Genomic DNA, 143,361 nt, shown 5'->3' with positions numbered 1-143,361 from the left:
TATCCATCGACCTACCTCCTCTCTGATAACTATCACTTTATTCTCTATAGTTAAGAGTCCGTTTTTTGATTTGCATCTCTTTCTCTTTTTTCCCCCTATGCTCATTTGTTTTGTTTCTTAAATTCCACATGAGTCTTTCTCTGACTGACTTATTTCTCTTACCATAATGCTCTCTAGCTCTATCTATGTCGTTGCAAATGGCAAGATGTCATTCTTTTTGATGGCTGAGTAATATGCCATTGTATATGTATATCACATTTTCTTTATCTATTCATTAGTCAGTGACATTTGGGCTCTTTCCATAACTGGCTATTGTAGATAATGCTGCTATAAACATTGGGTTCATGTATCCTTTTGAATTAGTATTTTGTATTCTTTGGGTAAATACCTAGTAGTGCCATTGCTAGATTGTAGGGTAGTTCTATTTTTAACTTTTTGAGGAAACTCCATATTGTTTTCCAGAATGGCTATACCAGTTTGCATTCCCACCAACAGTGTGAGAGGGTTCCCCTTTCTCTGCAGCCTCACCAACACCTGTTGTTTAATGTGTTGTTGATTTTAGCCATTCTGACAGGTGAGGTAATATCTCATTGTAGTTTTGATTTGTATGTATTTCCCCGATCATGAGTGATGTTGAGCATCTTTTTATGTGTCTGTTGGCCATCTGTATGTCTTCTTTGGAAAAATGTCTATTCATGTCTTCTGTCCATTTTTTAATTGGATTATTTGTTTTGGGGGGGTATTGGGTTTTATAAGTTCTTTATATATTTTGGGTACTAAACCTTTATCAGATATGTCATTTGCAAATATCTTCTCCCATTCCATAGGTTGCCCTATGTATGCTTCTAGTTGTTTTTTTTTTTTTTAAGGAATCTTATTTATTTATAAAGTAAGCTTTACACCCAATGTGGGGCTTGAACTCATGACCTCAGGTCAAGAGTCACAGGCTCTCCCAACTGAGCCAGCCAGGAACACTTGCTTCTAGACTTTCAATGCATATTTGTATCCCTGAACAATATATTGTATTATTTTGCAATTTTAAACTCTTTATTTTTTTAGATTTTATTTTTAAGTAATCTCTACACCCAATATGGGGCTTGAACTCACAACATCAAGGTAAAGAGTCACACACTCCACCTACTGAGCCAGCCAGGAGCCCCATTTTTTAACTCTTTAATTCAAAATAATTTTAAATTTATAGAAGAGTTGCAAAAATAGCAAGCAGTTTTTCTGACTATCTTACTCAGCTATTTGTCATTTTAAATAAAAAAGCAATAGGCAGACAACATTAAGATTTAAAGAATTCAAGGAATCCAGCATCCTTCTTAAAACAACTTCTTAATGCTGAAATCCAGCTAATCAAGACATGAATGTAAATAAAGAAAAGAAACTATCATAAAGGATTGATCGTGAAAATGGTATCCATTGAAATCTAGAACTAAGCCTAAACAGCTAGAGGAATTATATTACAAAAGAAAATGTAAACACTATGGATCTTGGCAAAGTAAAAATAATGAGCAGCAAAAATTAGGCAGTACCAGAGAGGAGATGGGGGAAGTATAATAGTATGAATCACCCCACCATGACAGACAATAATCAGTCAATGTTGTCTAACACTAAAATGAGTAGTTTCGAGGCACCTGGGTGGCTCAGTCAGTTAAGCATCTGATTCTTGATTTCAGCTCAGGTTGGGATCTCAGGGTCTTGAGATCGAATTCCATGTCAGGCTCTGTGGTCAGTATGGAGTCTGCTTGAGATTCTCTCTCCCTCTGCCTCCGCCCTCCCCATGCTTGTGCTCTCTCTCAAAAATAAAATTAAATAAATAAATAAATAAATAAATAAATAAAATCTTTTAAAAAAGGCATAGTTTAAAAAAATGACAACTCCAGGGGAGCCTGCGTGGCTCAGTCAGTTAAGCATCTGCCTTCAGCTCAGGTCATGATTTCAGGGTCCTGGGATGGAGCTGAGCAGGGAGTTTGTCCCCCCCCCAACTTGTGCGCTCTCTTGTGCACTCACGCTCTCTCTGTCTCTCTCTGTCTCTCTCTCTCTCATAAATAAATAAAATAAGAGAGAGAGACAGACAGAGAGAGCACAAGCAGGGGGAGAGGGAGAAGCAGACTCCCTGCTGAGCTGGGAGCCGGATGTGGGGCTCGATCCTAGGACCTGGAGATCATGATCTGAGTCACCCAGGCACCCCAATAAATAAAATCTTTAAAAAAAAATGACAACTCTAATTATTTTCATAATCTTCTTATAACTATCATTTATCAACTTCTTTTGTTTTTTTAATTTCCTAAGTTAATTTCTTTTTTTTAAAGATTTTATTTATTTATTTTGATAGAGAAAGAGAGCGAGAGGGGAACACAAGCAGGAGGAGTGGGAGAGGAAGAAGCAGGCTTTCCGCTGAGCAGGGAGCCTGATGCGGGGCTTGATCCCAGCACCCCGGGATCAAAGGCAGACGCTTAACAAATGAGCCACCCAGGCGCCCCATCCTAAGTTAATTTCAACAAGACCTTTTTATTAAATCTTCTATTTGAAATATTTTGCCCAGTATGAGCCCTTTGGATTTATTTCATGTGTTGATTATGCTTTGTAAATACATATAGAGATGTCCAAAATGATTTTCATCAAATATTAAAGATGTTATTTTGCGTGTCAGAATTAAAGAGTGATCTATTACTTTCTTCCTTGTGTTTTTTCTGTACTACTTGAATTTTTTATGAGCATGTATTGTTATTTTTTATATCATTTTTTTTTAAGGTTTTATTTATTTATTTGACAGAGACACAGGGAGAGAGGGAACACAAGCAGGGGGAGTGAGAGAGGGAGAAGCAGGCTTCCCGCGGAGCAGGGAGCCCGATGTGGGGCTCCATCCCAGGACCCTGGGACCATGACCTGAGCTGAAAGCAGACGCTTAACGACTGAGCCGCCCAGGCGCCCCTATATCATTATTTTTAAAGCATGATAAATTTCTGCTCTAAAAAAGTAAAGAGAGAGGGAGTTTGGTTCTGAGGAAATAATCCCTAGCTTTTGAGAGGCAGAGTCTCTCAATAATACCAATAGTAATGGTTATATTATTGAGTGCCTATGCTATGCCAAAGAGTTTTCATACAGTATCTTTATTACTCATCACAACGATAAAAGCTAGGCATGATAATCCCTAATTTACAGATGAAGCTCAGGGTGATAAAGCCTTTTGCCCAAAGTCACATATCCTGAAGAGGTCAAAATCAAGATGTGTACTCAGACCTCTCAGACTCTTTCCATTGAACAATTGGTGTGTCCATATAGTTAGAGTGAACTCATTATAATTAAATTTTCTCTTTGAATTTCTACAGCCTTGCATTATTATCTGGATGCTTGATGATAAACAGTAGGACACCCTCAAAAAGCCTGGAAATAAGATTGCCCCTGAAATAAAATCCACTCTCCACAAATGAAATTAGCCATTTTAAGAACCCATGTGTAAAACTGAAAAGTTTGGGAACACCCAGAATTTCAGTCAAGATGACCTGGGAGTATCCTCAAAGCTGCAGTCCTAGAAACTGACTGCAATGTAATAACTGGAAACCACATCAATTGTAATATATCCTGTTTGGAGAACATCTGTGTGAATAGAAAGGGAGGATGGTCAACCATGGAACCTTAAAAAAGGAAAGTCACAGAAGTGTCTCTCCAGGCACTGTCCTATGGTGAGAAGTCTTTTTTTTTTTTTTAAGATTTTATTTATTTATTTGAGACAGAAAGAATGAGAGAGAGAGAGAGAGCACATGAGAGGGGGGAGGGGCAGAGGGAGAAGCAGACCCCCTGCCGAGCAGGGAGCCGGATGCGGGACTCGATCCAGGGACTCCAGGATCATGACCTGAGCCGAAGGCAGTCGCTTAACCAACTGAGCCACCCAGGCGCCCCTATGGTGAGAAGTCTTAGTTAAGCAACCTAAACATCATGATTTCCCTGGCAAGACCTAGAAAGCAGCCCTTTGCCTTGTTAGACTTGCCTTAGCAGCTTTTATTTTATTTTTAAAGATTTTATTTATTTATTTGTCAGAGAGAGAGAGCATAAGCAGGGGGAGTGGCAGGCAGAGGGAGAAGCAGGCTCCCTGCTGAGCAAGGAGCCCGATGCAGGACTCAATCCCAGGACCCTGGGATCATGACCTGAGCCAAAGGCAGACGCTTAACCGACTGAGCCACCCAGGTGTCCCTGCCTTAGCAGCTTTTAAAATAAGATTCCAAAATAAAAATAAGTTAATTAATTAATTAAGATTCCTATTTGGGCTTTATCATGGACCAACTGAATCAGAATCTCAGTGGATCCCAGGCACGAATGCCAAAAACCTCTCCAGATGATTCTAATGTGCAATCAGTGTTGAGAAACAGCTGAAGTGAGTAGAGGGGTCTCTTTTGAGATTGACTCATACCCTTTGCTCTAATTCCAGGCCTACTGGGCTCCTGGGCTTTGATACTTGGCTTCCCTTGTAACAGGTTTAGAGGGAGAGAGAGAGCACAAATCTTTTGATGTGAGTGTTCTGGTCTGCTTTGCAAATTAAATTGTCTTTGCAAATAGTTTCTTTTTGTAGATTAATAAATGGACTTCTGGTCTATGCATGTTACACTGAGCTTTGTTAATGTGAATCTAAGGTTCTGTCTCTAATCTGGGAGACATATCCATTCTTCATGTGTCAGAAAACCCGGGTTCTGAGACTGTCAGGATGCTGGACCATGGTAATGCCAGCCTATGGGAATGAGTCTGAGTGGCCAGCTGACCTTCTCCAGGAACACATCATTAGCCCTACTGCAGGCCTGTTTCTCTCCACAGCCAGATTATAAGCACTTAAAAGCACAAATCATGGCTCCCCCACCTTTTTTAAAGATTTTACTTATTTATTTGACAGCGAGAGAGCACAAGCAGGGGGAGCAGGAGAGGGAGAAGCAGGCTCCCCCAGGGAGCCAGAGGCAGGACTCGATCCCAGGATCCTGGGATCATGACCTGAGCCAAAGGCAGACGCTTAACCGACTGAGCGGGATCATGACCTGAGCCAAAGGCAGACACTGAACCAACTGAGTCACCCAGGCTTCCCCACACTTGGAACTCTTAAAGGTAGATGCTGGTCACCCTCGTATTCCCAAGGCATGATCTTAAAAGTTCAATAGGAGGCTCCTGGCTGGCTCAGTTAATAGAGCTGCAACTCTTTTTTTTTTTTTTAAGGACTTTATTTCTTCATTTATTTATTTTTAAAAGATCTTATTTATTTATTTGAGAGAGACAGAGAGAGTGATCATGAGCAGGGGGAGGGGCAGAGGGAGAGGGAGAAGCAGACTCCCCACTGAGCAGGGAGGCCGATGTGGGGCTCAATCCCAGGACCCTAAGATCATGACCTGAGCCAAAGGCAGACACTTAACTGACTGAGCCACCCAGGCGCCCCAGTAGAGCTGCAACTCTTGATCTTGGGGTCGTTAGTTCAAGACACACTTTGGGTGTGGAGCCTACTTAAAAATTAAAAAAATAAAAATGTCAATAAATCCTTATTGAGTGTAGCGGACACTTGTAATTCTGCGTGCCCCATGTCTGAACCTCTTCCTTATGTTAGAAGACTCCTTGTGAGTCTTGGTTGAAGACAGGGTCTAATATAGAAGCAGAAAACACAAGATGCTTGTTTTCCTAGCCTCTCTTGCAGGTAGGCAAGGGCATGTGTTGTCCAATCAGACACACTTGCCCGAAATTTTGAATCAAGAGCTGGTGACCCAGAAGATCAGGGGCCATAGAGTGTTCATTCTAGTGGCAGAGTGGGAACAGCAGTAGGCCTGCCACGTTTCCGGGGGGCAGTGGCAGCATCCAGAGAGGGCATTGTCACTGGTCAGGGCAGCCATGTCATCACCAGGCGGGTTTTGTGGTGTGATTTGTGTTGTGGGCTGGTTACTCACCTCTCTCATTCCTGCCTGATTTCCAAGGCTTCCCTGTGATTCTGTGAAATCCTCAGTGCCTTTTTTAATACATTTTTTTTCTGAAATCGGTGACTCCATTTCTTTTCTTTCTTTCTTTCTTTTTTTAAGATTACTTATTTGAGAGAGAGAGTGCATGAGGGAGAAAGAGAATCTCCAACAGACTCCCTGCTTGAACCCAGAGCCCGACACAGGGTTTAATCCCACAACCCTGAGATCACCACCTGAGCTGAAACCAAGAGTCAGACCCTCAACCGAGTGAGCCACCCAGGTGCCCTTCGGTGAGTCCATTTTTGTTGCTTATTACTTAGAACCCTATGATGGACTGAACTGTGTTTCTCCTTTCCCACCAAAATTCAGATGTTGAAGCCTAGAACCTCAGAATGTGACTATCTGGAAACAGGGACTTTAAAGAGGTGATTAAGTTAAAATGAGGCCATTAGGGTAGGCCTAATCCAATCTGATTGGTGTCCTTATGAGAAGAGGAAATCTGGACACAGAGAGACAGCAGAGGCCCACGTGCACAGAGCACGACCATGTGAAGACACCGTGAGAAGACGGCCACCTGGAGCCAAGGGGAGAGGTTTCAGGAGTAATCAGACCTGCAGATACCTTGATCTTAGACTTCCCACCCCCAGAACTGTGAGAAAAATAAATGTCTGTTGTTTAAGACTCCCAGTCTGTGGTATTTGGATTGGAAGATGGAAAGAAGATTACTATATGCAAATGGAGCAAGACAAGAAGGCAGAGTCAGATATGAAAGCAAGACCCTAAGAAAGAATGGACTAGAGGAATTCCCCAACTCCAATGAAAGTGTTTCCATGGGCCTTGAGCCAAGGGTCTCAGAATGAACACCTAGTCTCTAATGAAAAGAATGTGGACTTTAGCAGCGAAGATCTAGGTCCAAAATCTCACCCCATCCCTTGATTTATATGTGATTCTGAGCAAATTACTTCACCTTTCTGAGCCTTGGTTTTCTCATCATTAGAAGGAAAATGAAAAATAAAACCTACCTCATATAATTGTTAGGATTAAACTAAGCAAGAATGCATATGTAAAGCTGCCTAGTATCTAATAATGTCAACCCATTTCTTTTCCCTTTTCTCTTGGGCTAGAGGAAGAGAGAAGTAGAGACCTAGTCAGGAGAAGGCTGAGTATCTTCTCAGACCTGTGCACAATGTTCAGGGTGTGATAAGCTCAGACACAGTGTGGATAGGTGGTATGCGAAGAAACTCCAATTTAGCAGGTGAAAATGGCAGCCAGTCTAATCAGCAAATGCCATTGAAAAGAGTCTCATGGGAGGAACACTGTGGTTCTGGGTTATCATTCTGTTCACAGCTCTATACCAGCTCGTGGCTAAAATAAGGAGCAGGATCCATCCCCACTCCCTACCCAGGTTAGGATTAGTAGGAATTATGCGGGCTGACAACCATGCAACAGGTGTATTAAGTGGGAGAACTGCAGCTGAAGACCAGTCATACACACTGAATCAGCCTGGCCTATCCAAAACCAGGTCTAATTCTTGGTCCCACCTGCTACTAGATGTAAGGCAGTCTACCCCCACATTGGTCAGGCAGGACTGGCTCAAAAATTGGGCAGAACCAACCCTTTGGTTCCAGGGTATAACACTAATAATAGTTATAATTTATTAGTGATTACTCTTGCGAGATTTTCACTTATCTTTTCTCTCTACCACATAACAACCCATGGGGGTGGGAACTGTTATTTCAAAAAAAAAAAAAAAAAAAATCTTTTTCAGAAAAAGAAATTGAGTTTCAGAGACAGTAGGCAACCTGTCCAAAACTATATAGTTAATAAGTGGTAGGGCTAGGAATTTAACAAATTTCAAAGCTTGCTTGCTGAAGAAAAGAAGAGGCTTTAAGGCCCCCTGGGTAGCTCAATCGGTTAAGTGTCTGCCTTCAGCTCAGGTCATGATCCCAGGGTCCTGGGATTGAGCCCCATTTGGGCTCCCCACTCAGCAGGGAATCTGCTTCTCTCTCTCTGCCCCTCTCCCCACTCATGCTCTCTCTCTCTCAAATAAACAACTAAAACCTTAAAAAAAAAAAGAAGAGTTTTTAATTGTTAGCAATGCAAAGAAATTTCTAAGGAATTTTCTAATATTATAACGGATCCCTTAAAAGCACAATATACCTCCTAATATCTCAATATGAGGCCCAGCTTTGAACCTTTGATACTTCTACCAGAAAGCCATATAATAGAGGGCAGCCCTGTGAAATATTTTCCACAGGAAGCATCTGCCCAAATATTTCCAAGGCTGCAAAGTGTCCCAAGAGGAAGGGGGGAAAACTGAGGCCAATCACAAGCATGGTGGTAAGTCCAGGTACCAGGTGGACTGAAGCAGAGAGAAAATGCAGGCTTCCTGCTTTCAGCTCCCTCTGGAAGCATGTTCTAGTAAAATAAACTCTTTCCAAGACTCAGGTTCCCAGGTTAGTGATCTGGTTTTCTTCTAATAGGAAGTGAGCTGTCTCTCAATCAGGGAGTTGGGGGAGGGGGAAATTATTGCCAATTACACTAAATACGTTAGGAGGGAAGATTCAGACATTTTATGTCTTTACAATTAAAAGACCTTTTTTTCCCCTTCTCTCAGCCCCCTCCCCAGACCTCCACTTTATTCTTAGAGTCAATTACCCCAGCCACAGGACAGACATTCTTTCTTTGAGTGTTTACAAGAGAATCAATTTTAAAAGATTTTTTATAATCCTTTTTTGTTTAAAAGGATTAATAGAAAGGACATAATAGAAAGGATTGAGTCCCTGCCAAGAAAAGGCTTTCTGAACCTTCTTTGGCTCAGATCGACAACACTTTAAGGTCTTTCAATAAACCAAGTCACTGGCCTCAAATAGAAAAGCGCTACCAGGGAAGAATTTTTTTTTTTTTTTAACAAGATGTCTTTGAGTTAAATTAGAGTCCATAATCACCCTGAATGTATTATTCAGACTTTTTTTTTTTCAATATCTGCTCCTTTAATATTATTCTTTTTAATTGAAGTATAGTTGACACACAATGTTATATTAGTTTCAGGTATACCACATAGTGATTTGACAACTCTCTCTGTTATGCTATGCTCACAAGTGTAGCTACAATTTGTCGCCAGACAGCACTATGACAATCCCATTGGCTATATTCCCTATGCTGGATTTTTCACATTTGTGACTTATTCATTCCATAACTGGAAGCCTGTTTCTCCCACTCCTCTTTACCCATTTTGCTTATCCTTTACTCCCCTCCCCTCTGGCAACCACCAGTTTGTCTTTGTATTTAGCAGTCTGTTTCTGCTTTTTTATTTGTTCATTTGTTTTGTTTTTTAGATTCTACATGTAAGTAAAACCATATGGTATTTGACTTATTTCAGTTAGCATAATACTTTCTAGATGCATCCATGTTGTCATAAATGGCAAGATCTCATTCTTTTTTTTTTATTTTAAAGATTTTATTTATGTATTTGAGAGAGAGTGTGTGAGAGAGCACGAGCAGGAAGAGGGTAAGAGGGAAAGGGAGACCCCACTGAGCAGGGAGCCTGATATGGGGCTCAATCCAGGACCCAGGGATCATGACCTGAGCTGAAGGCAGATGATTAACCAACTGAGCCACCCAGGTTCCCCTCATTCTTTTTTTAATGGCTGAATAATATTCCATACATATACCACATCTTTATCCATTCATCTATTGATGGACACTAGGTTTCTTCCATATCTTGGCTATTGTAAGTAATACTACAATAAACATAGGGGTGTATTTATCTTTTCAAATTAATGTTTTCATTTTCTTTGGGTAAATACCCAGTAGTGGAATTACTGGATCATATGGCATTTCTATTTTTAATTTTTTGAGGAACCTCCATACTGTTTTCCACAGTGGTTGGACCAATTTACATTCCTACCAACAGTGCACAAGGATTCCTTTTTCTCCATATCCTCACCAACACATGTTATTTTTTGTCTTTTTTTTTTTTTAAAGATTTTATTTATTTGAGAGAGAGAGAATGAGAGAACACGAGAGGGGGGAGGGTCAGAGGGAGAAGCAGACTCCCTGCTGAGCAGGGAGCCCGATGTGGGACTCGATCCCGGGACTCCAGTATCATGACCTGAGCCGAAGGCAGTCGCTTAACCAACTGAGCCACCCAGGTGCCCTATTTCTTGTCTTTTTGATACTAACCATTCTGACAGGTGTAAGGTGATATTTCCCTGTGGTTTTGATTTACATTTCCCTGATGATTAGTGATGTTGAAAGTCTTTTCATACGTTTGTTTGCCATCTGTATATCTTCTTTGGAAAAATGTCCATTTTTTAATCAGATTATTTAGTTATTTTTGGTGTTGAGTTATGTAAGTTCTTTATATATTTTGACTATTAACCCCTCATCAGATATATAATTTGCAAATATCTTCTCCCATTCAGTAGGTTGCCTTTTTTAAAAAAGATTTATTTGTTTGAGAGAGAGAATGAGCAGGGGTAGGGGCAGAGGGTGAGGGAGAAGCAGACTCCCCACTAAGCGCAGAGTCTGACTAGGGGCTAGATCTCCAAACCCTGAGATCATGACCTGAGCTGAAACCAAGAACCAGCCACTTAACTGACTGAGCCACCCAGGAGCCCCAGTAGGTTGCCTTTTCATCAGACTTATTGTCCTTTATATTTCTACTTCGCATGTGATTAATGAGAACCATTCCTCATGTGCCAGGCATTAATCCACCCTGATCCTTGTTCTCCAAGGACTTCCAGTGTGGGGAGATGAACTGGCAATCACAGATAATACAAGAGAATAAAAAGACAATGGGGAAAGTGGGAAGGTCTAAGGGGGACTGAGTATGCAACAATGAGTTAGAGGGTTATAAACTAGAATTTGGGGTCCCTGAGTGGGAGGCAGAGTGCTTCAATCATGTCTCAGTGATGAGGGGAAAATAATTCTCTTTCATCTGGAGTTGGAAGGGAATAATCTTTTCCTTGTTTTTCTTTTCCTATGTCTTCTCTTCAACCACTGCCATACCACCTATGTGCCCATTCATTGAACCATCATTTACTACATGCTGAGCATTGTGCTAGGCACATCATACATTTTTTCAATCAACCTTCCCAGAAGCCCTGTGAAGATGGAATTACTGCTTCACTTGACCATTGGGAAACTGAAGGCAAGGAAGTTAAGGTCACATAGTTAATACCTGATTCAACTGACATTTGCCCTTTGTCTGTCCCTGAAAGCCTGTGCACTCTCCACTATACTCAAAAGCCAGAAAGTTCTTAGAGATTAATTAGATAGGATCTCTGGCCTTGAGCAACTCATAGTTTAGTGGAGAAGACATATGAAAGACATTCATTCAGTCTTTCAACAACACTTACTAATTGCCACTGTTTACTAGTTGCTGTCATCAAGCAGAATCAGACATAGTTTCCTGCCTTCAAGGAACTCATGGTCTTTAGGAGAATAGATAAAATATTACGATCCAGATAAGTGACAATATCATGCAATGAATCCTTTAAGAAAAGACATTGTAAGGCTTCGGGAAATAGGAAAGGATCCAAGTCCCCCTGGGATAATTGGTAACAGCTCCACAAGGACAGGGGACATGTTTGAGTGGAAAAGAAGAATGTATAGGAATGTGCCATGAGAAGCTTCTTCCGGTTGTCCAAATGCACCTTGCTGTTTTGCCTCTGCACTTTTACACATGTTCCTCTCCCTAGACCAGTGCCCTGCTCCCCCTTCCTGACCTGGCTAATACCAGCCATCTTTCTGGTGTCTGTCTGGATGACACTTCCTCCTTCTTCCTTCACATGCCTCTTCTCTTTCCTACATCTAGACTAAGACTTACTGCTATGGTTTCCCATAGAACTGTGTGTGTATGCAAACGGTGGAGAGGGATAGAGTTTTTGTTTATTGTGTAAGGAACAGTGAGAAGTTCGGTGTGGTTGAAGTATAGGGTACATGGCTCAACCAAGAAATATTTGTGGAATGAACTACAATTTCGCCCAGGAAAGTAGGCATCAACCAGATTATTAAATCTCTTCAATAATTCACACATCCAGACATTTGAACTGTCTCTATCACATTCCCCTTCTCTCTCCCTGGTCTTCTTTCTACTCATTGTTCGAAACGTCTTTTTGTCTTAGAATCCTTTCCTGACAGCTCTCCTCTATTCTTCCAGTCTACCACTCTTTAGTGCCTTTCTGGGATCAGTGAGGTCAGGCAGACAGGCTCTGGGGGCCTGATGTTGCTTCTCTCTGGATCAAAGTCCACTAATTGGAACTCTAGATACCAAGTTGTATGAAGCCTTCAAGATGATCCCTTCTCTCATGGGGAACTGGTCTCCTGGCCTTATATTTTTTGTTTGTTGCTGAAGCACCTCCTCCATGGAAGTCTTTGATGGGAAGGGCAGCAGAGCCACCCATGGACTCCTGGATCTCTCCAGCTGATGATCTGTGGGCACCCCAAATTCAACTTGTCCAAAATCAAAATACTGGAAAGGGCTTGGGTTTGGGAATCAGAAACACCTGAGTTTAGCTCTGCACTTTACTTGTTCTATGAACATTGGGCAAGTTATTTCAAATCTCTGAACCTTAGTTTCCTCAGCTGAGAGCCCAAAAGTTTTGGAATAGGGGAGTGCTATGGTCTATGCCTGTTTTAGAAAGATCCCTCCTGCAGCTGTGTGGGGGATGGGCTGGAGGGGCGAAACCAGAGGCAGTTCAGAGGCTGCTGAATAGAAGTGTTTCCAATTACCTCAGCCCCAGCCTCCATAGCACACTCTCCACTGTGACCCCAGAGCCAACCTCATGCTGTTGCCTAGCAACTCACCTGCATCACCCAGGGATCTGAAGCTGGGGCCCCACTGACGATGGGGAAATGACCAGTTTAATTACAAAGTCTCAGGGGAATCATGCATCCGTTCATTCCTCAAATACTCACGGAGCTCCCACCAAGTGCCAGGCCCTGGGCTAGGTATTGGGGATGTAGAGATTAATAAAACACTGTCTCTTTCCTCAAAAAACTCATAATGTAGCAGAATGGATCACCAAATGACGTATGATGAGTGAAAGAAGCCAGATAGAAAAAGATATATTGTTTGCTCACAGACTAAGTCACTGAAGAGTATTTAAACAAAAGAGAGCAAACCATGATCAGATTTTTGTGTGAGAAAGATTATTCTGGTTTCTCTGTGGGAAACTGCATTGGATTAGATGGGGCAAGAGTAGGGGCAAGGAGACCAAGGAGAGAGCTACCCCAGGAGTCCAAGTGAGAGAAACTGAGGCCTAACTGAGGATAGAGGCTAAGGAGAGGAGGTGAGGATCTTTAAAAATCAGTGACAACCTATCTGTTTTGCATTTTACACATACTGTTGAGATAAAATCCCCAAGAAGGCAGAGATTATAGTATTTTATTTTATTTTTAAACTTTAAGTGCAGAGAGTTGAGTTAAACATATTAGTTGTTTCTTTGGCCTGGAAAGCCTGTCTCTCTCATTCATTCATTCCTTCATTCACTCTCTCTCTTTTTAAGTAATCTCTATTTTCTTTTACTTTCTTTCCTCTCCCCGCCCCTGTAGGTAACTCTTTAATGTGTTGATTGTGTGACTGTTGTTTTTTTTTTAAAGATTTTATTTATTTGACAGAGACAGAGAGAGAGCACAAGCAGGGGTAGTAGCAGCAGAGGGAGAAGCAGGTTCCCCGCTGAGCAAGGAGCCCGACTCAGGACTTGATCCCAGGACTCTGGGATCATGACCTGAGCCAAAGGCAGACGCTTAACCAACTGAGCCACCCAGGCGCCCCATGTGCAACTGCTTTTATTGTTCTTGCAAAATGTGCATTTTCATATCGTGTGCACATATTTCACATTTATGTAAATGGCACCGGATTATGTATCTCATTCTGTATCTTACTTTTGTACAACACACTATATTTTTCAAGATCTATCCCTGCTGCTATGTGTATCTTTAGTTTGTTGTCTTTAACTGCTTGCCAGGATTTCAGAATTGGATTGACGATACAATGCCATTGAACGTGCTCTACCATGGAGCAGAGAGACTTCAACTATAACCTCTGCCTCTCTACTAACTTGTCCTGTGAACTTGGGCAAGTGCCTTCGCCTAACTGAATCTTGGCTTTCCCACTTGTAAAATCAGAGGCTCCTTTTACCTCTAACTTCCATGCGATTCCCCTTATTTTATACACAAGAAACTATGGTCTGGAGTATATGACTTGAGCAAGGTCACACAACAGTTACCAAGAGTTTAGCCCACATTTATTGCATACCAGGCATGGTGCTAAGTGCTTTGGATACTTAAATAAGTAAGCCCTGCTGAGTCCCTCCTCCCAGCACCTCTAAACAGAGAGCTGTGTTAATTTTCCAAGAGCAGGTGCAGAGACAGCCTGCAGGCACCGGTCAGAAGCAGTAAAGATATTAATAGGACATAGCCTCAGATAGAATCTAAGGCAGCACTTCCACCACCCCAGTCAGGCCCCACAACATTCCTGACCTCAAAAAAAGGAAAGAGGTTGGGTACATAGCTTCCTGTTTGTAAAAGGTTATTTACTGCCATAGGATTTACCAATGATAACTGATCTAAGACAAAAACTCTTATTTATCTGTATGCCTAATATTATACAGCAGTAATTGCAGGATAAATAAAATTTTATATTCTGGGGCGCCTGGGTGGCTCAGTTGGTAAAGCGACTGCCTTCGGCTCAGGTCATGATCCTGGAGTCTCTGGATCGAGTCCCGCATCGGGCTCCCTGCTCGGCGGGGGGTCTGCTTCTCCCTCTGGCCCTAACCCCTCTCATGCTCTCTGTCTCTCATTCTCTCTCTCTCAAATAAATAAATAAAATCTTAAAAAAAAAAAAAAAAAAAAAAAAAAAAATTTTATATTCTGCTTTTAAAAAGTGTTTTTGTTGTTGAACAATAAAACAGCTACTATTGATTATTTACTCTGTGCTAGACACCAAGCACTTTACATGTATTATTTCATTTAATCTTCTTTACAATCCCATTAAGTAGGAGGTACTATTATTATCCCCTTTTTAAAAGAGAGGGAAACAGAAACACAGAGACTTAGATTACTTGTCCTAGGTCAGTGGATTTCAAGCATTGTGAATGCAAGCCACAGTAGAAACATAGTCTATGTTGCAATCTGGATCACTCATACCTGTTTCACAATACCACATAACCCTTACTCTATGGGACCTACTCTGATATTTCTATTCAAGTCTATTCTATTTTTTTTTTCCCCTTATACTGGTCTGAGCCACTAAATTGATTCTATGACCCACTAATGGGTTGCAACTTGCAGTTTGAAAACAATGCCCTAGGTGACAGATACACCACAATCCTAACAAAATTACACAAAATGTGAAGTCATCATACTCTGTAACGTGAACTTTCATGTCCTGAGCACCTGCCCTGTATCAAGTTCCATGCTGCGTGTTAAAGACACGATCTTACCCTCAAAACACTGAGACACTCCTCAAGACAACACAGGTAGGTGGGCAGTGACAACACAGCAGTGGTTCTCGGTCCTGGCTGCACCTTAGAATCACCTGGAGGATTTTTAAAAAGCACTAACGTTGAGGACCTATTCCCAGACTTTCTGATTCAACTGGTATGGAATGGGACTGGACGTCAGTATTTTTTTAAAGCTCCCCTGGTGATTCTAAGGTGCAGCCAGGATTGAGGATCATGGCAATACAGCGTAAGTACTACGTTAAAGGGAAGCTTAGAATAGGCACACCTAGCTACCTAACGGTATTGAGAGGGGCGCCTGGCTGGCTTCGATGGTGGAGCGTGCGACTCTTGATCTTCAAGGTTGTGGGTTCGAGCCCCACACTGGGTGTAAAGACTACCCAAAAATAAAATAAAAGTTGTTGAGAAAAACCTCAGAAGTTGTTTTTGGAGTTGGGTTTGTGTGCTGGATACCTTCTGTTTGGCTTTTTTTTTTTTTTTTTTTTTGGTCGTTTGGCTCCTTAGATCCACTGCCCATTCACTGTATGCCCAGTACAATGAACCTGTGCAGACTAAGTCATTTGGCTCCTTTGCTCCCTGGCTTCCACTTAGGTATGCGCCGACACCCTTGCAGGGGATTGGTGAGAGGGAGGAATGTGAGGGCTGGGTAATTAAATCCCTGGGTACTTCCTGCAAGTTTCCCTTGAGCTGGCTGTGAACCTTCTTTGAAGGTAACTGTCCCTTTCACATTGGCTTGAACAGGACTCTTCCAGTTTCTGTAATCTCTCCTCCCTCCCACCACTCCTTCAGGTCAAGGGGCGTTAACAGCTCACATTAGGTTCCTGAACTCTCCCTGGTCTTCCTCTATACCTCACCCACATGTTTGAAATTAGTCCCTTTGTAAATAAACCTTTGTCTAATTGTCCTAATCTGAGTGTCTCATCTGTTTCCTATTGAGACTGACTGATAAAGCCTGGAAGCAGGATGGGAGCTTGCTATAAGAATAAGGAAGGGGGAAAAAAATGGCAGAGGGAGCAGGATGAGTAATGGCAAAAAGGCATGAAAATATTGTATTTTTGTTTGATTCTCTTTATTGGCTAAGGACAAGTTGATAAATCCACTGTTCAGTTCTCAGTCCTAGTCTTATTATCAGCAGCATTTGACTTGTTAATAATTCCTTCTTGGTAAAACAAGCAAACAAAAAAAATTAAGAATTTAAAAAATTTTTTTAAAAATACAAAAAATAAATAAAAAATAACTCCTTCTTGAGACAAATCTGTCACTTGGCCTCCATGGTACTGCAATCTATTGGTTCTTGTTCTTCCTCTAGCTACTCTTTTAAGTCTCTCATTTCCCTGATGTCTTTATCTCCCTGATGCTGAATGTTGTAGTCCCAAGAACTGTTCTTGGTTCTCTTGTCTATCTACACCAACTCTCCATCATCATCCAGTCTCATGGCTTTAAATACTCAATATGCTGTCCACTTCCAAATTTATATATCTGACTTGGAGTTCTCCTCCAAGTCCAGACTCAGATACCCAACCTAAATAGAGAAAGGAGTGGTGTCTGGACCAGGTTCCAAGAGCCAATTGTTACATTTTCAGGAATTTTTCCAGCCTCTTGTTAAACACAGCCATTACTAAAAATTAAATTATATAAATTTAAAATTAAATAAATTCTATTAAAAACAAAGGTAATGTTCAAAACTCATCACTTTTTTTTTTTAAGATTTCATTTATTTATTTGAGAGACAAAGCACAAGCAGGGGGAGGGGCAGAGGGAGCGGGAGAAACAGACTCCCCACCCAGCGGGGAGCACGATGCAGGGCCTGATCCCAGGACCCCGACATCATGACTGGAGCCGAAGTCAGATGCTCAACCAGCTGAGTCACCCAGGCACCCCAAAACTCATTGCTTTCCTATATTTTATTATTTCCTATGCTCTTGGTGTTATTTACATCTATTCTCTCTGTATTATAGAAATACTATTTAATGGTGTGCTATTCTCACATCTCTTCTTAACTCCACATTCAGTGATACCATGTTGGTAGCTCTGAAACAAGCCATGGTGAGAGCATTACGCTGCAGAAATTGGCAAATGCTACCAATCAGAGTTTGACTTGTTACTTTGTTGATTGCCTATACCTAAGAAAGTGATATAAAAAATATTAATAATGCAGATTAAATTTAGATTGCATTGTGTCTGTAGCTATCACACTGTAAGTAACATAAAAAAAATTTGAGGAACTATTCTTCCAGGGTTGGAAAACAACTATCTGAGTCAACAAAGCAGTAATTTGTGTTATTGACTAGTGAAGTTCCAACATAAGTCTTTGTCGTTTCGCTTTCATCTTACTATTTTAAAGATTTTATTTTTTTCTATTTATTTATTTGAAAGAGAGAGAGCAAGTGGTGAGAGGGGCAGAGAGAGAGGGAGAGAATCCCAAGAATACTCAGTGCCAAGTAAGGAGCCTGATACAGGGCTTCATCCCATGGCCCCAAGACCATGACCTGAGCCAAAGCCAAGAGTAGGACGCCCAATCAACTGAGCCACCCAGGCGCACCTACTTTCATCCTACTATTAATGTAAGCAAATATCAACCAATATTCGCCTTAGAACTATACTTTTTAAATTTTAATTTAACTCTACTATAGTTAACATACAATGTTATATCAGTTTCAGGTGTACAATATAGTGATTCACCAATTCTATATGTTCCTCAGTGCTCATCACTGTAAGTATGCTCTTAATCCCCTTCCCTATTTCACCCCTTTGCCCACTCACCTCCCCTCTGGTGACCATCTGTTTGTTCTCTATAATTGAGAGTCTGCTTTTTGGGTTGTCCCTTTTTTTTTTAATCGTACATTTGAGTGAAATCATATGGTATTAGTCTTTCTCTGACTTATTTTGCTTAGCATACTACTCAAGAGGTCATTTTCTTTTTTTCTTTTTTTTTTTTTTAAGATTTTATTTACTTATTTGACAGAGAGAGACACAGCGAGAGAGGAAACACAAGCAGGGGGAGTGGGAGAGGGAGAAGCGGGCTTCCTGCTGAGCAGGGAGCCCGATGTGGGACTCGATCCCAGGACCCTGAGATCATGACCTGAGCCGAAGGCAGACGCTTAACGACTGAGCCACCCAGGCGCCCCAAGAGGTCATTTTCATTACATGCCGTTGCAAATGGCAAGATTTCATTTTTTTTATGGCTGAACCCTGGAACAAGTATTGTTCCGCAATTGCAACCATTAGTTGGCTACAGATACAAATTTGGCAAAAATTGTGGTGCCTGGCTGGCTCAGTCCGTAGAGCACAAGACTCTTGATCTTGGGGTCGTGAATCTGAGCCCCATGTTGGGTGTAGAGATTCCTTAAATAAATAACTTTAAAAATTCATTAAAAAAAAATAAACAAGCGAACAAACAAGTTTGGCAAAAATTGATGAAGGCATTCTGTGAGAATAAATTGGCCATATGGAATTTATGATAAGGAGAATTATATAAAGTCCTCCCTCGCCTGAGGCTTTGCCTTCTGCAGTGTCACTTATCCAGGTCAACTGTAGTCTGGGAAAAGTCCTCTTTCTGATTTAGCATCAGGAGGTCAATAGTCGCCTAACACTACATCACAAATGCCTAGTCATTCCCCCCACTTCCTCTCATCATATAGGCATTTTATTATCTCACATCATCACAAGAAGGGTGAATATAAAAGAGGATGTCAACTACCTGCATTGTGACCTTAGTCTGTGCTTTCACACTGATGAAGTTCCTCTTTCCCACTCATCTCTTAACTCAGGCAAAAGACCCTGCGGGCAAAGCATCCCCTGATGGGAGCCCAAACTACCCCCTCAAGCAATGAGGACTGCCCTGAGCCAGCAAGATCCTGCCGGTGATTGACCTCAAGATAATGATCAACCTGACCTTTACTGTGCACCTGCATGTACCCACCCACACCGTCCCACATTTTCCTTATAGAAACCTATAAATATTTTCCACACTTTGGAGACAGGCTTTGAGACACACTAGTCCTCTGTCTTCCCAGTGTTGGCCTCTCTGAAATAAACTCCTTTCTTGTTTGACCACCATTCATCTCTCTGCCTTTGGATTTTGTCAGCAACAAGTGGCCAAACTCAGTCTGTTTGGGCCCCTGGAGCCAGGGGCTCTTGCACCCCTGCGCCCTGACTACAAACACAGTACAAGATGTTTTGAGAGGACCACATTCACGTAACTTTTATACTATATTGTTATAATTGTTCTATTTTATTATTTGTACTTGTTAATCTCTTACTGTGCCTATTTTATAAATTAAACTCTCTCAGGTATGTATGTACAGGAAAAAAACAGTTTTGTTTTGTTTTCTTTAGGGGGGCGGAGGGAAAGGAAGAGAAGCTGACTCCCCATTGAGCACGGAGTCTAACATGGCTCAATCCCACGACACTGAGATCATGACCTGAGCTGAAATCAAGATTCAGATGCTTAAACAACTGAGCCACGCAGGCATACCAAAACATAATTGTTTTGTTTTGTTTTTTTTAAAAGATTTTCTTTCTTTATTTGACAGAGAGATAGAAAGCACAAGTAGGCAGAATGGCAGGCAGAGGGAGAGGGAGAAGCAGGCTCTCCGCTGAGCAGGGAGCCGGATGTGGGGCTCGATCCCAGGACCCCAGGATCATGACCTGAGCCGAAGGCAGCTGCTTAACCGACTGAGCCACCCAGGCGCCCCCCAAAACACAGTTTTATATAGGGTTCAGTACTACCCTTGGATTCAGACATCTGCTGTGGGTCTTGGAATGTATCTCCCACAGATGGAGAACTACTAATTTTATTATTTGTGAATTGTGTGCTATATGTCCATTTATAATAAATTTATATAGGCATACACACACACACACACACACACACACACCCCTTTTTTCCTTGGAGAACCAGTTGTCAAACATTTACCAGCATACCACTACTAATAAGCAACTCCAGAACTGAGCTCTTGATTTTCCATCCCAAACCAGTTGCCATTGTAGGCATCTTCATTTCAATTAATGGCAAAACTTAATTTTTCCAGTTGCTCTGGGCAAAACCTTAAAAAGTCATCCACAACTCTTCTCTTTCTCTCATACCCTACATCGAATTATCAGGAAATCCTTTTGCCTCTACTTTCAAAATGTATTTAGAATCTGACCACTCTGCACCACCTCCACTGCCATCACTCTAGTCTAAGCCTACGTTTTCCTTCACATGGATTATTGCAAAAGCCTCCTGACTGGTCTCCTTACTTCAGTGCTGCAGTCAGAGTGATTCTGTTAAAATATGAATTAGAAATGCCATTCCCCTGCTTAAAACTCTTTTTTTTCTTTTTTCATTTTTTTTTAAAAGACTTTACTTATTTATTTGAGAGTGAGAAACCGCGTGCGCACATGTGCCCACACACGTGCGAGAGAGAAAGCACGAGAGGGGGAGGAGCAGAGGGAGAGGGACAAGCAGACTCCAAGCCGAGCACAGAGCTCCGTGCTGGGCTCAGTCCCACTGATGAGGGAGCAGAAGGCAAGCTGAGGGCGAAACACAAGCTGACACTCCGCAATCCCCCCACTCCCAGGGGGGCTATACGTGACATTCCTCAGGAACTCCTGGCTGCCCTAAAGCTAAGGGAAGGAAAAACAAATGGTTAACTGATAGAGATCACAGTCCAGTAAACCAGGAGTCTCCCTCAGTTACAAACGTCTTAGGGATTTACAAGAAAAAAAGCATTGTTACCAATAACCTAACTTCCAGAAGGAAATTCCCAACTATCTTAATGTTAATGCTTTACTAGAGGGAAAAACCACCTTAACTTGACAAGGACAAGGCCTCTAGTATTTTGTAGGTCCTCTTTAGCATACAAAAGTTCTTTTTTTTTTTTTTAATTTTATTTATTTATTTGACAGAGAGAGGGAGAGAGCACAAGCAGGGGGAACAGTAGAGGAGGGAGAGGGAAAAGCAGGCTTCCTGCTGAGCAGGGAGCCCGATGTGGCTCAATCCCAGGATCCTGGGATTATGACCCAAGCGAAGGTAGAGGCTTAACCATCTGAGCCACAAAAGTTCTTCTGAAAACCTCCCTTTTCCTTATGTATATAATCAGTCACCCCTCAGAACCCCAGGGCAGCACCTCTTTCTGCCCACTGAGTCCTGTCCCGGGGCTTTAATAAAACCACCTTTTTTGCACCAAAGATGTCTCAAGAATTCTTTCTTGGCCATTGGCTCCAGACCTCACCAACATTCTAAAACTATATCACCACGACTCTGAAATCATGACCTGAGCCGAAATTAAGAGTCAGATGCTCAATGGACTGAGCCACCAAGGAGTCCCACCTGCTTAAAACTCTTTAATGGCTTAACATCTCAGATTCCAAGCCAATGTCTTTACAATGGCTTGTAAGGCCCTGCGGTATCGGCCTGCTCCCATCCCATTACCTCTCTAGCATCATCCCCTGCTACTCTTCCCCTCATCCGCTCCACTCCAGCCACACTAGCCTCTTTGCTGTTCTCCAAACACACCTGCATGCTCCTGCTACAGGGCCTGTGGACTTGCTGTTTCCTGTATTTGGAATGTCGCTCTTCTACTAATTCTCCCCATTGCTCTCTTTCTTCAGGTCTTTGCTCAAATGCCACCTTCTCAGTGAGGCCTCCTGATCATTTGAATTAAAGTTGCAAAATCCCTCCCACTCCCCCACCCTCCCTTCACCACCACATTCTCTATCCCTCTCCCCAGTTACCACCATCTAATGTACTATATGCTTCATATTATACATTTTAGTTATTATTCTTTTTCCCCCTACGAGAATGTAAGTTCAAGAACTATTGTCTTTTTTTTTTTTTTGGTCTGTCCTATTAACTACTATATTCCTAACCCTTAAAATGTGTTTTGTTGGGGTGCCTGGGTGGTTCAGTCAGTTAAGCATCTGCCTTCAGCTCAGGTAATGATCCCAGGGTCCTGGAATCAAGCCCTGCGTCGGGCTCCCTGCTCAGTCGGGAATCTGCTTCTCCCTCTCCCTCTGCTGCCCCCCTGCTTGTGCTCTCTCACTCTCTCTGTCAAATAAATAAATACAATCTTGGAAAAAAAAATGTGTTTTGTAGATAGTAGGTGATCAATAATTTGAGGAATGAACAAAACATTAATGAGTATTCTAAATACCCATAAAAAGCTTCTTTGAGCTTATTATTGGGAAGAGGAGTACAGGATATCCAGGAGTGAGTCCCTTACCCTTTCAGGCACTCAGCTAACTGTGTGTGCATTTGTGTGTGCCCATGGGTCTCCCACTTATATAGATACACCACCTGGAAATAGTGGTGCTCTTTCAAAAACACAAAAAACTCATAGTGGACTGAAAATAAAATGACAAACTATACACTGATAGCGAAAATCAATAGCATCTCATATCAGATTCTAGCATAGACAAGTAATAAAAGTCACCAGAAGGTTTAAGAAAAATAAATATATTTACTGACTCTTGTGAAGACTCTGTGCCTTCACAGACCCTGCTCTCTCAGGCTGACATTTTGCCCTCTCCTTCCCCAAACTGGAGAATTCCCACTCCTCTTTGAAGACAGGATTCTAGTGTTACCACCTCCAGGAAGACTCTCCTGACTACTAAGTTAGCAACTGCCTCTAGGCCTTAAAAACCCAGAGTTTCCTTTACCTCAGTGCCTAGAACACATGTGCTCTTTCCTGTTTCTATCCACTCTCTTTGGAACATCCAGAGGGATCTTTCTACATCCTTAGACTCCCCTGCTTTAAATAACAACAACAGTGGGCACCTGCGTGGCTCAGTCAGCTAAGCGTTGACTCTTGATTTCAGCTCAGGTCCTGATCTCAGGGTCATGATTCAAGACCCATGCTGGGTGTGGAGCCTGCTTAAGATTCTTTCTTTCCCTTTGCCCCTCCTCTCTCCCCTTCTAAAAGGAAAAAAAAAAGATACATAAATAACAACAATAACCCATCACCCTCATTTCTTGGCTTAAAGACCATTTTTGGTCTGTCCTATTAACTACTATATTCCTAACCCTTAAAATGTTAAATGCCTTCAGCTCAGGTAATGATCCCAGGGTCCTGGAATCAAGCCCTGCGTCGGGCTCCCTGCTCAGTCGGGAATCTGCTTCTCCCTCTCCCTGCTGCCCCCCTGCTTGTGCTCTTTACTGTGGCCTACCTGGTACTGTGTGACCTCACCCTTACCTGCCACAGTACCTTCCTCTCTCACCCTTTGCTCTCTCTGCTCCAGCCAGACTAGCCTTCTTTGCTTCTCAATGCACCGTGTTTCTCTCTCCCTCAGGACCTTTGCACTTGCTTCCTTGCTTCAACTGGCTACTTTCTACTTACTCTTCAGAGTGCAGCTCAAACTTTCTTTCCTCTGGGAAGCCCTCCTTGCCTACCTCCCCTTCCCCCACCAGGCTAGTTTAGGTGGTACTTAACACAGTAGTAATTATAGACCTATTTATGAATTAGTTAATACCTGTCTCCCCCTGGGTAGGGACTATGCTGTCTTGTTCATCACTGCCTAAGAGGCACCTAGAGCAGAACCTGGCATAGACAATAAGTGTTTGTTGAGTGGCTGTAGGAGTGCTTAGCCCTTACCACATTACATCAAATCTCCAGTTTACCTGGTTTCTCATGAAAGAGGACTTCGGCTGCCTCCATTTTGACCTCGAATTTTCCACTTGGGTTCTTTTTTCCAGTTTGTCTCTTGGCTCAGATGGAAGACCTTCCAGGCAAAGGGACCCAAGCCACCCCTTCAAGCAATCAGGACTGCCCTGAGCCAGCAAGACCCTGACCATGACTGACTCCAAGACAATGATCAATTTGACTGCCACTGCCTACCTACATGTACCCACCCACTTTTGCCCCACATTTTCCATATATAAACCTGGAAGTATTTTTGGCACTTTGGAGACCGTCTTCGAGACTCTAGTCCTCTGTCTTCCCGGTGTTGGCCTTACTGAAATAAACTCCTTTCTCGTTGCACCACCAGTCATCTCTTTGCCTTTGGATTTTGTCAGTAACAAGTGGCCCAACTTGGTCTGTTTGGGGCCCCTGGAGCCAGGTGCTCTTGCACCCCTGCGCCCCGGCTACACTCTCACAGCAGCCTGTGAGCTCCCGAAGAACTAGTACAGCATCAGCACCCAGCACCATGCTGGGCACTTTGTGGGGCTCAGTCAGGGTTTTCTGAGTATGGGAGACACTGTGATGTGCCGCTCAGATTCCCCATCAGTTAACAGCTGAGACACCAACTGCTGGGAGGGCTGTCAGTGGAAAGCCTTTGAGTATCGGCCCCTCCAGGGACAGAGTCACCTTGGCTCCCGTCACGCCCCTTCCCAGATGGCCCCCATCCAGCGACTGGTGAAGCAGGGATATAAAGCCCTGGCCTGGCCATTTTAGCTTATCTGGGGCCTACTCTGATGGGCCATTCTAGCTCCAGAGTCTGCATGGGGTCAGCCAAGACTGTCCTTGGGCCTGCAAGGAGCTCTGGACTTGGGCCCACTCCTGTTCCCTCCCTCCCTTCCACAGGTGTTGATTCCAAGGGTGCGCCCTCATAAATTCCTTCACGGTAACCTCCATTTCAGAATCTGCTTCCCCAAAATCCAACCTGCAACAGGCCCTCTGTCTTCTCTTCCCTTTCTCCATGCCATCTCTTTCAGGGAACATATATTCATTCACCTAAAGTTTGTAGGCACCATTCAGCTGACAAAGCATTTTGAAGTGATATGGACCAGGAGCAACCAGTCAAGAAAGAATTCTTGAGACGTTTTCGGTGCAAAAAGGTGGTTTTATTAAGGCACGGGGATAGGACCTGTGGACAGAAAGAGCTGCACTGGGGTTGTGAGGAGTGACTGATGATACCCTTTTTAGTTAGTGGGGGTTAGGGATGGCGACAGTCTCTAAGGAATTTGGAAGTAAAGCTTTCAGGACCTTGAGGGGGCTAGCTGCTGCTAAGATAAGTTTATTTACTACTGCCTAGTAAAACATCAGTCATGAGACCCTTCAGATGTCTATCAGTGGGCCATATGCTCAGGAGGTAATTGCAAATATATCTTGGCGAGTGTTTACAGCTATCGGGGAAAGTGACACTAATAAGAGCAAAGCTATAAGGTAAAGCAATAAAGGAAGTCCTTGAGAGAGCTGTAGGAGTGTTACAATCCGTAAGCGTCAGGGATTCTGCCTGCAGACCCCCAGCAGCAGCAAAGTCTGGCCTTTGTTTCTTTTTCTCCCGTCAATTTCACCTCCATTTTTCTATTACTCCCATTCTATATTGTCCGGGTGCGTCAGAAGGGAGGCTAGCTAGCTCCACTGAACGGATGGAGAAGCTGAAGCCCAGAGAAGTGGCGTGACCAGCTTAAGGCCACTGAGCTCATTAAAAGTCGAGCTCTCAGATCCAGTTTTTTACCTTCCTTTCCCTACCAAGTCGCCGCATCCTGCAACGAGACGGAGCCTCACCGCAACTGCTCAGAATGGTCTCAGTGGTCAGAATCCCCAAACCATGACTCTGGGGTCGGAGAACCGGCGCGCAGTCGGACGCTCCCGCGGTGCAGGCGGGGAGACTGAGGTCCAGAGCCGGGTGCTCCAGCGCCAGCGGGGCAGAAGGCGAGGGGGCGCGTCCAGCGTCCCCAGCCGCCTGGCGCCGGAGCCGCCTCCGCCCGCCCCCCACGCTGGGTCCCCCCGCCTCGATTTTGCCCTCGCAGCGCCGCCAGCTCGGGAGCCAGTCATGGTGGCTGCAGTGGTGGCGGCGTGGCTGCTCCTGTCGGCCGCGGTCTGCGCTCAGCGGGAACAGGACTTCTACGACTTCAAGGCGGTCAACATCCGGGGCAAGTTGGTGTCACTGGAGAAGTACCGCGGCTCGGTGAGTGTCCGCCCGCGGGGCCTCGGCGCCGCCCCGACAGGGCCTGGTGCTCGAGCCCCGCGGCCCGCGACCGTGCGTGTGTGGCTCCGAGGGGGCTCCGCAGCCGTGCCCTGGCTCCCACCATCCCAGGCATTCCCCACGGGGTGCGGCGCCCCCAGATCCTGCGCTGGGTCTGTCCCGCGACGACGTGGCAGGGCCCCGGCGCGCAGTGAAACCCGAAACTCTCCCAGCCGACGCCGATTTCCCTCCCAGCGACTTTGGGCTTTGGAGTCCGGACCTCTCGCAGAGGCTGCTCGCCTCGGCCCAGCCTTTGTCATGCACGGGTCGGAAAGAAACCCTAGCATCCTGCCGCCTTTGTCTCTCCCACCCCCAGTTTCCGCGTCCGGGAGCTGGGATTGTTGCTGATATTGAGTCCAATGTGAGCATTGTGAAAATGAATGTGCAGTGCAGGGGGCAGTTATCAGTTCAGATGCACGGGGACCTTACACAGATCTTCCTTTAGACAGGACACTAGAGGAAAGGAAGGTATTTGCATAGGGTCACACAGCTCTAGAAAGCACAGAGCTTGGAGGAGAATCACCCATCCATCTGTGGACTTCTCTAGGCAAACTCCTAAGATGGCAGCTGGGGCTGAGCTACAAGAGTCACCCAGGCTAACTGCTGTCTCCTTATCAAGAGGGAATCTCAGCTGAGAGAGGACTCAGAGGGAAAATGTGCCTGGGTGAGTCTTTGAAACAAGAGTGAGTTTTGGCAAGACCGAGAAGAGCATTCCAGGCAAAGAACTGTTCATACCAAGGCTCAGAAGCAAACAGCAGGAAGGATGGAGGAGGGATGTGTGGGCTTCAAGCATTCTGCTTGCAGGAGTATAAAGCATGAGGCTTAGTGGTAGAAGATGAGGCTGAAATGAGTAGGTACCGCCCGAGGAGCCTAGAACACTATATTCAGAGGCCTAGATACTGCACTGTGTGTAATGAAGAGCGCTCAAAGTCCATTTCTCAAGATGGACCTGAGACAAAAAGAAGAAGAAAAAAAGATGAACCTAGGTAGGGCCTTGGTGTGGGAAAGGTGAGGAGTTGGTAATGGACACATAGGTACAGCATCCAGATTTGGAAGGACCACACAAAAATGGCTATCAGCATTCTTCTCCTGGGAGGAAGTCTTTAGTGAAGAAAGCACTTTCTAAACCTTAAAATGCCCAGTTACGCTGGGAGTCCTGGGGGTAATATTCCTTGTCCTGATTGTCCCCCAAGGTGTTGTGAATTTCAAATGAGATGACAGTGTGGAAGTGATGTGGGAAACAAAGGCAAAAGAAAAAATTAAATTTCCTTACTGCCTACAGCCCATCGACAAGTCTTGAAACAGGTAGAGTGACCTTCTTCTAGGAATTCAGCTGCCTCGCTGACACTTTGCTAAGGACAAAAGGCAATCTTAGCCTGACCCCCCAGGATCCTGTGAATCTACTTTAACATATAAAAATTTCTTTGGAAACTTCCTGTATCTCTACCCTCCAAGATAGATGTTAGCAATCATCCTCCAAGCCAATGACCCACTGATACACATCTGAAGGGTCTCATGACTGAATTTTTACTAAACAGTAATAAATGACCTTTTCCCAACAACAGCTAGCCCCCTCAGGATCCTGGAAACCTTGTTTCCAAATTACCTTGGAGGCTTGTGCTATCCCTAACCCCCTCTCAACTTGAAAGTATATAATCAGCCACTCCTCATGACCCCAGAGCAGCTCTTTCTGCCCATTGGTCCTGTCCTCGTGCTTGAATAAAAGCACCTTTTTGCACCAAAGACATCTCAAGAATTCTTTCTTGGCTGTCAGCTCCGAACCTCAACATTTTCCTACATCAGAAGCACTTGGTACCGTGCTCTGTACCTGTGTTTGGTGGGCCCCAGCAGGAAACTCATTCAGGACTGAGGACAAAGAACCTGTAAGAGTAGGGCCCATTCCCACTCAGGTCTCTCCTTCCTTCTAGTGCAGCTTGACAGAGAGTCCCAGATTAGCACTTGACCAGCTCTGCTATTGATTAATTCATTATTATTGAGCACCTACTGTATGCTAAGTACTAGGCCAGTCCTTGGGATACAGTGGTGAACAAAACAGACAAGTTTCCACTTTAATAGAGCTTATGAAATGGAAAAGAGAGAGACAATAAACAGGAACAGAGAAATGAACAAGGTAATTCCTCGTATAGTGGTACTAAGTGCTAAGACATAAATAAAACAAAGTCTATTTATTTTCAGAAGTAATGAGGCACTCAGAATGTGAGGAAGAGAAATCCTGGAGAAAAATGACCCAGAGAAGTGATCCCAGAATTCTGAGTGTTTTAATACTCTAGGTCATTGGTAAATCCTTAAAAGCATGGGAGTGAGAAGCCAAGAAATCAATCCGAAAGAAATTGAAACAAACAAAAAGGACAAAGTCACATACCTACTAAGAGATAGAGTCAGAATTTGAACCCAGGCAGTCCAGCTCCAAAGCCCAAGCCCTTAACTGCCAGGTTTAAATGGAAACCAGGAACAGTCAGTCCAGGGAAGCTGTAAAGGATTCTGTGAGTTAACCCAAGCTGGATCTACCATTTAGACAGTAGAGTCATTCATTCACTTGTAAATAATTACTGGCTCATTATGTGTATTTTACCACAGTCTTTTTAAAAAATTGAAAAAGGTTCACTGGCTCCCAGTACCTGCGTGGCACTGGGTCCAACCCTGGAGACAAAGCCATGAGCAAGATTGTTTGGTTTGTGCCCTCAGGCTATATGGGAAGGCTGTCATTTAGACCAGTGTTGAGTATGGATGAATAGGTGACCACCTGCGAATGTGCTTGTCTAGGGTGTGAGCTTATGTACATGTGGGCCTGAGTGTATCGTGTGTGCAAATGATTTGTTTACTCTATGTGTACACCTGAGTCTATATCTATGTTTGGATATACATATATGTAAATTAACTATGTGTATTTGGGTGTGTCTGTCTATCCTTGTTTTGGTCACTTTAAGGATAAACTTTTTGGTTTCAGGTATGGAACTTGAAGCAGAAGTTCCCTCCTTCCAAAAGCGTGGGCAGACGCATAAGATGTAGGTTAAAAATAAGCAACCTTTAATGTTCTCATTGCCCAGGGATCCAGCAGAGAAGAGGAAGACCGCTAACTAGGGAAGGGAGTTAAGGGTCCTAGTTTCTTACCACCACAGGCAGAATATGACATGCTGACACAAATGAGGGAGGTTGTCCTAATGGCCCGTGGCCCCATAGGATGGGTCCTTCCTTATCTGGTGAAGGCAGGGTAGGGGAGTTATAACTCAACAGTTCTCATCATCTAGCCAAGTAGTTCTCAACTACTCTAGGAGACATACAGCAATGTTTGGAGACATTTTTGACTGTCAAAACTAGACATCCAGTGGGTAGAGGCCAGGGATGATGCTAAACTTCCTAGAATGAATAGGACAGCCCCTGCATAATAAAGAATTATCTGGCCCAGAATGTCCATAGTGCTGAGGTTGAGAAACCCTGTGTAGCCTGAGCAGTTTGTGCCTGTGCATGTCCAGTGCCAGGCTGCCTCTGGGAGTGGCCCTCTTTACCGAGCCAGCTAGTATAATCCCTGCTCTTCCAAAAAAGTGGCCAAAGGGATGGGGCTGGGCTGCCCAGACACAGGGTAAGATTTAAGAATTCTTTAACAATGTATAACTAGAAGCTAAAAACAGCCTTGGTGCCAAAGTTCTAATTGCAGTATTATAATTGAGTTCCATCAGCCAGCTTTGTATTTACCACCTAAAGGCTATAAATAAATGCATTTATTATAAGGTGATAATAAATTTAAGGATTAGTCTAGTGACTCAAGAAAGTGATATTTGTGTGCTGGAGGGAGAAGGGCAAAATGGGATGGATTGCCATGGGGTCCTTTTATGAAGAAAACCGATGTCTGTCTATATACCCATGCAGGTGACTGTGTATGTGTGCACATTAACTTACTCATTCAGCACACACTTTCTGCTTTCTTTTCCATATGTCAAGCCCAGGCATGAAGCAGACATAGCTCCTGCCTTCAGTGGGTTCACAGTGGGTTTATTACAAGGGAGACCATGTAAAGTGATGAGTGCCAGTTGACTGAGCCAGAAATTGAACCCAGATCTGCCTTTCTCCTCCCCTACATTACCTCGTGATGTGAGCTCACCAGCGTGTGCACCTCTCTCTGTGTATGTGTTGTGTTTGTGGGCATGTGTGATGTGCGCTGATGTGTTTTTGTATCTTGGGGCATATGCATCCCCATTTATGGATATTGTATTCTTATTCTCATTAATGTTCATGTATGTGTATGCACACATATCTGTAAGCCCCTGCATGTTTGATTTCATTTGTGCCTGCATGCATGTGTTCATGTATCTGTGAGAGGGTTGCACGCTTATGTATGTATACATTGTGCCCTTGTATACATGAGAAAGCATTAATTGTTGGGGGGGGTCACCGTGTGGGCATGTCAGGTCTTGTACAAGTGCATGACTCGTCACTGGGTTGTGTATGTGTCTGGGTTTTGTTTTTGCCATCCAGGTGTCCCTGGTGGTGAACGTGGCTAGCGAGTGCGGCTTCACGGACCAGCACTACCGAGCCTTGCAGCAGCTGCAGCGGGACCTGGGGCCGCACCACTTCAATGTGCTTGCCTTCCCCTGCAACCAGTTCGGCCAGCAGGAGCCCGATACCAACAAGGAGATCGAGAGCTTCGCCCGCCGCACCTACAGTGTTTCTTTCCCCATGTTTAGCAAGGTCGCGGTCACAGGCACTGGTGCCCACCCTGCCTTCAAGTACCTGATCCGTGAGTCCTGATCCTTTCCCTCATCTTCCCGTAGCTGGCTGAGGTCATGGCTCCCTGGGGCATGCAGAAGCCACTGGCTGGCTGGGTGACCTGGGGCCCCTTCCAGACCCCTGCATGTAGGTTCATGGTCTGTTCCAGCACTCATCTTTGAGGATGAGCTGAGATGTATTCCTGCCCGAGAATATTCCTAACCCCCACCCTGTCCCGCTGCCTTGAGGTTCTCCCTCAGAGTTACTCTTGCAGACTTCTCTGGGATCCTGTTTTCATACGCAGAGGTTCTTAAAAGGAGACTGGGCCCTCAGATTTAGTCAATGTGAATTAGTTGAGCTTATGGACTTAGGATAGGGAAACCAAGGCACAGACAGGGGATGCCACATGCCTGGAGAAGGCTGACCAAGATGGCTGACAGGTATCTCCTGTCCTAAGTTAGGGGCCAAGTTTGTAGACCATGGAAGGGAAACCTTCGGAGCCAAAAATACCAGATATTAATATTTCAGAAATAGATCCCTTCTGCACCCCCAGGAGCCTCAGAACCACAAGATGGGGTCATGGGCCAAGCTTGTTATTATGGCCCTCTTTCCTCCCTTGGGCCTTTCTCTTCCGTTGGGGGCTCCATTTTTGCCTTCTATTCTATGCTTCTGACTGCCTTCATATCCCTCAGCACCACCCCCGCATTCACCTGGAGGAGTAAATGAAAAACAACAGTGTAGCAAACAAAAGATCCCTTACTGAGGCAGACTTGAATTTTGCTCTATGGGTCAATCCTAATATTTGCTTTTTTTCCCCGTTTGTTTTTATTAGTACCTTTCCAGTTCCCATAGTTATAGATCAAACCTAACACTGTTTTAGAAGCACCTGGGGAGCTCTTAAAAGTGGTTTAGACTGAGACCTACTGAATCAGAGCCCAAGAATCTGTTTATTTTAACCACCCCCACCATACCGCCACCACCACGATTCAGATGCAACCAGTCCACAGACTAACATTTGGAAACCATTAAGATTGCATTTGAGAATAGGGTGTAGACTATTCAGTAGTTTGAGATCATTAAGAAAGGAGGACCTGATACTGCTTTATCAAGCATTTCACAGAATCCTACAGCAGTAGTTCTCAACCTTGGGGCCATAGTGGCATCTCCGGGAGAGCTTTTAAATAATACTGATGCCTGAATCTTAACACCAGAGATTCTGATTTAAGTAGACTGGGGGGTGGACTGGGCATCAGGATTTTATTTTATTTTATTTTGTTTTAAAGATTTTATTTATTTATTTGAAAGAGACAGAGTAAGAGAGAGTGCGTGCACAGGCGGGGGGAGGGGCAGAGAGAGAGAGGGAGAAGCAGACTCCCCACTGTGCAGGGAGCCCAATTTGAGGCTTGATCCCAGGACCCCGAGATCATGACCTGAGCTGAAGGCAGACGCTTAACTGACTGAGCCACCCAGGTGCCCCATGGGCATCAGGATTTTTTTTTAAGTTCTTTAGTTAATTCTAACTAATAGAACACTGCTTCAAGGGAAGGATGGACACTGGTAGTGGAATTCCAGGAGAGGGGACACAGGGAAGCACACTTTGCTGTCCTTCTTCCTTTTTCTCTAGAGACTTCTGGGAAGGAGCCCACCTGGAACTTCTGGAAGTACCTAGTGGCCCCAGATGGAAAGGTAGTAGGGGCTTGGGACCCAACTGTGTCGGTGGAAGAGATCAGGCCCCAGATCACAGCACTCGTGAGGAAGCTCATCCTGAAGAAGCGAGAAGACTTATAACCACTTTCTCTCCTCTCCCAGTGTCCCATCCCAACCCCCCATCCTCCACCTTGAATGGGTGACCAAAGCAAACTCAGTGGTGCTCAATGGTGCTTGGAGGGAGGGCCTATGGACTCTCCTTCCTCCGTTTTTATCCCACCTACCCTATCACTCCTATGGGGGAAAATTTCTAGTATTTGGATTGAGTCTTAGAACAACCTATAGGAACTCTTGGCCAATGATAGCTCTTGACCAATGAATCACCAGCCAATAAGAACCTCTAGCCCATGAAAGCATGTGGCAAATAGAAGTATATCAAGCAATAATCTCCTGCCTACTAAGAACTCTGTAAAATGGGACCAACTCCTACCTCACAGGGCTGTTGTGAGGATGAGGATGAAAGATCTATGAAAGTGCATAGGGCAATGCCAGCTCACTAGGAGGCATTCAATAAATGGTTTTGGTTTTTTTTTTTTTTTTTGCATATAAACCAAAAAATAACTTGTAATCAATAAAAACTTGTGCCCAACATGAATTTCCAGCCATCGAGAATCCAGGCCAAAGATTTATTTGTTGTTATAATTGTTGTCCTCTGTATTATTTTTTTAAATTACAAAAGTAATGCAAATAGATTGTAAAATAATACAGGATGATATAAAATAAAAATGAAGATACCCCCTTATTTTCTATATCTCACTCCCTGGAGGTAAATAAATACTGTTAGCAATTTGGTACAAAGACTTCCTAATTTTTTTTATCAAGCCAATCATTATTGCCCAATAAGAATTCACTGACCAAAAGTACACTATAATAACAAATAGGCAAACGAGGGGCACTGGGTGGCTCAGTCGTTAAGCGTCTGCCTTCGGCTCAGGTCATGATCCCAGGGTCCTGGGATCGAGCCCCGAATCGGGCTCCCTGCTCGGCGGAAAGCCTGCTTCTCTCTCTCCCACTACCTCCGCTTGTGTTCCCTCTCTCGCTGTGTCTCTGTCAAATAAATAAATAAAATCTTTAAAAAAATAAAAAAATAAATTAAAAAAAAGGAGCCAAACAGAACTTAAAAAAAAAAACAAAAACAACAAATAGGCAAAGGATATGAATAGATAATTCATAGAATAATATAGATGGATAATAAGGATATGAGAAGATATTCAGCCTCATTAAACTTGGAAAGATTTTTTTTTAAAGATTTTATTTATTTGAGAGAGAGAGAGTGCCCAAGCAGGGGGAGTGGCAGGCAGAGGGAGAAGCAGGCTCCCCACTGAGCAAGGAGCCCCATGCGGGACCTGAGCTGAAGGCAGACTGAGCCACCCAGGTGTCCCTGGAAAGATTTTTTTAAATGATAACACCCATAGTTGGTAAGGATGTGAGGAAATGGGCATTCATAGTAACTGTTGGTGGGACAATGAACTGGCACAAGTTTTTAGAGGGTGATTTGGCAGTATCTTTTAAAACTAAATGTTCATGTCCTTTGATCCATCATTTCTCATCCTAGAAGTCTCCCAAACTGCAAATATATATGTACAATAATATGTATGTACATTGTTCATAATAGTGAAAATTGGATGCAACCCTGTATCTATCAGTATGGTCTGATAATGAATTATGGTACAAATCCAAATGGTACACTAATACAGTTATTAAAATGAATGAATTAGGGGCACCTGACTGGCTCAGTCAGTAGACCATGAGACTCTTGGTCTCAGGGTTGAGTTTGAGCCCCACGTTGGGTGTAGAGATTACTTAACATTTTTTTAAAATCTAAAAAAAAAAATTAAAATAAAATGAATGAATTAGATTTTTTTTAAATATTTTATTTTTAAGTAATCTCTACACCCAATGTGGGGCTTGAACTCACAACCCTGAGACTAAGAGTCACGCGCTCTACTGACTGAGCCAGCCAGGGGCCCCAAAACGAGTGAACTAGAATTTCTAAATGCTACCATAGAAAAAGTTGTCCAAAAGTGAAAAAAGGGCAACTTGTAAAACAGAATGAATACATGCACACGCACAAAAATCTGGTCTAGGGGTGCCTGGCTGCTCAGTCTGTGGAGCATGTGACTCTTGATCTTGGGGTTGTAAGTTCATACCCCATGTTGGGTGTAGAGATTACTTAAAAATAAAAATCTTTTTTTAAAAAATCCAGTATAAAGAAGTATAATATTTTTATCAAAATTTTTCAATATTAAGTGAGAGGGAGAGAGGAATATAGACCAAACTTTTTTTTTTTTTAAGATTTTATTTATTTATTTGAGAGAGAGGGAGCATGAGTGGGGAGGGGCAGAGGGACAGGCAGATCCCCTGCTCCCTGAGTGCGGAGCCCGATGTGGGGCTGACGTGGGGCTCAATCCCAAGACCCTGAGATCATGACCTGAGCCAAAGTCAGATGCTTAACCAGTTGAGCCACCCAGGTGTCCCTAGACTAAACTATTAATGGTGGTTGTCAATGAGGGAGTCAGGGGAAAGAGGGGATAACAGGAGACCTTCACTGTCTTTGTTAAGTATTTCTGTAATGTTTGAATTTTGTACGTAAAATATGTATTTCACTTTTATAGAAATATAAAAAGAGGCTGCTAAACACTGAGATGATGGGCAAAGTCACTGATTGATAATTCATTAGCTAATAAGAATTTCATGTCCACTCCTCCCAAGGTCACTCTTCTAGAAGGGAGACTCAAATTTAAGTCCTGGCTGTGCCCCTGACTCATAGACTGAGCAAACTGTTGCCTCTCTGCTGTCTTCCATTTTCCCACTGGACAGTGAAAGGGTTGAACTGTGCTTATAGTTCTTGCAGTGTCCCTTAATGGTCCCTCTCAAAAGCTACCCAGAGTAAATGAAGGCTCTCTGTGAGCAGACCACAAGCCCCACTATGGTGGCCTCCAGCCCGCCCTTACACACCCTGCTCCAGGTTCCAGCTCTGCATATGCTGTGCACACACATATACACAATGAAATGCAGCAATCATAGGAATGTTCGTGATGGACACCTCAGAACCACATTCTCAATGAACGTCTCTCTGACCTATCCTGCTTGACCTCTCAGCCACATCTGACATTGCTGACTGCACTCTTCTCCCTGACACATTCTCTTCCCTTTCACGCCACTATCTTTCTTGGTTTTACCCCTTTCTCTTTGAGTGCTCCCTCCTTCTCATATCTGTTGATGTCTCTTCCTCCTGCCCTCTCCTTCCCTGTTGGTCTTCCTTCTTCTCACTCCATGTGCTGCTCTCCTGCAGCCATTTGATTGTTCCTCATAGTTTGGACCACCATCAGTGCCCTATTTTTTAAAAAGATTTTATTTATTGGGGTGCCTGGGTGGCTCAGTCATTAAGCGTCTGCCTTTGGCTCGGGTCATGATCCCGGGGTCCTAGGATCGAGCCCCACATCGGGCTCCCTGCTCTGCAGGAAGCCTGCTTCTCCCTCTCTCACAAAAAGATTTTATTATTTATTTATTTGGAGCTAGCTGGGGGAGGGGCAAAGGGAGAGAGAATCTCAAGCAGATTCCAAGCTGAGTGCGGAGCCTGTCACGGGGCTCAGTCCCTTAACCCTGAGATCATGACCTGAACCAAAATCAAGAGTCAGGTGCTTAACCAACTGAGCCATCCAGGCGCCCCACCATCTACATCCTACTGACACTCAAATCTCTACCTTGTATCTATACTGGACTCATATTCACCTGCCTAGTGGGCATGTCTACAGACATTTCAGTTCAACATGTCCAGAACTAAACTCATCATGTCTCCCTGACACACCTCTCTCGCTTCCACTCAGCCTTTGCAAACCCCCCCCCCAAGCCTTTCCTTTCACACACCATTCATTCACTGTGCTATTATTTAAGCAACTGTTCTCCCTTTTCTCCTTAGCACAGCACCTGGCCTTTAGCATATATAATTTAATTCTAAAGTAAGCATTTTGAGCACCAGCTCCATGCTGTCCCTGATTAGAACCTACCTAGAAACCAAAGATGAGCAAACAGTTTCCCCCAGAAATTTAGTCCAGCTGAGGATTTTGCAGTCCCAAGCAGGCCTTCATTCCTACGCTTTATCAGCATTCTGCTGCTCCCATGTCCCCTCTAATGTGCAACAGTTCCCTAGGAAAAAAAATCTCACTTTAAATCCTTATCAACTGTTACCTTAGTCATTGGCTAACCAGTATCTGCCAACAACTTAGGTTTAAATTAATTCCTCAGTAATCACCTAACACTTGAGTAGTTAATACTTGATTTTCTACTAGCACTTTATTTTCTAACACTTTATTTATAAGCAATATACTTTATTTATCAGGTTTTATCTCAGCACTTAGTAGTTTAGCTATTTGCCAAGCCTTAATTATTAATCGATATTTTAGTTGTCTGCTTAAATCTTATACTGATCCCTTAGCTATCTGCTATTAGTTTAGAGTAAATTAGCAAACCAGAGACCACCAGTTAGGAGTTTGGACAGGGGTCACTTCTGGCTGTGGATATGACAAAGGCCTTTGTGTTTGGCTGACCTCTCCTTCATCAACTGGTCCCAGGTCCTCCAAGAAAGGGAGGTTCATTCTAATTGCTTATTTACGTCTCTGAGCTGGGCTAGAGTGTGGTGAGTGGAGAGTATGACTATGAGGGTGCTTCCTGGAAAGTTATGGTTGAAAGGGACATTCATTCATCAACAAATATTTCTTGAGCACTGTTTATGTGTCAAGTTCTGTACTAGGTTCTAGGGATACATCAGTGAACAAAACAGGCATGTCCTCAGCTGCCATGGCACTTAGAGAAGAGTGGGAAAGACAAACATCAGTGAGAAAGACACGCATTAAACAAATAATTACACCAATTATTACATAATTATGATAAGCACCAGGAAGAAGTATAGGGAGGCTGGCACTGGAGCTATTCTGAAGTTCAGAGGTCTCCCTGAGGAATGACATTTAAGCCAAGAGCTGCAATTTTATTTTATTTATTTATTTTTAATATTTTATTTATTTATTTATTTATTTGAGAGAGAGAGTGTGCACAAGGTGGGGTGGGGCGGGGCAGAGGGAGAGGGAGAAGCAGACTCCCTGCTGAGCCAAAAGCAGATGCTTAAATGACTGAGCTACCCAGGTGTCCAAGAGCTGAAATTTTAATAAGAGTTAGGGGAAAGAGGGGCACCTGGGTGGTTCAGTTGGTTAAGCATCTGTCTTTGGCTCAGGTCATGATCTTAGGGTGCTGGGATGGAGCCCCACATTGGGTTCCTTGCTCAACGGGGAGTCTGCTTCTCCTTCTGCCTGCCACTCTCCCTGCTTGTGTTCTCTCTCTCTCAAATAAATAAAATCTTTTTAAAAAGTAAATAAAAAATAAAAAAAAAAAAAAGAGTTAGGAGAAAGAAGTGGGAAGTTCCTAAGTAGATGGAGGCCCTAAGGAACGTTAGGTTATGATATGAGTAAAGATACTCAATAGGATGGTACCAGTGCTGTCTGGAGCCATGTGATAAGGTGAAGGGCGAGAGAGGTAGTCGGGCCAGATCATTCAGGGCCTTGTGTAATCCAGGTAAAAAATGATAGCGACCTGACTTAGCATGACAGAGCCTGTCTTCAGTCCCAAATCTGAAGGCCAGAAATAAACTCTGGGGCAGAGGCAGACACTGAACTACCAATAGGAGAAGCAGGCTGTTCTGCTGGCTGCCTAGAGGATAGATCACTATGGAGACCCCTGCGGAAGGCAGGCAGACCTGGCAGATCCCAGTTCCAGCAGGGCCAGCCTGGCAGTTGAGGGAGGGGATTGCCAAGGCCTGGGTCCCTATAAATCACCCAAGTGGACTCCACCCTGAGAGATTACACTGCAGGTGGTCAAAAGGGTACATTTCAAAAAAGAAACACTGCCTTGGGTATAACAAAAACCTCTGCAGCTTCCTCTCTTCCCCACATCTCCTTTAGTCCCTACATCTTAGCTCTCACCTATGGCTTTTACCTCTTTATGTTAGAAAGGAGATTGGCAGCTATAATAGGAAGCCAAAGTAAACACGTCCTCAAATAAAGTAAAAGTTTATTTTTATCCCATGTAAAGTTGGACCTTTAGCCAGGTTAACGGCTCTGCCATCCTTAGGATATTGCCATCATCTGCACGATCCAAGACAGCTGGCCACCTCAACCCTATAGCTTTTTTATTTTTTTTATTTTTTTAAAGATTTTATTTATTTATTTGAGAGAGAGAGAGCACATGAGAGGGGGGAGGGTCAGAGGGAGAAGCAGACTCCCTGCCGAGCAGGGAGCCCGATGTGGGACTCGATCCAGGGACTCCAGGATCATGACCTGAGCCGAAGGCAGTCGCTCAACCAACTGAGCCACCCAGGCGCCCAACCCTATAGCTTTTTTAAAAAAAAGATTTTATGTATTTATGTTATGTTATGTTATGTTATGCTATTTACCGCGAGTGTGTGAGCAGAGACGGGGCAGAGAGAGAATCTCAAGCAGACTCTGTGCTGAGCACAGAGCCCGACATGGGGCTTGATCCCACCACCCTGAGATTATGACCTGAGCTGAAACCAAGAGTCGGATACTCAACCGACTGAGCCACCCAGGCGCCCCTCAACCCTATACTTTTAAGTTAGGGCACTACAGTACATCCTACAGGTCAGAAGAACTTAACCAAATAGCCACTCTGACAAGGATCACTGAGAAATAAAAGTTTTTATTTGTGTGGCCATGTGCCCAGATGAAAATTGGGAGTTTCGTTAATGCCCATAGAAGAAGGGGAGAACAAATAGCCCCAATAGTTGTGGCGCAGGAAAAAAAAGCCCCATATCTTAACATCTTTCAAATCTTTCCCCTCTCCTTCTTCCTGCTACCATTATCCTAACTCAAGACCTATCATCCTTGGGGCACCTGGGTGGCTCAGTCGGTTAAGCATCTGCCTTCGGCTCAGGTCATGATCCCAGGGTCCTGGGATTGAGCCCTGCATTGGGCTCCCTGCTCCGCGGGAAGCCTGCTTCTCCCTCTCCCACTCCCCCTGCTTGTGTTCCCTCTCTCGCTGTGTCTCTCTCTGTCAAATAAATAAATAAAATCTTTAAAAAAAAAAAAAAAAAAAGACTTATCATCCTTCTAGCTCATCAACTTGGTTCTAACTCCCTCCTCCAATTCATCTTTCACATCACAAGCTAAATGAGGTTCCAAAAAGCAAATTTGAGCATATCATCTCTCTGCTTCAAAAGGAACTCCATTCCTATTCTTGGAGTAAATGCTCAGTTCCTTAATCTGTCATTCCAAATCCTTGTGCCTCATCTTCCTCCACTTCTTGCGGTATTCTCTTTACTGCTTCCTCCCATTGCACAGGTAAAAAATTTTCTCACTTTCCTTGATATTGCTATATTGATATTGCCTTATCCCTCTTGTATTCTTTGAGTACAAGAAATGCTTGTCTCAGAGTGGGTGTTCAAAAGGCATTTGTCAACTGACTGACCTCATTGTCGTCATCTATGTTTCTGAATGTGCCAAGGACTGTCTGAGGCCCTGCATCAGGTAGGCTCCTCCCACAGAAGGGGTGACCCATCTCAGTGAGATGGGAAAGCCCAGTCAGAAGACCCCTTCCTCTAATCCTTTAGAATATAAGTGCTCCACTCTGATCGCATGTCCAATCCAGCCCTGCTCATCATTCTCCAGAGGGAGTGCCAGGACCACCATTGTCTTTGGTACTAGTGATGCTTACATGGGGCACACTTCTTTTAAAAAATTATTTGTTGTTGGAGCACCTGGGTGGCTCAGTCGGTTAAGCTTCTATCTTCAGCTCAGGTCATGGTCTCAGGGTCCTGGGATCGAGGCCCGAGTCAGACTCCCTGCTCAGTGGGGAGCCTGCTTCTCCCTTTCCCATTCCCCCCGCTTTTGCACTCTCTCCCTCAAATAAATAAAATCTTTAAAAAAAATTATTTGCTATTTACCTGAAATTCAATTTTAACTAGCCACTCTGTATTTTATCTGGCAACCCTTCCCTGGTTTGAACACCATATAGTAGGGAGTTGAGCTAATAGCCTCTAAGATCCTTTCAACTCCAGGAAACAAAGATTCTAACTCTTCTGATTTACCTTGTTCCTCCCAATGAAAGCAGAAACTCTTGTCAGGATTAAAGTAGAAAAGCTGAGAACAATAGTTAACAGGTTAATCGACATGACCAATGACAATATCCACTTACCAGCTTGTGTAACCCTGGAACTGTCACTTAACCTCGTGAAACCACCATCTAGCCAATTCATCTAGCCAATAAAAGAAAATCAAGATGATATCTAATAAGTACTGTGCACTGTGCTAGACACTTCTATGTGTTCTCTCACCTGGAATATTCAGATAAACTAATGTATGAGAAGGCACTCTGTAAGTGGAAGTGGGCTGTAACAAATATGAAACAGTATTATCATCAGTGTAGTACTTGTCTGCAGTTGATTTCCTTTACTGACTCTTGTGGGGAAAGAAGCTTCCCTAGCTTGGTCACATTGCAGAGGAAAGACATTGTCTAGGACTCTAGAGTATAGACAAGTGGTTTTTAATTAAGGGTGATTTTGCTTGCCAGGGAACATTTGGCAATATCTGGGGACATTTTTTGTTGTCACAACTGGGGGATGGGTACTACTGGCATCCAGTGAGTAGAGGCCTCAGAAGCTGCTAAACATCCTATAATGCACAGGACTGCCCACCACAACAAAGAATTATCTCAAAACGTCAATAGGTTGAGAAATCCTAGTCTAGAGTATTGCAAAGCAGGATTCACATCCCAGCTCTGCTGCTTAGCAGCTGGGTGACTCATAAACAAAGTACTTTACCTCTCTGGGCCTCAGTGTCTTCCTCTGGGACTTGGGGGATATTGATAGCACTTAACTCATAAGCCTATTGGGATGATTAAATGCTAATACACCCACAAACCACTGCAGTGTCTGACACACAGTAAATATCCAGTAAATGATAGTTCTTCTTGTGGGTATTTAGGTATTACTGTCTCCATTTAAAAGACGGGTAATTGAGGCTCAGAGAGGGGAACAGACTTGCCCAAGATCAAGAGAAAAGGCAGTTCCAGTCCTAGGGTTGACAAACATCACTAAGAATCTTCTGTAAACAAATGCTGCAGTTTTTTGTGTGTGTGGCCTTGCTCTCAGCAACGTGGAAGGAAGAGGAGGACTAACCTTTCCCAAGTGCTCACATACCTCCATCTCATTCCTATAAGGTAGGTATTTTGACGTCCATTTTACAGATGAGGCTAAGTAAGAACTCCAGATTCTCCCAGGAAGTCAACTGCCAAGTAGAGACAGGCTGATCTGGTACCAAAGTCCTTGCTTTTCCCTATTCTCTGCTTCCTGGACTCTGATAACATTCCAGCTAGGACAGGGGGTTTAGGGTTAGAGACATAATCCTAGAAGAAAGTAGGACATCCACTCCAGACAGCAGAAATCTTGGAGTAAATTTCAGAAGTGGCTGACTGGGCTGAAAAAGAACGGTGAATATGAACAATGCTTACTAACATGTAAAGTGATGGATTCATGTTGAGACCAGAGAAGGAGGTAGTCATAGGAGTGTTTCCTTGAGCTTTGGGGAATGACAGATCCAGGACAAAACCGACTGGGTCCTCAGGTGAGTAGTTTAACCTCTCTGAACCTCGATATATATAATACCTACATATTTATGTATATAATACTCATATTTCAGAATGATTTGTTCAGTTATTAATTGCTTCCTTGAGGGGACACCTGGGTGGCTCAGTGGGTTAAGCATCTGCCTTTGGCTCAGGTCATGACCCCAGGTTCCTAGGATTGAGCCCTGTGTCGGGCTCCCTGCTGGGTGGAGTCTGCTTCTCCCTCTGCCTATCCCCCTGCTTGTGCTCTCTCTCTCTCTGTTTCTATCTCTTGCTCTCTCAAATAAATAAATAAAATCTTAAAAATAAAAAAAAAATTTTTAAAAATTGCTTCCTTGAGGCATAGTTGACCCTTGCAGCCATGCAGGTTTTGAAGATGTGCAGCGGAAAAGACAAATGGAAATTGAAATCTGGCCTGAACTCTAATTACCCAGCCTTACCTTTGGCATAGAGCTACATCAGGCCAGAGGAAGGGTCACTTTTTTTTTTTTCTGATATGCACAAAGGAACCAAGGCAGCACAAAGCAGCAGCCCTGCCTTCAAGAAGAAAACCCTAAGCTGAGTGCAGTGAAACTGGGGCTGAAGCAGGTACAACTTCCATAAAGAGGAGCCTGTAGTCTGAAGCTATAATTGCTAAATAAGATGATAGCATATGGAGGGTGCTCAATGAATGGTACATACGGTCAGGACAACAGATACTGCAAAAAACAATGATGCCCCGAGAGTTGCTCACAGAAGGGCTTCTGCAGAAGGGGTTTTTTAATTTTTATTTATTTTTTTTTAATTTATTATTATTTTTTTAATATTTTTATTTATTTAACAGAGAGAGAGAGCACAAGTAGGCAGAGCAGCAGACAGAGGGAGAGGGAGAAGCAGGCTCTCTGCCGAGCAGGGAGCCCGATGCGGGGCTCGATCCCAGTACCCTGGGATCATGACCTGAGCCGAAGGCAGCCGCTTAACCGACTGAGCCACCCAGGCGCCCCAGGGTTTTTTTAAGCTGGACCTTGAAGTGTGGAGAGGATTGAGATAGGCACAATGGGGGGAACTACATGAGCAAAGACTCGGGAGAGGAGGCTCTTTTCTTAGGTCAGACTGGTTAAATCAAAAGCCTCCTCTAGGAAAGAAGAGGCGGGTATTGTTGGAGAGTTAGGGAGAGTTCAGATTTTAGTGGTAAAACTGGAATCACTGGGGCCATTTCAACAGCTCAGGACAAGCCTTCAGAAAAATCTCTGTTGATGAGTGTGTGGTGGAAAATAATCAAGTGCAGGAAAAAAAAGAGAAAGAATTGCACAATCTGTCTCAAAACTCAAAAGAAAAAAATTTTGACATTATACTAGAGATCCTAGACAATGTAATAAAACAAGAAAAAAACTAAAAGGCATAAACTGGAAAGGAAAAGTAAAACATTATGTTGTCTGTGAATAAATTACACTTTTATGTGAACATAAAAAATCTTACGGTAGTCTACAAAAAAGCTACCAGAACTAATAAGTGAATTTAATAAGTTCTCAGAATACAAGGTGAATACACAAAAATAAATTGTATTTCTACATACTAGCAACAAACAATTGGACAATCACATTAAAAATGTCATTCACAATAGCATCAAAAACAGAGAAAAGGGACAAGTTTTACAAAATATGTACAAGACTTGTACATAAGAGTACAAAGCATTGCTGAAAGAAATTATAGAAGAACTAAATAAATGAAGAGATATACCATGTGTATGGATGGGAAAACTAAATATTAAGATGTTAATTCTCTTCAAGTTGATCTATTAATTAAATGTAATCCTTTTTTTTTTAAAGATTTTATTTATTCATTTGAGACACAGAGATAGAGAGAGAGAGAGAGAGAGCATGAGCAAGGGGAGGAGCAGGGGAATAAGCAGAGGGAAAGGGAGAAGCAGGCTCCCCACCGAGCCAGGAGCCCAACGTGGGGCTTGATCCCAAGACCCTGGGATCATGACCTGAGCCGAAGGCAAACGCTTAACCATCCGAGCCACCCAGGCGCCCCAATTAAATGTAATCCTAAGCAAAATCCCAGCAGGGTTTTGGAGGGCAGAAATTGACAAGCTGATTCTAAAACTTACAGGGCACCTGGCTGGCTCAGTTGGAAGAGCATTCAGCTCTTGATCTCTGGGTCATGAGTTTGAACCCCATGTTGGGTGTAGAGATTACTTAAATAAATAAAACTTAAAAAAAAAACTTATATGGAAATGCAAGGACCTAGAATTACTAAAACAATTCTGAAAAATAGGGACAAAGTTAGAGGATTTACACTACTTGATTTCAAGACTTACTTATAAAGCTACAATAATTAAGACAGAATGGTATCGGCTTAAGGATAGATTCAGATCAATGAAATAGAATAGAGAATCCAGAAATAAATCCACACATTTATGATTAATTGAGTTTTGACAAAGTTTATTTATTTAAATAAACTCTACACCCAACATGGGGCTTGAACTCACAACCCTGAGATCAAGAGTCACTCACTCTTCTGACTGAGCCAGCCAGGTGCCCTTGAATATCCATATGTAAAAGTGCACTTCAACCATTGCTTCACAGTAGACACAAAAACTAACTCAGAAAGATAAATGTAAAACTTCTAGAAAAAACAGAGGAGAAAATCTTTGCCATCTTGAGGTAGGTGAAGATTTTTTTAGATAGAACCCAGCAAGCACAATCTTAACAGAAAAAAAGTGATAAATTGGACTACTAAAATTTTTAATTTCTGCTTTTTAAAAAAAAGATTTATTGATTTATTTGAGAGAGAGAGTGCACGAGCAGGAAGGGCAGAGGGAGAGGGAGAGAGAAATTCTGAAGCAGACTCCGTGCTAAGTGTGGAGCCCTATGGGGTCGAACTCACCCTGAGATCAGACCCGAGCTGAAAACCAGAGTTGGAAGTTTAACCAACTGGGCCACCCAGGCACCCCTAATTTCTGCTTTGGGAAACCACCTTTAAGAAAATGAGAAGGCAGAGGTATGTGGCTGGCTCCATCCATCTAGCATGTGACTCTTGGTTTCCAGGTTGTGAGTTCAAGCCCCACACTGGGTGTAGAGATTACTTTAAAAAAAAATAAAATTTTTAAAAATAAAATAAGGCAAATCACAGACTGGGAAAAAATATATAGCAATATATTTGATAAAAGGTTTTGTGTCTAGGATACATAAGAACTGTTATAATTCAATATGAATATAATGCAATTTAAAAATAGGCATAACAGACATTTTGCCAAAGAGGGTATTTGAATGATTAATGAGCACATTAAAAGATGTTCATCATTAGCCATTAGGAAAAAGCAAATTAAAGCCACAGTGAGATACTACTTCGTATCTATAAGAATGGTCAAAATAAAAAATACTGACAAAACCAAGTGCTGGGGTGGATGTGGAACCTTGCCTCTTTTTTTTTAAGATTTTATTTATTTATTTGAGAAAGAGAGAGAGCCTGGGTGAGCAGGGACAAGAACAGAGCAGGAGGGAGAGAGATGAGCAGACTCTACACTGAGCACGGAGCCCAATGTGGGACTGAATCCCAGGATCATGACCTGAGCTGAAACCAAGAGTCAGATGCTTAACTGACATAGCCACCCAGGTGCCCCTGGAGCCCTGCCTCTTATACATTGTTGGTGAGGATACAAAATGGTACAGCCACTCTGAAAAACAGTTTGGTAACTTCTTATAAAGTTAAACATACGTCTACCCCATTACCCAGAAATTCCACTCCTAAGTATTCACCCAAGAGAAATGTAAATATATGCGTACACATGGGTGCACACACACACACACACAAAAGCATACATGTAAAAATGTGTATAGCAACTTTATTCATAATAGTCCCAAACTGGAAACAATCCAAATGCCTATTAATGGTTGAGTGGATCAACAAATTGTAGTATTTCCATATAATGAGTATATTTCCACGTATTCAGCAATAAAAAGGAAGAACTATCCGTACACGCAACAATCTCTGAGTATCGCAAAGGCAGTATGGTGAGGAAAAGAAGTCAGACACAAAAGACTTACTATCCAATTCCATTAGCAAAGTTCAAGAACAGGCAGAACTTATCTACAGGGACAGAGAGCAGAGCAGTGGTGTCTAAGGCAAAGCTGGGGGTGCAAAGGGGCACAAGGGATGGCAATGGGAGATGGAAATGTGTCGTATGTCAACTGTGGTGGGGGTAAAATGAATGTATATATTTGTCAAACTCACCAAGCTATACACTTAAAATGGGTATGTTTTATTGTTTATAAAATATACCTCAATAAAATTGACTTTAAAAAAAGGAAAAAAACCTCAAGAGAAGCATCACTGTATAGCAATAAAAGAAACTGAAAGGAACCTAAATGGAAAACTACAAGGCAGCAAACATGGATGAACGAGATTGAGCATATACATCAGTACAGACAAAGCTCACTAACATAAGATTGAGTGAAAAAAAATAGGTTCCAGAAGAATACATGCAGTATAATGATTTCTATTTAAAATTTTATCACATGTAGGGGTGTCTGGGTGGCTCCATTGGTTGAGCTTTAGACTCTTGATTTTGGCTCAGGTCATGATATCAGGGTCCTGGGTTCAGCCCCTCCTCAGGCTCTGCTCTCAGCGAGGGGTCTGCTTGAGGATTCTCTCCCTCTCCCTCTGCCCCTCCCCCTGCGTGTGCTCTCTCTCTCTCTCAAATAAATAAATAAATCTTTAAAAAAATTAAAAGCAGGGAGAGTAATACTGCACAGGGTTGTAGTGGCTTTTAAAAAGAGTGGATGAAAAGCACAGAACACAATCTTGAGATTACAGTGTTATCCATAAATGCGAGTTCTCTCTGCTCACCCCTCCCTCCTATAGTTTCTTTCCCTTGTGGTATTGGAGACTCTGGTCCCCGGACCTCAGTTGGAGAGGAAGGAGTTGGTGGTACAGGACTCTGATCAGTTACTGGCTGTGTGAGTTTGGGTAAATCACTTAACCTACCTGAGTCTCAGTTACTTTGCAAGATGGGAAGAATAACACCTATCTCAAAGGAAGTTTTCAAGGACTATATGACATACAAGATGGGAAACTACCAGGTATTTAGTAGGTTTACAATAAGTGCCTGCAAGAAGAACAAGCATTAGAGTGGGATTTAGGCCAAAAGAGCTAGAGGATTTTAGCATAGGCTCCATGGTTAGAGTTCAGGGGGGTGGTCCATAAACTTGTAATGGGTAAAAATTGCATCCTGTTTTCACTAACCTGTAATTGGAATTTAGTATTTCTTTCTGTCATGCAGGTAAGCAACAAATCACAGTACTATTCAGCAGTACCTGTGACTCTGTCACCAATAGAAATCATAGTTTCGTATTATATTATAATAGCAATATCTTGAAAATACTGTTTACACTCATTCACCACCTCAAAATTACAATAGCTAATAGACCAATCTCTAGATCTTGCTATTTAATGTTTAAGAAACAACATTCATAAAATAAATATACTTTTAAAGATTTTATTTATTTATTTGACAGAGAGAGCACACAAGCAGGGGGAGCAGCAGAGGGAGAGGGAGACACAGGTTCTCCACTGAGCAAGGAGCCCAATGTGGGGCTCGATCCCAGGACCCTGGGATCACGACCTGAGCCGAAGGCAGACACTTAACCGACTGAGTCACCCAGGCGTCCCATAAAATAAGTATTTTTTTAAAAATATTTTGAGGGGTGCCTGGGTGGCTCAGTCGGTTAAATGTCTGACTTCAGCTCAGGTCATAATTTTGGGGTCCTGGGATCAAGCCCCACATCAGGCTGCGTGCTCAGCAAGGAGTCTGATTGTCCCTCTCTCTCCCTCTGCCCCTCCCTCTGCTTGTGCTCTCTCTCCCTGTCTCTCTCTCTCAAATAAATAAATAAACTCTTTAAAAATATTTTGATAATGATTCTATATAACTGGTATTCTTGTTATCCTAAGTAATTTACTTTTTGTGGTTAAAAGTACTCTTCTGAATAGGGGTCCCTAAGTCTTCATCAGACTGCCCAGGAGCCCTTGGCTATACAGACCTGGGTGCTTCCGGCCTGGGCCATCGACTGTTGTGTGACACTGGGTTTGTTATTTTTCAGGGGCACAATCATCCCTGCTTGGCTCACCCCACAGGGTTGTTGGGAGGAATAAATTAATTCTTGGCTGGAAAAGGGCTCTGGAAACTGCTGGCAGCTTCACAATTTTCCCAAAAGTCAGAGCAGAGTGCTTTCTACCTCCCAGCTAAACCCTGTCTCCAGGAGACCTCTCTCCTTTCCACAGGATTTCCACTCCGCCCCCTTTACTTTCCATCTGGTAAAGAGGCCAAAGTGCACCTTCATTAGGGTATGCCATCCAGCCTCCAGGTGCACAGCTCAGTAGAAAGGTTTTCTGGGGGACAATAACAATTCCCTCCAATTTTCATATTTGACCTTATAGTGACCCTTGAGGACACTACCCCCTCAAAATTCTTCCTCTCTCCTTCAGACAGTGACCACTCTGCAGCCATGGTCCCCACATTTCCCCTTTCACTGCCCTGTCCTATGATCATCTGTGTGACTCCTCCACCATACTGTGTGTTTCTCAAGGGCAGACCCAGATCTGACCCCTCTCAGGGACTCCAGTGCTCAGCTCAAAAGCATGGCACACATTAGCATCTTAGAAGCTGGCCAGATGAAGAAAGGTAACCTGAAACAGAGAGAAAAATCGGGGAAGGGGGAGAGCTAGGGTTTGAGCCCAGATTGCCTGATGCCCACGTTTATGCCACACACACCCAAAGCAAAGAATGGAGAAACTGGGGAGTCCCAAGGCATCACAATAACTATTTCCTACTCTACCTACTCCTGTGAAAAATTAGAAGAGCTAAAGATCTTGTCATCTTAAGCTAGCCCCTGCCCATCTGTCCAATGAGAAATTCAGTGGCTTTCAAACCTTTTTGACCTGACTCAAAAGAAATGCACTTTACATTGTGATCTGGTCCATAATACATACATACATATGTAACTGAAATAAGCATTTTATGAAAGAATACTTAGCTTTACTATCCGCAGTGCACTTTTTCTGTTCCATTTAATTATTCTTATTTATTTATTTATTTATTTTAACTAGGCTCCACGCCCATCATGGAGCCCAACACGGGGCTTGAACTCACCACCCTGAGATCAAAACCTGAGCTGAGATCAAGAGTCTGACAACGGACTGAGACACCCTGGCTTTCCTAATTACTATTTTTTAAAGCTAGCTGTGACTGATTAATTGGTTACATGTCCCACAGGTCTTTTTCAGTCCCAATACCCTGTGACTAGCTGAATGGGATATAAAATGGGACAACTAGGGGCACCTGGGTGGCTCAGATGGTTAAGCATCTGCCTTCAGCTCAGGTCATGATCTCTGGTTCCTGGGATGGAGCCCCACCTTGGACTCCTGGATTAGCAGGGAGTCTGCTTCTCCCTTTGCCTCTCCCCCTGCTCACACACTCTCTCTCTCACAAATGAATAAATAAAATATTTAAAAATTTTTTTTAAAAATGGGATAACTAAAGCTCAGGAGTCTCTAGTCCTGGATCAGTGCAATTGGGGAAAGCTGTGTACCTCTCAAAGCCTCAGTTTCCCCACTGTACCCTGAGAGGACAGGCAATTTCTAAGGGCCACATATGGCCCCTTCAGACTGTGATCCCCTAACCCTAGTGAGAACACGGCTCTTGTGATCTGGAAATAATTTCTGAGAGTGGAAAGGTGTGCCGGCTTTGCTTCCTGGGGGGTGGGGTTCCATTTGGGACATCATGTAGCCCCCTTGTCCTAGGCCAGGGTGGCAGGGAGTCTGAACAGAAGAGTGTGAATATGTCAGTACGACTTAGCTGCTCAGGGAAGGAAGAGACAGACAGGCCAGGAAGCCAAAGGTTTAAAACTCCACTGGAGGGATGCCTGGCTGGCTCAGTTGGTGGAGGGAACGACTCTTGATCTCAGGGTTGTGGGTTGGAGATTACTTAAAAATAAAATCTTAGGACGCCTGGGTAGCTCAGTCGGTTCAGCATCTGCCTCCCTCTCAGGTCATGATCCCAGTGTCCTGGGGTCCAGCCCCTCTTCCCGTCTGCTTCTCCCCCCTCCCCCCACTCCCTACACAACGGTGAGTCTCCTTCTCCCTCTGCCCCTTCCCACCCTCCCCCCTCGGGCTCGTGTGCGCGCGCGCACGCCACGCGCGCTCTCTCTCAAATAAATAAAATCTTAAAAAAAAAAAAAAGTCGGGCGCCTGGGTGGCTCAGTCGTTAAGCGTCTGCCTTCGGCTCAGGTCATGATCCCGGGGTCCTGGGATCGAGCCCCACATCGGGCTCCCCGCTCTGCGGGAAGCCTGCTTCTCCCTCTCCCATTCCCCCTGCTTGTGTTCCCTCTCTCACTGTGTCTCTCTCTGTCAAATAAATAAATAAAATCTTTAAAAAAAAAAAAAAAAAAGTCCACTGGAAAAGAGGCACAGTGAGAACCCCAGAAAGAACAAGGGCTTGGGGACTAGACAGACCCAGGTTAAAATCCCACGGACTTGAGGACTGGGGGAAATGACCTCTCTGGCACTTAGCTCTCATTTATAAAATGGGTTTGAAAATCCCTGGTCCTCTGGGTTGGTGTGAAGGCTAAGTGAAGTAGTGTACTAATCATCCCATACCTGACCCTGCGGTGTGGTCGCCGGCTGGCCGCTTGTGTCTCGCACTAGCCTGGGCCTGCCCTGAGACTGCCGGCGTCGAGCACAGCGCCGAGCACCAGGAGGGTGCTCAAGGGCAGCTGTGGAATCCGCGGCGGTGGCTTCGATTCCCGCCCTGCCACCTCGGACATGTCGTGTAGTCTCTCTGCGCACTCAGCACCCTCGTGCATAAACTGGGAACGCGGTGAGACGAGCGCAGGACAGACTCGCGCCCAGGAGGCTCCGCCGGGTAGCTCCCTCCTCTCGGCTCCGCGGGTCGCCCTCCCATCCGGTCCCCCCCCCTCGCGCTCGCGCTCCGGCGCCCGCTCCCCCCCCCGCCTTCCCGCCACTCTCCACTCCCACCGCTCCTCCGCTCTCCTCCTCCTCTCTTTCCTCATCCTCCTCCACATCCCCTCCCGCCGCGCCCGGTCCGCGTACCTGGTCGCCTTTCCCGGTCCTGAGGGACTCTAGGTCTCTAACTGCTGCGTCTCCGCGCCTCTCGCCACGTCCCTCTGTCGCTTTGCTTCTCTCTGCTTTTTCTCTCCCTCAGTCGCTGTCTTTCTCCGGCTTAGTTCTGTCTCCGTCCGTTCCTCGCTCGCCCGGCCGTCTGGTGGCCCGAGGTGGCGGCGGGCCCGGCACGGGGCGCGATGAGCGGCGCTTGCACGAGCTACGTGAGCGCAGAGCAGGAGGTGGTGCGTGGCTTCAGCTGCCCGCGGCCGGGGGGCGAGGCGGCCGCCGTCTTCTGCTGCGGCTTCCGCGACCACAAGTACTGCTGCGACGACCCGCACAGCTTCTTCCCCTACGAGCACAGCTACATGTGGTGGCTCAGGTACCGGCCGTGGCGCTAACCCCAGCTAGAACCCCACTCCAGTCTTAGCCCCTCACCGCACCCTCAGTCCAGCGCGTGCTAAACCCTCAGTCCTCACCCACGTGCCCACCCCAGCATCAGCATCGACCCGCACCTGCCCTTTAGCCCTTCAGGCCCAATACTGACCTTTGCTCTCACCAAGCCAACTCCCTCTGTAACCCCTTCCCCCATCCTGACCTGAACCATTATTCAGATCCAAACTTGAACCTCATCCCCAACTCCACTGGAGAAACTTCAGTCCATCCCTACTCCCGGTGTCATCCTCTGCCACCCTGAACCCAGCCCCACATAACACACCAACCCTCTCCCTGACACAACACTCCCATCTCCCACATTACAGGAAACCCAAACCCTACCCTAACCCAAGAGCTCACCAGGGTCCCCATCCTAATATTACCCTGACCTCATCCCTGACTTTACTCACTCCCCAGTCAATATGGATCACCAGCCCCAACCTCCCCGAGTCCTCAAGGCAACCCACCTTGACTCCAAACATGGTCTATCCCTACACCCAGACCTCAGCCCCAGGTCTTACTCCTCACCTCATGCTACACCCCAAGTCAATCCCAGCCTAGCTGAGGCTCAACCCTTTCTTCCTCCTCATATTTAGTCATTCTTTCAGCTACCCCTTATTGAGCACGTAGCTGGGGATCTACTCTACTCCCGAGCTAAAGCAGAGGACCAAGGAATCAGAGCTGCATGCAATGTCATAATGCCACAGCAGAAGCCAGCTCAGTATAGATTAATATAAGTGTAATTTGGGTGAATCCCCACCCAAAGGACCTCAGTTTCCCTGCCTGTTCAAGGAAGGGGGTGGATAGGCCAGTGTTGACATTCCTGGAACCAAGAATGGTGCTGAGAGGGCAGTGGGTCTCAGTTCCTAGCCGTCTCCAAAGGCCTCACCCAGAAAATAGGACCCGAGCCTGTGCCTGCTCTGGGAAATAGGTATCGGCAAAAATGGAGTGGGCCATCTCAGTAGACAGTGGTTTTCCTGTTCCTGGTGGTATGTGACCAGAGGCTGCATACCCTCTGGGTGGGAAAGGACATTCTGCCAAAGAAACCTCTCTGAGCCTGTCTTTATAACTATCAAATGAAGAGGATGATAAATGATTGCCCTGATTTCTGACTAGGACCAAAGAGATAAAGAGGTGAAATCAACTTGACATATGCCACTGACAATTATAGATAATCACTTTTTCTAGACTGCTCAACCTGTAATTCTTTTTTTTTTTTTTTTTTTTTTTTTACTTATTTGACAGAGACACAGCGAGAGAGGGAACCACAAGCAGGGGGTGTGGGAGAGGGAGAAGCAGGCTTCCCGCTGAGCGGGGAGCCTGATGTGGGGGCTCGATCCCAGGACCCCGGGACCATGACCTGAGCAGAAGGCAGACGCTTAACAACTGAGCCACCCAGGCGCCCCTCAACCTGTAATTCTAAAACTATTTTCAGATGGCCAGGTTTTCCAGTCCTGCACATTCGGCTGCTATCTGCAACTGAGGATTTAATTTATTCTCTATTCAACCATATATTCATTCATTCCTTATAGCCTTTGCTTTGTGCCAGGTGCTATGCTCAGCAATAGGGACACAAAAATTAATTATTCCCTGTCCCTGAGGAGCTCATCATCCATTCAGAGAGATATGACATGTACCTAGAGTATAACAATGGAGTATTTGCTGAAGACCCACTGTGTACTTAACACTGAGCTGGGTGCTGAAATATGGTAGCACTGACCTCCCTTAGAGGTATAGAGACAGTGTAGAACTTTGGGGCTGATTAGAACCCAGTCAGTCCAAACCGTGGCTCTGTCACTTAATAGCTATGTGAATTTGGCCAAATTATCTCCAAGGCTCTTTTCTCATCTTCAAAATGGCAATCGTACTACCTGTCTCGTGGAATTGTTGTGAGGATTAAGTGAAATAATGCATGTGAAAGTGACTAGTACATACTATATGTCCTCAGTAGAAGGGAGTTTCTTTCCCTGCTTCACAGGTGGGAAAGTGAATCTGGGAGTACGAAAGTGAATTGTCCAAGATCTTCTAGCGATGTCTTTATAGACTGAGATTTAAAGAACATCACCTAGGACGAACCAGGAGTTAGATGTATTCACACGTTCACAACCCTGGCATGTCTTCTGTCCATTTTACAGATGAGAAAACTTGAAAGCAGTTAAGTTAATCTCTGGTAAGGCCCTGCTGAGAGCAAGTGGCAGAGCTGGGATGAAAACTCAGGCCTGTCTGGCCAAAGTCCGGGCTTGTCCTGTGGCACAACTGTCTAAATCTAGCCTGGCTCTCTCATAACCCCCTTCACTCAGATCATTTGAAAAGACACTCATTGACCCTCTACTATCTTCTGGGCACTGTGCTGGCCCTTGGAGACACACACCCCCTCAGCACCTAGCCAAGATCCCCTCCCTCTTCTAACATCTCCTTCCCTCTACACCCCTGTGGTCCCTCCTGTTGCCTTCACCCCTCGTGATATGTGGAATGCTTTAGTGGCTCAGACAATGAGGTGGAGGGTTGGATGGGGTGACCTCTGAGGTCACATCACGTGTCAGTGTGCTCCCGTTCTGTGACCTCAAGGGCAGTTGAAAGGTTTAGCCCGCAGGGCTGACTTTTCTTAGGCTTGGACATAACATGGTTCATAAACATCACAGACAGTTACAAAGTGGAGGAGAGGACCGGAGGGTCCCCCAGGACATCTAGGTAATCAATGTACCTTAAACCCTAAAACAACCCTTCTGGAGTGCACCATTGCAGGGTGGAGACCTTGTTTTGCTCTCAACTCCATTTGGCCTTTTTCATGAAAGTTGGTCCTTAAAAATATAAGATCTCCAGGTAAACAACTGTTTCCTTGGGTAGTGCTCAAGGAGAACTGCTGTCTTTAAAAGTGTGTCTCAGGATGAAGACTCCCTGTGGAGAAGCAGCTGGTGCTATCACATGTCTGGTCCACTTTCCGAACACCCTCTATTAGCAGCTCCGTTTTTTACCAGGATGTGAGCCAAAAGGCAGCAGCCTTGCTGCAGGGCAGAATCGGTTGTCAGGCACTGTGTGTACACCACCTCATTTAATCTTTAGGGACACCTGGTGAGATAGGAACCTTTACAAATGAAGAAAACGAAGATCAAGAGATGAAGGATTTTTCAGTTTATATATGACAGAACCCAGATTTGAACTTAGAACAGCCTAACTCAAAAGCCCTAACAGAGAAATGTTAGACCGCCTCTCCAGTTCTCTCCTAGGGGTCACAGTGTGTTATCTCTCTGAGAGTTATGGATCTGTGAACTCCTAGAAGGCTAGCAGCTCTTCAGTTTCCCACCCAGGGCAGGAAACTCTAACTTCACTGAAAAGTGTACTCATCCCGGTATTCTTTTTTTTTTTTTTAAAGATTTTTTATTCATTGATTTGACAGAGAGAGACACAGCGAGAGAGGAAACACAAGCAGGGAGAGTGGGAGAGGGAGAAGCAGGCTTCCCTCGGAGCAGGGAGCCCAATGCGGGGCTCGATCCCAGGCCCCTGGGATCATGACCTGAGCTGAAGGCAGACGCTTAACGACTGAGCCGCCCAGGCACCCCTCATCCCGGTATTCTTTACAAACCCATGCAATAATAGAAAACTTACCACCTCTCAAGGCAGTCCATTCACCTGGGGACAACTCTAATCATTTAAAGTTCATCTTCGGCCGGGCGCCTGGGTGGCTCAGTTGGTTGAGCGACTGCCTTCGGCTCAGGTCATGATCCTGGAGTCCCTGGATCGAGTCCCACATCGGGCTCCCTGCTCGGCAGGGAGTCTGCTTCTCCCTCTGACCCTCCCCCCTCTCATGTGTTCTCTCTCTCTCATTCTCTCTGTCTCAAATAAATAAATAAAATCTTAAAAAAAAAAAATAGTAAAGTTCATCTTCGGCCAAGCACAGATGTTTCCCCTTGGAGCTGCCTCGGTTGTTCCCAGCTCTGTCCTTGGGACCTGATTCCTCTGTCCCCAGACAGACCATCAGAGACAGCGCCCGCTCCCTGTCTGACTGCTAATCTGGGATATCTCCTGCCAGCTCTCTCACCCATTCCTCAAAGGACCTTCTTTTTAGAGGGCCCTTTCCATCCAGGTGGCCACAGATGTCCCATGTAAAGTGTGGGGGCCCAACTGGAGCCCAAGTCTTCCAGATAATAGCCTTATAAACAGCATATCTCAAAAGGGGAAATAATGTTTGATTAAAGTACTTATAAGAACTAAAAGGTACTGCATGCTCAATATGGAAAATGTGGAAAGGACAGAGGAATCATGGGAGATCCAGTGTCTTAGCTTGGATTCCCCAAAAGACTTAGAAACAAGGATTTGAGGGCAAGTGGTTTTTATGGAAAGCCATCCTAGAAAACATGGGTTGAGCGTGGCAAAGTGAGGCAGGGAAGGGTAAGAGCAAATGATAGTGGGTCACCACTGAGGGTCACTGGAGCTTATGCCCGCTGAGCTCTGCCAGCCCATGTAGAAATTACACCTCAGAGTCATCCCACCTGAGGGCCAGGAAACTGGGTATTCACATACAATTTGTGTCAATCATTGGTTCTGTGTCAATGGGAGAAGGGAGGCATTAATTTTCCTGCACTTCTCACCTGCTCAATGTACAGATGGAGACTGTTCTGGGCCCAGAGAAAACCCTCAGGCCAAGGGATATAGATGCTGGCATTTGAAACTCTGGCCAGAATATTCTACAATTACAAGACCCCATGGGACACGGACAGGACATCCACAGCCTGCACTACAACCAGAGACAGCCTGTTAGCATTTTGGTGTATTTCTATCCAACCTTACATATGTATAATTATGTATATGTTTATTTAAATTGGAATTATGCTATATATTTAGTATCATGTCCTACTCTTTTCACTTAGCATTATCTCATCAGAACTTATCCTGGATCTTTTTTTTATTTTATTTTTTAAATATTTTTATTTATTTGAGAGAGAGAGCACGCACAAGCATGGGGAGAAGCAGGAAGAGGGAGAGGCAGACTCCCTGCTGAGCAAGGAGCCCGATGTGGGACTCAATCCCAGGACCCTGGGATCATGACCTGAGCCAAAGGCAGACGCTTAACCAACTGAGCCACTCAGGCGTCCCTATCCTTGATCTTAAATATTATTTGAAAACATGTTTTTAATGGCTCTAAACTATTCCATTGCAGGGGTGTTCAATAATTTATTTAGCCATGGGAAGACAGATTTTCCAAAGCTCTAAGGTGATTCTGCTTAGTGGAACTTAGCTATCAACTAGCTGGGAAATAAGTCACCAGCTAGCTGGGAGCAAAATCTGGCAGAAGTGGCAAGGGCAAGAGTCTGGGGGTGGGGTCAGGGCGAGGGGTGGGCAGAAAAGCTGGTGAAGAAGTCATAGACGGGAAGGGCACACAAACAAAGCCTGCTGCTTACTTATCCGCTACTGTTGGGAGAATATCTTACAGTGCCTGACACATAGTAGGTACTCAGTAATATTTACTAAATGCTTACTATGTGCCAGGGCTTCTGCAAGGGGAGGACAAAGCTGATTATTTATGGTCTGATTCTGCCTTCAAGAAACACATGAGGAATATGTTGAACACCTACTATGTGTCAAGAATATTACATATATTAGTCATCCTTACTACCTCCTGTGAAGTACTGTGTTTTGGGTTTTTTTTTAAGAGTTTATTTACTTAACAGAGAGAGCGCACACAAGCAGGGGGGAGCAGCAGAGGGAGAGGGAGGAGGGGACTCCCCGCTGAGCAGGGACTCTGGGATCATGACCTGAGCCAAAGGCAGACGCTTAACTAACTGAGCCACCCAGGTGCCTCTGTGAAATACTGTGTTTTGATCATTTTCACTTTTCAGACAAAGAAGTTGAGGCTCAAAATGTATAATAACTTCATCAAGATCTCAGAGTGAGTTGTTACATACCTGGGTCCTAACCCAGGTAGGTTTGGTTCCAAAGCCCTTTGCTCTTTCCTGCCACATTGGGCTGCCTGACTCAGAGGGAAGTGCTAAAGGCCCTGAGGGAAGTGTCCTGGGTGGATTAGCCTGGCATGGGTGGGCAAAGGAGAGAGAAAGATGGCCAAGGAAAGCATTATTGAGGTCAGGAGACATTTGAGATGGGCCTTCAAGGACAGGTAAAACTCTAATGTGGGGAGATGATAGGGAGGAATCATATGAAGCAGGAAAGACAGTGACTCCCAAATGAGCCAGGAGGTAGTCGTCTGGAGACCAGGTGACCAGGGCCTGACTTGGGGCAGAGGTGGCAAGGTTGGAGGGTGAGGGAACAGCAGTGGGGAGGTCTTCTAAACATGGAGTCCACACTGGCGTGAGACCCAGTGGAGGGTGAGTCGGAAACTACCTGGAAGGAGGTTGGAAGGACAGCTGGTTTTTAGCTAAGGCCTACTATGTGTCTTGATTTTTAAGAAACAGCATCATGGGGAGGGCTCTTTAAGACCATCTCCAGCTCCCTGGGGTGGGGATGGGGGGGTTGGGATGCAGGTTGAAGAAAGTAGGGAGGGAAGGAGAAAACAGGAAGGGGAACACAAACTGAGTCCCAATTATGTGGTGGCACTGACGCAAGTCGTGTTACATATGTGGTGAGTCCTGGGCACACAGCTAATGCTCTGTCTCATGCTTAGGCCCAAACGGCCTAAGGCAAGTAGAGACAGAACAAAAGTTGAAGCCAGCCTATGCCTATAACACCGACAACACTTCACGTCTAACGGGTTGCCTCCAAAGTCCCCTCCCGACACTCAGCTCCCTCTGGTCTTCTCTCCCCAGCATTGGCGCCCTTGTGGGCCTGTCCATAGCAGCAGTGGTTCTCCTGGCCTTCATCGTCACCGCCTGCGTGCTTTGTTACCTGTTCATCAGCTCTAAGCCCCACACGAAGTTGGACCCAGGCTTAAGCCTCCAGCCTCCAGGTAAGAAACAGACCTCATGATTTCCTTGTAGTAAACAGGCTAGCACCTTTACAGAGGGGGGGATATTTCGATGATGTTTGGAACATTTGCCTCACGAGAGTTCCTAGAATATTCCGAAGCAGCAGCACATTTTTTTAGGAGGTTCATGATCTGAACATTTTCATCCTAAACTCTTCATGTGCTCAGTGTTTATCAAAATAACTTGACATAGTCAGCATTCTATTTGTCACACAAAGATTAATCCATCTTGTGGATTTTCTCAGTGTTTTCAAATTCTAGCCTTAGGGAATGAAAACTGATTTTAATATTATCCCAAACAAAATAGAATTAATAAGCAAAATTTGCTGCTCTCCAGCAATTTGTTCAGAAATTAAGTACAGTTATTTTTCGACAATCTGAATTGCTGGACTACCCCCTCCTTCATTATTAATAAGCATAGACCCTCTAGAGCCTCAAAAGGCCCCCCTGCCAAAAGGGCTGCTTTTTCATAAGTCTTTATTGCACACATTTTTACAAACTCTGCAAGGTACTGTGAAAGATACAAGTGCCTACTGGCAAGTGATCTTTCTTTGTAGTTTGGTAGACAACACTCAAAATGAGTATTATTATCTCCATTTTACAGATGAGAAAAATCAAGGCTAAGACAGATTAGATGACTTACTCAAAGTGTCACAGCTAATAAATTGTAAGGCTAAAATTCAGCCCCTGTTTTTCTACCTTGAATCATGTTCTTTCTTCTGCCTACCACACTGGGTCTGTGCAGATATATAATTAAGTACAAAATTGTTTAATGCCAAATGTAAGGAGAAATTCAAAAAGGAGAGTAGATTTGAATGAGTGCTGAATTAGCAAAGGAGTTGGTTGAGTAAAAGGAGAAAAGGCATTCCAGGATAGGATAAATAACGGGTAAAAGTGTGTGGGCAGTTCTGAGTAAGACCTATGCAGTGACTGGGTCATTCACCCTGGGGCACCATAGGAAATAAGGCCAGGCAGGAATTTAAGCTAGGCAGAAGAAGCAGGGGTGGCAATTAGAGCAGTAGAAAGGTGGGTAGTAGCTAAATTTCAGAGAAAGACAGAGAGGGCTTTTTTAGTTGTAAAACATTAGTTTTCCAACTTGACATCAACTTGTGCAACAAACAACAGCACAAGGACCCTTCTCAGATCCTGGTGACAATAAATAACCCTGCTGTTGCTGAGCATTGAAAAGCAGGAAGGATGGCTTTTGAGGGTAGAAGGATTCTTCTGGCTCGCCTTGTAGTCAGGAACCTGGGAAGCAGTGGCTAGGGCACAGGAAGAAAGCCTGAGCATAACCAGACAGCCCAGGGAGACCAGACAGCCCAGGCTTCAACTTTTATAGAGAAAAATCACAGAAGTTAATGAAAGGCATAAAAGAACCTATCTCATGAGATATGGCATGTATGTGGATAGAAGGCTCAATATCATAGACATACCAGTTCTCCCCAAATTAATTTATAAATAAAATTCCCAATAAAACATTTCATGGAATTTGTCAAATTAGTTCTAAAATTAATCTAGAAGAGTAAAAGTGCAAAACAATTTTGGAAAAGAAAGAGGAGGGCCTTGCCCTATCAGATAACAGACATTTTTAAAAGATTTAAGAATTGTCCGCTTGATATTGGCACAGCAATTGACAGATAGAATTGGGCAATGCAGTGGTCCTCAGTGGGGTGTACATTTGTCCCCCCCCCACCCGATGCAGGGACATTTGGCAATGTCTGGAGACATTTTTGGTTGTCGCAACTGGGGAAGGTATCTCTTGGTAGAGGCCAGGGATGCTGTTAAACATCCTACAATACAGAAGACAATGCTCCACACCAAAGAATTATCCAACCCAAAATGTAAATAGTGCCAATGTTGAAAAACCCTAGAACAAAAAGAGAGTCTAGGGGCGCCTGGGTGGCTCAGTCGTTAAGCGTCTACCTTCGGCTCAGGTCATGATCCCAGGGTCCTGGGATTGAGCCCCGTGTCGGGCTCCCTGCTCAGTGGAAAGCCTGCTTCTCTCTCTCCCTCTGCTGCTTCCCCTTGCTTGTGTGCTCACTCTCGCGCTCTCTCTCTCTCTGTCAAGTAAATAAATAAAATCTTAAAAAAAAAAAAGAGAGAGTCTAGAAACAGATTAATTAAAATATAGGAATTTGAATAAAACATCTAATTTTTTTAAATAAGGGGAAAAATTGGCAAATTTGCCTTCATCAAATGCAAATAGTCATGAAATAAAAATAAAACAGGGGTGCCTGGGTAGCTCAGTCAGTTAAGTGTCCAACTCTTGATTTCAGTTCAGGTCATGATCTCAGGGTCATGGGATGAAGCCTGAGTGGGCCTCAGTGCTCAGTGGGGAGCCTGCTTAATATTCTTTCTCTCCCTCTGCCCCTCCCCACCCCACTCTCTCTCTCTCTCTCTCTCAAAAAAAAAAAAAAGACATCATACATAACGTTATAAAACAAGTGATGGACTGCAAGGATATTATAAATGTAAAGATAAATACACACATGTAAACAATCCTCATTATTCACAGAGTTGATATTTGCAAGTTTGTCTGCTTGCTAAAATTTATCTGTAACCTCTAAATCAATACTTGCAGTGCTTTTGAGGTCATTTGTGGATGTGGACATGTGAAGAGCAGCAAAAAATTTGAGTTGCCCTATCACACACATTCCCAGCTGAGGTTAAACAAGTCTCTGCCTTCTTGTTTTCAGCTCTCATACTGTAAACAAGTATCTATTTAATGCCATGTTTTTTGCATTTTTGTGATTCTTGTTAACTTCACTGTTTAAAGTGGCCCCCAAATGTAGTGCTGAAGTATTCTCTCCTGTTCCTAAGCATAAGAAGACTGTGATGTACCCTGTGGAGAAAATACATGTGGTAGATAAACTTTGTTCAGGCAGGAGTTATAGTGCTGTTGCTCATGAGTTCAATGTTAATGAGTCAATAATATATACTAAACAATGTGTCTTCAAACAAAACACACAAACAACAAATTTATGTATTGGTCAGTTGACAAAACTGTTGTGACCAGAGGCTCACAGGCACCTAACCTTGTATTTTCCCTAGGAGCAATGATTCAGCATTCATTAATTCAGTGTTTGTGGTAACTTTATAGAATATAACTACTGTGAATAATGAGAATCAACTATATATAAAATAGAGATGAGGCTGATATCCAGAATATATAGGCACATCTTTAAACAAATGAGGAAAACGTAATTTACAAAAAAAGAAATACAAATGCTCAACACATATGAAAAAATGCTGCTCAACCCTACTAATGAGAAGAATGCGGGGCATCTGGGTGGCTCAGCTGGTTAAGTGTCCAACTCTTGAGTTCTGCTCAGGTCATGATCTCAGGGTTGTGAGACTGAGCCTTGTGTTGGGCTCTGCACCAGGTGTGGAGCCTGCTTAAGAGTCTCTCTCTCCTTCTCCCTCTGCCCTGACCCCCAATAAAGAAAGAAAGAAGAATCCAATTTAAGGATGATGTAACTTTTTAATTTTTTTTAAAGATTTATTTATTTTAGAGAGAGAGAGAGGAAGATGTATTTATTTGGGAGAGACTGAGAGAGAAAGAGAGTATGTGCCCAAGTGGGGAGGGGAAAGGGAGGGGAAGAGAGTGAATCTTCTAGAAGACTCCCTGCTGAGTGCTGAGGGTCACTCAGTGGGCTCGATCTCACAACCCTGAGACCATTACCTGAACCGAAATCAAGAGTTGGACACTTAACCCACTGAGCCACCCAGGCGCCCCAATTATATAACTTTTTTAAACAATTACATTGGCGGGGTGCCTGGCTGGCTCAGTCAGAGGAGCATGCAACTCTTAATCTTGGGGTCATGAGTTCAAGTCCCACATTGGGGGTAGTGATTACTAAAAAAAATAAACTTAAAAAAAAATCAATTACATTGGCAAAAGTCCCAAAATGGATCATATGAATAGTGAGAAATTTGGGTGTGAGGAATTGATACTGTCATATGCTACTGGTAAGAGTATAAATTGGCACAACCACTTTGTGGACCAATTTGGCAATATCTATTTAAACTAACAATATCTATACCCTATACCCCATAATTCCACTTCTAATTATCTGCCTTAGAGAAATAGTTGCACTAGGAGAAGACTTGTACAGAAAGATCCATGATAGCTTGTCATATTCAAAACAAACTAAATGTCCATCAGTAGAGGAATAATGAAATATGATATCACAGTTAAAAAGAATGAACTAATTCTAAATAGACCACCTCATTTGCTCTTCACAGTAACTGGGCAGAGTATAGATCTTATTACTATGCATTTTACAGGTGAGGATTTTGCAGACAGGGACCCAAAGTCACCTAGTGAGTGAGTGACAGAGCCAAGTCAGCCTTACCTGCTCCTTTGTCTCCTTATCCCTGTGCTGTGACAGGGAAGTCCTCACTGTGTACCAGACGCTGAAACTTGACATGCACGATCTCATCTCATTTTCCCAACTATCCCAGTGTGGTAGATATTATTGCCCCCCGTCTTACAGATGCAAAAGGCAGGTGTCAAGGAGGTTAGATGATTTGCCCAAGGGTTTACAGCTTATAAATCGTGGAACTGGAATTCAAACACGTGTTTCTTTTTGTGTCCCCAAAGTCCCATTCTTTCTGTGTTACCAGGCCCGGTCTGTGGGGTGCTCCTGCTTGTGTCCTGCTCCCCTCCCCTCTCCCCATTTTATCCCCCCAAACCTTTCTGACTCAAATGAAATATAGTTCATGCCTTGGCCCTGTGAATGAAAACCACCCTCCTACTTTTCACTGCTCAGCCACCAGCTGGATTATTCAGTCTCTAGGGCTTGAGACAGCTTGTATTCTTGCTTTTTGCTTCTTATTTTTAAGATGGAAAATGCATTTCCTGACCTTTTACTAAGTGATAGATTTCAGCTCTCTCTGCCTTTTGCCCAAACTCAGCTCTTAGTTCCTCCCCTTCATTAAGTGCCACGCTCTCCTTCCTCTGAACTCACAGCATCTACCAGGAGCCTCCTGTCCCTCCTGCATCTGAGACAGTTTACAGGCCCACTGTCTTACATTCATCAGAGCTTTACCTTTACAAAAATGTTTCATTTCTGTCTCCGTCTCTAGTAGGACATGTGCAGAGATCATTAGCCCCATTGTATAGCAGAGGAAACCAAGGGTTAGCCAAGGGAAGTGAATTAGCCAAGTCCACACAGCTAGTGAGCTTGTGTTGCTGAGGAGTCAACCCCGATCTCCCAGATTCTAAAGCCTACAATCATTGCACTGTATCTTGGGGCCATGATATCTGACTAGGGGGACAAGAGCAGAGTGGAAATGGACCAGAGTTTCTGAAAATAGATTCCTCCTGCTGCCCAGGCATTCTGTACTATCCCATCACTCCCACCCCAACCCCATCCCCCAAACTCAGGATGCAACAAAGACCGTAACTTTCTTACTCTGGTACTCTGTGAGGAACTAGCTTGGTCAGAAGAGTGACTGAGGTCCTACTGTTGTGCTAGGCGCTATGCTTTAAATACCTTATCCCATTTAACCTGCTCAACTACTCTGCCAAGTGGCTATTATCAACTCTATTTTGCTGATGAGGTGAATGAGGTAAATGTAGAGGTGATATTCCAACCTAGACACATTTAATAAGAGACAAAAAAAACAGGGGGAAAATGATAGGCAAGAGTTCAGTTCTCCCTCTAAAAGGTGTTGGTGGGAGATCCCTAATCAGCCATTCTCACCATCCATCAGCTTGGTGTTTTCATAAAGTTAAGCATACACTTACTCTATGTATTAGCTTCCTACAGCTGCTGTAACAAATTTCCACAAGCTTAACATAACAGAAATGCATTATCTCACATTTCCAGGGCCCAGAAATCCAAAATCAGTCTCACTGGGTTGAAATTAAAGGCTCCAGGGGAGAATCTGTTCCTTGCCTTGTCCAGTTTCTGGTGACTGCCAGCATCCCTTTGCTTATAGCTGTATCACTGCAATCTCTACATGTCTCTTTACATCACTCTGTGTGTGTCCATCTCCCTCTGCCTTTCTCTTATAAAGGCAGTGGTGATGGCATTTAGGACCCACCCAGATAATTCAGGATAAGCTCCTTATCTCAAAATCCTTAATTTGGGGTGCCTGGGTGGTTCAGTTGGTTAAGTGTCTGCCTTTGGCTCAGGTCATGATCCCAGGGTCCTGGGATCGAGCCCTGCGTCGGGCTCCCTGCTCAGTGGGGAGCCTGCTTCTCCCTCTCTCTCTCTCTGCAGCTCCCCCTGCTTGTGCTCTCGCCCCCACACCCTCTGTCAAATAGTAAATAAAATCGTTAGAAAAAAAAAAACACCTTAATTTCATCACATCTGCAAAATTTTACCATATAAGGTAACATTCACAGGTTCCAGAGATTAGGACCTAATATCTGGGGGCTACCATTCAGCCCACTGTACCATGTAAATCAGCAATTACACTCCTACGTATTTATCCTAGAGACATGAAAATGTATGTCTGCACAAAACTATACATGAATGTTCATAGCAGCTTTATTTGTAATTGACAAAAACTGGCAACAACCCAAAAGTCCTTCAATGAACAGATGGTACAACCACCCAATGGAATATATGCAGCCATAAAAAGGAATGCACTATTGATACACACAACAACTTAAATGGATTTCAAGGGTGTTATATAGAGCGAAAAAAGCCAATCTTAAAAGGTTGTATACTATATAGTTCCATTTATATCACACTTCTGCTATGACAAAATTATAGTAATGGAGAACGGGTTAGTGGTTACTAGGAGTTAGGTTTAGGAGGAAGGTCCGAGTATAAAGAGGAAGCATGAGAAAGTTTCTTTGTGGTGATGGAAGAGTTCTTTATCCTGACTGTGGCAGTGATTATATAAATCTATATATGTGATAAACTTTGACAGTACCATACACCAAAAAAAAAAAAAAAAACATATAAAAACTGGTAGAAATTGAATAGGATTTGTAGTTTAGTTAATCATATTGTATCAATGTCAGTCTCCTAGTTTTGAAGTTATTCTATGGTTATTTAAGATGTTATCATTGGGGAAAGCTACCTTAGGTGAAGGATAAGTGTACTATTTTTGTAACTTCTTTTTTTTTTTTTTTTAAAGATTTTATTACTTATTTGAGAGAGAAAGAGAGAGAGAGAGAGCTCAGAGGGAGAAGCAGACTCCCTGCTGAGCAGGGAGCCTGATGCGGGACTCGATTCAGGGACTCCAGGATCATGACCTGAGCCAAAGGCAGTCGCTTAACCAACTGAGCCACCCAGGCGCCCTATTTTTGTAACTTCTTATGAGTCTTCAATTATTTAAAAATAGAAAGTTCAAAACAAAACAAACAACAAAAAAGGAAATTTATTGGCTCTGTGGGTGAGAAGTCTAAAAGTAAGGTAGGCTTTATGCATGGCTTGAATAGAAGTTCACTATGTCGTCAGGCTTGTGGCTCTATCCTCTAAAATTCTTTCAACTCTACCCTCTATTTTGAGTTGGCTTACTCCTCAGGCTGACTTTTCTTATGGTAGAAAGTTGGCTACCAACAGTCCCTGGGGCCACCAGCTTTTTGTTTCCCTCTAGCCAGGAGAAGAAAGAGGGAACTATCTCTTCCTTCAAAGTGTGTGTGTGGGGGGGGCTGAGCTCTACTCTGATTGGACCATTCAGGTCATGTGTCCACCCCTAAACCAATCATTGTCCCCAGGGAAATGCTATGCACCCATTACCAATCCATGTGGCAAAGGAATGGGATTATCTGATTGGCTCAGATCAACCCTACTCCTAGAGCTGGGATGGGACCAATACCACCCAAATATAATTGCTATTACCAGATGGGAAGAGGTGGAATGAATGTTAGGTAGTCAACTCCAATGTCCAATATAACTTCCTTCTTAAAATTCACTCTTTCCCTAGGCATCATTCTTCCTGGGTATCCCCAATCAACGGAGTTTTCTAGACAGAGAAGGTATAAATTGTCATTCCAGGCAGAAGAAACAGCACAAGCAAAAAATCAGAGATGTAAAGGAATGGCGCTATTTAGGGCACAATAAAAACCTTGGTGTCGCAAACATCGAGTTCTTAAGGGAAGAGTGATAGTAATGAAGCCAAAGAGAAGGGAAGGGACAGTATGTGAAGAGCCTTGAATGCCACCCCAAGGATGACAGGTAATGGGAAGACATTGAAGCCTTTTGAGAAAGAACAGTACATGGACTCACTTGACTTTAGAAAGCTCTCTCTGGCTACAAACTGGAGGGTAGACTGAAGGAGACCCAACTAGAGGCTGTTCCAGTGGTCTGGGAGGAAGAAGATGAAAGCCTGACTGAGGATGGTGGCCCTGAAGATGTAGAGAAATGGGTGAATATGGAAGATGATAATTGGTGGAATCAGAGGGACTTGGTGACTCACATTTCCGGCTTGAACAGTTGATATGCTTTTTTTTTTTTTTTTTTTAAGATTTTATTTTAAAGTAATCTCTATACCCAACATGGGGCTTGAACCCACAACCCTGAGATCAAGAGTCTCATGCTCCACCAACTGAGCCAGCCAGGTACCCCTGAACGCTTGATACACATTTTATCCAAAAAGGCAGGAATGCTCAATTGTGTCAAATGCTCCTAATAAGTCAAGGGAGGTAAGGATTTGTAAGTGACTGTGGGATTTAGTGACAAAACGTTTTGAGGTATGTTGGGAGCAGAAAGCAAGTAAATTTCGGCAGAGTAAGTCATGAACGAGAAGTGGGGAATACTAATGCCAAGTGAGCCTCCTTTCAAGCTCATATACAAGAGGAGGAGAGGATAAATCAGTAGTGTGTCATGTAATCTATTCTTAAAGAAGAGAATAATGTATGTTTTAAATTTTTCCAGCACTTCTCTGCATGCTAGCTGTGTAGTCAGCCTGTATCCTCATCTATAAAATGAGTTTTTAATAGTACCTACCTCATGGGTTTATGGTCAAGGTCAAGTCTTCATTTTTTCCTAACAATTATTTATTGTCTGTCTCCCGCACTAGACTTTAAGTTCATTAGAAGCACTGACAGCTCCTAGTGAATGATGTAGTATGTTGTTAATAAATATTTGTTAAGTAATTGATGCATTTAAGACTGAGTGAGTCCTGGGGCACCTGGGTGGCTCAGTTGGTTAAGCGACTGCCTTCGGCTCAGGCCATGATCCTGGAGTCCCTGGATCGAGTCCCGCATCGGGCTCCCTGCTCGGCAGGGAGTCTGCTTCTCCCTCTGACCCTCCCCCCTCTCCTGCGCTCTCTCTCATTCTCGCTCTCTCAAGTAAATAAATAAATAAATAATCTAAAAAAAAAAAAAAAAAAAAGACTGAGTGAGTCCTGCCCAAGGTAAGCACTCAGGAAAGTTAGCCAGGGTGCATGTGACTGTCAGGGAGGAAAGTCTGTAAGAGGAATGCCTTCCGCTTGCTGTTTTCCAGACCCCAAAGAGGAGGCGCCCCCTGACTGCCAAGGTGGAAATGCAGGCAATTCGATGGAGGTGCCAGGAGTGAGCATTCTTGGGCAGAATCACCCCTTCCTGAACCCATGGCTAGACTGCAATGAGGAGCAGGCTGTGGACCCCAAACTTCTGCTCCAGCACTGCTTCATGGCCACAATGACTGCCAGTGACATCCCAGGCAGCCCTCAGGAGGCCCTTGTCCCAAATCTAGACCCATGTGGACCAACCCCATAAACATGCAATAAATGCCTCTACACCATCCTTTTCTGGAACCTCTTTTCCATGAAAGGTGGGGTTGGGGATGAGCAAAGGGACTTTGGAGACTGGTGGCATAAATGAGGGCTTTTCCCAGCAAACCCACCCAGGCCCTGCTTTGGACCCAGTTATATTGCTCTGCCTGGCCTATTGTGGGTCAAAGAGAGTTTAGACATGAATCCCAGGGAAATGGTCAGTAACAACTCCAGGCAATCAGGGGGGAGTCTGGGGCCAGTGGAGGCTCAGAGGAGCCCCTCACCTAACTTAGGAAGTCAGAGAACTCTGACTTGGTCTTCCTGTCACAGAGCAGGTATACTCAGGATCCCCCAGGAAGATGGCTGGGACCCAGAGGCAGGTGACTCCTACTTCTGCAGCTCTGCCACGAGGAACAGAATGAAAAGGAGTGTAGAGTTTGGTGGGGGGATTAAATTACTTAGGCCACACAAGGTACTTGAACAGTGTTGGCTCATGGAAAGCACTATGTGTTAGCTATCATCATCATCATCATTATTATTATTGTTATTGTTATTATTTCATTGTTAAGGAATCTTAGGGTAGGATGGCTGACTGCCACCCCTCTCCTGGCTGTTCTCTTCATCTTAACTTTGGCAGTAGCTTTAGGCTTTGCCTTGGAAGTGCAAGGCAAAGACTGAGGAGACTCAGTGGCCACTGAAAGCAGTTCTCAACATTTCTGACAGTGATATGACCTGCTGCTAGATTTGGCAACAGTAAAATGGCTACTCTTATTTGTGCATGGGGCCTGAGCCAGCCAAGGGCACATAGTGGGGTGGCAAGGCAGGGTGAATCACCTGCAGAAGTGGCCTAGGCCAGAAGTCGAGAGACCTTGGTTTTGGTCTTCATTTGTTGTCTTCTGTGTGTATAAGTGTGTGTGTGTGTGTGTGTGCATATGTGTATGTGTGCATATATGTGTCTTTTATGTGCGTGTGTGTGTGTGTGTGTATGTGTGTTTTATTTTCAGTGCTCTGAACCCAGCACCTTTGTCCGCTTATCGTACATCCAGCAGTGTCTATTCTATGCTAGGACTTGCATGGATTACCAGAAACAACAGTGAATCAGCCAGAGCTGCTGCCCTCAAGGGGATCCCACGGAGGGCAAGGAGAGCACACAAAAGGGAAGTGGGCCCAATGGTGGCCCCTTATGCAGTCTGAGCAAGGAATAAGTGATGTCTGAGCTGAATCATCAAAGATGAGTCAAAATTTCCAGGTGAGACAAGGTCAGAAGACATTATGTTCAGAATACAACTTGTTCCAAATCAGAGCGAGCCTAACCCAGCTCAGGAATGGCAAGTTATCTTTTGGAGAGAGAGCTTAGGGTACTTGTGTGTGTGTGTATGTGTGTGGCACGAGTGGGTGACAGACGGGAGGTTTAGTCACTAATGTTCTTCATGACCTTTCACAGGACAGATCCTCTCTCTCTTCTTAGTATCCCCATCAGTAAATTTCAGTTTTCCTCCGAACTTCCTGTGCTGAGCCTTCCAGGAAGATTCAAAGAAGAATCCAATACTACCCAGTAATCCCCAATACTTTAGGCTGCTCATGGTCTGATGGGGGGACATAATCTATAAATTGTAAAAACTCAGTTGGTCATCAGAGGCCTAAAGCAGTGGTTCTCACACTTCAGACTGCATCGGAATCAGATGGAGGACTTGTTAAAACACGGATTGCTGGGCCCACCTCTCTCCCACCTTGCAGTGTCTGAATCTGTAGGTCTGGAGTAAGTCCTCACAATTTTAACTAGTTCCAGGTGAGGATGCTGCTGCTGGTCTGGGCCAGCGTTTTGAGCATGACTGGCCAGGAAGAACAAAGAGGACGCAGCTAGAGAGATTAAGAGGAAACCTCACATTGAGCAGGTTCCCTAAAGGTCCAGTAGCACTTCCCAGCAGGAGCCTGTGTAGATGGGGTGGGAATAGGTAGAAAACAGACTGTGTGGGGCACCTGGGTGCCTCAGATGGTTAAGCGTCTGCCTTGGGCTCAGGTCATGATCCCAGAGTCCTGGGATCGAGCCCCATATCGGGCTCCTGGCTCAGCAGGGAGCGTGCTTCTCCCTCTCCCTCTGCCTCTCCCCCTGTTCATGCTCTCTCTCTCTCTGTATCTCTGTGTCTCAAATGAATAAATAAAAAAATCTTCAAAAGAAAAGAAAAGAAAACAGACTGTGTGTTACCTTTGCTGACCTATACATCCCAGACCCCATAAAGCTCTTCCCATCCCCCATGTTTCAGGTTCTCCCATTTGAATTCAATCAGTCCTCAGAGCTGGCTCTCACTGGGGTTGGCTTGTCTGTGTCTGGGGTCAGAAGCCAACTGCGCTCCCTGTGAAGTGGGAGCCCCCTTCCTCAGGGCCGTGGAGGAGGAAGGAAGCTGGGTGGGCTGACGCACAGACAGGAATAGTCTGCGCTCACCGCTGCTTCCAAGCACACATCGACCAGCAATTATCTCTTGTAAATTGCTTTCCCGGTTCTGTTCAGAACATGTGTGTGTGCCTGCCTGCCTGAGAACAAACACTCAGAAGGCACAGGGTGGAGGTGGCTAGCTGGGGAGTGGGCTCCAGATGGAGGGAAGCCCAAGTCTGAATCTTCAGCCAAGAATTAGGGAACTGTTGAATCTTAGACCTCAGAAATACTAGAACCTTGCACTCGCCCTTATAACACTCCTGCTAGTTGGTTTTCCAGCCTCTCAAACACTCTCATTTGTTTATTCCTTCAACATTGACTGCCAGGGATTCTCTGCCAGAATCTGGGCTAAATGAAGTCCCAGTCCCTATCCTGAAGGAGCTCATGGCTATGGCATCTACAGGAGATCCCTAACACAGCTAAGGGCTTCAGGGAAGCTGCTTGGAGGAAGTGATGTCTGAATTAAGTCTTGAAGAATCCACTGACAGGTGAAAAGGGGTTTGTGATGCAAGATGGGGAACAGCATTTAAGGCACAGGGAATAGTATACACAAAGGCCTGAGCTAGGAGAGAGCAGATGGTGATTCTAGGGACAATAAATAGTTCAGTTTGGGTGGACACTGGAGTCAAGGTGGGATGGTGAGAGATGAAGCTGGAGGGGTATGTGGGCCAAGTCCTGAAGACTTTGCCATAGTAAGGGTCTCAGGCTTTATCCTGAGGGCAATAGAAGTGACTGGAAAGGGTTTAGCATGGGAAGGAACTCAGAACCTTATGTGATAGCTTGCTGTCATGTTCTTCATGACACTGAAGTAAAATGTGTTACCCAGGAGCTCTGCTTTGGGGGCCTTTTGAACACCTGCTCCTTTGGTTCCTGAGACCTCAGAAGTCTGAAGGGCAGTGATGGCTCACGTGTCCACAAGAAATGACTCAGGCCCTGGACTCTTATTAGGGGGAGGAGACCATTCCACTGTCATTAATGGTCTACGCCCAGTTAGCTCAGGGGCCAGAGCCTGGTACAACAAAGGCCCAGGCCATAGACCAGAGACCAGAAGAGTGCTGTGCCTCACTCTGTCCCAGAGACCCAGGAGGCTCTCATGTGCATGGCACTGACAAGGGTACGAATGGCTCCTTGCATACCTTCTCCACACCTCACAGGATTAAGACCACCCAGAGTGGATGGTCCACTCAGGGAGTGTTGACTGAGGACATCCTGTGGTCCCAGCACTGTGACAAGCCCTTTAGGAGAGAAGATACAGCTCTCTAAGTCTTGGGGACTTACCACTAGGGATGAACCCCTAGGGAGCAGTCAGAGAATTCAAAAGCAAATGTCAAGCTGTGGGTTAAGAGCCATTAGAGTTGCAGAAAGTTTATAACAGAAGAAAAGAAATAGCCTTGGAAGCCTTTATGGAGGAAGTGGGGGTTGAATTTGATCTTGATGGATGATGGCAATATTTGAAGGGTCTCAATGAGGTAGAGAAAGTGTTCTATAATGTCAACTTTATATTTAAAGAGACTACTACTTGTGGCTCTAGGGCTTTGGACAAGTAGATCATTCATTCACCAGCCATACCCCAGCCATAGTCATTCAACAAACACACACTTAATATCTTTTGTGTGCCAGACCTTGCTCTGAGCACAAGGAACGAAGTAATGAGTCAGTCAAAGTTCCTGTCCTTGGGGAGTGCTCAGGCTATTGGGGAAGCCTGATAACTTAAAGAGACAGTTACAATACAGTGCACAAAGTGCTTTGTTCATTCACTGATTGAAAGATGGTTATGCTAACTTTGTACATGGTGTTACATTAGTGCAATGTAACTTTGCCACCCCTCAGTCAAGGGATGGAATGTACTTTCCCATCCTTTCTTTCTATGCTAACTTTGTGATTTGCTTTAAAAAATAGCAAGTGGCAGAAGTGACACTGTGCCACTTTTGAATCTAGGCTTTAAAGAGACTTTGCAGCTTCCTCTCTCAACTTCTTGGAATGCAGTGTCACTATGCAAGGAGCCTGGGCTAGCCCGCTGGAAGACGAGACCATTTAGAAGCTACATGAGCTCTCCAGTGAGGCCCTCTAGACCAACCAGCTCCCAGTTGAGTGACCAGAAGAGTGAAACTACATGAGTGACTCCAGGTGAGATCAACAGAAGAACCACCAGCTAAGCCCAAAGTGCCAGTCCACAGAATCATGAGCAAATAAATGGCTATTATTTTAAGCCATATGTTTGGGGTAGTTTGTTATATAGCAAGAGATTAGCGATGCAGTTCTTTTCACATATTTTGTTACAACTGTGAATGTGTGTACATGTCTTCTCCATTTGTCTGTGAGCTCTTCCTTAGAGGAAAGAAACTGTGCTAAATATCTTCTGTTTGCCACTCCAGATCCACTCTCTTCCCTTCTCCACCTCGCTCTGTACCTTGAGAGGGTTACACAAAGAGGCTACCTTGCCCTCTGCAATCTGGTAGGGTCTAGCCAACTGGAGTCCCAGCAGACATCCTCCTAGCTTCCTCCCTGAAAGTTCACCACGGGTGCATCTCTGGACCAAGGGATAGGATTCCTGTCACATAGCCCTTACAACAGCTCTCTTTGTCCAGATTCTAGTAATTGCTCCCTCCCCTGCTCCTTTAGGCCTAAGGGTAGTAACTAGTGCTCTAACATGATTACTAACAAATTACCCAGTTTGAGAATGCCACCTATTTCCTTCTGACATCCTGAATGATAATTTCTTATTCCTTATTCTATCCTCAGCTGCCACCTAGCTCACAGTATATGCTCAATAATGCCATTTGGTGGAGGAATGAAGATTCCAAGGAATCTGCTGTTCAAGTACACTTTGATCAGAAAGACTGGGGTTTGGATCCTGACCCTGTAGTTTCTTAGCTATATGGCCTTAGGCAAATTTCTTCACTTCTCCAGAAGAGTCTCAGTTTCCTCATGTGTTAAATTTGGATAACAAATACCAACACTCCAGGATTGTTGCTCAGATTATAGATAATGTTTGTAAAATGTCTGGTTCACAGTAAATGATAAATATGACTTTGGTGAGGAGGTAGGAAGGATTTCACAGCCATTTTCCCATTTCATTCTTATTACATCGCTATGAAGATCCCTATCTATCCATCTATCTCTCTTAGCAAACTAGGACCAGGAAAGGAAAACAGCCTGTGGAAGGCCACACAGTGAGCTGGAAATAGTCAGAATTTGAATCCAGGTTTCTGATTCTTGGTTCAGTGTTCATTTTTGCCACACCAGGTGAGAGGTGGGGAGAGGCATGGTCTTGACACACCTCTCCAATAAGCCAACGGGGAAAGAAAAATAAATAAAGTGGGACCTCCTAGGAGAAGCCAGCAGGGGCCACCTGCCCCACCCTCTTCTTCAACAGAACTTTTTGGATTTTTCCAAGAAAAGGTCTTAGCTCGGCTGCCTACCTCATTGCCCAGCAGGAACCTTGAGAATGAAATCATCCTTCTGGAGACAGGATGAGGAAAAGTCATATTTGTCTGGAAAGCCCCAGGACATGAAAGCAGTGCGTTTAGTTGGGCGGCTCAAGGCACTGGAGTCTTCTCCCTCATCTCTGCCCTCTTGAGCACCCCTTTTCCTTGCCCCACACTTCCTTCTCCAACAAAGCTTCCGGAACACTCCAGTCCTCGGTGACTGAGCCTTTCTCTGAGCTATCACAATGCCTGCCACATAGTAGGTGCTCTTTAAACCTTGTGGAACCAAAGAATGAATGTGTCCCTCCACATAAATATTCGTTCCCCAAATACCAGTGTCCACTCTGTGCCTCCCCATTTGTTGGGGTGGGGGATCCAGAGACAAATCAGACAATGCCCACCCCTCACATGATCCTCATCTTAGCATTCGCCATCTCCAGTGTGTTTGCTAACGGTTTCATCGAACACTGTCAGAACTCAAAGGGCCCTCAGAGACCTATTCCTTTCAACTGTCTCATTATACAACTGGGGAAACCAGGGTTCAGAGAAACAGCATTCTGGTACAGAGAGGGGCACTGATTAGGGGTCAGGACAGCGGGTCTCAGATGCCGGCCCTGCCAGTGACTGGTTGCCAACGTGGGTCCTCCAGCTGGGCCGCGTTCTCCCCGTGGGCAACAGGGGGCAGGAATCACCGCCCGGCAGGCAGTGCTAGTGCGGAGAGAGGGATCTCGGACGAGGCCTTTCTCCCGGGAGGAGGGAGCTTCCTTTGTGAAACCTTCATTTTCAAAACCTCCAGCCCAGGGTTCCCAAACCCCGCCTTCTCTCCCGGCTGCCGTGTGTTACCATGGAGACCGTAAGCCCCTCGCGGCTCCCTGCTGTTCGTAACCCTTCCCCCTCCTCCATCTCTCCCAGCTCTTTCTCCCGCGGCTGCAGATCCCCCCAAGGCTGATAAGCTCCCGAACTTCCCGAGGACAGGAATTATTATCCCGGTATGAAATCGGGGAAAACGGAGACCCAGAGAAGGGGAGGGGCCTGCCCCAGGCTGCACAAGGCACCCGTCGCCCTCACCACAACCACCCTCCTGTGTGGCGGTGCGCTCCTACCCAAGGAGGCTTATTGTTCCTTTTTTTTCTTCTTTCCGCATTTTTGGTAGTTTAGCTTTTTGTTCTAAGGAATTCAGAACAGGTTCTGACTAAATGCGGAGTGACTTGAAGTTCTGTCTTTACATTAGTGACTTCAAATCTATTCTTGGATAAGTTAAGTCCTTTGTGAACTGAAATAGTGCTGTATTGTAAAACCTGCCAAAAAGCTATTGCAGAATGTGCCCGCCCTGATTATGCTGATGCAACAAAGATAATCACATCTTAGAGCATTGCAATTTTCCAGAATGCATTAAGAAAAACAGTATAGGACCATGCAGAGTTTACACAACAAACGTCTGAGAATTTGGACACATTATGTATGCCAAGTAGTTAAAAGTGTTTCTATAACTCTAAAGGACAAGGGTATCAAAACCTTGGCATATGGAAAATAGAATTTATCCTGCAAAGCTGGATTCCAGTCCCAACCTGCTCATTTGGATCATCTTCTGCACATTACTCAACCTGAAAGTGGAATACCACCCCCTTCTGTGTGATGGCTGTGCAGATGCGAAAGTACTTTGTAAGTTGTGATAAGCTCAACACATGTTATTTATTGTTATTAAATGAAGGCTGGAGAAAGATCTCCTAAATTTTTTCCCAAGGGCCTCCTATTGTCAGATTGTTAGATTCCGAAGTTTTCTATGATTAACATGTGTGATGCTAAAGGTCTAGATTCTAGAATCCTAAACCTGATTCTAATCCCAGAACCCTGTGAGTCTGACATTCTCTGATTCCATGCAAGTGTGAAGGCAAGGTCTGAAGGCCAGGGAGGGTGAAGACCCAGGTCAGCATTCTAGGCCCCCGGGGAGGAGCAGCTGTCCCTGCTGTCTGTCTGGGCTCACCCATGGAACCATAGCCTAATTCCCATCAGACCTGTCTTCAGCTCCTACCCTTCCTCCAACCAGCTTTCCTTGGGGCCTCATCACCTGTATTATCCATATTCATCACACATAGTCTCACATTAGGCCCAATTAAATCACTTTGCCAACACTGCAGGAATCAAAACCTCCCTTAATTATTAGGCCCAACAGAGGAGGCCCCCATTTAGGATGACTCCACCTGTCACCCCCCTTATCCCATACTCCAAGCACCATCCCCCAATCCCCCCACACCCATTAGCATAGCAGCTACAGGAGCATTCCTTTCTGCAGGTTCTGGTACATGGTGTTCCTCCCCAGTGGCCTCACAGGCAGCTGCTGACTCACCCCAGGTCGCTAATGCAGCAGGTATCCACGTATTTAGATGGGGCCGCTTCACTAGCTGCAGCAGCGTGGGTACATGTGAGCTTATACGTGTGGACAACACCAGGACACTAGCCCTGGGCTGTACGCTTCAGACCTGGCTCCCAAGCCATGACTGTTAACAGGCTAATACCTTTTTCTCTGTCTAAAGAGAATATTCTGGCCCTGTGAGCCTCACAGGGTGTTCTGAAGCTTCTGAACCAATGTGTCAACAGTAAATTGGTAAATTGTTAAAAAATGATGTGTTGTGATGTAAAGTGATATCTAAATACAATATACCACTACAACGTTCATGGCCAGACGTTCATGGTCAGCCCCATACCAGCACCACCACCTAGCTATGTGACCTCAGGCAGGTCGTTTTACTTTTCTGAACCTGTTTCTGCGTGCATGCATGCGTGTGTGTGGTTTTTGGAGTGCTTAGTATATGCTGGGCACTGTGTCCGGCATGTTACATGGTTTACTCTATACCAGTCAGGATTCTCAGCTGCAAACAACTGAAACCATCTCTGGCAAAACTAAGCAAAAAGGAACTTTACTGGAAGGCTGCTGGATGGCTCACTGAAATGATGAGGAGACTAGAGAGCCAGACAGAAATCAGGAGTAGCTGGGCACAGCCAAAGTCCTCGGCAGGATCTGTCTGTTTAGGACAGACTCCACTTCATGCTATGCGGCCACGTGCTACTCACCACTGCCCTGCTGGTCTCTTGTCCCCACTGCAGCCTCTTGACATAATCTCTGTCCTCACCTCTCTGCCTAACTCCCACTGGACTCAAAGCCCTGGGGGGGTCGGGGGGGGATAGACTCGGCCCAGGCCAGGCCCACATGGGTCAGGGGAAGAGTTGCTGCCCCCCTCAGCTTCCATATAGCTTGGAATTCCTCCAAATAGGCAAAGTATCTGGATGCTGGACAGCCATACGTGGTCAGTGTCCACCAAAGGCTTCAGCAATCTTGAGTCAGGGAATGTTGCATTTTACAGAAGAGACTGTCTCTGAAGGGTTTGCTTACTGGTCACCCAGCAGGTAAGTGGGTACACTAACACTCACCTCACAGGAATGGTATATGTGCTGCCGAAGCAAGCACACCTCACAGGACTGGAAGGAACAAATGGATGTAGGTAGTCAGCAAATATTAATTCCCTTTTCCCCCTGAGTAATAGCTCTTGTTTGCTCAGCCATGGGGAAGGCTTTCAAAGACTTGTTCACATTCCCTGTGACTCTGGAGCTGGCCCCTAACTTCCTGGCAATACCCACAATTGTAGTTTATACCAAGGGACTGATTCCTATGCAGACAGATCATCATCACCATCATCATCATATTGCCTTTGGCTCACTGGAGCCTCACAAAACCCGAGTTAGGTATTACTTGAGTTTACCATATGAGAACACAGGGGCTCAGAGAGGTTAAGGACTGTTTCAAGCTCACAAAGCAAGTCAGAGCCCAAATCATATCCAGGTCTCCTGTTTCCAGGGTCTGCTCTATCACATGGCCTCTGTTTCAAAGAAGCAGGCTGAAAGCAGGACATTCAGGATTCAATATAGACACAGAATGCCATGGCAGGAAGAGGCCTCAGAGTCTTTGTATCCTTTCTCCCTTTTTACTGATGGGAACGCTGAGGCCTAGAGAGAAGAAGTGCCCTGCCCAACTTCACACAGCACCGTCTGTGAAGCGTCTATACAAGAGCCAGGGTTTGAATACAGCTAGCTCTCTTGCCTCTCAGTTTAGTGAGAATTGCCCACACAGCTAAGGAAGCTCGTTTGAAACTTGATGTAACTAAGATGGACAAAAGGGGGAGTACATGGCCCACCCAGGTGTTGGGATGAGGGCCTGGCTTAGGTGTGGGCCCGGAAGGAAGGACATAGCAGCAGGATGGCTGAGAAGTAGGAGGCTTTGAACCTCCAGAAAATCCTGTTCTCTCATAATCAGGAAATATCTCCAAACATTAAGAGCCAATTATCTCATCCTGGTTGGAACGGACTGATACAGACTTAAATTTGTGGGTTATTAGAATAGTTGGGAGGAGGGATCTGAAGGCAATTAGATTAGACCTGGACAGATCAAACTCGTGTGGCCCAAAGAACTGGACAGTCTGTGATCATTAGTACCTTCATCTGAGGCCCACACCCAGACACTGGGAATTTCCATCTGCCTTGGCCCTTGAGGCAGCGTTCCTACCACACAGGGGGCCCCTCCTCCCCTCCTGACTCCTTCCAGAGTCAGCTCAGATTGCGTTCCTCTAGGAAAATTTTTTGATTCTTATGCTGGGTTGGGACCCACCCTGGTCTCCCACAGCCCCTCCAGCTTTCCTATGTATGTCACATCCGTGACCATACTGGGTTGTCACTGTCTACGCACCTGTCTCCTCCATGACAGACTGTTAACTCCAGGGTATGGAAAAGTCTGCTGCAGAGAGGCCTCAGCAAATGTTAGCTAACTGAGGGAGTGGATGGAGACAAAGCGAAGAGAACACCCAGGAACACAGTCCTTACCTCAATTCCTCCTCTACTCCCACTCTAAACTCCAGGCTAAGAGACATCAGTCTCTGTCCCATCCTAATTCCTGGATTTAGTCTCTGGATCCAGTTACTTTGATAATGAAGCCTCAACTCTCTCCCAACTAACTCTGACCTGGCTTCCCCTGCTCCTGACCAACTACGAGGACCCTGAGTTGCCTTCAGTCTAATGTCCCCAGAAAGTGAACCCTAATCCTGAGAGCCCCATCTGTAGGTAGCTTTCTGGTCAGCAGCTTTGCCAGGCTACCCTAGAAGAAAGGACATACAGGAGCCACAGACTGGCATGCCCTCTGGGCAGGCCCCGACACAGGCATTGAGGACACAGAATTGAACAAGGTAGTCTACTGGGGTCTTGAATATGCAAGGTATTTGAGACATATCTCAAAGGAAAGTGGACAAATGCAGAAAGGAAAAGGCATCTCAGTGTGAAGTTGACAAAAACCCATGAGCCAGCCAGGTGCCCATAAATGAGAAGCTCTAGCAGCCAACTCGGTCTTTACTGGGCCCTTACAGGGCACTAAGCTAGGGTATATGGGAGTTAGAGTCTGAATCAGAGGCCCAACATTGAGGTAAAACTAAGCAAGGAAGATGCCAGAACATGTAGAAGGAGGTGTTTTAGGGAACTGGTTCCATCAACATTCCTGAACATACTAATATTCTAACACACTCATGTTCTAGCACACTGCATTCTGTCACCTCGCCATTTCATTATGGGTGACATTCCACCCCTGCAATATTCCTCTCTGCCATTCCAATGTTCTGCCCCACCAACATTCCTCCATACCACCACTCCAACATTTTCAAATACCAGCACAATAGGAACTTCCAACCTTCCAACTTCCTTCTACTAAAAGCACTTATTTGTTTCTTGGTTCACTTATACCAATGGCTCTTAATATTTGGGAGAACACAAACTCTTTTAAGAAATTATTAAAATCTCTGTCTCCTTCTTGCCCAGGAAAAAAAAAAAATATATATATATATATATACATAAATTTTGCATATCATTTCAGATTTCCAGTGACCCTCAGCAGGGTCCATGAACTCTAAGGTAAGAATTTAATTTTACCCTGCCTTAATCCAGAAAGACATTTAAAATAAAACAAGATCTAAGTTTAAGATGGGATAAGATTGAAAAAAAAAAAAAAAAACATGGTAGGGACAAAGTGGAGCCTGGAATGATGCAAAAAGTGCAGAACATAGTGACCTACACACTAAATTTGTATCCCACATATTTAGCTCTAAGACTTCCAGCAGCCAAGGTAAAAAGGGAAACCTGTTCACTTGCACAGTTCACAGTGTTCATAAGATAAAAACAAACCACTTACTCTTTAGGGGACATACAACTATTCTTGGTATAAAGACCAGACAAGAATTTCTCCTGAGATCCTCATAAAGGATGATGTAATGGACCATGGCCTCAACAGGGCTCCCTCACAATAGACTCAGAGATGTGTTCTGTAGTACAGTGACCAATTCGTGTCAATTGGCCTGACACTTTCTCAGTTGGGTTTTTTTTTTTTAAGATTTATTTATTTTAGGGCACCTGGATGGCTCAGTCGGTTAAGCGTCTGCCTTCAGCTCAGGTCATGACCCCGGGGTCCTGGGATTGAGCCCTGCATCGGGCTCCCTGATCAGCCAGGAGCCTGCTTCTACCTCTTCCTCTGCCCCTCTCCCTGCTTGTGCTTTCTTGCGCTCTCTCTCTCAAATATGTAATCTTAAAAAAATTTTTTTAAACCCCAAAACCAAAAGATTCACTTTATTTTTTTAAAGATTTTATTTATTTGACACAGAGAGAGAGAGAGAGAGGCAGGCAGAGGGAGAGGGAGAAGCAGGCTCCCCGCTGAGCAGGGAACCCAATGTGGGGCTCGATCCCAGAACCGGGATCATGACCTGAGCTGAAGGCAGACGCTTCACCAACTGAGCCACCCAGGTGCCCCAAGATTTATTTACTTTAGAAAGAGAGAGTGAGTGTGTGTGTGTGTAAGAGAGCAGGGGGAAGGGCAGAGGGAGAGGGAGAGAGAGAATCTCAAGCAGACTCCCTGCTGAGCGTGGAGCCCAAAATGGGGTTCAATCCCAGGACCCCGAGATCATGACCTGAGCCGAAATCAAGAGTCGATGCTCAACCAACTGAGCCACCCAGGCCCCCCAACACTTTCTCAGTTTTAACACTGAAAGTCTTGTGTCCCATGAGTCCCTTTGGTCCCAGACAAACTGAGATGGTTGACCACCTTATTTGTTATAGTTCAGTCAAAGCTTACCTAGGGTAAGATTCTAAGGTATCATGTATAATGAAAATATCCTTGGAAATCCTTTCAATCATTCAACAAGTAAAGTACAGAACCATCACTCAATAGCACAGCCAATTTTTCCTCTAGTAATAGAACAGACTGCTGTTTCTTTGATGGTATATCTGAAGAGACTGGCTTGCCTTAAATACTAGAATCATACTCAGTGTGGCAAAATGTGCACAAACTAAGGATTTTATGAGGCATGTAGGAACTGATACCAATGGAAGGAACAGCAGATTTACCTCTCCCATAACACACCATTCTGGGGAATATGCTAAATGAGTGAAATAATACTTAATATATTATTGGTCTTTCTCTTCCCATCTGTCTCTTTTTATTCACAGCAAGTAAAATTGAATTTCTGTAAGTAAAAAAAAAAAAAAAAAACAGTACCTATCTCATAGGGTTGTTGTGAGAATTAAGAGTTAATATTTATAAAGTACTTGAAAGAATACCTGGTACAGAGTGTTTGCTCTCATTGTTGTTAAATATGGATATGCTGGCGGGGCACCTGGGTGGCTCAGTCGTTAAGCGTCTGCCTTCGGCTCAGGTCATGATCCCAGGGTCCTGGGATGGAGCCCCTCATCGGGCTCCCTGCTCCGCGGGAAGCCTGCTTCTCCCTCTCCTTCTCCCCCTGCTTGTGTTCCCTCTCGCGCTGTGTCTCTGTCAAATAAATAAATAAATCTTAAAAAAAAATATATGGATATGCTGGCACTCCACTGTATGTCCTACAGCAATCCTGGGTATTAAGTTGATGGCAATTTGGGAAAGATACTCTGTGGCAGGGATGAGGATTAGGACCCCAGCCCTTGGTAGTTCCAACTTCATGGAGGGTGTAATACTTCCTAAACTTCTAGAGTTGTTAAGGGACTGCCTGCCTTCAGACAGTTCTCCCCAAGCACTGGGGAGAGGTCTTAGGTGTGAGTGGCCAGAAGACACCCTGGTGAGGGTTTTGCCCCTCTTAGTCCACTCCTTGACTTGGAAGATCCCCAAACACCAGCGAGAGGATAATAGCTCACCAAGCTCCCTCAGAGTCCAGATCACACACCCCTCCCATGCGGTCTGTGCTGGTCTTGGCGGGGAGCCCAGGCTAGCTGGGGTCTGTTCAGAGGCCTGGCATGAGGACTGAGCTGTCTGCCACACAGACCAATGAACTACCAAATGGGAAAACAGTTTGTACACTGTGAAGTGCTGTTCAGGTAAGAGACCAGGATTAGTATGTAGTGGTGCTGAGTTCAGAGTCCAGAGAGATGCTGAGACTGGAGCTTGGGCAGTGACCACAGGATGAAAGGAGGGAGCGAACAGGTAATTATTTCAGAAGGCCTGGAGTGAGACACACTTGATACTTAATTATGCCAAGGTCAACAAAAGGCAAGAAATCCCAAGCAGCTGGGTTCCTGAATTCTTCTCCAGGCAGAGCGCACATTTCCCTGAGAATCTCAGAGAGGAAAGAAATAATAATTACTTGATTAGTTTACCAAAAATTCACCAGATGCCTACTCTGGTCTACGTACTGTGCATAATGGTCATGATGTCTGACCTAACTCCTAAGGTGGGATCTCCTTGAAACTTCCTTGACTGTTGGCCACATTCCAGCTCCATCACTTACCAACTCTGTGATCAGCAAGTCACTTACCTCTTCTAAGCCTCAGTTTAAATATCTGTTAAATGAAAATAATGCTAAATAATACCCACATCATAGGATTGTCCTGATGATTAAACAAAACAATAACAAACACATACAGTGCTTAGCATGTCTGACACTGTTCTAAGTGTTTTTCGTATGTAAACTCATTCAATAAAAATAACCCCAAGAGGTAGGTACCATTCTTACCTTCTCCAGTTGATGAAAAGGAAGCACACAGAGGTCAAGTAATTTGCCCTAGATCATATAGTTCATCAGTGGTGGAGCCAGGACTGAACCCAGGCAGTATGGTTCCAGAGCCTATGTTCTTGACCACTCTACCAGCCTTCATTTCTTTTTTTCTTTTTTTCAATAAGCTCTATGCCCAGTGTGGGGCTTGAACTCATGACTCCAAGATCAAGAGTCACATGCTCTGCTGACTGAGCCAGCCAAGAGCCACTATCCTTCATGTTTTCAATGAAGTGCTTACCATAATTCCTTGCACACAGTAAGCACCCAGCTGATATTAACTGCCATTATGATGACTATATTTTTAACAGCTTCACTGAGGTATATTTTACACATTATGATTATGTTTTGACTATTAGGGAACACTTTCTCATACTGAGCTGAAATATGCCTCAGATCATCCCCCTCCTCTGTGGGTTCCAGTTCTACCCCCAGAATCTCCTGAAAGCCCGTCTTCTCCCTTGCCCCATTCCAGTCTGTTAGAGATTTTCAGTCACAGGCCAGACCTGCAATCTGGCCTCTTTCCTGTCTGTTGGTGACTCAGCCTTGGTCCATAGGGATTGACAAGCCTCTGACACGTCCCAGGATCACTGTAGGTCAGGGACTGCGGCCTCCTACCTCAGAGCATAGAACCTACATCAAGAAACCACATAACCTGTAGGGCCCAGTGAAATGAAAATGAAAATGCAAGGTTCCTTGTTAAGAAATTATTAAGAATTTTAAGGCTGTAACAGCAGAGCATTAAACCAAGCATGGAACTCTCTAAAAATGAATGAAACCAGCCTGAGTAGCATCCTGTCTCTCTGGCTCTTCACCACCCACCCCGCCTTCAGTCCACCCAGCCATGCTCCTGAGAGGCTGAGCCTGGAAAGCTCCTGGCATACCTGAGGAACACAGGAAGCATTTGGCACCAGAAGAGTTAAAGCCCACTTGGAGAATCTTTAAAAAAAAAAAAAAAGGACGCCTGGATGGCTCAGTCTCTTAAGCGGCTGCCTTCAGCCCGGGTCATGATCCCAGGGTCCTGGGATCAAGTCCCACATCGGGCTCCCTGCTCAGCAGGGAGCCTGCTTCTCCCTCTCTCTCCCTCTGCTTGTGCTCTGTCAAATAAATAAAATCTTTAAAAAAAAAAAAAAGCCCACTTGGGCTCTGGAGTACATCAATTAGCCTAAGTCTACCTTGAACCTCCCTGGCTGTAAGAGTTAGTCTGCCCACTTCCCCCCTGGCTCCCTTTGTTGGAGGCAGCCCTATGGGTTTAGTGGATGGTAATACAAATACCAGATTAGGATCTGGGGACCTATTATTGGCTTGCTGGGCAACTGGAGGAATTTCATGTCCTCTCCGATCTCAGTTTTCCTGTCTATTAAAGTGAAATGGTTGAATTCAATATCAAATTAAATATTCTTTCACTGAGCACTGCCCAGGCATGTTCACATCATAATGATCTTATCATTAAATTGAGCACTTATTATTCACCAGACACCATTACATTACCAGACACATTATACCATTGTACATTCCTTGGTTTGATCCTCATGACAATCTAATGAGATATTTTTCAGAACTCTAGAATTTAAACTTGACAGGGGTAGTAATGTTTGTCTTTTTTTTTTTTTCATGATGTATCCCCAACTGCTAGAATAATGCCTGGCACATAGTAGGTGTTCAAAAGCCATTTGTGGAACAAATGAATGAGGAAACAGTCCAGAGAGGCAGTGATGTGATTTGTCCAGGGTGTTAGTTAGAAAATCCACAGCCAGGATTCTAATCCACACCTGCCTGGCTCCAAAGTCTATGCTTACACTTTTCCACCCGCCATATGGGTGTGATTCTCATTTTATAGATGAGGAAACAGGCTCAAGCAAATGGAGCTCCTCTCCATCATCTCTACTGCCTCTCTGATCTTGTGGTTCTAAGCGCCTGGGCCCCACCCTGCTGGAGTAATATCACTTTGAAAGCTAATGCAGTTTGTCACCTCTGCCAAAGATTCTTCTCAGGCCTCAAGAATAATATTCTTCTCTCTTCACAAAAGCAGGGTCACTGGCATAGGCAGCTCAGGTTCGAATCCTGCTCTGCTACATATTGTTGTGATCTTGGGCAATTTCTCAATATCTCTGAGCCCCCAATTTCCTCATCTGTAAAATGGGTTCCATACTTCCTAGACATCTCTGGATGTCTTCTCCTCCAGAAGGTGCTCTGCACACAGTAGGCCCTTAGTGAATGTAGCTGTAATTACTCTAGCCCAGAGCAGCTTCACGGTCAAAGTCTGCTGCCACTGATGACTGCTGGGGCCTCCTAGGAACTGACTGGAGGCCACGGGCTCAGGGAGAGTAGGGTCAGCTGCTATTCTTGGAGCTGATGGAATTCAGCCGGTTTCAAGTTCCCTCAGAAAGCCCTGGCCCAGGCAGCTTGGCTGGTTATGTGAGCACTGAGATCTGACCTCAGCATGTTCTCCTGGGCTCTCTACATGGCCCAGACTGGAGAGAACCTTGGGGCACAGAGCACGCTGCAGGGAGACCACATCCTCCTAAAGCTGACATCGGCCTTTTAACTCTTGTTCATCAGCATCTCTTTGGTGCCCAGAAGAACCCTGGATGCTGTTTTGGGATCTCCCAGAGATTGTAGAAAGTTTTCAACCTTTGGAAGACAGGCAGCCTCAGGAAGTGGGAAAAGGGGTCAGGAGACACGCAGGACTCCAGTTTAATCCCAGCTGCACTCCTCTCTGGGTCTGTGTCTTTTTACATGTCACTTTGTCTATCTGAGCCTGTTTCTTTGCCTGAGAGCTCCTCAGAGGGCTGCTGAGAGTATTAGAACATCTGGCACATAGTAGACGTGAGCTCCTAAATGACAGAGAACTTGTTACATTCAACTCATTCTCAGTGTTCGTTGAATGGGTAATGAATTATGGAGGGCACTGAATGGAAATGCCTTATTGGGCTCCCATCTTTCACCAGACTCATCCCTGACCACAATCCTCACGTAGAATCAGTTTCCCCTGCATCAGCCCTGACAGGTGGGCATCTCCTATTGGCTTGCATGTCCTTGTGATAGGAAACTCACCTCTTCCTAAGGCTTCCATCCATCGTTTCTAGTTCTGAGGTCTGTCTCCTTGCAGCTTCCATCCATCGGGCCTAGGTTTGCTCTCTGGAGCTATACAGAACCAGCCTGGCTCTGCTTCCAGAAGACAGTCCTCCAGTGATTTATTACACAATTACAATGTGCCAGGCATTAAACTAGGCATCTCCCTTACTTTATCTCATTTAACCCTTCAACCTTCACATTAGTCCTGAAAAGTAAACATTATCCCTACTTCAGTGATAAGGAAAATGAGGCTCAGAGAGGTAGCAGAACACATTTGTATGTGGCAGAGAAATGATTTAAATACAGATCCTTCTCCAAAATGCTACCTTTTCAATGTTCAATTGATCCACTGGAAGACAGAATTTGTGCCCCAGAGTCCCTTCCCTTTCCTTTAGTAAAGACTTTTTACGTACCTTACCTGTACCAGATCCTGAACTAGGCACTGGGAAGAGAGATGAGTCAGACATAACCCATAGCCTTGAGGCACTTACAGCCTGTCCCAAACCTACTGAAAAAAGCCAAGAAGTACAAGCATGGTCAGAGCACCACAGACCCTGGGGATCAAGGAGGGTTTCCTGGAGAAGGTGACATTTGGGCTGAGTATTGAAGGACTATTAGGAATTGGCTAGGCTTGTGTCAAGGAGGGTAAGAAAGCAGATGCTTTGGTGGAACTGCTGTATAAAAAGCCGAAGCTGTGGAGCACAGTCTGCAGAGGGTCGTGGTGCCAAACCAAGGAGCTACGACTACAAACCACGTGAGTGGATCATCTGCTTTAGTATGTGTAAGAATCTCCTGGGGTTTGCTTATTTAAAATCCAGATTTTTGGGGCGCCTGGGTGGCTCAGTCGATTGAGTGTCTGACTCTTGATTTCCGCTTAGGTCGTGATCTTGGGGTTGTGGGATGGAGCCCCGTTTTGGGCTCCGCACTCAGCAAGGAGTCTGCTTGGGATTCTCTCTCCCTCTTTCTGCCTCTCCCGCTTGTGCTCTCTCTCTCTAAAATGTTTAAATAATTTTTAAAAAAGATTTTATTTATTTGACAGAGAGAGACACAGCGAGAGAGGGAACACAAGCAGGGGGAGTGGGAAAGGGAGAAGCAGGCTTCCCGCGGAGCAGGGAGCCCCACATTTGGCCCCCTGCTCAGTGGGGAGTCTGCTTCTCCCTCTCTCTCTTCCTTTCCCTCTGTGTGCTTGCTTTCTCTCTAATAAATTAATAACTAAATCCTTAAAAATAAAATAAAATAAAGACACTGTCCTGAACACAGCCCGAAAAAGTACTGATCCATCATGTGTCAGCTCCAGCTTAGACAGGAACTTTTCTTGATGAGCAGCTTCAAAAACAGTACACCCCTGTGGCTTACAGTTCCTAGATGTGAAGATGAGCTTGGACCTGATTTGTCTTGGGGTGGTTGGAGGCTGCTAAGGTGCCACACTGCGCTGTTCATCTCAGCAAGCAGCCACTGATGGTCTAGCATGTGCCCAGCCTCATTCTGGGCACTGAGGATAGAGATGAAGCCAATCAAGTCCCTATTCTCCAGGAACTCACAGTCTTGTGGAAAGTGGAGGCCATCAATACACAGATGATAATAGTGTGATCAGCGCTGTGATGGATGAAATTCAGGGCAGAGAAAGTCTCTAACCAGCCTAGGTGATAAAGGGAATGCCTCCAGAGTGTTAAAAGATGAAGAGTATTCTACTTAAAACGTAGAAGGGGCAGGGGTCCTCGCTCTCTGGCCCCAGTGTTGGGGAGAGAATCAGGGATGGGGATCGGGACTTGGGAGGGGTGATAAATAAAAATAAAAAATGAGGGGCGCCTGGGTGGCTCACTTGGTTAGGAGACTGCCTTCAGCTCAGGTCATGATTCCAGGGTCCTGGGATCGAGCCCTGCATCGGGCTCCTTGCTCAGCGGGAAGCCTGCTTCTCCCTCTCCCACTGCCCCCTGCTTGTGTTCCCTCTCTTGCTGTCTCTCTGTCAACTAAATAAATAAATAAAATCTTTAAAAAAAATAAAAAATAAAAGGTAAAAGGGCATTCCAGAGAGAGCAACCAGCATCATAAATGGTTGGCAGTAAGAAACAGCCTGGGTGTTTTCTTTTCTTGTTTTTTTCTTTCTTTTTCTTTCTTTTCTTTCTTTCTCTCTTTTTTTGGCAGTGGTGCAGAGACTACAGGCAGCTCCCAAGTTAGGAAGAAGATGGAGCTAAATATGGAGGCTGGGAACGTATCATGGAGGTGGAGAGACTTATACGTTAGGCAAAGAATTTTGGCCTTTCCCCTTTAGACAGTGGGGAGGCCTGATTTATAAACTGTAATACAATCACCATTCCTTAAGCCTGGGAAGGGGCACCAGCTGGGAATAGTTTCCACTCCAGGCCCAGGCAGGTGCAAGTCTTCTCAGTGACTCTCTCCCCACTGGGGCAGCGGTGGGGGGAGGGAGGAGGCGGGCCCCACCCCTTCTCCGGGCCTGTCTCCAGCAGCTGTTTTATGCCCTGAATACCTCTAGAGAGCCTCACCATCAGCTCCCTGGATATTAAAAGAATGGCAGCAAAGGCAGACTGTCTTAAAAGCTAGACTCCCTCACAAGTTAACACCACCATGTGGAAAGAAAACAATTATCTAATCATAAAATATGGTCCCATAAAAATCTTTTAAAAGAAACATTAATCATTCTCTGATAAGAGCTCCTATTTAATTCTCCTAACAACCCTAGAAGGCATCGTCATCCCCATGTGATAGGTGACGAAACCAAGACCCAGAAGTCAGATAAACTTGTGCAAGGTCACACAGCCAATAAAAGGCAAAACCCAGATCAGAATCCAGATTAAGACCTTTAGACCTAAGAACTGGAAAAAGCCTGGTACCTCCCCATCCACCAACCCTAATATAGAATTTAAAATGAGAAATCTAAACTGTAACATCAATGTCAGGAAGCCAAAAATGTTTTCACTTTTCCCCCCAACGTGATTACTTGATGCTTTTTAAAAATACAAAATAATTTTATTAATTTATATTTTCTCATTCTTTGTTAGGTGCCCTAATCACTCATGCTAGTACGCCTTTGACTAATCCAGAGTTGCCCGCATCTGTAGGATCTGAAATCTAGGCATTTTCCCTCTGCCATGTTGCCTCTCAATTTTTTTTTCTTTTTTTTTTGAGAGGGAGAGAGAAAGGTGGGGAGGGGCAGAGGGAGAGAATCTTTTTTTTTTTTTTTTTAAGATTTATTATTTTAAGAGCACCTGGGTGTCTCAGTTGGTTAAGCATCTCTCTTTGGCTCAGGTCATGATTCTGGAGTCCTGGGATTGAGCTCCATGTCCTCATTGGGCACCATGCTCAGCAGGGAGTCTACTTCTCCCTCTCCCTCTGCTCCCCACCCCCTTATGCTCCTGCACTCTCTTTCAAATAAATACATAAAATCTTTATAAATTTTTTTTAAGGGCGCCTGGGTGGCTCAGTTGGTTAAGCGACTGCCTTCGGCTCAGGTCATGATCCTGGAGTCCCTGGATCGAGTCCTGCATCAGGCTCCCTGCTCGGCAGGGAGTCTGCTTCTCCCTCTGACCCTCCCGACCCTCCCCCCTCTCATGCTCTCTCTCTCTCAGTCTCTCTCTCTCAAGTAAATAAATAAAATCTTTTTAAAAAGACTTATTTTAGAACGAGAGAGCACAGGGAGAGGAAGAGGGAGAGAGAGAATCTCAAGCAGACTCCCCACTGAGCGCAGAGACCGAAGTGAGGCTCAATCTCATGACCCTGAGATCATGACCTGAGCCAAAATCGAGTCAGACACTTAACCAACTGAGCCACCCAGGCGCCCCTACCTCTCAAAATGTTTTCAAGCAATTTCATAAAACTTCAACAAATTAAAATGCAATTTATTTCTAATTTTTTTAAAAAATGTACCAAACAGTTCAAAAAAGTTTTTTGTCCCCATCCCCATTCACAGGCTCCAAATCAATATGACTGGCACCCCCTGTCCACCCAAGTGCCCAGGCTGGAAATTTGGGTTCTTTGTAAATCCCAAGCTGTTTCCACCATCCTCCCACCCCCACATTATTCTCCCATCCATTTTCTACACTAGGGTGATCTAATTTCCTGCTCAAAACCCTTCAGTGACTCTGCATGACCAACAGGATAAAATCCAAATCACTAGACCCTCCAGCCTTCCCCTCCCTCCCTCTCTGAAACTCTTGCTTCCCTTTCTCACAACACTGAGCACTGCACTGTGAAATTTTAGTGAGAACACTAATGAGAACACAAACCACTAGTCAATTACGAAACTTCGTCTTCATTAGACCATCCAGCCCAAGCCTGGCACAGAGAAAAAACATTAGAAATAGTTGCTAATGATGATTCAAACGCCTGCTAGTCAGAAGACACAGTAATGAGTAGCTTGCTGTGACCAGAATCTGAAAACCCGCTTTCAAGCCTTGCCTCAAAGGTTGCACAAAAGTGAGAAACTCAACCATGCTGGCTCTCATCAACCCATTCCTTCCCAGAGCAACCTGGGCATGAAACGGCCTTGGACCTTTCCGGACCTTTCCAGACGGTAAATTATTGCTCTTTACATTTTAATACCTTTTGTGAAATGTTACATTTTGAAACTGTTAATGCTTACTCCATTGTTTCCAACCCCATCTCAATATATGATCCAAAGTAGGCAGGCACCTTGGGTCCCAGGCAGGAACTGGTCCATAAAAAAAATAACCCAGCACATCTGCCACCAGAAATCAAATTAACTCTTCAAAATTACAAAACCAATGATTTAATTGGAAAGATGCGATTCTTTAAAAAGTAATTAAGCAACAACACTATTGGGCCAAAGAATGCTAGTAGGCTGTAAAGGACAGTGAGGGGTAATTGTTTCCTCTGCCATGTTCCAAAGTGCATTTCATGTAAACATATTGCTTTTATAAACAAAAACTTCAAACCTTGCATTAAAAAAAATTCAATGTTTACATTTTTTAAAAACTGTGGTAAAATACACATAAAATTTACCATCTTAACCATTTTTTTTTTTAAGATTTTATTTATTTGAGAGGGAGAGGGAGCAGTAGACTCCCTGCCAAGCAGATAGCCCAATGTGGGGCTTGATCCCAGGACCCCAAGATCACGACCTGAGCCAAAGGCAGACGCTTAACCAACTGAGCCACCCAGGCGCCCCCATTTAATCATTTTTAAAGGCACAGTTCAATAAAGAACTTTCACATTTTTGTGCAAGTAATTTCCAGAACTTCTTCATCTTGCAAAATTCAAACTCTGTACCCATTAAACATAAACCCCCTTTTTCCCTTCCCCTAGCCTGTGGCAACCACCATTCTGCTTTGAGTTTAGACACCTCACATAATTGAAATCACACAGTATGTCTTTTTGTGATGTCTGTTTCACTTAGCGTGTCTTTTAGGTTCATCCATGTTGTAGCATGTGTCAGATTTTCCTTCCTCTTAAGGCTGAGTGATATTCCATTGTATGTATACACATTTTGTTTATCCACTCACCTAGACATTTGGGTTGCTTCTGCCTTTTGGCAATTGTGAATGCTGCTATGAACATAGGTATACTCAGAAATGGAACTGCTAGATCCTACGGTCATTCTAGGTTTAATTTTTTGAGGAACTGCTATATTGTTTTCTGTAGTGGCTAAACCATTTTACATTCCCACCAACAATGTATAGGGATTCTAATTTCTCCACATCCTTGCCAATGCTTGGACTGGCAGCCAATGCTTGGATAAAACAGCCACCCTGACAGGTGTGAGATAATTATCTCATGTTTTTGATTTGCATTTCCCTAATTATTAGTGATGCTGAGCATCTTTTCATATGCTTGTTGGCCTACAGAGTTTATATTAAACAAAACAAAAGCTACTTCACATTTAAAAAATAAACTCACTTTTTAAAACTTCTTGTCCGCTTCTGGGAAAGTCCCTCTCCTCTATCAACTTGAGAAGCTGGCAGGCTGTGCTTACAAACCTTCATCCACACAGCAAGCCTTCCTTCTAAGACAGCTGCAAAACTGGAAGCCCAGAAACAGTAGGTGGTGACAGATCAGACCTGTTATTGCAGGAAAACGACAAGCTCGCCCCCTAGTGACAAGTTAGAAAGATAATAAAAAGAGCAAATGTTTATTTTAAAAAAGCACAACCACCATGTAGAACATAATGTCTACCTTACCCAGAATCTGGAGAGAAACCAATAACACAAACTACTAATCGATCAAAATAGTTTATTCACAGGGACAGTTAAAAAGGTTCAGTTCCAAGGGACAAAATGTGTCACAATATCCTTGCTTACAAATCCCTAGCTGAAGTTGCCTTGGGAATAATGTGCTCCTTAAGCATGGTGAGCAATGCCAGGGGAGTGGACTGGGGATGCTGTCAACTGCGAATGCCTCCACTAAAGGCAGGCTTACATTTCATCATCTTTGGCAACCCTTACATATAACGACCTTTAATTTTATGTTGTACGTCCCTTCCAATCTCTGTGAATTTATTGAAGATCTGATTCTAAAGGCAAAAAGGAAACCCACACCAATGATTACATAAGTCAGAGGGTGGCAGTTGTGACTATTTGACTTGTTCTTAGCTCCTTAAGCCCTCTATTATGTAAATCAAGATACTTTCTGATTTTCAAGCCCTCCCAACTAAAATAATAATAACAACAACAACATCTGATTCCTTCAGGCACTATGGCTGCTGATTTTTCCAACTTCCTGCTCTGTCTCCCCTCCGTACCCCCCACAATCTCTATGGCTCCCTAGTTTGCTGTTTTTCACTGAGCTATAAGACTTTGAGAACAAAAATCCCGTATGTGCGTGCCTTCACAGAACACAACAGATAAAAAGAACACTGACTGAAATAAACATTTTAGGCTACAACCCAGTAGGTGACACTCTGGGTCAATGGGTCTATGTAACCGGAGCTACTGACATTAAGTCCCAAGTCTTCCTGCCCCAGCAGGTTGACCTTTAGGGGCTACATAAGACATAGGAGGTGCCAGCCTCAAGTTGTTTGTTGCTTAGGAATATGGACCACACTACCCAAATGTCAAAGGCTGGACATTTTTCTGCTGTTCTTTGTGCAGCTGCCGGGCCCGATTTTTTAGTACCTCGGCCTTCGCCTCGTCTTTATCTACGCCATCCCCCAGCCTGTACATGCGGCTGGCATTGGCACAGGCCCAGATGTGGCCCAAATCACAGGCTTTCATTGAATATTTACATGCCAGGCCCATGTCCTTGGGAAAGCCAGGGGCACCCTGCAGGAACATGGCACTGAGATTGAAGCAGCTGGAGGCATAGCTGCCTTCGCAGGCCCTTGTGTAGTAGTCTCTAGCCTTCTCCAGGTCAGGCTGGCCGTCCTCATTGACCTGTCCATCATGTGCCAGGAGACCAACGTTGTGACACGCCTCCACAGACTTCTTTCCGGGCCTCTCACACGCCATCAGAAAGCAGCTGGAGGCAGCCTTCAGGTCCTGGGTCAGTCCACCTGGGAGGAGGGAAAGGGAAGAAAAAAATAAACCCAAGCCAGGGCAGAACCTGAACGTCTCAGGCCAATGTTAGAGAATAATTCCTGAATAAAGTTCATATATTTTGATCTAAGGCAGCACAAAAGGAAGGTGGGCTGGTATGATGCACAAACCTTCCAGCTTTTAAGCCTTGGAATCTTTTCTTCAAGTGATATCTTGTGAGATAGGCCACCCCTAAAGGAGCTGAAAAGTGGGGATTATAATAATAGCTACCTCATGGGGTTACAACAAGAACTTGTGATCTTATCAGCACTTCGTTCAATGTTCATTAATTTAAAGGTATAATGAATACATATTATTTGCCAAGCACTGTGCTAGGTTCTGGACAATAAAGAGACACTGTCCCTAACTTTGTGGATCTTAAGTCTAATGAAACAGATATTTAACAACCACACAACTAAATTTTTTATTTTAAGTGTGACAAACATGTGGAAGAAAAGTACAGGATGTTATGAGAATGTATCAGGACTCTGACCTAGACCTGGGGATAAGGTCAAGAAAAGCCTCCCCGAAGAAGTGACATTTGAGCTATAATATAATGGGAAAAAAGAAGGAAAAAAATACGGGGTGAGGGTTGTTTAGGCAGCAGGAATAGGATACAAAGAGAAAAGGAGCTCATACGGCTAGAACCCAGAAATCACTAGGGAAAACAGGCTGTAGAGACAGGCAGGGGTCAGATCATGCAGGATCCTGTACTTATCCTAGGAGCAATGGGAAGCTGCTAACAGGTGATTTTAAACAAAGGTGGTGACAGGGCTTAATCCCCATGTATGATTGATGTGAAATGTTGGGGCTCAGGAGCAAATGGTCAAGAAAGAATTTTTGAGGCATCTTCAGTGCAAAAAGGGTGGTTTTATTAAAGCACAGGGGCAGGACCCGTGGGCAGAAAGACCTGCACTGGGGTTGTGAGGAGTGACTGATTATATACTTTCAAGTTGGGAGGGGGTTAGGGATGGTGTAAGTCTCTAAGGAATTTGGAAGCAAGGTTTCCAAGACCTTGAGGGGCTAGCTGTTGTTAGAAAGTGTCATTTACTATCTAGTAAAACCTTAAGTCATGAGACCCTTCAGATGTATATCAATGGGCCATATGCTTGGAGGATGATCTCTAACATGTATCTTGGGGAGTGGGGTAGAGATAAAGGATTGCTAACATATATCTTGGGGGGTGGGGTAGAGATAAAGGATTACTAACAATTCAATTACTTCAACTTAGGAAGACAGCACAGCACAGTGGTTAACAGAAGCCTGGGCCCTATAGCCAGAAAACCTAGGCTCCAGTCCTGGCTCCATTTCTTGTTGGCTGTGTGACCTTAGGCAAGTTACTTAACTTGTACAAGCTTCTGTTTTCCTCATCTGTAAAATAAGGATAACAGTATCTATACTTCGTATGTCAGAAGCTTAAATGTGTTTTTACAAAGAACCTGGCACATAATAAGTGCTCAGGAAATATTATGGTTTTTTTTAATGCCCTAAAAGTTTACATTATTTACATTCTATTTGGTATCCCTAATTAGCCCAATAGTCATTCTAAATGGATTCTGCTCATCTCTGGTCTTTTCATTAGATATTCTTCCTTCCCGAATTACTTCTTCTTCTTCTTTTTTTTTTAAGATTTTATTTATTTATTTGACAGAGAGAGAGAGAGCGCACAAGCACAGGGGGAGCAGGAGAGGGAGAAGCAGGGAGCCCAATGCCCCGCTGGATCCCAGAACTCTGGGATCATGCCCTGAGCTGAAGGCAGACGCTTAACAGACAGCCACCCAGGTGCCCCCTGAATTACCTTTTGATTAACCTCTTTATTGGCTATCAAATAGAGTTTTCCAGAAAAGCTCAGAGATTCTATATCCCCTGAGTTCTTTCAGTTTTGAGAGTGTATTCGTGCCACCTTTATAATTAAATAGAATATAGTTAAGGTCTTGTTTTTATATCTAGCCTGACAATCTACGCCTTTTACTGGAGTGTTTACTTACATTTAATGCAATTACTGATATAGCTGGATTTAAGTCTACAATCTGCTTTCTTTCCCATTTGTCCCAAATGCTTTTTGCTTTTTCTCCCTTCTTGCATTCTTTTGAATTGTGTATTTCTTTTTTTTTTTTAAGATTTTATTTTTTTAAGTAATCTCTACACCTAATGTGGGGCTCAAACCAACAACCCCAAGATCAAGAGTTGCACGCTCCACCGAATGAGCCAGCCAGGTGCCCCAAATTGTGTATTTCTAATAGTCCATGTCATTCTCATCATTGGCTTTTTAGTTATACCTCCCTTTTCAGTGACTTATCTAGTGAATATATAACATTAACTTATCACAATCTACCATGAATTAATATTATACCACCTCACATATAATGTAAGTACCTTACAATATACTTTCATTCACTTACCACATTTCTAACCCTTGTATTAATTGCCGTCAGGTTTTACTACTACATATACTACTTTTTTATTTTACTTCTATATATAAGCCTCACAAACACTGCTATTATTTTTGCTTTCGACAGTCTTTTAGAGACAGTAAGAAATGAAGAAAAAGCCTTTTATTTACACACATATTCTAGTGTGCTTTATTCTTTTGTATGGATCCGAGTTTCCATCTGTTACCATTTCCCTTCGACCCAAACAACTTTAACATTTCTTGTAGCGTAGCTCTGCTAATGACTCATTTCCAGAGCTTTTGTCTATCTGAAAATGAATTTATTTCATCTTCATTTTTAAAGATATTTTTGCTAAAGTCGAATTCAAGCTTGACAGTTTTTTCTTTCAGCCCTTAAAAGATGTTGTTCTTTTTCTTCTGGCTTATGTTGCTTCCGACGAGAAGTCATGGGTTGTTCTCACCACTGTTCCTTTCAGTGTCTTTCTCAGATTGCTTTTAAGATTTTCTCTTTACCTTTGGTTTTCACCAAATTGGTAATGATGTCTCTAGGTGTAATTTTCATTGATTATTCTGCTTGGTCACTGAGCTTCATGGATCTGTAGATTGATACTTTTCATCAAATTTAGAAATTTTTCTGCTGTTATTTCTTCAAATATTTCCCCCCCCCCCAAGTCTCTTCTCTTTCTGGGACTCCAATACACATATGTTAGAATGATGAATACTGAACCCCACGGGTTGAGGCTCTGTTCTTTTTTTTCCTTAGCACTTTATTTTAGATAATATCTATAATCCTATTTTCAAGTTCACCAATCTTTCAAATTTACTTTCTGAAATATCTATTTTGCTGTTAAGCCTGCCCAGTAAATTTCAATTTCAAATATTATGTTTCTCAATTACAGGATTTTTTAAAAAATTGTATTTGTTTTGTTTTGAAGATTTTATTTATTTGCGAGACAGAGAATGAGAGACAGAGAGCGTGAGAGGGAGGAGGGTCAGAGGGAGAAGCAGACTCCCTGCTGAGCAGGGAGCCCAATGTGGGACTCGATCCCGGGACTCCAGGATCATGACCTGAGCCAAAGGCAGTCGCTTAACCAACTGAGCCACCCAGGCGCCCATAAATTGTATTTGACAGAGAGTGCGTGCTCACACGCATAAGCAGGGGGAATGACAGAGGGAGAGGGAGAAGCAGACTCCCCACTGAGCAGGGAGCCTGACATGGGGCTCGACCCCAACACCCTGGGATCATGACCTGAGCTGAAGGCAGACACTTAACTGACTGAGCCACCCAGGCGCCCCCTCATTTATAGGATTTCATTTGGTTCTTTTTAAGTGTCAATTTCGCTAATGTGATTTCCCATCTGTTCACTTATTATGCCCATCTTTTATTTAAACCCTTAAAAATATTTATTATACCTGTTTTAACAAAAATATTTATTTATTTATTTATTTATTTATTTATTTATTTATTTGAGAGAGAGAGAGTGGGCACATGCCTGTGCATACACATAGGGTGAGGAGCAGAAAGAGAGGGACAAACAGAATTCACACTGAGTGTGGAGCCCGACACAAGGCTCAATCCCATGACCCTGAGATCACGACCTGAGCCAAAACCAAGAGTTGGCTCAACCAACTGAGCCACCCAGGTGCCCCTTATTATACCTGTTTTAAAATATTTAACTGTTAATTCCAACATCTCTGTCATATCTAGGACTGCTTTTTTTGTTGTTGTTTAGCAATTTCTTACTTTATGCGAAACACTGTAAATGATACTTTGTTCAGTCTGAATTTTGTTGTATTCCTTTGAAGATTGTTGAATTTTGTTCTGGCAGGTAGCTAACTCACTGGTGAATCAAGCCAAAATGTCTTTGGGACTTGTTTTTTTTTTTTTTTTTTTTAAAAGAGAGAGATAGCAAGAGAGGGAGAGGCGAGGGAGAAGCAGGCTCCCTGCTCAGCAGTGAGCCCCATGTGGGGCTCAATCCCAGGACTCTGAGATCATGACCCGAGCCAAAGGCAGACGCTTAACCAACTGAATCACCCAGGCGCCCTTGGGACTTGTTTTTAAGTTTTGTTAGAGCAAATCTAAAATAATCTTACTACTAAGGCATGGCCTTTTTGGAGTCTTAGTTGAATGTCTGTGATGTTCTATGTCTCTCCACTCTGGCTGATTGGAATTCAAACCACTCCGATCACTGTGAAACATATGGAATCTCTTCTCAGTTCACAGCTCCCCAGTAGCTTTCCACTACAAGGTCTCTCAGTCTCCCTCTATGCATGTGCAGCTTAACTTTAGGCCAAAGACAAGAGCATCCCTATATGGATTTCTGGAGCACCTCCCTCTCCATCTGCCTTGCCCCCCACCCAGCTCATGTTCGCTCTCTCTCTCTCTCTCAAATAAATAAAATCTGGAAGGAAGGAAGGGAGGAAGAAAGGAAGGAGCTACACAGAGAAGGTGCTTAACCAACTGAGCCACCTAGGTGCCCCCTAAGTTTCTCAGTTTCACCTAGTTTCTTAGTAGCCTGAAAGATATCTGAAAAGATGTTCAGAATAACCACAGTATCTTCCACAGTTAAGAGGTTTATCAGTGGTTATAGTATACCACAATGAACAGGGTTTATAATCTATTCAACCGGTCCACCAGTTGTATAGTTGGTCACAGCCCATACAGCTTCCTTTTGTGTCTTTTCTTTTTTTTTTTAAGATTTTATTTATTTATTTTATTTTAGAGAGAGAGAGAGCGAGTAAGTGGAGGGGGAGAGGAAGAGAATCCCAAGCGGACTCCAGGCTAAGCATGGAGCCCCACGTGGGGCTCAATCTCATGACCCTGATCTCACGACCTGAGCCAAAATCAAGAGTCAGATGCTTGGGCGCCTGGGTGGCTCAGTTGTTAAGTGTCTGCCTTCGGCTCAGGTCATGATCCCAGAGTCCTGGGACCGAGTCCCGCATCGGGCTCCCTGCTCCGCGGGAAGCCTGCTTCTCTCTCTCCCACTCCCCCTGCTTGTGTTCCCTCTTTCGCTGTGTCTCTCTCTGTCAAATAAATAAATAAAATCTTAAAAAAAAAAAAAAGAGTCAGATGCTTAACCGACTGAGCCACCTGGGCGCCCCTTCCTTTTGTGTCTTAAAGTCCTCCTTAGAATGCCAATGAGGAATGGGACTAATCCTTGATTCACAACTTACCACATCTGATCCTGGCAGCCAGATGTCATGTTTTACATTTTCCACGTTGCTTCCTTCTGAGTATTAGTTTTGGGGCTCATTGCAGGCTGGGAAAGATGGCAAGTGCTCCCACATCTATTACAACATGAGTCTGTTCATCTGTCCCAGTGACAATACTTCCTATGGCTCTTAGCACAGAAGTCACAATGAGCAATTCAGGAGCTCTTCGAAGCTTCACCAGTTGGGGCACAACTCCTCTTTTCACAACCATTTCAATCTGTTCATTTGGACAATCAGTATGGTAAGAAATGGTCCAGCAGGTATCTGCTAATACTTCTGGATCACTGCAATAAAGGAGATGAACTAAAGTGGGAAGAATTTGCTCAACAGCATCTACAGGAGCGTAGGATCCTTGTTGGAACAAAAATCTGAAGGTGTCCAGATAAGTTTATCTAAGTAACCACATGCTAAAGATGACATACCAGGAACTGCAAGAAGGACCAACAGTGGATCAAATGCACCATATTTGATAACCAAGTCTCAGAAAACTTAACTATTTCATGTAATGTTTCCTAGAGCTCATACAGCTTATTCACTGATGTGAGCATGGGAAGTTGTCAATGGAGAAATGAATGCTGGGATAGCACCTCTATCTACCACAGCCTTGGTCTGTTCTGATATCCCAGAAGCTATGTTAGTGAGGGCTCAAGCAGATTCAATTGAATGGGACTATGAACATTTCTGTCCAAAAAGGACACAAATTTTGGAATCAAACCAGCCCATATTATGTTGTCTATGTGGGCTGCTTTTCCACAGAAAGCAGTTTCTTAGCAGCTTGAGTAACCTGAGGTGGCTTTCCAAATTGTTGCTATTTATGCCTTTGACAATGTTATCAACAGACCAACTTACACTGCCCTGGTTGTTGTGGTTTTCCTGCAGTGGAGAAGTAGCATTATCAAGAAATGAGCTTACATTTCTCCTTTCAGCATCGAGTCTTCCTCCTTAGCTTTCCTCAGGTTTCACATTAACTTCTACTTGGCACCACCTCATTTTTATACCGTCTTTCCCCTTGTTCTTGAATCTGTTAAGATGGGCAGTGGGTGAACTGCACTGTCGTTGGCAGACTTGGTTACAACACAAAGGGAGAAAGGCCAGCTCAGGCTTCCACAGAAAGTATAGGCTGTGGGTCGGCCGCCCTCAAACACATCCCCAAGACAGTGTCCACGGTTTATATTCTTTTTAAAAAAATTTTTAAAGATTTTACTTATTTATTTGACAGACAGAGAGAGAGAGATCACAAGTAGGCAGAAAGGCAGGCAGAGGGAGAGGGAGAAGCAGGCTCCCCGCCGAGCAGGGAGCCCGATGCAGGGCTCAATCCCAGGACGCTGAGATCATGACCTGAGCCGAAGGCAGACACTCAACCAACTGAGCCACCCAGGTGCCCCTTTGGTTTATATTCTTAAAAGTTCATTTAGTTACCTTATGGAAAGAGATTTAGGGACTTGCATTAATCTCCTAACTGTAATCCAAGTAGGAGAGGAGGGTGGCTTGGGTAAGAATGGTAGGAGGAAAGGGAGAGAGACAGGACAGATTTGAGACATTTTGGAGATAAAATGGCCATGAGTTACTAGTAGAGAGAGGTACCACTTGCTAAGGGTATCTCTTGGAAGGTAACAGGGGCATAATAAACTGGGGGGAGAAGAAAACAATTAAGAATTCCATATTTGGTTTGTTAAATTTGAGATGCCTATGAGAACTCCAAGTAGGAATGTCTAATAAACAATCAGCTACATGTGGTCTGAAGTATACAAGAATGGTCTAGATTAAAGATTATCTGCATTATCATTAACTTATCTGAGCCTTCATCTCTGCCTCTAAATTCCACTTTTTAGAAGAGCAAATTGAGGACTCTTTTTTTTTCTTTGAGAGAGAGAGAGAGAGTGCGCGTGCGCAGCGGGGAGAGGTACAGAGGGAGAGAGAGAATCCCAAGCAGGCCCCATGCCCAGCACGGAGCCCGACACGAGGCTTGATCCCACAACCCCGAGATCATGATCTGAGCCGAAACCAAGAGTCAGATACACAATCGACTGAGCCACCAGACGCCCCCAAATTGAGGACTCTTAAACAGAAGGGAAACAAAAATCATCCATTGTTACCACCACCTAGAGACCATCACTACTTCATTTTTGGTGTATTTCCTCTTAGCACTATGTAGTTTGGTCTTGCTTTTTTGTTTTAAGTAATCTCTACACACAACATGGGGCTCAAACTCACGACCCCAAGATCAAGCATCCCATGCTCTACTGACTGAGCTAGCCAGGTGCCCCAATTTGGTCTTGTTTTCACATGTCACGAGCCTCCTTCACTCCCCATTAGAAACCCTTCTTAATATCTGTTTTACTGGCTGCATAATATCTCCTCAAAGAGATGTGTGTTAAGAGTTAACTTCTAGGGGCACCTGGGTGGCTCAGTCGGTTAAGCCGCTGCCTTTGGCTCAGGTCATGATCCCAGGGTCCTGGGATCGAGCCCTGCGTCGGGCTCCCTGCTCGGCGGGGAGCCTGCTTCTCCCTCTCCCTCTGCCTACTTGTTCTCTCTCTCTCTCTCTCTGTCAAATAAATAAATAAAATCTTAAAAAAAAAAAAAAAAAAAGAGTTAACTTCTACTTCTTTTCATACGACATTTAGATTGCTTCACAAAAATAGTTCAGAGCTAAATTCATATATGAAAACATGTGGCCAACACCGTCTTTGGGGTGATCCGTGGTGGACGTTTTGAGGGCAGCTGACCTGCAGCCTGCGCGCCCCGGACCGCCTCCTGTGGAAGCCTGAGCCGGCCGTGTAGCTTTCTCCCTTTGTCTCATAACCATGTCCACCAACGAGAATGCTAATTCACCAGCTGCCCGCCTTAACAGATTCAAGAACAAGGGGAAAGACAGTACAGAAATGAGGCGGCGCCGAATAGAAGTTAATGTGGAGCTGAGGAAAGCTAAGAAGGATGACCAGATGCTGAAAAGGAGAAACGTAAGCTCGTTTCCTGATGATGCTACCTCTCCACTACAGGAAAACCGCAACAACCAGGGCACTGTAAATTGGTCTGTTGATGACATTGTCAAAGGCATAAATAGCAACAATTTGGAAAGCCAGCTCCAGGCTACTCAAGCTGCTAGGAAACTGCTTTCTAGGGAAAAACAGCCCCCCATAGACAACATAATCCGGGCTGGTTTGATTCCAAAGTTTGTGTCCTTCTTGGGCAGAACTGATTGTAGTCCCATTCAGTTTGAATCTGCTTGGGCTCTCACTAACATTGCTTCTGGGACGTCAGAACAGACCAAGGCTGTGGTAGATGGAGGTGCTATCCCAGCATTCATTTCTCTGTTGGCATCTTCCCATGCCCACATCAGTGAACAAGCTGTATGGGCTCTAGGAAACATTGCAGGTGATGGTTCAGTTTTTCGAGACTTGGTTATTAAGTATGGTGCAGTTGACCCACTACTGGCTCTCCTTGCAGTTCCTGATATGTCATCTTTAGCATGTGGTTACTTACGTAACCTTACTTGGACACTTTCAAACCTTTGTCGCAACAAGAATCCTGCACCCCCATTAGATGCTGTTGAGCAGATTCTTCCTACTTTAGTTCGTCTCCTGCATCATGATGATCCAGAAGTATTGGCAGATACCTGCTGGGCCATTTCCTACCTTACTGATGGTCCAAATGAACGGATTGAAATGGTTGTGAAAACAGGAGTTGTGCCCCAGCTTGTGAAGCTTCTAGGAGCTACTGAATTGCCCATTGTGACTCCTGCGCTAAGAGCCATAGGAAATATTGTCACTGGGACAGATGAACAGACTCAGGTTGTAATAGATGCAGGAGCACTTGCTGTTTTTCCCAGCCTCCTAACGAACCCCAAAACTAATATTCAGAAGGAAGCTACGTGGACAATGTCAAACATCACAGCTGGTCGCCAGGACCAGATACAGCAAGTTGTGAATCATGGATTAGTCCCATTCCTCGTTGGTGTTCTCTCTAAGGCAGACTTTAAGACACAAAAGGAAGCTGTCTGGGCTGTGACCAACTATACAAGTGGTGGGACAGTTGAACAGATTGTATACCTCGTTCATTGTGGCATAATAGAACCACTGATGAACCTCTTAACTGCAAAAGACACCAAAATTATTCTGGTTATTCTGGATGCCATTTCAAACATCTTTCAGGCTGCTGAGAAACTAGGTGAAACTGAGAAACTTAGTATAATGATTGAAGAATGTGGAGGTTTGGACAAAATTGAAGCTCTACAAAACCATGAAAATGAGTCTGTGTACAAAGCTTCATTAAACTTGATTGAGAAGTATTTCTCTGTAGAGGAAGAGGAAGATCAGAATGTTGTGCCAGAAACTACCTCTGAAGGCTATACGTTCCAAGTTCAGGATGGCACTCCCGGGACTTTTAACTTTTAGATTGTACAGCTGAGGCAGAAAGTTATTTGTTGTGTACTCTGTTTGGTAGAAGTTTGTCTTACTGTTTCTCTACTAAGAACTCTTTTTAAATGTGTTTTGTTATCGTAGCACTTTTTACAAGGAAACTCTACTTGACCGGTTCCAAACTGTACAACCTATATGAAGCTCCTCCTCTCAGTGGGTTTCTTATTTCTATGTGGAATCTCCTCTCTTGCAGTGTCCTGTAAATAAAGATTAAATTCCACTCTTTTCTTTAAAAAAAAAAAAAAAAAAGAAAAGAAAACATGTGGCCAAAGCATTCCTTGGGTGTGCACACTCTAAGTATATAATCCAAAGTAGGTTCTGCAGCAACCAGTACGGTCAGACCTGTTCACATTGATAGAATGTTTTACAATTTTTTTAAATATTTTATTTATTTATTTATTTATTTATTTTGAGAGAGAGGGAGAGAACACAACCATGGGGGAGGAGCAAAGGGAGAGGAAGAAGCAAACTCCTCGCTGAGCACAGAGCCCGACCCCGAGCATGACTTTAGCCAAAGTCAGATGCTTAACCGACTGAACCACCCAGGTGCCCCAGAACATTTTACAATTTAAGAAAGCAGTCACATCTGGGGCGCCTGGGTGGCTCAGTTGGTTAAGCATCTGCCTTGGGCTCAGGTCATGATCCTGGAGTCCCGGGATCGAGTCCCACATTGGGCTCCCTGCTCAGCAGGGAGTCTGCTTCTCCCTCTGATCCTATCCCCTCTTGTGCTCTCTCTCTCACTCTCTCTCTCAAATAAATAAAATAAAATCTTTAAAAAAAAGAAAAAAAAAGAAAGCAGTCACATCTGTTCTCGTTTCATGTTCAGAAAAATCCTATGAAGAAAGTATGAGCGGGCCGTATTACTCTAATTTTGTCAACACAGAATTTGTGGCTCAGGGAAGGAAAATGTCTTGCTTGATGCTGCACTAAAAGTGGGTTCTTTGGCCTCCTACGCTTTCCCTTGCCCCAAGCGATCCTTGGTAAAGGAGAGTTATTAACCAGTCTGTGTCGAGAAAGGACACTGGGTATTTTTTTTTTTTTTAGGAAAAAAGGGCAAAAAGACTGGAAAATTCTTTGGCTCAGAACTAGACAAGGGGAAGTCAACAGTTTTGGCATTTATTTACTTATAAAAGATTTTTAAATCCCACAACCCCGAGATCATCACCTAAGCCAAAACCAAGAGTTGGACACCTAACCGACTGAGCCACCAGGTGGAAAAGAGAAACCTAAGCAGACTCCACGATGAGCATGACGCCTGACATGGGGCTTGATCCTGCAACCCAGGAGATCACGACCTGAAACCAAGAGTCAGAACCTTAACCAAACGCACCACCCAGGTGCCCCTTATTTTTTTTAAGATGTATTTATTTATTTGAGGGAGAGAATGCATGTGAGTGGGGGCGAGGGGCAGAGGGAGAAGGAGAGAGAATCTCAAGCAGACTCCCCATTGAGCATGGAGCCTGATGTGGGGCTCGATCTCATGACCCTGAGATCATGACTTGGCCAAAATCAAGAGTCAGAGGCTTAACCGACTGAGCCACCCAGGTGCCCCAACAGTTTTGGCTTTTAGACATGGCAGGGTCCAAGGTCTGCTAAACAGCAATACAAAAGGGCTTGAGTAGCAAAGATCAGCTAACAGGATCTTCTTTGATGACTTTGGTTTGAACACCCAGAGAAATTTATTTAAGAATGTCAGTTTAACAGGATTAAGTATTGATTTCTAAACACTCTGTGTTCTTTCATCCTCAAATACCTTCTCTCTGCCTGAGACAACTCTATTCTACCTCCACCAAACAAACTCCACTCTGTCCTTCAAGTCCCAGTTTCAATGCTGCCTCCTCTGTGCAGCACCCTCTACATCAGCACTGAACCCCCACAGTACTTTACACGTCTCTCTGAAGATGCTTATCAAGCTCTCCCAGGTGTAACAGGTATTAGTGTCCTTCTTCTCTGCTATGGTCCATATCTAATTCATTGTTTCACTGAAGATAGCAGAAGTGTGCTCAATAAAGGAACATTTAAGAGGGGGAAAAAGTCTCAATGTACAATCATTAATCACATAGATTTGTCGAATAAGAGAAAATAATTTCAGAGCCACTTTTGTTTTCCCTATTTCAATAAGGAACTCAAAGTTCTTGTGAAAACTATAGTAAAATATGGTATAAACATTACTTTAAAACAGATGGGGTGGGGGCCTGGCTGGTTCAGTCAATAGAGCATGCGACTTGATCTCAGGGTTGTGAGTTTGAGCCCCAAACTGGTGTGGAGATTACTTTAAAAAAAAAAAAAAGGTATAAAAACAAAAAGAACCCAAAACTTTACCAAGACACAAATCCAGAGACTAAATAGCTAGGAACATTTTTGGTTTTGCATGCTGTATCATATAGGTGAGTTCACACCATATACAAATCTGTATTTGGCTTTCTTCACTGAAGAAATATATATATATATACACACACACATATATATCATATTTCATAAGTTTTTCATCACATCAACAAGATGCTCTAGGAACGTTATTTTTTTCATGGGCTAAATAACATTCCATACAATGGAGGTAACATTATTTAACTTAGCTGCTACTGTTGGCACACAGGTTTTGGTTTTTTTTTAAATCATTAATATAATGCAGTTATATATTACTTGTAAATTGTAAGTTAATGAAAATAAAATTTTGCTAGATAAATAATACCGGGGTATCTTTTCACATTAAGTTTTTTTTTTTTTTTAAGATTTTATTTATTTATTTGAGAGAGAGAGAGCACACGGGAGCGGGCAGAGGGAGAGGGAGGAGCAGACTCCCTGCTGAGCAGGGAGCCCAACAGAGGGCGATCCCAGGACCCTGGGATCATAACCTGAGCCATAAGGCAGACACTTACCCGACTGATCCACCCAGGCGCCCCTTTGTGGTGTTTTTAAAATATGCCCATAAAAAATAATAATAATAAAATAAAAAAATAAAATATGCCCATAAATTCTTTGATAGTCCTTCCTTCAAGAAGTAGGATGTTAGTTCTCTATTAGTGTGGGCTGGACTGACTGACTCACTTCTAATGAACAGAATGTGATGGAAATGAAAAACTTGTGACTTCCAGGGGTAGGTCATAAAGGACACTGTGGATTCCATCATACTCTCTCTTTTGGATAACTCACTATGGAGGAAACCAGATGCCATGCCATAATGACACACAAGCAGCCCATGGAGAGATCCCTGTCACCAGGAACTGAGGTCTCCTGATAACAGCTGGAAAGGCCTTTCCTAACAAGCCAACAATCTTAGAATTGGAATCTCCAGCTCCAGTCAAGCCTTCAAATGACTACAGCCCTAGCTCCCTGGTTAATGTCTTAACTGCAACCTCATTAGAGACCCTGAGGCATACAGCTAAGCCAATCCCAAATTCCTGACCTATGGCAACTACATGAAATAATAAGTTTGTTGGAATAATTTATTTAGCAATAGATAAACACGACTCACTACTCCAGTGATAATTGCAATTAGGGCATGAGGCGAAAAGATAAGATGGTAGAGAATTAATTATTGGTCCCTTGCTCTGTGCCAGGCACATGCTGATGCCTTTACCTGCATTATCTTATTTAATCCTCACACCAACCCTATGAAGCAAGTACTATTTTTCTCCATTTTACAGGTGATATAACTAAGGCAGAGTTAAAGTGACTGGCTCAAGATCCCACTACTTGCTAAAAGCATTCCCCAAGGTCTGCCAGACTTGAAAGGCTATGTTCTTCCCCCACCCACCCTGCTGAACTCTCTCCAAATCTTCCTACCATGTGCTTCCCCAAGGTCTGTGAGGACCCTTCTGTGAAGAGGGCACAGCATGAGGCTCAGGATGTGAGGCCAGCATGACTATCAATAAGAATGACCAAAGAAAGCGGAGGCCTCCTTACCTTTCCCAGTCACATAATAGGCCCCCAGTTTGTAGCAGCTATCGCTGTGTTTGTTCTCTTCACAGTTGAACTTCAACACCTTGGCAGCCTCCTCAAAATTCTTCTGGATCCCTTCCAGATAGTCCACCAGCCGATAGCATCCTGTGAGGAAAAGGCAAGAGCTGTTCTTCATGTTTGGGGCTGCTGCACAGCAGTGGGGAAGGCTGAGGTGGAGCGGGCCAAAATGTCTTTTATTTAGGACCAGCTTCTGTCCTCCTGAGGGGTGGCAAGGTGACCTCACCACAAAGAATGCAGGTGGTGTTCAGCCATTCCTACAAATGGCATCGTCTGCCCTTATCCAGGGACTGAGCAATATACAGGCTGGAGAGACCAAGGCCGCTGTACTGGCCCCACCACTCACCAGCCATCCTGGGGGAGCCCTTCTGCTCCCTGTCACCCAGGGTCAAAGACTCACTGACTTCCACGATTCAAACTTTGCTACCTTTGGAACTTCCCAGGAAGTTCAGCAATAAAACACTGGAAACCAAAAGGGTCTATGGGCTAGTCTTTGTAGTAGCAAGAAAGGGGTGCCTCCACGACTATACACCTCAGCCAGGCTGGGAACGAGAAGCCCAATGACAGAGTAGAAATAGTAGCTACTAAAGGAGTTGGAAATAAGACTCTCTCTTTGGCAGTCTCTAGTCCCAGTGAGCCTCTTCTTAACATCTCTCCCCTCTGTCTTTGTCCCTTCTTCTTCATCCCAAATGACACTCATCTCATTCATTTTCATTCAACAAATATTTGCACATTTATGTGTAACCATGTACCAAACACTGTTCTAGATGCTGGGAATATAGTCACTTGCCCTCCTAAAAATTACATTCTAGAGGAGGGGAAAAAAAATAAGTAAATAGGTGAGCAAGATGCATTTATTTTTTATTTTTATTTTTTTAAGATTTTATTTATTTATTTGAGAGAGAGAGAATGAGAGAGAGAGCACAAGAGGGGGGAGAGTCAGAGGGAGAAGCAGACTCCCCGCTAAGCAGGGAGCCCGATGTGGGACTCGATCCCGGGACTCCAGGATCATGACCTGAGCCGAAGGCAGTCGCTTAACCAACTGAGCCACCCAGGCGCCCATGCATTTATTTTTTTAAGATGCATTTAAACAGTAATAAATTGTTATATGATTGAAATAAAACAGGATAGGATAGTTTGTTATGCATGTTGGGGGAATAGTTACCATAAACCGGGCAGGGAGGGCCTAGTAAGGACTGTGATGTCCAAGCTGAAATGTGAATAACAAGAATGAACTAGCTTTTTTTTTTTTTTAAGATTTTATTTATTTATTTGACAGAGAGAGACACAGAGAGAGAGGGAACACAGCAGGGGGGACTCGGTGAAGGAGAAGCAGGCTTCCCAAGGAGCAGGGAGCCCGATGCAGGGCTCGATCCCAGGACGCTGGGATCATGACGTGAGCTGAAGGCAGACGCTTCACGACTGAGCCACCCAGGCGCCCCTGAACTAGCTATTTAAAGACAATGAAATGGAATGGGGTAGAAAGTCCCAGGTACAAGAAACAATAGACAAAAATACCCAAAAGAGGGAATAAGCTTGGTACAAATAAGGTATAACGTAGCTGGATCGAGGAGAAAAGGGGTAGGAAATGAGGAGAGAAAGGCAGGGGCCAGATCACAGGGCATTGTGGAACACAGGAAGGACTTAGGATTTTATTCCACGTCAATGGCAAACCACTAGAGGGTTTTAAGAAGGACAGTGATATGATTCAATTTGCATTTTTATTTATTTATTGTTTATTTTTTTTAAAAAGATTTTATTTATTTATTTATTTGACAGAGAGAGAGAGAGAGCACGCGCTCGAGAGAGCAGAAGCAGGGGGAGTGGCAGAGGGAGAGGGAGAAGCAGCCTCCCCGCGGAGCAGGGAGGCGGATGCAGCGCAGGGCTTGATCCCGGGACCCTGGGATCATGAGCTCTGCGGAAGGCAGACACTTAACCATCTGAGCCACCCAGGCGCCCCCAATTTGCATTTTTAAAAGGTTACTCCAGTGTATATGTTTGTACATGCCTGGATGGATACGGAAGAACAAAATACATGAAGGGGTACACTCTAGCATTGATAACAACAAACGTGTTGTTTTGTTATTTAAAAATCTAATAGGATAGCATTTAATAGAACAAAATGAAAATTTAATTACAGTTTGAGGGTAGAGAACAGATTTTAAGGGAGTGAGCATGCAGAGTCAGGTTAGGCGGCTATTTCAGTAATCCTGGTGAGAGATCATGATGACTTCAAAGGACAGTAGCTATAGTAACGATACTCTCCTTCTGAAGTGCTGCAGCCAGTCCTTTTACGCCCACCCTCCCCCACTCCACTGCTCCCTATACTATTCTCCCGCGTACATTACCATGAACTCTCTCCTCAAAAACATGTATGGCTCTCCACTGCCTACAGAATAAAGTCTAAATGCCTTACCCTGGCATTCAAGGCCTGACACACCGTGGCCCAGACTCCCTCTTCAATCGTATTTCTAACTATAGCCTCACTTCAATCTTCCACAAGACAGCATTCTCTTCTCCCACACTGTCCTCCATTTAATCAACGCTTGCCTGCTCCTCCTGACCTCCCCCAGAAGTCTTCCCCAACTATCCTGCTCCTCAGTGACTCCAACTCTTCTTACGACACCGGCAAGCCCTCAGAGAACCACCCTGGGTTCTTGTTAAGCCATTATACAGCAGAGCAACTCTGGCTAGTTGGTTAGCTTCAAGAAATAGCTTTACCATATTCTGGAAACCAGACTGCAAGCTATAAGAAGATTGGGCCAGTGTCATTTTTTTTTTCCTTTTATAAAAATAAAGTAGGAAGAAGAAAACCACCCAAAGGTACTGGCTGCTCTGGGTGACCACTGACACACTCAAGTCAACTCAACGTTCCCAGAACACAAGGGGCACATTCATGCCTCAGGACCTTTTCACTAGCTGTTACCTCTGCCTAGCATAGATCTCCCTTACCTTCCTCAAGGCTTTGTTCAAATGCCACTTTCTCAATGACTCCCTCTGACCACTTAATTTAAAACTGCCCTCAACTCCCCATACCTGTCAGTCCTTTTTCCCATTGCACTGACTTTCTAACATACGATTTCATTTATTTCCTTACGTTTATTGTCCAACTCCCTCCACTAGAATGTAAGCTCCAGAAGAACAGGGAATGGTATCTGTTCACTGATGTATCCCCACCCCTCTCTCCCAACACCCAAGCACATCTCCTCGTACCCGCCCCGGCCTCCAGGCTCGGTCCCGCCGAGGATTCCCCAGCTGCGAGGCCCGCAAGTCCTGGAGGAACCCAACCCGTTCCCCCCCAAAACACACAAGGTCGTCAGTGTCCCACCGCGTTCCCACGAGTCCCCGGCCGGAGCCCCTTCCAGACCTCCTTCAGCGGTCGCTCGTGACCCGTGCGGCCCCCACCCTTCCCCCATGCGTCCCCACGTGTCCCCAGGCTGCGCTGGCAGCGCTCACCGTCCGGGTCCTTCTCGCGGTAGCACTGGTAGTTGCACTCCACCTCCATGTTCTCCAGAAAGGACTTCACTTGCTCCTCGTCCTGGAAATCCACCACACCCGCCATGGCCCCTGCTCGCCCAGCCGAGGTTAGCCCGCGGCTCAGCACACCCGCCCTGCGCTCACGTGAGCCAGCGGAGGGGCGGGGCCCCGGAGGGGCGTGCCGCCGAGGGCGGCGCGCTCACCCGGTATTCCGGAAGCGGGAGCACCGCGAACCTAAATCCTGGAGCTGTCGAAGCTTCAAGCTGTTAAAAACCTTGCTACGCTCATTCGTTTCCTAAAACCGGTGACAGTCTTTCTGCAGCACTTTTTCTGTGCCAGCTTTGTGCCCTTCATGATTTTCTGCCTGCAGTTATTTAGTTCTTCATTCATTCGTTTGTTCAGTGATCTCTAAGTGCCTACTGTGTGCCTCACCAAGTGCTTGGTTCCAGTAATACAATTGGGAAATACGGTCCCTGCCTTTAAAGAGCTTGCAGTTTAGTAGGAAGACATTTGTTTATTCATTCAGCAAGCATTCTGAGCATCTACTATGTCAGTATAGCTGCACAAACCAATATTCATAAGTCTATTCTAGTGCAATGAGAAGTCTGGTTCATCTGTATGTTCCTCCCAGACCTATTTCCCCATCCCCCCGCCCCCAAGCTGAATGACCTAAGAAATGAATGGCTGTGGGAGATGATGACTGGAACACAGGAGCTACAGAGGTTGTAGTAATAATTCTGTTATAATAGTGAATGCTTAAACAGTGTTGAAAACTTTGTTCCAGATTCCATTCTAAGAGATTCATACAGAGTCTTATTTAATTCTCACTATGACCCTCATTGTGACACTATGGGGTAGGTATTCTTATTATACCCATTCTGCAGATGAGGAAACTGGGCTACAGAGAAGTTAAGTAACTTGTCAAGGTCACACAGGAAGTGAGAGAGTAATTGTGCGATAAATATCTTTTTTTAAATAAAAGAATGCATGTGGTACAAGAGGAACATGTAAAGGAGATGGAGGAGGGAAGCTTTGCTTGGTTTTTGCTTTGTTCTCTTGCACAGAATCATCAGTTCCATAAAGCCTAGACCAAAAGCTCTCCAAAGACAGTCAGATCAGATCCTGCTCATTTTTGAGTTCTAGCCAACCCTAATCTAGAGTCCTCAGTGGTACTCAGTCCATGATTTACCTTCACCTATAGCAATGCTTCCCCAATGACTCCACTATTAACCTATCCTTAAAGGCATTGGAGAGTCGACCACTTCCAACCGTTCCTTATAGGGGGGCAGCTTACTGCAACTTTGAAGTCCCAATTTTACTTTAAAAATTCATGTGATTTCACATTCAGTTCCATAGTAATATATCTTTCATAGGAAAACACAAGATTGCTTTCTCCCCAAGCCTTTTGGTAAAATTGACATTTCAAGAGATATGCCACATTTTCGTGTGGTTTCTCATACCCCTGATCACCTTGGGAGACCCCTCCGTACACATACCCCTGGAAGGAAGCCCTGACCTTTGATTTTGAGCCCACCTGCCTTAGGCTGGCCTTCAAGGCCCTGTACAATCTGATTCTAACTTCATATCATGCCTCTCTTCCCCCATACCCCACCCAACCTTTTGATCTCTGAATAGGTCACGGGTTTGTGTCCCTGTTTACTGCTGCTCTTAAGGCCTGAACCCCCCTTCTCTGCCCAAATCAGAGATTCTCTCCTCTGTAGAGTCTTCCCAGGTGCAACAACCACACACCTCCAAAGTAGATTTAAATGTTCCCACTTCAGGGGTCCCTGGGTGGCTCAGTCAGTTAAGCATCCGACTCTTGATTTAGGCTCAGGTCATGATCTCTCAGGGTCATGAGATGGAGCAGCAGGTGGGGTTCCATGCTCAGCCGGAGTCGGCTTGAGATTCTCTCTCTCCCTCCGCCCCTCCCCCCTCCCTCTCTGAAATGAATAAATAAATCTTTAAGTGCTCCCACTTCAGTGTTCCACACTACTTGGTTTATTCTGGTATAATATAGTAGGAAAGGACTGGCTTTGGAGTACAGATAGATCTTAATCAGAATCCATGTCCCTCCCATGTTTACTAAATTGTGACCTTGAACCAATCACATTTATGAGCTTGATTCCTCTTCTGTAAATGAAAATCCCTTGTGGCTGTCAGTAGGACTAAAAGTTCATGTATGCAGTGTGCTTAGTGGAGTCTGGCTCAGAGTCATTCCTGTTCCAGAAATGTTTCTTGTCATGCCCATAATGGCATGAAAGTCTGTGTCCCCCATGACACTGTGAGCTCTATGTCCCTTTTGCCAGTCACAGGGTCAAGAATAGAGCAAAGCTTGGTGAAAGTGATGTAGATAGCTAAGGTCAGGGACAGGCTACAAATTATACTTTTCCCATAATCATTTTTGCTGAGTTGAACTACATTAAAATGAGCCTACCTGAGCAGTAGGGGGTGATAGAGAGTTAGGGAAAAGATGGAAGATAGGCTGAGCCAAGTATGAAATCACATACTTAAAAGGAAATTTAATGTCATCAAAAAAGCAGCCAGCTTCTTTTTTTAGTCCTGTCCTTATCTCTGTAGATTTATTCCCCCTTATTCTTATAAATGTCCACATTTACTTTTTATTTTATTTTATTTTTTTAAAATTTTTTTTTTAAGATTTTATTTATTTGCGAGAGAGAGAACGAGAGACAGAGAGCATGAGAGGGAGTGAGAGGGAGGAGGGTCAGAGGGAGAAGCAGACTCCCTGCCGAGCAGGGAGCCCGATGTGGGACTCGATCCCGGGTCTCCAGGATCATGACCTGAGCCGAAGGCAGTTGCTTAACCAACTGAGCCACCCAGGTGCCCTCCACATTTACTTTTTAAACTTACTTAATTATTCAAGTAATACATGAATACATGCTTATTGTGAATTAATCTCATGTTTTTCACCTAATACTCCTTTTCGTTAAGCATGATATGGCTTGTAGACACTGTTTAGACTGTTGCAGAGAAATCAAAGGTCAGAGAAGTTAAATGATTTACTCTAAAACACATAGTGAGAGGAGGTGCCTGGGTGGTTCAGTTGGTTAAGCGACTGCCTCAGCTCAGGTCATGATCCCAGGGTCCTGGGATCAGAGCTCCACATCGGGCTCCCTGCTCAACGGGAAGCCTGCTTCTCCCTCTCACACTCCCCCTGCTTGTGTTCCCTCTCTTGCTGTCTCTCTGTCAAATAAATAAACAAAATTCTCTAAAAACAACAACAACAACAACACATAGTGAGAGGACCAGGAGGGGAAACCGGCCCCCTTAGAATCCTAGAGTTCACAATAACCATCCCAGATCCTGGAGGGAAGAATTGAAGAACATTATGGCACTCAACTCCTGACTCCAGACTTAGAGTCAACTATTATTAATTGACCACTAATTATGAGTTTAGTACTTTAGGTTCATTATCTCATTTATTCTTCATTCATTCAACAAACATTCCCTGGATGCTTAAAAATGGCTAGGGCTTAAGGGATGCCGAATTGAAAAATGCAAGATTTCAACAAGAACATGCAACTCTTGGAAGAGGAAAAGCACTGGTCAATAAACATATGATGAGATACTCCTCCTAACGATCAAAGGAAGGCAAACTAAAAACAGTGTGATATCATTTTTCATCTCTTAGACCAACAAAGACTGGCATCCTGTTTTTGAAAGAAGGCTGAGAAATTGGCTTTCCAATATATTATTGGTGGGAATGTAAATTGATGCCTCCTCTTTGGAGAGCAATTTGGTAATGTTTATTAACATTTAAATGTGTTTTTATGTATTTTGGGGGGTGGGAGAAAAATTTGCAAACCTATCCCAAAATGGACTTGTATCCTGAACATATAGAGAATTCCTACAACTCAACAATAAGAAGACAATGTTTTAAAAAATGGGCAAAATATTTGAGTAGACGTTTCACCAAAGACATATGGATGGGCAACAAGCACACAAAAAGACACCCAGCATGTGGAAATGCAAATAAAAATCCACACTGAGATATCACTACGCAACTACTAGAATGGCTATAATCAACAAGACAAACAATACTGTGTGTTGATGAGAATATTAAAAAGCTGGAACCCTTCTATACATTTCTGATTGGAATTCAAAATGCTGTAGCCACTTCATATTTTTATTTGTTTGCTTGCTTGCATTTTATTTTATTGTGGTAAGCACGCTTAACATGAGAGCCACCCTCTTAACAAATTTTTAAGTGTACAATATGTTGTCAACTGTAGGTACAATGTATAGTGTTGTACAACAGATTTCTAGAGTTTATTAATCTTGCTTAACTGAAACTATATGCCCTTGATTAGTAATTCCCCATTTCCCCTTATCCCTAGCTCCTGGCAACCAGCATTCCACAATTTGAGTCTAAGAATTTGACTGTTTTAGATAACTCATAGAAGTACTTGTCCATTATGTAGTACTTGTCTTTCTGTGACTGTCTCATTTCACTTAGGATAATGTCCTCAAGTTGTTGCTGTTGGTTTGTTTTTGTTTTTGTTTTTTTAAGTAGGCTCCACGCTGGGCCCCAACGCAGGGCTTGAATTCAGGACGCTGAGATCAAGACCTGAGATGAGATCAAGAGGGACGCTTAACCAACTGAGGCACCCAGGTGCCCCTGTCCTCAAGTTTTATCCATGTTGTAGCATATTGCAGAATTTCCTTCTTTTTAAAGTCTGGATAGTATTCCAGTTGTGTATGTCTTCTACATTTTGTTTATCTGTTCACCTGTCAAAGGCATTTAGGTTGTTTCCACATCTTGGTTACTGTGCATAGTGCTGCAACAAGCATGAGGATGCTAATATCTCTTCAAGATGTTGATTTCAATTCTTTTGGATAAATAGCCAGAAGTGGGATTGCTGGATCATATGGTAATTCTATTTTTAATTTTTGGAGGAACCTCCAAACTGTTTTCCATAGTGGCTGCACCATTTTGCATTCCTGTCAACAGTGTACAAGAGTTCCAATTTCTTTCTTTTTTTTTTTTTTTTAGTTTTAATTTAAATTCCAGTTGGTTAACACACATTGTAATATTAGTTTCAGGTGTACAATTTAGTGATTCAACCCTTCCTTATATTATCGGGTGCTCATCACAAGTGCACTCCTTAATCTCCATCCCTATTTAACCCATCCCCTCTCCCATCTCTCCCCTGGTAACCATCAGTTTGTTCTCTGTAGTTAAGAGTCTCTTTCTTGGTTTGCCCCTCTCTCTCTCTTTTTTTAAGGGTCCCAATTTCTCCATATCCTCGACAATGCTTCTTGCCTTGTTTTTTGATAATAGCCATCCTGACAGGTGTAAGGCAATATCTCATTGTGGTTCTGATTTGCATTTTCCTGATGTTTAGTATTTTGAGCATCTTTTCATATACCTGTCAGCCATTTGTACATCTTTGGAGAAATGTCCACTTGAATCCCTAACTCATTTTTTTTAAAGATTTTATTTATTTATTTGAGGGAGAGCGAAAGCAAGAGAGATCACAGAGGCAGAGGCAGAGGGAGAAGCAGATTCGCTGCTGAGCGGTGGGCCCGATGCAGGGCTGGATGCGGGGCTGGATGCTGGGCTCGATCCCAAGACCCTGAGATCATGACCTGAGCTGAAGGCAGACGCTTAACTGACTGAGCCACCCAGGCGCCCCCTCCCTAACTCATTTTTTAATCGGGCTATTAGTTTCTTGCTATTGAGTTGTAGGAGTTTCCCATATATCCTGGTGTTTAACCCCTTATCAAGTATCTGGTTTGCAAACATTCCCTCCCATTCCATAGGTCACCTTTTCATTCTGTTGATTATTTTCTTTGTAGTGCAGATACTTTTTATTTTTTAATTTAAGTAATTTCTATGCCCAATGTAGGGCTCGAACTCACAACCCTGAGATCAAGAGACTGAGCCAGCCAAGCGCCCCAGTGCAGACAATTTTTAGTTTGATGTAATCCCACGTTTATTTTTGTTTTTGTTGCCTGTGCTTTTGGTGTCATTAAAATGGGCTTATGTTTTTGACCTAGAAGTTCAACTTCCAAGAATGTATCCTACAGAAATTCTTACACAAATAAATAAATATTTGCTGCAGGTTTTCTTGTTGTTGCTGCTGTTGTTACAATAGAAATAACAAATATCCAAGAATAGGGGATTTGAATGCAATGTAGAAATTAAAAAGAATTAAATAGGCCTATTCCAACATTGAAAGATGTTCAAATGCATTGTTAAGTGAAAAACAAAACACCCTATAGTATAACAAGTTTTTGTTTTAAAAATAACCTTTTGTATGTTCATAGAAAAAAAAAAAACCCGAGGGAAAATACCCTGAACTTTAATAGTTAACTATGAGCTGGAAAGGAGGAAGGGAATAGTGTTTGTACACTATTGTGTACACAGGGAACTTCCAGTGTTTGTATTCAATCTTTATTTTTATAATGATATACTACTTTTGTAAGCAAACAAAATAATAAAAGCATTTTTTAAAGACTTGATGTGTCTTCTAGACATATTCACAGTCCTATGGGTCATTTCGGGATAAGTACACTAATATATCCATTTTATAAACGAGGTTCAGAGAAGTAGAGCAATTTCTTCAAGGTCACACAGCCCACCAAGACTTCCCCAAAGATTAGGCACCCTTGAGCTGACAGAATCCCCACCCCCCACCCTGGGCAGAAAGACCGGGCCAATCACATTTGCTTTGAGGTCACTTTGAAGGCCTGGGGATAGGTCCTCATTAGTCCATGCTGAGCCAGTTGTCCTCCGCGGCCTGTGTGGCTGCGGGAGGCAGGAGGCTGGGGACGATTAGACTCTCCCCCGGTTACCCTGGGGCACCAGTTCTCTGTCCTCTGCTGGTCCCCTGTGGACCCTTAGCATTGGTGGGTTAGTCGTGCAGGCGTTTTGCCCTTCCTGCTGTGGCCGGTCAATCCCCCACGCCCAGCCCCTGCAGAACCAACAGCACTCCCTGCGGGGATTCCTCCCACCGAAATCAAGAAGAAGCCGTGACAGGTGCCAGCCCTGCTCAGACTCCCGTTCCAGCCACGGTGATTGCGTATCACCTAGTCCTTGCCTGACCTGCCTGGCCTCGAGCTAGCACAATGAGATCAGAAATAGGATTCAAGGCGCGCCTGGACGTCAGTCAGTTAAGTGTCTGCCTTCAGCTGAGGTCATGATTCCAGGGTCCTGGAATCGAGTCCTGCATCGGGCTCTCTGCTCCGTGGGGAGCCTGCTTCTCCCTCTGCCTCTCCTTCTGCCTGCCGCTCCCCCTGCTTGTACTCACACACACACTCTCTCTCAAATAAATAAATAAATCTTAAAAAAAAAAAAAAAAGAAACAGGATTCAATGCAACCTCTACTTCCCTGCCTGTCTTTGAGGTGGTAGCTGGGCTTCACGTTGGAAAGGCTCCTGCTTTATACAGAAGAGGACTAGAGTCCAGAGAGAGGAAGGGGCTTGGCCCAAGGCACAGAGCAAGTTAATAACAGAGACATGGACTGTCTCTTCAGGGAAGCAAATTGGATGGTAACCTTTCCAACTTTATTTTCACCTCATCCTGACAAATACCCTCTCTCCTCCCTGCCTCAGGGTTCCTCTGTGTTTCTTGCTTATGTATCATCATCTGAGGCAGCAAGGTTTATCAAGAATGATAAGGAGTTTGGAATCACACTACCTTGGAATCCCACACTTGCTGTGGGAACTTGGACAAGTAGTGTTACTTGTCCTTATTTTCCTTGCCTTATTTTCCTCATCTGTCATTGGATAGGAACCTCTACTCTATTTACCCAATAGGAATAAATAAGAAATTGGGAGGCAGTTTAGTATAGAGCAGTGGTTTCCCTGGACCAGCAGCATCAGCATCACCTGAGAATTTGTTAAAAATGAATATTCTCTGGGGCGGCCTGGGTGGCTCAGTCGGTAAAGCCTCTGCCTTTGGCTCAAGTCATGATCCTGGGGTCCTGCGATCGAGGCCCAGGGGCTCCCTGCTCTGCGGGAAGCCTGCTTCTCCCTCTCCCCACCAGCTCATGCTTTCTCTCTCTCTCTCTCTCGCTCTCTCTCAAATAAATAAATAAAATCTTAAAAAAAAAAAAAAGAAGTGAATATTCTCTGGCCTCACCCCAGATCTAGAGTCAGAAACTTGGAGGCCCGGCGATCTGTGTTTTAACAAACTCTACAGGTGATTCTGATGCATGCCACAGTTTGACAACCACTGGTATATCGTGGGTAAAACCACTGGGTTTGGGTCAGACAATTCTGAGTTCTTCTAAAAGTGTCTTAGTTTTGCCTTCTACTATTTGAGAGGCCTTAAGCAAAACATTTTACCCACCTGCTCCTTAGATTCCTCATCTGTGAAATGGGTCTAATAGTTAGCTGTATTTTACATAACATGGTTGTTTATTCATTTACTTAACACAATTTTTTTGAGTGGCATTATGTGACAATGACTCTTCTAGATTCTAGGGATATATACACAAAACACAAAAATCCCTGCCCTCATGGGGTATACATTCGAATGAAACTTTTGAGGATTAAGATAATTATGATAATGGTGTATAAAGCTTAGTACAACACTGCACCTATTAAGCACTCAGCAAATGGCAGCTAACAGTAATGATGGGGAAAGGATTTGTAAATAGTGATATGCAATATTAGATGAAACTGTGAGTTCTCTGAAACTTGTCTGACTCATGCCTCTGTCATCAGAATCTAACATAAGACCTAGTGCAGATTAGGGCTTAGTCAATATGTGATAAATGTACATACAAAAGTCAGAGATTAATATTGATATCTCTCTTGCCTGAATGAATGGTTTTCCTATGTAGTCCATCTTTAGAGCTGACAGCTCAGTAATAAAGCACACTGTCCAATAAGCCTTCTCCCCCTACATTTATATATTTCACTCTTTCCAGTTACATTCACATGTTGTGATGGGTCTGAAATATAGTTGGTGTATAATAAATCTCTGCTGAGTGAATGAATGGATGCACTGAAATGGGGATCAGGAGGCTTCCATTCTAATTCCTGTTCTGCCACTTCTACAGTATTTGGCCTTGGCTAAGTCCATTTTCTTTTCAGATCCTCAGTCTCCTCATCTGTAAAATGAGACTCACAATCCAACTCCAGCATGATACTGGTAGGAGACAGACCAACTGTAATACTGAAGTTTTCTTTTTTTTAAACCTCACTGATTCTTTTTTTTAAATCTAAATTTAATTGATTAACATATAGTGTATTACTAGTTTTAGTTCAGTGATTCATCAGTCTTATATAACACCCAGTGCCCATTACATCATGTACCCTCCTTAAATTCCATGAGTGAGATCATATAACTGTCTTTCTCTGATTGACTTATTTCACTTAGCATAATACCCTCTAGTTCCATCTACGTTATTGCAAATGGCAAGATTTCATTTTTTTCTGATGGTGAAATACTGAAGTTTTAAGGATGCCCACACAACCACAAATGTGTTGTCTCCTTAGCTTACCTTTCAGGAAGAATTGCTGAAAGCAGTAAAAGGAGATAATATAAGTATATATCTTTGCAAACCTTAAAACAATGTAAAAATTAAGTAACATACTATGTCTAATCATATAATCTACAATCTATAGAATTTATAGGTTGGAAATGATTCTAATCCTTCCTACTGGAAGTGTAATCTGCAGCATTGGCAGCATTTGAGATCTTGGTAGAAATGCAGACTCTTGGGCCCCACTCAGACCTATTAAACCAGAATCTGCATTTTAGCAAGATTTCCAAGTCATTCAGATGCACAATAAAGTCAGAGAAACACTGCTTTAAATCAGACTCATAGGACATGTGCCCTGAAAAGCTTTTGAAGATCAACTTTAACTCCCTCATTTTACAGATGAGTACCCTGGAGCCCAGCAATGAAAGGGACTTGTCTTTCTAAAAGGTAGATCTAGCCATGTCACCCCCACGTTTGAAACCAATGACTCCACCACATGCCTAGCTCAACATTCAAGGCCCTGTCATCTGGCCCCTTATTATCCTCTATTTGATACTTCCCCACCCATTCTAGGCAAACCAATCACTCTCACCTACTACTCTTCTCTGTCCTGTTTTCTCTGTGTGGGCTGCTCTTCCCACTTCTCTCCAGCCCCAGCTCAGACTATACCACCAGCTCAGACATGAGACCCCCCCACCCCCAGTCCTTGTTTAGGACACCTTCCTAACCTTTATTGGTTGACAGCGGGTTGTGGTCAGCTGGTTATCTCCTCCACCTCCTGAAGTACTATGGTGAGAACCTGTTTTTACATATCCTGTTTTATCAGACTGGGAGCTCCTTAAGGATAGGAACTGGGTCTCAGGTCCCAACCCAGAGTCAGGCACCTTGTAAGAGCTCAGTTTATCCCCTGTGACTAATGATTTGAAATGTGTCTTCCAGGTCTAACTTTTTGCATATTGAGACTGTGAATTTCCAGAGCATGAGGACTTGATATTCTCTTCTTTCTCCATCTCACTCACGAGGCTCCATGTGCCTGAGCACAGTGGGCACTTATTCACCACCCAGCCTGACTGGTTCAGCTGTTATGACTGTAGCCTTTCCCATAATGGGTTCCTGGGCCTGGTTCACCGCAGCATGTTCAGGGAAGTCCAAACGACCCAACACCAAGAGTAGGGAAGGGATGGGGTTTCAGGGTAAATCATCTCAAGCCTGGGCTGAGATTTAGTGCCTTCTATAAAAGCTCACAAGATTTCAAGCTGTGATCCCAAAAGTCTATTCCTGAGGCCTCCTGTCCCTATATAAAAATTGACAGGTCCTCAGTACATGTTGTAAATTGAGTAAATGAACGAATTGGCAAATTAATCTGGACTTCTAAATGTAAATGAATGCTGACTTCAGAAAAAAAAGCAGTTGTGCAAGAAAAGGGCTGTAACCAAATGTCACATAATGTTAAAGTTGAATTACAAGCTCCTTACCTTTGCACACAAATCCAGCTGTAATCTGCCCCAGCCTGCCTGTCCAGCTTTGTCTCTTCCCTTGCCATATATACACTCTTTGGGCCTCATCCAAAACTATTTGTAGAGCCTAAGCACGTCATTGTGGTTTCATCCTCCAGTGCCTTCACACACGTGGTTCCCTTTCTTCCCTTCTTAATTTAGGTAACTCTTTTTGCCTTTCAAAGCCCAGGTCAACTGGGCTGGTTGCCTGTCTGTGCTCTGGTAGACACCTTGCTTCTTTTTTTTTTTTAATGTTTTATTTATTTATTCATGAGAGTCAAAGAGACAGAGAGACAGAGAGAGGCAGAGGCAGAGGGAGAAGCAGGCTCCCCACCTAGCAGGGAGCCTGTTGCGGGACTCGATCCCAGGACCCTGGGATCATGACCTGAGCCGAAGGCAGACGCTTAACCATCTGAGCCACCCAGGCGCCCCAACCATGCTTCTTTTATGAGTGATAATCATATTTTGCTATTGTCTATCTTTTCCCCCACAAGACCTGAGCACCTTGATGGCAGGGACTGAGTCTTATTCATTTTTGTGTCCTCAGTGTCCAGCATATAGCATGACACAAGGGAGAGGTTATTTATTGGGCACATGAGCCAGTGGAAATAATGTATAGTAGAAGAGTTATCATTAGTCAGGGAATTTGCCATCCTTAGAATTCCAGGTTTAAGGACTTTGCAAAGCCTCATTTAATATTTATTGAAGAATAAATCATTTAAAAAATAAATAAAATGACCTCGTCGGAAAGAGCTAGGACACTAAATAGTAGATGGCAGGCAAGGATGGCTAGGGAAGTGGAGTTTCATACACACACACACACATACACGCCCCACCCTCTGCCCAGTCCATGGCATATGCATGATTTGGAGAACATGGGCAGATGACCCTTTACAGAAAGGTGCCCTGGAGACAAAGCCCCAATAGTCTGATTGGGGTGATGGTTCCAAACTAGCTGCCACTTCTTCCTTTCTCCACCACCCCGAGAGGGAGTGGCAGAAGGGTTAAAGACAAGAAAATGTGCACACAAAATATGATATCTTGATCAGTTCCCAGGCCTGGGAATCAAGTTAATTCTATAACCTCTCTCTAAACTTCAGTTTCCTCATCTGTAAAATAGGGATAATAATATCTAGCTTGCAGGATTGTCAGGAGGATTTTATAACAATAGTTACTACATACATGACATTTATATCCTGCCAACTCCGTTCTAAGACAGGACTAGAGAGAAAGAGAGAGAGTAATTCAGTTAGTCCTCACTAGAATTCTATCAGGTAAGTACAATTACATTTATAGACAAAGAAACAGAGACAAAGAAATGTCACATAACTTTTCCAGGATCATCCAGCTAGTAATTATGGAGCTAAGAGTGAAACCCAGGCAGATTGGCTTGCTCCAGCGTCTATGCTCTTAACAAGTTCTATATTCTATGTTGTCTCTTTAATAAGATAATTGTGTGAGAGTGAAGGTGTCTGGCTCCTAGTAGTGCATGACAAATATTGACAATAAAAAAAGTAATCTAGTATCTGTAGTTGATGAGATAGCCCCAAATAGATTAATATTACTCATTTTAGGGGGACATGGGAGGCTTGGTTGGTTAAGCATCTGGCTTCGGCTCAGGTCATAATCCCAGGGTCCTGGGATAGAGCCCCACGTCTGGGCTTTCTGCTCAGCGGGGAGTCTGCTTCTCCCACTCCCTCTGTCTGCTGTTCCCCCTGCTTGTGCTCTCTCTCTGTGTCAAATAAATAAATAAAATCTTAAAAAATATATATCACTCATCTTTCAACTAGTACATACTCTTGCAACTGGAAGAAGGTTTTGTGTCTGAGTAGTCTGGGCTATTTTAAGATGCCCTAAAGGTAAGCTGGCTTTGCCTTCTCCTGAGGAACTGGAACAAGTTCTTAGCACTTCAGCCAGAGGGCATTTGAGGGACATGTGGATCCCATGAAATTAATACCTTCAATCATGCCATGTTCTGGGCCCTGAAAACAGAGGTAAATTGAATCCGGTCAACACTCTAAAGGAGCTCACAGCCCAGTTGAGGATACCAGCAAAAGAGACAACTCTGATATAGTACTGCTATAGAGGGAAACTCATAAGGGATAGCTAACTTAATTAGGGAGGAATTGATCAGGAAAGGCCTTCCAGAGGAAGAGACACATAAGTCTAGTATCAAAGAGCAAGTGGAGGGCGCCTGGGTGGCTCAGTTGGTTAAGCGACTGCCTTCGGCTCAGGTCATGATCCTGGAGTCCCTGGATCGAGTCCCGCATCGGGCTCCCTGCTCGGCAGGGAGTCTGCTTCTCCCTCTGACCCTCCCCCCTCTCATATGCTCTCTCTCATTCTCTCTCTCATAAATAAATAAAATCTTTAAAAAAAAAAAAAAAAAGAGCAAGTGGAAGACATATTTGAAGAAACCAGGAAAGGGTTTCTTGGCAGAGATGGAATGCTATGAGTAAATGCACAGGGGCTTCAAAAAATAACACTATATATATTCCACGAACTATGAGTGGTTTAATATGGCTAGAACAGAGCTAGGAGAGCTATGGAAGTGTTGTTGCTCAAGGCATGGACAGAGGCCAGGTAGGAAAGTGCCTCAGTTGTCAAATTAAGAGGTTTGGCCCTCACCCTGTAGGAGATGTAGAGCCATTAAAAAGCTCCAAACAGGAGTGTAATATGGTTTAGAAAAATAATTTGGTAGCAAAAGGGGGTCGAATTAGAGATTTAAGACTGAAGGCAGCTTTTAAGCTGATGAAAAGATGCTCAGCCTCATTAGTCATTAGGGAAATGCAAATTCATATCACAATGAGATACTATTTCACCCCTACAAGAATGCCTATAATAAAAAAGCTGGCCATTAACAAGTGTTGGAGAGAATGTGGAGAAATTGGAACTCTCAAACACTGCTAGGGGGAATGTAAAATGGTACAGCTGCTTTGGAAAACAGTTTGGCAGTTCATCAAAGATATATATGGAGGTACCATACGAGCCAGAAATTCTCCTAGGTATATACCCAAGAGAAATGGGTTCACATAAAACCTTTTACACGCATGTTCATAACATCATTAGTCATAATAGCCAAAAAAATGAAAGTAATTCAAGTGTCCATCAGCTAATGAATAGATAAGCAAATTATGCTTCATCCATACCATGGAATATTATTTGGCCGTGAAAAGAAATGAGGTCTTGATACATGCTACAACATATATGAGCCTTGAAAATATAATGTTAAGTGGAAGAAGTCAGATACAGAAGGCCATATATTATATGATACCATTTATATGAAATGCCCAGAACAGCCAAATCCATAGAGATAGAACAGAAACTAGCGGTTTTCAGGGCCTGGGGAAGGAAGGAATGGGGGAATGACTGCCATTGGGTACAGGTCTCTAAAATCAGTGGTGATGGTTGCACAATTTTGTGAATTTACTAAAAAACCACGAATTGTACACTTTACTTATTTATTTAAATTTATTTATTGTTTTTAGTAATCTCTACACCCAACGTGGGGCTCAAAGCCATGACCCTGATATCAAGAGTTTCATACTTTTCCAACGGAGCCAGCCAGGTGCCCCGGAATTATACACTTTAAATGGTTATGGCATGTGAATTATATATCCAAAGAAGGAAAAAGGCGGGTAGAAGAGTGACCACCAAGGCTACTGAAATATTTTAAGCAACAACCTTCAAATGGGGGAACCCACACCCCTGGAGTTTCATGAAGACTTTCCAGGGGGTACAAAGCATGAGCAATTTCTACATCCCCAACTTTTATATGTGCATTCGTCCCTAAAATTAATCTGCCTGATAGTGTGCTTTTAAAATTTCTTCTCTTTTGGGGTGCCTGGGTGGCTCAGATGGTTAAGCGTCTGCCTTCGGCTCAGGTCATGATCCCAGGGTCCTGGGATCGAGCCCCACATCGGGCTCCCTGCTCAGTGGGGAGCCTGCTTCTCCCTCTCCCTCTCTCCCTGCTCATGTACTCTCTCTCTCTCTATCTCTCTGTGTCTCAAATGAATAAATAAAATCTTTAAAAAAAAAATTTCTTCTCTTTTATAGTAATGTTTCTCTCACCTTTAAAGGAAAGCTATACTTCTCACCTATCCTGAATATTACTGTAAGAGTATTGCCCTGGGGATAAAAATGTCTGGAGCACCAACTTATGATCCCCTAAGAGGTAAAATTGGTGGGATTTGGATGATTTCTTGGCTGTAAGGGGTGAAGGAGAGGAAGGTGTCAAGGATGACTCCTAGGTCACCCTTAAAAACTCATTGATTTGAGTATTCAGGGCTTCTGAGGGAGAGTCCCAGAAGAGCAAATCAAGAGTGTTCAGTAAGCAATTGTTAAACTGATAATAAAAATATAGATGTCAAATTTAAAATGTATGAAGAGAACCATAGTTTCTCACAGTTCTTCTAGAGGGGGGGCGCCTGGGTGGCTCAGTCAGTTAAGCATCTGACTCTTGGTTTTGGCTCAGGTTGTGATCTCAGGGTCCCGGGATCAAGCCTTGCATCAGGCTCCACACTCAGGTGGAGTCTGCTTGAAATTCTCTTCTCCCTCTGCCCCTCCCTCCCATCCTCTGTCTGTCTCTCTAAAATAAATAAATCAATCTTAAAAAACAATTCTTCTAGAGAGTACCAGAGGATAGAGTTGGCTTTACTTTAGAATCACCCAGGGTGCTTAAAATTAAAAACTCCAGGTTTTGGGGGCACCTGGGTGGCACAGTCAGTTAAGCATCAGACTCTTGGTTTTGGCTCAGGTCGTGATCTCAGGGTCCTGGGATTCAGCCCTGCATTGGGTTCTGTGCTCAGCGCAGAGTCGGCTTGAGATTCTCTTCTCCCCCATACTCTCTCTCTCTGGCTCTCTAAAATAAATAAAAAAGAAACAAACAAAAAAAGCCCTCTAGGTTTTGTGACAAATCCAGACAATGGAATATTATTCAGCACCAAAAAGAAAAGGGAGTATTTTAGAAATCTCTGTACTTCCCACTCAGTTTTACTGTAAATCTAGAACTTCTCTTAAGGCAAGCAAGCAAATAAACAAACAAATTCTGTTTCTGGAGCACATCCCAGTCCCATTAAATTAGATAATTTGGATACTGGGCCAAGGTCTTATAGTTTTGAAAGCTTATCAGGTGATCCTAATATGAAATCAGGATCAAGAACCACTGGCCTAGAGAAGGAATATTGCAGCTAAAACATAGGCACTGGAGCTAGGGCTATGAAGGAGGAGGAAGGAACAGATTTGAGGAAATCACCCATAGGATTTCTGGTCTGGAAAGGGCTTTGCAAGCCTCAGTATTTGTTGAAGAATAAATGAATAACTTATGACCCCCAAGAGGTAAAATTGGTGGGATTTGGGTGACTTCTTGGCTGTTAGGGGTGAAGGAGAAGAAGGTGTCAAGGATGACTCCTGGATCACCCTTAAAAACTCATCTGTGGGCATCTGCTCCTGAGATAGGGAGCACAAGAAATGGAACAAGTTTGGGGGAGAGATGGAGAGTTAATTTTTTGACCTGTTGCTATGAGACACCAGTGGGACATCCAGGTGAAGTCCGCATTTGGCATTGGGTGTGGAGGTCTGAAGCCTGGGAGAAAGATCCAGGAGAAGAAGAATATAGGGCTGATCTCTCCCTGTCTACATGAAGTCATTGGGGAATTTGTTACCATTCAAGGAAAGCACAATCTATACAAAGATAATGGGATTGTGATGTGTGTGTAGGATGTTTTCAGACTTCAGACATGAAGGAATTTTGAGTCTGACAAGGTCCAGGTTGCAGCCATGGGAGTGGATGGCTGAAGTGGAAGAGAGAGTCATTAGAATTGAGGAGGTCAAGGAGCACGAGGCCAGATAGCTGGATGGTCATTGAGCTGAATATCGAAGTCACCCAAGTTATTATAGGATTGCAATAGCCCAGGGGCTCTCAAACTTTAGTGTGGATCAGAATCCATTGGAAGACTTGTTAAAATGCATATTTCTGGGCCCCACACTCAGAGTTTCTGATTTAGTTGGTCTTGGTGGCCTGAGAATTTGCATTTCTACCAAGTTCCTGGGTGATGTTGATATTAGTGGTATGGTGACTACACTTTGACAATTACTACAATAGAGTGAAGACTGGGTCAGATGCCAAGCTCTTCTATGAATGTGTTTAGCTGATGAGAACAATGGAGGAGAGATACCAACTCTGTACAGTTGATTTGGAGTGTGGCCTTGGCACTTGGACGCTTCTTCTGACGGTCACTTCTTTGTCTATCTTGGGCACATACTTCCCCCTACCCCTGTAGCAGAAGTTTTGGCAGCTTTCATCTTCCTGCATCCTAGGGCTTTGATTCCTTGTTCTATGGAATATATTTCACCCTGATGTTTGAATTAGAAATAGCTAAAGTCACCTTTATTCTAAAAACCAGCAACTTCAGGGGAGTAAAAGTCGACTGAACTGCCAAACTGCTTTCTATTCCTAGAGGTTTCACTAGGTTCTTCACTATGAAGAAAGGAAAAGAAAACTCTAGAAAGGTCATTTATAGATTAAGTGAATAATAAGCATATTTCTCAAACTAATGCTCTTTCTCACAATAAACACTTTTTGTGCCTTTTTGCAACTCTCTGAAACATATTTTACAAGGTTTAGGAGTCAACCTTATCTATTTACATTAAAAGTCAGGAAAATACAGGGGCGCCTGGGTGGCGCAGTTTGTTAAGCACCAGACTCTTGGTTTCCGCTCAGGTCCTGATCTCAGGGTCATGAGATCGTGAGATCAAGCTTCACGTTGGCTCCGTGCTCAGTGTGGAGTCTGCTTAAGAATCTCTCCCCTGGGTGCCTGGGTGGCTCAGTTGTCTGGGCATGTGCCTTTGGTTCTAGTCGTGATCCTGGGGTCCTGGGATCAAGCCCTGCATCAGGCTCCCGGCTCAGTGGGGAGTCTGCTTCTCCCTCTGTCCTTTCCCCCTGCTCATGATCTCTCTCTCTCAAATAAATAAATAAAATCTTAAAAAAAAAAGAATCTCTCTCCCTCTCCTTCTCTGCCCCCCCCCCATACTCTCTCTCTCTCTCTCAAATAAATAAATAAAGCTTTATTTAAAAAAAAAGTCAGGAAGGGGTGCCTGGGTGGCTCAGTTGGTTGAGCATCCGACTCTTGATTTCGGCTCAGGTCATGATCCCAGGGTCCTGGGATCGAGTCCCACATCGGGCTCCTTGCTCAGCAGGGAGCCTGCTTCTCCCTCTCCCTCTGCCCCTCCTGCTTGTGCGCTCTCTCTCTCTCTGTCAAATAAATGAATGAAATCTTAAAAAAAAAAAAAAAAAAAATCTTCGCTCCTGGGTTTTGGCACAAAAAAAAAAGTCAGGAAAATATAGGAAAGACTTGTAACTTACATTAAAAGACAGCATGGTAAAATGGAATCTTGTTGGAGACCTCTGCCTCAGGCTGATTAGTTAGGAAGGCTCGCTTTACATCACTATACTTATAAGTCTGATGAGTTTCTTTCCTTTCTGTCCAAAGCCTTCTGTTCAGTGTTCCTCTTTAATTAAGACAGAACAAGAAGATATTTAATTGATTTTTAACCCACATTTCTCTTCTCTGGAGACATAATTTCTGATTTCGTAGTCCAGAGTTCTCACCAGCTCCCCTGTGAGGTCTCAGAGCCATCATATGAAGAGGATTTCCCATGCACACTCTGATTTCTCAGAGTTCCTGTGGCCTCTGTTAAGTACCAGCTACTCTCTGTCTACCCTGGACGCACAGGCACCTAGAGAAATGAAGATTCTAGCTGGACCAGAATGTTAGAACTGGCAGAGACCCCTTGGAGGCTACCCCTCCTGACCATTCATCCCCTTAGGGCATTTTACAGATGATCAATGGACTCCCGAGAGAGAAGAAAGATTTGCCCAAGGCCTCAGCATCTCAGGGTTCCAAGTGTTTTTTGTTTTGTTTTGTTTTGTTTTGTTTTGTTTTGTTTTGTTTTTTGAGAGAGAAGGAGAGAGTGAGGGAGAGGAAGAGAGAATCCGAAGAAGACTCTACACTGAGTACAGAACCAGATGCAGGGCCTCATCCCACAGCTCTGAGATCGTGACCTAAGCTGAAACTAAGACTCAGACGCTTAACCGACTGAGCCACCCAGGCGCCCCATCCAAGTGGTCTTAAAGGTATTAAATTCCACCTCTCCAATGTCACAGCTGGGGCCTAACATTCAACCCTCCAGACTCCTGGCACAGGGCTCCTCAGTCTCATCCTGAGACAGCACCTTTGTCGCTCAGCAGCAGCCAAGAGAGGTGTAAAACGCTTCTGTTTTCCTTTCTTTCTTTCTTTCTTTTTTAGATTTTATTTCTTTATTTAAGAGAGAGAGAGACAGAGCATGAGCATGAGCAGGGGGTAGGAGGCAGAGGGAGAGGGAGAGGGAGAAGCAGACTCCCCACTGAGCAGAGAGCCTGACATGGGGCTCCATTCCAGGATCTCGGGATCATGACCTGAGCCGAAGGCAGACGCTTAACTGACTGAGCCACCCAGGCACCCCCTCTTCTGTTTTTCTGCTCAAATCATCCTCATTTGCCTTCTGGCGTCTGACAGAAGACAGTAGAAAGGAAGGATAGAGTAAGAGTGGCTCATCATCAGTGTCTCCTGGGAATGTGCTAGTTATGCAAAATCTTGAGCCCCAACCCAGACATTATGGATCAAAAACTCCGGGGAGGGATCTAGTAAAATGCTTTAACAAGTGCTCTAGATGATTAGAATAGACACTGAAGTTTAAGAAACATAGTAACAAATTAATTCCTCATTAGAAAGACCTCCTGTTCCCATGGTCCTTTCTATCCTAGAGAGAAATTCCAATCCTCTCTCCAAGGCTGTGAGCTGATAGAATGGGCTCCTGGCTCAGATTTAGCTCTTTCATGGCTGACTTGTGGAGTTTCCTATCTCTGAGCCTGTGTTTTCCCATCTAATAATGAGATAATAACCCCTTCTATCAGCTCCAGGGGATTGTTATGAGGATTAAATGTGAGGCTGGCTGATAAACCTTTTCAAAACTGTCTGCTATGACTTTGTGAGGGATTGCTAGAGTTAGTATCTGGATTGTGACATTCAGCCCTGAAAACATCCTTTGATACTGCTTAACTCTACACACAGAGTAGCCAGCCACCAACCAGGGTGGACTTTTCCTAACGGATGATGCTTATTGGGAACTTCTGCCCTGAATCTTGGGTTCTGAGTGGTTGGAATGCAGTTCAGCACCTCATACTCAGGAGTAGCCAGTTGAAATTTCATCAAAACAATTATTAAGTTGTTAAGGAGAAACTTGTTTATTTTTAACTGGGAGTGTTTTTCATTATCCAACAGAGTAACACAAAAGACAGAAGACCTTTAGAATGGTTCCCTCCCTTAAAGACTGAGGGCACTGAATATTAAAAATAACAGGATGTCCTGCCTCTGAAATCAGTGAGGTATGTTGAAATTCCGAATCCTTTGCTTTTGTCTTTTCCCATTTAACTTTCTCAAATCACTTTTAGAATTAGAAGGAATCTGAGCAATCATCAAGTCCATTCTTAAACTAATCATGGAACTCCTGTCTATTCATCCCTAACATTCTGTCAATCGGCCCCTTTTTTCACATCTTTGGTGACTAGGAGTTTACTACCTCACAAGTAGCCCATTCTATGTGGGACAGTTCTTGCTCTTAGAATGTTCTTCCCATTGTTGAACTGAACTCTACCTTCCTATAGCTTCCCATCCCCTTTGCCTCTAGCTCTACCTTCTGAAGCAAAATGGAACAAATTGATATTCTCTTTATAATAATAATAATAACAGCTATCATTCAAGAATATGAAGGAATCTTCCCTATTCTGTAAACAGTTGACTATCTGGATAAATAAGTAATCACAAGGCCTTAGATTCAGCCTTGATTAAACTTAGATTAAGAAAGTCGGGACACCTGGGTGGCTCAGTCGGTTAAGCATCTGCCTTTGGCTCAGGTCATGATCCCCAGGGTCCTGGGATCGAGTCCCAAATCGGGCTCCTTGCTCAGCAAGGAGCCTGCTTCTCCCTCTGCTTGTGCTCTGTCTCTCTCTCTCTCTCTCTGCCTCAAATAAAGATAAAAATCTTAAAAAAAAAAAAAAGGACACAAGCTCAAAGCAGAAATTTTGAAAGGGTACATGTGTTTTTTTTATTACTATTATTAACATATAATGTATTATTTGTTTCAGGGGTGCAGGTCTGTGATTCATCAGTCTTACACAAGCACTCACCATAGTACCTATCTTCCCCAATGTCCATCACCCAGCCACCCCATCCCTTCCAAGCCCCCACCACTCCAGCAACCCTCAGTTTGTTTCCTGAGATTAAGAGTTTCTTATGCTTTGTCTCCCTCTCTGGTTTCATCTTGTTTCATTTTTCCCTCCCTTCCCCTATGATCCTCTGTCTTGTTTCTCAAATTCCTCATATTAGTGAGATCATATGATACTTGTCTTTCTCTGATTGACTTATTTCGCTTAGCATAATACCCTCTAGTTCCATCCACGTCGTTGCAAATGGCAAGATTTCATTTTTTGATGGCTGTGTAATTCCATTGTATATATATACCACAACTTCTTTATCCATTCATCTGTTTTTTTTTTTTTTTTTTTTTTTTAAAGATTTTATTTATTTTTTTGACAGAGAGAGACATAGCGAGAGCAGGAACACAAGCAGGGGGAGTGGGAGAGGGAGAAGCAGGCTTCCGCAGAGCAGGGAGCCCGATGCGGGACTCGATCCCAGGACCCTGGGATCATGACCTGAGCCGAAGGCAGACGCTTAACGACTGAGCCACCCAGGCGCCCTATCCATTCATCTGTTGATGGACATCTAGGTTCTTTCCACAGTTTGGCTATTGTGGACATTGCTGCTATAAACATTGGGGTGAATGAAAGGGTACACATGTTTTTGAGAGGACAAAATACTGAATAACCATTAACTTCTGTTTACACAGATAAGAGGAAAGAATAGTATACAACTGTATACCATTTGTCTTTGAATTTATTTTTTTTTTTAAAGATTTTATTTATTTATTTATTTATTTGACAGAGAGAGAGATAGTGAGAGCAGGAACACAAGCAGGGGGAGTGGGAGAGGGAGAAGCAGGCTTCCTGTCGAGCAGGGAGCCTGATGTGGGGCTCGATCTCAGGACCCTGGGATCATGACCTGAGCTGAAGGCAGACGCTTAACGACTGAGCCACTCAGGCACCCCCATTTGTCTTTGAATTTAATTTAAAGCTATACTTAATCTTTCCTCATAAAGTTGAGTTTCTATGTTTATCAAAAGGAGCAGAGCTTCACAATAATATCAAAAGGTTTATTTTAATAGTTTCAAAGAGTCTCGATTTGTGACCTTGAGATTATGAATTGCTATAGGAAACTACATTTGTTAGAACGTTTGTTGTAGAAAATGATATTTGTTCATTTAAAGTTATAAACTGTTTGTCAAAGGAGGTTGATTCACCAAACTTATGATGAGTAACTACTGATCTAGTTCTCATTAACTCAACAAGAATAAAATACTGTCGGAATCTTTTAAAATTGGGAACGGCAATGAAGTTATTCCTCATTGTAAAAAATTATTTTACTTGTAAAATAAATAGGTGCCTCCAAATGATTATCTTCCAAATCTTATTTACTTTTAGAGTAGATAATATAGCCTCATGATTAAAAAAATCACAAGATACAGGGGGCGCCTGGCTGGCTCAGTTGGCAGAGTGTGCGACTCTTGATCTCAGGGTTGTGTGTTTGAGCTCCATGTTGGGTGTAGAGATTACTTAAATAAATAAATAAAACTTAAAAAAAAAGCCTAAAAAAAAATCAAAAGATACAAAAGGTTATATTATGAAAAGTCTCCCTCTTACTTGTCTCCTGCCATCTAGTTGTCCTTTCCAGCAGCAATAGGACAGTTGATAGTATCAGTTTCTTTTAAATTCTTCCAGGGATATTTTCTGCATATATAAGCAATGATGTATATATATTACCACCATCACTTCTTACAGGAATGACAGTATGTGATATACATTAAGACCTTGCTTTTTGGGGCACCTGGGTGGCTCAGTCGTTAAGCATCTGCCTTGGTCTCAGGTCATGGTCTGGGATCGAGCCCCACATCTGGCTCCCTGCTCAGCGGGAAGCCTGCTTCTCCCTCTCCCACTCCCTCTGCTTGTGTTCCCTCTCTCACTATGTCTCTCTCTGTCAAATAAATAAATAAAATCTTTAAAAAGAAAAAAAAGACCTTGCTTTTTCACTTAATAGATCTTGAAAATCATTCAATATCACTACATAAAGAACTTGCTTGTTCTGCTTTGTGGCAGGAGAGTATGTATTGTAGGAATACACTGTTATTTAACCAGTTTATTAATAAACAATTAAGTTTTTCCAATCTTTTGTTATTATAAACAAAGCTTGTTAGAAGTGGAATTTCTGAGTCAAAGGGAATGTGCACTTAAAAATTTGATAGGGGCATCTGGGTGGCTCAGTCGGTTGAGCATCTGACTCTTGGTTTCAGCTCAGATCACCATCTCAGGGTCCTGGGATGGAACACTTTGTAGGGCTCAGTAGGGAGTCTGCTTGAAGATTCTCTCCGTCTGCCCCTCCCCCACCCCAGTGTGTGTGCTCTCGCTCTTTCTCTCTCAAATAAATAAATCTTTAAAAAAAATAAAAATTTGATAAATATCACCCTCAAATTGTCTTCCATAGTCGTTCCAATTTACAGTCCCACAAACAAAATAGAAGAATACATGTCAAACTGCCCCTGCCACCACAGCATCTTATCAGTCTTGTGGATATTGGCCAATCTGATAGATGAAAAATAGCATTTCAAACAAATTATAATTTGCATTTCTCTTATCACAAGTAAGAGCCATTTCTATTTCTTTTTCTATGAAATATCAGTTTATGTCTTTTGCATATTTTTCCCCTTGGATTTTTTGTTTTGTTTTAATTTTGTTAGTTAACATTTACTGCAATATTGGTTTCTGGAGTAGAATTCAGTGGTTCATCACTTATCACTTACATACAACACCCAGTGCTCATCACAAGTGCTGTCTTTATTTTTTTTTTAACTTTTTAATTTTTTAAAAATTTTATTTATTTGACAGGGGAAGAGAGAGAGCACAAGCAGGCAGAGTGGCAGGGAAAGGGAGAGGGAGAAGCAGACTCCTCGGTAAGTGGGGAGCCCAAAGTGGGGCTCCATCTCAGGACTGTGGGACCATGACCCAAGCCAAAGGTGGACGCCTAACCAACTCAGCCACTCAGGTGCCCCAAGTGCCCTCTTTAATACCTGTCACCCATTTAGCCCATCTCCCACCCATCTCCCCTTGTATTTTAGTTCTTCGTGATTTCCACTCTGTATATAAATATGAAAATTATCGATTTCCTATGATATGAAATGCAAACATGCTTATAGTTATTTGTCATCTTACTCTTCTTAAGGTGTTTTTTGCCCTACAAACATTTTTTATTTCTACATAGTTAAATTTGTCAATCTTTTATAGCAACTACATTTTTTTAAATATATATTTTAAAAGACCTTCCTCACTTCGAGATTATAAAAATTTCCCCCATGGTTCCATCAAGTATTTTTTAGTTTCATTTTTTTTACATTTAAATCTTTGATGTATTTGAAATTTATCCTGGTAAATAATGTGAGGTGTAGATCCAAGTTAATTTTTTCTAGATGGCTATGCAGTTATTCTAACACCAAAAATACTACTATTTTTTTAACTGACCTAAAATTTTACCTTTCTCATACTAAATTCCTCTGCATATTTGGATATATTTTTGGACTTTCTATTCTGTGTCATTGATTATAGATCAACTATGGCTTCATTCTTTCTTGATGGCAGAACCCTAATTTTTTTAATAGTGATTTTCCTCCACTACCACCAGGTCCTCAGGTATGGTGACTCCCAGATCAGACATAGAGACTAAATCATGATTGGTCAAAACTAATATTGGTAGTCTTATTCCCTTTGCTATTTGTTGGTTTATTCATAGCCTATAGGACTTGAGGGGAAGTCTATTGGGTGGCTACTAATGAATAATAGAAATCTACTAGACTTACAAGAGGAGGTGTGTGGTTGGTAGTTGGATATATAAATCTGAAATTCAGAACAGAGGTCTGGAGTGGAGGTGTAATTTTGGGGATTAACCCTACATAGATCATATTTAAATTAATATGATGGGATAAGATCATCAAGGAAGGAGTATAAATGGCAAAGATAAAAGGTCAAAGTCAATACTTGACTGAGACAGTGTTTAGAGGTCAGAGAAATGTGGAGAAGCCAGGAGCAGCCAGTGAAATAGAAGAAGATCCAGGGTAGTGGAGTGCCATGGTAGCCAAGGAGGAAGAAATGATCAGCTGTGTCTAGTGCTCATGGTAGGTCAAGTAAGAGTGAAAATTGTTATTAATAAATTATGTCAGGGCGCCTGGGTGGCTCAGTTGGTTAAGCAACTGCCTTTGGCTCAGGTCATGATCCTGGAGTCCCAGGATCGATTCCCGCATCGGGCTCCCTGCTCAGCAGGGAGTCTGCTTCTCCTTCTGACCCTCCCCCCTCTCATGCTCTCTCTCTATCTCATTCTCTCTCTCAAATAAATAAATAAAATCTTTAAAAAAAAAATAAATAAATAAATTATGTCACTGGTGGCCTTGATGAGAGCATTTCAGTGGAGTAGTAGAGGATGGGTCCACAGAGTGGGAAAAAGGAAGTCAAGACATCGAGGAGCACAGTAATGGGCCACCTTTATGAGATGTTTTGCTATAAAGAAGGGCAGAGAAATGGGGCAGGCTGGAGAGCCAGGCTGAGAGCTGCAGAGTCAAGCTGGGTCAAGAGAGGTATTTCTGGTTTTGTTTTTTTGGGATGGAAGAAATAAGTCCATGTTGGTATGTCAATGGGAGAGAAAAACAAAATGACGATATAGAAGATAGGAAGAATTGCTGGATAGATGTCTTCGAGGAAATGAAACCATGTGGGACTTAGCACTGTGCTACCAAAAGTGTGATTTGTGGACTAGAGATGGTCTGTGAACAGCTTGTTACCAATTTATGGTAGAAATTGAGAGTAAATATTTAGAAGCTCTTTTTTAAGATTTTATTTGTTTTAGAGAGAGATAGAGAGTGTGAGTGGGGGGAGGGGCAGGAGGAGAGGGAGAGAATCTCAAGCAAACTCCCTGCTGACCATGGAGCCTGATGTGGGGCTGGATCTCATGACCCTGAGATCACGACCTGAGCCAAAACCAAGAGTCAGATGCTTAACCAAATGAGCCACCCAGGTGCCCCTAGAAGCTTTTATAGCAATTTAACAGAAAAATTTTGTCTGTGGAATTTAATAACAAAAAGTCTGGCTTAGAGTTGTCAAATTCATAGATACAGAAAATAGAGTGGTGGTTGTTAGGGGCTGGAGGAGGAGAGAATAAGGGATGATTGTTTAATGGGTACAGAGTTTCAGTTTTGCAAGATGAAAATAGTTCAGGAGCTAGATGGTGGTTGGTGGTAGCACAATAATGTGAATGTACTTAATGCCATTGAACTGTACATTTAAAAGTGGTGAAGATAGTAAAAAAAATGATCTGGGCTTGCATTTGGTATGTCTGTTTTAAAATTTAATTTGTTTTAGTAATTAATTTTTATTGCATTTTACAAAAATTAGGTTTGAGATCAGAGAAAAAAAAGTCTTTTAGCACAGGTAGTTTGAGAAGAACTAAGGAGAGTTTGACCTCAGTTAAAAGTCAAATGGCTCATGCCTACTAAAGGAAAGGAAGGCAGAATATAGGAGCAGAATTACAGGCAGAGCAGTTAGAGGTAGGCTGGAAGTCATGGTGGCTGTGGATGTTCTCTCTCAATCTCTCTCTCTCTCTTTTTTTTTTTTTTGCTTCATTTTCTCAGTGAATTAGTAGCAAAATCATCAGTTAAGTGAGGATGAGGGAGGAAGGTTTGACAGTCATCTAGTACAGTGGGACAGTGTGTGGAACTGGAGAAATGTAGCTAAGCGTTAGAGGCCTATTTGAGGATAATAGATTATCAGATTTAAAGAGAGCCAAATCAGAATCAGTATGATTCTGAATTTTTCTCCACTCTCCTCCGTTTTGCGCAGGTTTAGGATTAGAGTTTAATCAGGTGAGCACAAGGAAAGGAGAGCAGGACTGGAGAAATGAAGGCTAATACCTAGGAATGATTTTCATGATGGACGACAGAATCTAAACTCAAGGACGTTCAAGGACGGAAGTGAGGATAAAAGGGCCATGTAAGGAATAGTGAAAAGGTGGTAGGATCAGTGGATTTTGAGTCTTGGAGGAGTTGAAGTTTTGGATTTGGGTATTAGAGGAAGAGAGCTAGAAATGAAGGGGGGTGTGATGGGAGAGTTGGATGAATAAAATTGAGATTATACAGGGTTACAATCATTGGTAATGAGATCTAAAGTAAGAGCATGGAAATGAGAGGCTGAGGCAAGGGTGATCCCTAGTGGAGAGGAGAACCTGAGATGTGAGAGCATTGAAAGAATTACCTAAGAGAACGGAAATCACTAAGAATTACGACAATGGTAACGAATGACAATGAACCGGAAACGCAAGGGCTTATAGATTACTGAAACGAGTGAGTGCTCCAATCTCCTGTTATGACGTAATATCTAAAGCTCTTATTTTTAGAGGGAAGCTACGATTTGAGGGGGTGTGGCTCCTTTAAGGGCCTGGCAAGTGGGCAGAACCCAGAGGTCAGGCGCGCGGTAGCGACTCCTCGACTGAGTCTGCGCAGTGAGGACGGAGGCGGGACCAAACTCAGCTCGCCAGTGGGGGGCGGGGCCTCGCGGGGGCGGAGTCTTGCGCTCCGGCTCGGGCTGCGGCTGCGGCTGCGGCTGCTGCACTTCCAGCTTTTTAGGGAAGGAGGCCGAGGCCTGGGCCAAGCCCGGAGCCGCCGCTTCCCGGAGCCTCCTGGAGCCACCGCGCCGGCTCAGCCTGGGGGCGGGCTCAGGCCCGGCCCGCCGCCGAACCCAGGACAGAGGCTGCACGCCCGAGGACCAGGCCGGCGCAGCCATGGTGAGAGAACGAGGCCTGCCTGAGCCTTAGCCGCACGCCACCCTAGCCCCCGCGGCCTGCCCCTCCCTAGCTCTGGTGCCCCCTTCTGCCCCCTGCCTTTACCTCACCCCCTTGCTACTGTCCCCCTCGGCGCCCCCGCTTCTCCTTCCCCCTGTTCCCCGTCCACCTGCTGGGGTGACATCCCCCCCCAGCGCTCTCCTTCCCGGTGACACCCTTTTTATCACCCCCAGTGACAGCTTCTTTCGCGTTCCCCGTTGCCGCCCCCTCGTCCTTTAACCCGACCTTCTACCATTTTGCTTTTTTATCTCTTTTGGGATCTCTGTTCCTCTCTTCTTCCTCCCTATTTTTCGCTCCTGCTCTTTGCTCTCGCTTCTTACACCCTTTCATTATTTTATCTCCACTGCCCCCTCCTCTCCGTATCCTTTCTCCCCTTCGTCCTCTACCAGCCACATTTCCTCTCCCCCTTAATCGGATGCCGTTTCTCCCCCGCACTCACAGCTGTCCCCATTTCCTTCTAAGGCTTCAGGGGTCTGTGCAGGAACAATTTGAGGGCAATTGCTTCCCAGGAACAGTGGGGCGGGCAGATAGGGATTTGTAAGCTTTCTTCTTTTTCTTTTTTGTAGAGGGGAAGGGGGAGATGGGAAGTATTGGCGAGAGCCTGACGCCTTATTGCCTAGTGTTATTGCAAAACCTGGGTGATAGTGTGTTTTGGAGTGAAGCATGGGGTGACGGCCAGCATCCGTCCTATGACCTTTTGAGATATCTAGCCTTTGACAAATAATTAAACATGTTTTGAAACGTTTTTTTTTTTTTTAATTTTTTATTTTGAGCGTCTTTTAATGTGGAGGTACGTACAGCTTGGGAAATTTAAAAATATTTATTTGCAAGCTTAACTATTACTCAGAACAAACGGTTTGTTTTTTGTTTGGAGGCAGAGACCAGGGCATCTGAAGACTGAAAATCAGGTTGGCAGTCAGATTGTGCCAGTCTCTTTAATACCTTCTAATACCATCGTTTGTTTCGCTCTCTCTGCCTTTAGTTGAGAGACCCTTATATTTGCAAATTTTCTCCTTCCTGTTTCAAAATAAGTTGAGGCTTCAGTTGGTTTTTCATTGAGTTGGGTTACACATGGTTTGCAGTACATTTAATAAACACATTGCTGATCATATCAGCAATCTAAATTTTGGTCTGTGGGAGGAATGATATTATAGTCAAAACTAAGTCCTGGTAATCATGTTCTAGGAGGTTAGTCAGTTTTTGTTTTTACCCTATTCATTTTTTAGGGAAGTGGTTTATTATAAAATCATTTAATCTGTGAACTTTCTCTTAACTGACTGCATTTTTAGGTGGTTCTTCTGTGTCTGCCTCCACAACAACCCTTCACATACACAATCCATCACACTACCTTTGTGTGGTAACCTGTATCTCCCCCTGAAATGTGGGGTTTTTCTAGGCAGCAGTTGTGCCTACTTATTCCTTTTATTCCTAGTGCCCAGGCCATATCCATGCTTGAATGATTCACTTTGTGCTCTCATTTTCCTATCTGACAAGTATGATCTTAAACTGAAATTTGAGACAACTAGAGGACTACATAGAAAGAGTGAGTTGGAGAATTTTATTTTTGGTGCAAAAAATAAATTTAGTAAGATGCGATGATCTCTTTAGAATAAAGTAAGCTGTCCTGCCTAAGACACCAAATTTATAGGTTTTTGGAAGCATTGGTTCTCCCACTGAGAATGAATGTATGAGTACAGAGGGAGAAGATTTAAACTCTTTCTGGGTATTTAGGATCCAAAGGTGTCATTTGTGCTGGGCCCGAAAGATGAATGTGGTTTATATAGATCATTTTGGGAAGGCAAAGAATGCTTTGTTGTGAATGAGAGTAGAAAGTAATTAGGATGTATTGTAGGTAGCAGATTACCTTTATTTAGCATGGAGAGATGAGGAAATGAGGATGTATAGTAGGAAATGTGACTAGGAAGATATATTAGGCATGACTATAATTTCGACTTTGCCCGCAACTAACTTGATTTTCTTTACTTGTTAAAACAAATAAATAAAACCTTTAAAAACAAAAACAAAAAAACCCCCACATACATGCAGAGTTAAGAGGGTATGTCTGGGAGAAGTGAAGAGAAGGCAAAATATTAGCTTATTATGAGCTGAGAATTACCTGTGAGGCTGCTCTTTTTTATTTCCTTATGCAATATATGTAGTAGGCACTCAGTAAATAGAGTTAAACATTATTATAAAGCTTTGCATTTTATATTTTTCAAAATTTTCATTGTTGTGTTTTGAATAGTTAAGATGTCTAAAACAAGGGTTCTCAGACTTTACCATAAATCAGAATCAGCTGGAGGGTTTGTGCCACCACTTCCTGCATTTGATTTATTAGGTTGGAGTAGGGCCTGATAGTTGCATTTCTTTCTTTTTTTTTTTTTTTTAAGATTTTATTTATTTATTTAACAGAGAGAGACACAGCGAGAGAGAGGGAACACAAGCAGGGGGAGTGGGAGAGGGAGAAGCAGATTCCGCACGGAGCAGGGAACCTGATGCGGGGCTTGATCCCAGGACCCTGGACCATGACCTGAGCTGAAGGCAGATGCTTAGCCGACTGAGCCACCCAGGCACCCCAGTTTGCATTTCTAACAAGTACTCATGTCATACTGATGTTCTCTGTTCTGTGACCAACACTTTGAGAACCACAGGTTTAAGATGTAGTTCTTACTTTTTATTCTTGTTTTTTTTTTTTTTTTTTTTTGAGTGCCATTGACTGTGTTGGCACTGGGGATATTACAAATAATACAGATATGATCCCTGCCTTTTTGTATATTGTATGTGTGGACAGTCTAGACATCAAGCAAAAAGACTAATTTTTTTTTTTTTTTTTTTTTAAAGATTTTATTTATTTATTTGAGACAGAGAGAATGAGAGAGAGAGAGCACATGAGAGGGGGGAGGGTCAGAGGGAGAAGCAGGCTCGCCACCGAGCAGGGAGCCCGATGCGGAACTCGATCCAGGGACTCCAGGATCATGACCTGAGCCGAAGGCAGCCGCCCAACCAACTGAGCCACCCAGGCGCCCCAAAAAGACTAATTTTAAATGCAAAGCGTGCAAAGAAAGGAAAAGTTGTAGGATCATGGTATGGGATAGTCACAGCTGGCTTCTCAGGATTTTGCTTTTAGGAAGAAAACTGAAAGATTAAATTATAGGAGTTGTATTGTGGAAAACCGATAAGAAGAATGGCACAGTGAATGACCTGTGGTGGTACCTCTTTTGCCTGCTTAACTCTGCATATCCTGGAGTTCTCAGAAAACTCAGGGAAACCTCATCTGCCTTGCTTACCCCTCAGAAAGACCCCTAAGTCACACCCCCTCTATTACGTAGCCCTCTTTCATAGAATGCCTATCAATTGTAATTATAATGAGAAGCAGTCATACGTGCTAAAAAGAAATAAATCAGGGTAAAATATAAAGTGACATTGTATAGTTAACCCTTGAACATTGCCAGGGTTAGGGGCATCAACCCCTGTGCAGTCAAAAATCCCAGTATAACTTTTACCTCCCCAGAAACTTAACTACTAATAGCCTACTGTTGACTGGAAGCCTTACCAGTGACACAGTCAATTAATGCATACTTTGTATGTTGTATGTATTATAAACTGTATTCTTATAAGATAGAGAAAAAGTGTTACTAAGAAAATCATAAGGAAGAGAAAATACATTTACAGTACCATACTGTAAAAAAATCTGTGTATTAGTGGACCCACACAATTTAGACCTGTGCTGTTTAAGGGTCAAAGGTATATGAGTCTATGGCAACTATTTTAGATAGTATGGTTAGGCTAATATTTATTGAACATGGTTGTGTATTTTAAATGCTGTTTTAAGTGCTTTATACATTTTATCTCATTTAATCCTCATAGTAACCCAATGAGAAAAATACTAGCTCTGTGAATGTAATACCATGTTTGTTT

At 43.8% G+C, this 143,361-nt stretch overlaps 5 protein-coding genes and 1 non-coding gene across 9 annotated transcripts in view; 4 read left to right on the top strand and 2 right to left on the bottom strand.

Annotated features, from left to right (window-relative positions):
• The first annotated feature begins 25,554 nt into the window (after positions 1 to 25,554).
• Positions 25,555 to 33,600, top strand: GPX7 (glutathione peroxidase 7). Its single transcript, XM_032428893.1, has 3 exons — positions 25,555 to 26,236; positions 30,788 to 31,049; positions 32,643 to 33,600. Exons 1-3 carry the CDS (start codon positions 25,877 to 25,879, stop codon positions 32,804 to 32,806), a joined length of 786 nt encoding a protein of 261 aa, XP_032284784.1. The 5' UTR covers positions 25,555 to 25,876; the 3' UTR covers positions 32,807 to 33,600.
• A 17,898-nt stretch (positions 33,601 to 51,498) lies between these two features.
• Positions 51,499 to 68,494, top strand: SHISAL2A (shisa like 2A). 3 transcript variants are annotated; one of them, XM_032428924.1, is made up of 4 exons: positions 56,442 to 56,643; positions 57,727 to 57,776; positions 58,648 to 58,787; positions 68,216 to 68,494. In XM_032428924.1, exons 1-4 carry the CDS (start codon positions 56,593 to 56,595, stop codon positions 68,467 to 68,469), a joined length of 495 nt encoding a protein of 164 aa, XP_032284815.1. In that variant the 5' UTR covers positions 56,442 to 56,592; the 3' UTR covers positions 68,470 to 68,494. The 3 variants fall into 3 exon arrangements, with proteins under 3 accessions (XP_032284797.1, XP_032284806.1, XP_032284815.1); XM_032428906.1 differs by lacking the exons at positions 56,442 to 56,643; positions 57,727 to 57,776 and adding an exon at positions 51,499 to 51,836; XM_032428915.1 differs by lacking the exons at positions 56,442 to 56,643; positions 57,727 to 57,776 and adding an exon at positions 51,655 to 51,836 and having other exon boundaries at positions 68,225 to 68,479.
• Positions 67,259 to 67,331, bottom strand: TRNAK-CUU. Its single transcript has one exon. It is a non-coding gene; the product is annotated as a tRNA-Lys (tRNA).
• A 23,852-nt stretch (positions 68,495 to 92,346) lies between the features above and the next one.
• On the bottom strand, positions 92,347 to 111,568 carry LOC116647472 (cytochrome c oxidase assembly factor 7). Its single transcript, XM_032428881.1, has 3 exons — positions 111,391 to 111,568; positions 107,881 to 108,021; positions 92,347 to 93,929 (listed from the first exon to the last, which is right to left on the bottom strand). The coding sequence occupies exons 1-3, from the start codon at positions 111,494 to 111,496 to the stop codon at positions 93,481 to 93,483; spliced, it is 696 nt and encodes a 231-aa protein (XP_032284772.1). The 5' UTR covers positions 111,497 to 111,568; the 3' UTR covers positions 92,347 to 93,480.
• On the top strand, positions 102,239 to 104,194 carry LOC116647463 (importin subunit alpha-1). The gene has a single exon (XM_032428871.1). The coding sequence runs from the start codon at positions 102,361 to 102,363 to the stop codon at positions 103,948 to 103,950; it is 1,590 nt and encodes a 529-aa protein (XP_032284762.1). The 5' UTR covers positions 102,239 to 102,360; the 3' UTR covers positions 103,951 to 104,194.
• Positions 111,569 to 139,148: 27,580 nt separating the features above from the next.
• The window catches only part of ZYG11B (zyg-11 family member B, cell cycle regulator), a 69,791-nt gene continuing 65,578 nt past the window's right edge, over positions 139,149 to 143,361 (top strand). For both annotated transcript variants that reach the window (XR_004302336.1, XM_032428846.1), the window contains exon 1: positions 139,149 to 139,386. Coding sequence is in view for 1 of the 2 variants with exons in the window: in XM_032428846.1 (XP_032284737.1) it covers positions 139,384 to 139,386 (3 nt within the window). In the remaining variant the exon portion in view is untranslated. The remainder of the gene's footprint in view (positions 139,387 to 143,361) is intronic.

This window comes from Phoca vitulina, unplaced genomic scaffold (assembly GCF_004348235.1).
Source record: "Phoca vitulina isolate PV1807 unplaced genomic scaffold, GSC_HSeal_1.0 scaffold2, whole genome shotgun sequence".
Classification (NCBI taxonomy): domain Eukaryota; kingdom Metazoa; phylum Chordata; class Mammalia; order Carnivora; family Phocidae; genus Phoca; species Phoca vitulina.
Note: the sequence above shows the minus strand (reverse complement) of the source record. Positions and strands in the feature narration are given on the sequence as shown.

Excerpts from the sequence above, each read along its gene's own strand:
- LOC116647463 (XM_032428871.1), top strand. The coding sequence starts at position 102,361 with ATGTCCACCAACGAGAATGCTAATTCACCAGCTGCCCGCCTTAACAGA.
- SHISAL2A (XM_032428906.1), top strand. The coding sequence starts at position 51,655 with ATGAGCGGCGCTTGCACGAGCTACGTGAGCGCAGAGCAGGAGGTGGTG. Across the intron at positions 51,837-58,647 it reads AGCTACATGTGGTGGCTCAG|CATTGGCGCCCTTGTGGGCC; the intron begins GTACCGGCCGTG and ends TTCTCTCCCCAG. Across the intron at positions 58,788-68,215 it reads CTTAAGCCTCCAGCCTCCAG|ACCCCAAAGAGGAGGCGCCC; the intron begins GTAAGAAACAGA and ends GCTGTTTTCCAG.
- GPX7 (XM_032428893.1), top strand. The coding sequence starts at position 25,877 with ATGACTCTGGGGTCGGAGAACCGGCGCGCAGTCGGACGCTCCCGCGGT. Across the intron at positions 26,237-30,787 it reads TGGAGAAGTACCGCGGCTCG|GTGTCCCTGGTGGTGAACGT; the intron begins GTGAGTGTCCGC and ends TTTGCCATCCAG. Across the intron at positions 31,050-32,642 it reads TGCCTTCAAGTACCTGATCC|AGACTTCTGGGAAGGAGCCC; the intron begins GTGAGTCCTGAT and ends CTTTTTCTCTAG.
- LOC116647472 (XM_032428881.1), bottom strand. The coding sequence starts at position 111,496 with ATGGCGGGTGTGGTGGATTTCCAGGACGAGGAGCAAGTGAAGTCCTTT. Across the intron at positions 108,022-111,390 it reads CCGCGAGAAGGACCCGGACG|GATGCTATCGGCTGGTGGAC; the intron begins GTGAGCGCTGCC and ends TTTTCCTCACAG. Across the intron at positions 93,930-107,880 it reads CTATTATGTGACTGGGAAAG|GTGGACTGACCCAGGACCTG; the intron begins GTAAGGAGGCCT and ends CCCTCCTCCCAG.